The sequence below is a fragment of the Oncorhynchus keta genome, chromosome 34 (assembly GCF_023373465.1).
Source record: "Oncorhynchus keta strain PuntledgeMale-10-30-2019 chromosome 34, Oket_V2, whole genome shotgun sequence".
NCBI classification, from domain to species: domain Eukaryota; kingdom Metazoa; phylum Chordata; class Actinopteri; order Salmoniformes; family Salmonidae; genus Oncorhynchus; species Oncorhynchus keta.
Window position 1 is genome coordinate 18,599,497 of NC_068454.1, and position 128,102 is coordinate 18,727,598.

At 43.9% G+C, this 128,102-nt stretch overlaps 4 protein-coding genes across 17 annotated transcripts; all 4 read right to left on the bottom strand.

The window, feature by feature from the left end:
• Positions 1 to 997: 997 nt before the first annotated feature.
• On the bottom strand, positions 998 to 46,598 carry LOC118373966 (probable G-protein coupled receptor 156). Its single transcript, XM_035760299.2, has 9 exons — positions 46,046 to 46,598; positions 27,278 to 27,430; positions 16,207 to 16,334; positions 15,945 to 16,080; positions 15,614 to 15,724; positions 12,760 to 12,981; positions 12,389 to 12,625; positions 4,988 to 5,146; positions 998 to 4,653 (listed from the first exon to the last, which is right to left on the bottom strand). Exons 2-9 carry the CDS (start codon positions 27,392 to 27,394, stop codon positions 3,163 to 3,165), a joined length of 2,601 nt encoding a protein of 866 aa, XP_035616192.1. The 5' UTR covers positions 27,395 to 27,430; positions 46,046 to 46,598; the 3' UTR covers positions 998 to 3,162.
• Positions 46,599 to 63,676: 17,078 nt separating this feature from the next.
• On the bottom strand, positions 63,677 to 65,833 carry LOC118373968 (leucine-rich repeat-containing protein 58-like). The gene is made up of 3 exons (XM_052493350.1): positions 65,826 to 65,833; positions 65,052 to 65,329; positions 63,677 to 64,919 (listed from the first exon to the last, which is right to left on the bottom strand). The coding sequence occupies exons 2-3, from the start codon at positions 65,194 to 65,196 to the stop codon at positions 64,726 to 64,728; spliced, it is 339 nt and encodes a 112-aa protein (XP_052349310.1). The 5' UTR covers positions 65,197 to 65,329; positions 65,826 to 65,833; the 3' UTR covers positions 63,677 to 64,725.
• Positions 65,345 to 71,748, bottom strand: LOC127915041 (leucine-rich repeat-containing protein 58-like). 14 transcript variants are annotated; one of them, XM_052493337.1, is made up of 4 exons: positions 71,013 to 71,748; positions 66,608 to 67,030; positions 66,300 to 66,446; positions 65,345 to 65,629 (listed from the first exon to the last, which is right to left on the bottom strand). In XM_052493337.1, the coding sequence occupies exons 1-2, from the start codon at positions 71,471 to 71,473 to the stop codon at positions 66,898 to 66,900; spliced, it is 594 nt and encodes a 197-aa protein (XP_052349297.1). In that variant the 5' UTR covers positions 71,474 to 71,748; the 3' UTR covers positions 65,345 to 65,629; positions 66,300 to 66,446; positions 66,608 to 66,897. The 14 variants fall into 14 exon arrangements, with proteins under 14 accessions (XP_052349297.1, XP_052349300.1, XP_052349304.1 ...); XM_052493340.1 differs by lacking the exon at positions 66,300 to 66,446 and adding an exon at positions 66,464 to 66,561 and having other exon boundaries at positions 65,346 to 65,629; XM_052493349.1 differs by lacking the exons at positions 65,345 to 65,629; positions 66,300 to 66,446 and adding exons at positions 65,676 to 65,776; positions 65,924 to 65,972 and having other exon boundaries at positions 66,755 to 67,030.
• A 1,348-nt stretch (positions 71,749 to 73,096) lies between these two features.
• Positions 73,097 to 112,293, bottom strand: LOC118373964 (follistatin-related protein 1-like). Its single transcript, XM_052493351.1, has 11 exons — positions 112,138 to 112,293; positions 111,947 to 112,003; positions 88,998 to 89,099; positions 83,726 to 83,855; positions 83,128 to 83,160; positions 82,187 to 82,317; positions 79,732 to 79,850; positions 76,211 to 76,323; positions 75,395 to 75,505; positions 75,151 to 75,245; positions 73,097 to 74,496 (listed from the first exon to the last, which is right to left on the bottom strand). The coding sequence occupies exons 2-11, from the start codon at positions 112,001 to 112,003 to the stop codon at positions 74,455 to 74,457; spliced, it is 933 nt and encodes a 310-aa protein (XP_052349311.1). The 5' UTR covers positions 112,138 to 112,293; the 3' UTR covers positions 73,097 to 74,454.
• Between the last annotated feature and the right edge of the window lie 15,809 nt (positions 112,294 to 128,102).

The window sequence follows — 128,102 nt, forward strand, 5'->3', positions numbered from 1 at the left end:
GTCTGGGAAGAGAGGCAAGTAGTGCTTGACTGAGGCATTCACATGCACCAGGTAGGCTGTTCTCCCGTAACAGGTAACAGAGCACACAGGAGCCGGGTTGGGCGCAGGCAGCCACCGCATACCCCATGCCCAGACAAACAAGATATTTGACCACCCAATCCATCTCTGCTTCCTGCACCCCGGTCCCAGCCGAGGTACCGGCATCCAAGAAAGGAAAATCGCCATCGCAATTCCAAGATTCCTCAAACATGCTACACGTCTTTCCAGGGAGTTTGTACGCAGTACATGGTTTGAGCGAGGGCTGCCTTAACGTGCTCCGAGACAAACTAAATACAGATGGTGAGTATCTTTCAGAGAAATTTTATAACCGTATGACTGAGGGGATGATCTTGAACCCGAACCCGGTTTAGCCATCGTCGTCTCAGTCGTTTTCTTAGTCATCTTACTCATTGCACCAGCAAATTGAAGAATAACAAATTATTTGTGAGTAGACAACTTATGAGAACAAGTATAACCTTCAGCACACAACGTCCAGGGCGTAAACACGCTCTACCAATATGGGGCAGTTTAGTTTGCGAAACGTAAAACAGTCTTGTACCGAAGTTGACTGATTAAAAGGGAAGTGCTTCTCAATGTCTTGACCTTCTTTTGTCTACCTCAGTTTGGTGCTATGAGGGAATTATGAAACATGAAGTATGTTATTCATGTATTCTTAATGGTCTAATTAACTAAATCAGTTACCATTAATCCAACAGGGAACAGTTTTATGGCGTCATTTTCCGTGTTTAGTAGTAGACTTTGAGTTTAGAGAATTTATCAAAGTCTATAAAGCACAGCACACACAGTAGCATCATATCAGCTTTAAATACTGTGCAGATTCTGTATCCTTAACGCCAGCAAAATAACCAATTTACATAAACTCATTCATTCTGAACATGAATGAAGAAGCATTGGCAGCCGGTTGTGATAAAGAGAAGCAAACCTCAGGCATACTGGGTGAAGGGGACAGGTCAATAGGCTATAATAGATCATCAATCAGCTCACAGAGAATTACAATTGATTGTTATTGGAGGCAGAGCTTCCAATTAAAATGCAATACATTGAGTACATTGTGCACTTGCACGCATGCACACAAACAGGCAAATCAATAAAAATACCAACATACAGTACTTCATTGAGGGATTTTGATGTTTGAAAAGGTAAACAAAAGCGTACATGTCATTCCAACTCAGTCAAAATGGTTACAATGGGCCTACATATTATTTACTATATGTATTGACAGGAGGCTTCTGAGGGGAGAATGGCCCATAATAATGTCTGGAATGGAGTTAATGGAATGCTATCAAACACATGGAAACCATGTGTTTAATGTGTTCGATACCATTCCATGAATTCTGTTCCAGCCATTACTATGGTCCCCTACTCCCCAATTAATGTGACACAGGCCATCTGTGGTATGTACAATGAGCTCCAAAGGTATTGGGGCCTTGACATTTTTTGTTGTTGTTTTGGCTCTGTACTCCAGCACTTTGGATTTGAAATTATACAATGAGTGTATTTTCATCCATATTGGGTGAACCGTTGGGAAAATACAGCACTTTTTGTACATAGTCCCCCCCATTTTAGGACACCAAATGTACTGGGACAAATTCACTTATGTGTATTAAAGTAGTCAAAAGTTTAGTGTTGGTCCCACATTCCCAGCATGCAATGATTACATCAAGGTTGTGACTCTACAAACTTGTTGGATGCATTTGCCGTTTATTTTGGTTGTGTTTCAGATGATTTTGTGCCCAATAGAAATACATGGTAAATAATATATTGTGTCATGTTGGAGTCACTTTTATTGTAAATAAGAATAGAATAGGTAATAGAATAACTTTCTCACTCATCATTATTCATGATTTATTCAGGACTATCCACAATCATGGTAGCATCCACATTAATGTAGAAGTGTTTAGAAGCATTCTACTCATATTTACAAGTGACTCCAAAATGACACAATACATTATTTACCATTCATTTCTATTGGGCACAAAATAATCTGAAACACAAGAAAAACAAAAAGCAAAAGTTTGTAGAGTCACAAGCTTGCTGTAGTCATTGGACTACTTTAATACATACAGTACCAGTCAACAGTTTGGACACACCTACTAATTCAAGGGTATTTCTTTATTTTTACTATTTTCTACATTGTAGAATAATAGTGAAGACATCAACACTATGAAATAACATATATGGAATCATGTAGTAACCAAAAAGAGTGTTAAACAAATCAAAATATATTTTATATTTGAGATTCTTCAAAGCAGCCACCCTTTGCCTTGATGACAGGGTTGCAAACCCTTGGCATTCTCTCAACCAGCTTCACCTGGAATGTCTCTATACCTTTGGTCCCCTAAAATATGGGGACTATGTACAAAAATTGCTGTCATTTCTAAATGGTTTACTCGATATGGATGAAAATCCCCTGAAATTAAAACTGACATTCTGCACTTTAACATCCTAGTCATTATATAATTTCAATTTAAAAGTGCTGGAGTACATATCCAAAAGAACTAAACATGTGTCTCTGTCCCAATACTTTTGGAGTTCACTGTATGTGGTAACAGATAAATAAAAGTTGTTTTTTGTAACATGTAACAATCTATATGATCTACTGTAAATACTGTATCATATTTAGCTACAAATATACATTTTCTATAACATAACCTAGAGACATTGGCAGTTAGAGCAATTAATGAAAGACAAAGTCAATCAATTAAAAGCAGATCGCAGACATCATACAGCAATCTCAATCCATTGAACAACACACCCCAACTTGGTCCCATTTCTAAAACACTTGCAACCAAATGAAAGAGTTTCTAAGGTGATTGTTGTTAGGTAATGTGTTGCAAGGATACTCCTCATGTAGATAAGGAAGAACATTACCATGAATGCAAAGTCAGATGTTTTGCCTTCTAAATAGCCATGTTGGATGGGTAGGCCTACAAGGAAAGCATTTACATCAGTTCACACTCAATTTACTACTTCTCAATAGCGTTACAACACTGCGTAAACTCAATTGTTCTGCCGTGAACTGGCCATTGAAAGTAAATTACAACACAATTTGACTTGAATGATTCTTCCGCAGCACCCATTCAAATGAGGCTCCAGACAGGCTCATACGAAGGTGGGATTGAGGTCTTCCTTGAAGTTGACCACAGGGTGTGTGGAGCGGCAGAGGCCAGCGACGCCACTGCACTCACTGTCCGAGGAGTATGAGGAGGAGCTGTCGCTGGAGGGGTGGGAGCCGTGTGGCAGGCAGGCATTGCAGTAGGGTCGGTGGTAGTAGCAGTAGTCAGCCGAGCTGCTGGAGTCTGAGTCCCAGTAACCATAAGAGTCCCTGCCACGGTCTCGGTCTAGCCCTCCCTCACCGCCCCCCTCCCCGTTTGAAGGGCCTGAGTGGGTGTGTCCTGAGAAGGGGGTGATGGAGCATTTTCGAGGGGGTGGTAGCCGGTGATCCCACCTCGAGCCATGCCTCCCACACCTATTTGTTACTCTATGCCCTGCCTCTTCCCATCCCTCTGAATCACTGTCTTCAGGGCGGAGGGGACTGGTCTCTGTGCCAACAGGCTCAAGCTGGGGTTGTGTTTTTGAGGGGTGCTTATCAAGTTGTAAGGATCCAGCATCCCTCCTCCTTCCCCAGCGAGGAGTCTCTGACCCTGGGTAGTAACAGGGCGGAGGCCCCCCTCTGGGTTGATGGAAAGGAGGTCTGCGTTTCCTCATCACGTAGGGGGAGATACTGGGGTAGCGGAAGAAGAGAGGGGGATGATGGGTGCGAGGGGCATGGAGGGAGAGAGGAGAGCGGACTGAGGGGTCGGTCGAGGAGGGAAGAGTGGGTCTCCTGATCCCCCTGCTGTGATTGGGTGAGCGGAGGGCCGTTTCCATGACAGGGACCACACTCAGTTCCTGGAGGATCTCCTGCAGATGCTCACTGCTCACAAACCCTGCCGGCCTGACGCTTGTAACCCTTGGCAACACGGGATGGCCATGGCAACCTGAGGGTTCTGACTTTCCCACCGGAAAGAGATGGGAAGAAGTAGTGACATAGTTTGACTGACAGGAGGGTATGGTTTTTGTCCCTGCCCTCGTCCCTGGTGTCCTGACTCCTGTCCTGGAGAAGACAGAGGGCTTAGGGGAGACTGGGAGGTTAGACCTCACTCCTCCACACTGCTGCTGGGACCCATTCCCCTCAACCTTACACCACCCTGTCTCAGTCTCCATCCCTGCACCCTGGATGTCTTGACCAAATTCTACACTCCACTGTTTAACATTCACACCATCCCCGGGGGGAGGATAGAGGGCAGGTGGAGGAGTAGAGGGAGAATCAGAAGAAGGTGTATAGACAGCAGAAGTAGTGGGAGGAGCAGACAGAGGAGGTGCAGAAAAGGGAGGAGAAGAGAGGGGAGGTTCTGCTATGTCCCTGTGTGGCAGGGGAGTTGGAAGGCAGTCCGACTGCACAACTATGGTCTGGGTGAATGAGGAGTGGAGGTTGGTGGTGGAAGAATCAATTTCCTGGTCCTCGTGGGGGTGGCTACTGGACATGAGCCACAGTAGCTTGTCTTTGGCATTGTTCACCTGCTCCTGCAGACTGTCAATCACAGCATTTTTCTGCAAAATGACACCAACAAGCTTTAAAATCCCCTTCAATACAAAAAACATTATCAACAACAATCTGGGACCTAAAGAGTTGGGTGAAAGGTTAAAGATGCGTGTAGAGTTATAGGTTATATGGGAAGTTAGTGATGAATAAAAGAGTACTCAGAATACAAAGCAAATGAGTTTAGGTAGGTATGTATTCTAGTGTTGAGGAGTCACAGAGATTATGTTGAATACAGGACCATGTAGGGACCATTTTATTCAGTAAGGGGGAGATTCACCTCCTTCTATAACCATTAGAGGGCAAGTGAGGGATAAAATACTACATCGCCTACACACTGACTACCTCATTGAGGAGCCTCTTCATGGAGTTGTTCTCCCCCAGGAGGTAGTAGATCTCATCCTGGCTGTAGACAGACTGGACACTCTTACTGGGGCTGCTGAAGTACTTCGCCATTTGACTAGGGTTGTTGTGCTCCTCCTCAAACCGACGCCACTGGGTCAACTGGAAAGAGGGGAGAAAGAGGGAGGGAAGAAAGGGAGGCCAAGGTAGAGAAAGAGGGGGATTATGATGGATAGTCGGATAACTGTCAGACAAGTGTGCCACACCCTTGGAATCTCCAGGGGTGTGGCACTTCCTTTCCGTCCAGGATGCATTCCTGTATCATTGCATCAGCTGACCACCAGCTACTTATGGGGAGTCATTAATGTGTGGGGCAGGCTGCACCATGTTGACTCATGGAGATCCAATGTGTGTTTGTATGAGTCACACTCCAGTGTTAACACACACGCACACACACAATGGCAAGGTATGGGAAACACTCACGTAGCCACTCAAATCTCAAATTGGGCCTGGGGGTTTCTGTCTGTCTGTCTGTGATGTGTAGGGGCACGTCGATCTCGTCATACTCGTATTTGTAATATTAACTGTTTTTATCACACTTGATACTCGTAATTTGATTTACTCATGATTGTAAAACCCGGAAGTACACTTCAAATGCAGCCAGGTCACCTGTGATACAAGTCAGAATTCAACGTCCATCCATGTCTGAGGACGTTGGGAGATGATGTGGAAACTGACCACTAGGGGCATCCGTGAGCACTGTTACCTTCAAGTAGGTTTCAGGGTATTGTGGACAGGGATGGTGGATGGGCATAAGCATCTGCCTCTGATGCCAAAGGTTGCAAGTTCAAATCCAGTGATAGAAAGTTGTTTTTTTAATTTTTGTTTTAAGACTGTCCAGAGCCTTAACCCTTACCTTAACCATTCAGAGTTAATGCCTAAACTTAACCTTGAACATTTCGAAATGTGACATTTGAGAAACATGGATGTCTAATTCTTTAGTGAGACTGAGAGCTAGTTGTTTAAATGCCGGTAAGGCCTATACATCAAGTGCACATAACTGTGCTATCACTCAGAGTGCATTGTTATGTTCCTTCCTTACTGTGCTATCACTCAGAGTGCATTGTTATGTTCCTTCATTACTCTGCTATCACTCAGAGTGCATTGTTATGTTCCTTCATTACTGTGCTATCACTCAGAGTGCATTGTTATGTTCCTTCATTACTTTGCTATCACTCAGAGTGCATTGTTATGTTCCTTCATTACTCTGCTATCACTCAGAGTGCATTGTTATGTTCCTTCTGTGCTATCACTCAGAGTGCATTGTTATGTTCCTTCATTACTGTGCTATCACTCAGAGTGCATTGTTATGTTCCTTCATTACTCTGCTATCACTCAGAGTGCATTGTTATGTTCCTTCATTACTGTGCTATCACTCAGAGTGCATTGTTATGTTCCTTCATTACTGTGCTATCACTCAGAGTGCATTGTTATGTTCCTTCATTACTCTGCTATCACTCAGAGTGCATTGTTATGTTCCTTCATTACTCTGCTATCACTCAGAGTGCATTGTTATGTTCCTTCATTACTCTGCTATCACTCAGAGTGCATTGTTATGTTCCTTCATTACTCTGCTATCACTCAGAGTGCATTGTTATGTTCCTTCATTACTCTGCTATCACTCAGAGTGCATTGTTATGTTCCTTCATTACTCTGCTATCACTCAGAGTGCATTGTTATGTTCCTTCATTACTCTGCTATCACTCAGAGTGCATTGTTATGTTCCTTCATTACTCTGCTATCACTCCAGAGTGCATTGTTATGTTCCTTCAGCTATCACTCAGAGTGCATTGTTATCATTACTCTGCTATCACTCAGAGTGCATTGTTATGTTCCTTCATTACTCTGCTATCACTCAGAGTGCATTGTTATGTTCCTTCATTACTCTGCTATCACTCAGAGTGCATTGTTATGTTCCTTCATTACTCTGCTATCACTCAGAGTGCATTGTTATGTTCCTTCATTACTCTGCTATCACTCAGAGTGCATTGTTATGTTCCTTCATTACTCTCCTATCACTCAGAGTGCATTGTTATGTTCCTTCATTACTCTGCTATCACTCAGAGTGCATTGTTATGTTCCTTCATTACTCTGCTATCACTCAGAGTGCATTGTTATGTTCCTTCATTACTCTGCTATCACTCAGAGTGCATTGTTATGTTCCTTCATTACTCTGCTATCACTCAGAGTGCATTGTTATGTTCCTTCATTACTCTGCTATCACTCAGAGTGCATTGTTATGTTCCTTCATTACTCTGCTATCACTCAGAGTGCATTGTTATGTTCCTTCATTACTCTGCTATCACTCAGAGTGCATTGTTATGTTCCTTCATTACTCTGCTATCAGAGTGCATTGTTATGTTCCTTCATTACTCTGCTATCATTCAGAGTGCATTGTTATGTTCCTTCATTACTGTCCTATCACTCAGAGTGCATTGTTATGTTCCTTCATTACTGTCCTATCACTCAAAGTGCATTGTTATGTTCCTTCATTACTCTGCTATCACTCAGAGTGCATTGTTATGTTCCTTCATTACTCTGCTATCACTCAGAGTGCATTGTTATGTTCCTTCATTACTGTGCTATCACTCAGAGTGCATTGTTATGTTCCTTCATTACTGTGCTATCACTCAGAGTGCATTGTTATGTTCCTTCATTACTCTGCTATCACTCAGAGTGCATTGTTATGTTCCTTCATTACTCTGCTATCACTCAGAGTGCATTGTTATGTTCCTTCATTACTCTGCTATCACTCAGAGTGCATTGTTATGTTCCGTCATTACTCTGCTATCACTCAGAGTGCATTGTTATGTTCCTTCATTACTGTGCTATGACTCAGAGTACATTGTTATGTTCCTTCATTACTGTCCTATCACTCAGAGTGCATTGTTATGTTCCTTCATTACTGTCCTATCACTCAAAGTGCATTGTTATGTTCCTTCATTACTCTGCTATCACTCAGAGTGCATTGTTATGTTCCTTCATTACTCTGCTATCACTCAGAGTGCATTGTTATGTTCCTTCATTACTCTGCTATCACTCAGAGTGCATTGTTATGTTCCGTCATTACTCTGCTATCACTCAGAGTGCATTGTTATGTTCCTTCATTACTCTGCTATCACTCAGAGTGCATTGTTATGTTCCTTCATTACTCTGCTATCACTCAGAGTGCATTGTTATGTTCCTTCATTACTCTGCTATCACTCAGAGTGCATTGTTATGTTCCTTCATTACTCTGCTATCACTCAGAGTGCATTGTTATGTTCCTTCATTACTCTGCTATCACTCAGAGTGCATTGTTATGTTCCTTCATTACTCTGCTAGAGTGCATTGTTATGTTCCTTCATTACTCTCCTATCACTCAGAGTGCATTGTTATGTTCCTTCATTACTCTGCTATCACTCAGAGTGCATTGTTATGTTCCTTCATTACTCTGCTATCACTCAGAGTGCATTGTTATGTTCCTTCATTACTCTGCTATCACTCAGAGTGCATTGTTATGTTCCTTCATTACTCTGCTATCACTCAGAGTGCATTGTTATGTTCCTTCATTACTCTCCTATCACTCAGAGTGCATTGTTATGTTCCTTCATTACTCTGCTATCACTCAGAGTGCATTGTTATGTTCCTTCATTACTCTGCTATCACTCAGAGTGCATTGTTATGTTCCTTCATTACTCTGCTATCACTCAGAGTGCATTGTTATGTTCCTTCATTACTCTGCTATCACTCAGAGTGCATTGTTATGTTCCTTCATTACTCTGCTATCACTCAGAGTGCATTGTTATGTTCCTTCATTACTCTGCTATCACTCAGAGTGCATTGTTATGTTCCTTCATTACTCTGCTATCACTCAGAGTGCATTGTTATGTTCCTTCATTACTCTGCTATCACTCAGAGTGCATTGTTATGTTCCTTCATTACTCTGCTATCATTCAGAGTGCATTGTTATGTTCCTTCATTACTGTCCTATCACTCAGAGTGCATTGTTATGTTCCTTCATTACTGTCCTATCACTCAAAGTGCATTGTTATGTTCCTTCATTACTCTGCTATCACTCAGAGTGCATTGTTATGTTCCTTCATTACTCTGCTATCACTCAGAGTGCATTGTTATGTTCCTTCATTACTCTGCTATCACTCAGAGTGCATTGTTATGTTCCTTCATTACTCTGCTATCACTCAGAGTGCATTGTTATGTTCCTTCATTACTCTGCTATCACTCAGAGTGCATTGTTATGTTCCTTCATTACTCTGCTATCACTCAGAGTGCATTGTTATGTTCCTTCATTACTCTGCTATCACTCAGAGTGCATTGTTATGTTCCTTCATTACTCTGCTATCACTCAGAGTGCATTGTTATGTTCCTTCATTACTCTGCTATCACTCAGAGTGCATTGTTATGTTCCTTCATTACTCTGCTATCACTCAGAGTGCATTGTTATGTTCCTTCATTACTCTGCTATCACTCAGAGTGCATTGTTATGTTCCTTCATTACTCTGCTATCACTCAGAGTGCATTGTTATGTTCCTTCATTACTCTGCTATCACTCAGAGTGCATTGTTATGTTCCGTCATTACTCTGCTATCACTCAGAGTGCATTGTTATGTTCCTTCATTACTCTGCTATCACTCAGAGTGCATTGTTATGTTCCTTCATTACTCTGCTATCACTCAGAGTGCATTGTTATGTTCCTTCATTACTCTGCTATCACTCAGAGTGCATTGTTATGTTCCTTCATTACTCTGCTATCACTCAGAGTGCATTGTTATGTTCCTTCATTACTCTGCTATCACTCAGAGTGCATTGTTATGTTCCTTCATTACTCTGCTATCACTCAGAGTGCATTGTTATGTTCCTTCATTACTCTGCTATCACTCAGAGTGCATTGTTATGTTGTTATGTTCCTTCATTACTCTGCTATCACTCAGAGTGCATTGTTATGTTCCTTCATTACTCTGCTATCACTCAGAGTGCATTGTTATGTTCCTTCATTACTCTGCTATCACTCAGAGTGCATTGTTATGTTCCTTCATTACTCTGCTATCACTCAGAGTGCATTGTTATGTTCCTTCATTACTCTGCTATCACTCAGAGTGCATTGTTATGTTCCTTCATTACTCTGCTATCACTCAGAGTGCATTGTTATGTTCCTTCATTATCTATCACTCAGAGTGCATTGTTATGTTCCTTCATTACTCTGCTATCACTCAGAGTGCATTGTTATGTTCCGTCATTACTCTGCTATCACTCAGAGTGCATTGTTATGTTCCTTCATTACTCTCCTATCACTCAGAGTGCATTGTTATGTTCCTTCATTACTCTGCTATCACTCAGAGTGCATTGTTATGTTCCGTCATTACTCTGCTATCACTCAGAGTGCATTGTTATGTTCCTTCATTACTTTGCTATCACTCAGAGTGCATTGTTATGTTCCTTCATTACTCTGCTATCACTCAGAGTGCATTGTTATGTTCCTTCATTACTCTGCTATCACTCAGAGTGCATTGTTATGTTCCTTCATTACTCTGCTATCACTCAGAGTGCATTGTTATGTTCCTTCATTACTCTGCTATCACTCAGAGTGCATTGTTATGTTCCTTCATTACTCTGCTATCACTCAGAGTGCATTGTTATGTTCCTTCATTACTCTGCTATCACTCAGAGTGCATTGTTATGTTCCTTCATTACTCTGCTATCACTCAGAGTGCATTGTTATGTTCCTTCATTACTCTGCTATCACTCAGAGTGCATTGTTATGTTCCTTCATTACTCTGCTATCACTCAGAGTGCATTGTTATGTTCCGTCATTACTCTGCTATCACTCAGAGTGCATTGTTATGTTCCTTCATTACTCTGCAATCACTCAGAGTGCATTGTTATGTTCCTTCATTACTCTGCTATCACTCAGAGTGCATTGTTATGTTCCTTCATTACTCTGCTATCACTCAGAGTGCATTGTTATGTTCCTTCATTACTCTGCTATCACTCAGAGTGCATTGTTATGTTCCTTCATTACTCTGCTATCACTCAGAGTGCATTGTTATGTTCCTTCATTACTCTGCTATCACTCAGAGTGCATTGTTATGTTCCTTCATTACTCTGCTATCACTCAGAGTGCATTGTTATGTTCCTTCATTACTCTGCTATCACTCAGAGTGCATTGTTATGTTCCTTCATTACTCTGCTATCACTCAGAGTGCATTGTTATGTTCCTTCATTACTCTGCTATCACTCAGAGTGCATTGTTATGTTCCTTCATTACTCTGCTATCACTCAGAGTGCATTGTTATGTTCCTTCATTACTCTGCTATCACTCAGAGTGCATTGTTATGTTCCTTCATTACATCACTCAGAGTGCATTGTTATGTTCCTTCTTACTCTGCTATCACTCAGAGTGCATTGTTATGTTCCTTCATTACTCTGCTATCACTCAGAGTGCATTGTTATGTTCCTTCATTACTCTGCTATCACTCAGAGTGCATTGTTATGTTCCTTCATTACTCTGCTATCACTCAGAGTGCATTGTTATGTTCCTTCATTACTCTGCTATCACTCAGAGTGCATTGTTATGTTCCTTCATTACTCTGCTATCACTCAGAGTGCATTGTTATGTTCCTTCATTACTCTGCTATCACTCAGAGTGCATTGTTATGTTCCTTCATTACTCTGCTATCACTCAGAGTGCATTGTTATGTTCCTTCATTACTCTGCTATCACTCAGAGTGCATTGTTATGTTCCTTCACTCATTCACACACATTGTTATACGACCCGACAGATGAAAATGCACGATTTTCTTACTTAGTCCTATTGAATTAACAACAAAATAGGCCAAAAAAAACATGCCTAATACATGGCTGGCTACTAATGCCTGCATTTATTCTAAGATAGGCTAATTCACTTGCCCCATTTACTGTTTAACTTTACAGAGGAGCAAAACTTCTCCCCTGACACTTATGCCACAACATTTGTACAATCAAAATAAACAATCTACACTTGTCATTTTATTTTCTAATAATCCGTCACTCTGTAAACATGTCTGGTCCAGAATAAATAATAATAGCAAGAAAGCATGGGCTTGTTATACGGCTTGTTCTAATCCAATTGTTGTCGCAGGCTCAACCGGTACTTTACAGACAGAAAAAATAGACTATAGTTGTTTAGAGCACACAGCGCTTCACACTATTTTAGTGAAAGAGAAATGCGTGCTGGCAGCTGAAAATAACTTTTTTTCCGATCACGGATCATTAGATATTCGGAATATTTTCCATATCCATTACAATACTTGTTTTGTCAGAGTACTCGGCATACCCCTAGTGATGTGCGCTAACAGTCTCTCTCACCTGAGGTACAAACAGCATACAGTTGGTGGCGAGGGTACAGATGAAGATGGCCCCAGCCACCATACTATAGACCACGTTGGGCCAGGCCTGCAGGAACCGTGACACCGGGACCCCTACTGCCGTGGACAGAGTGACCAGGCTGACCGCGGTCATGATGGTGGGGGACTGGTTGACCGGAGGGAGGCTGACGTTGCTGGTGAGACCAGCCAGGTAGGTCCCATACAGGAGCAGGCCACCCTGGAGAGAGCGCAACACAACCACATAACGTTCATGACATGTTTACCATGACAAACCAACACAAACTCAGGGGAAACAGCAACTATTTGCTCTCTTATGTGTATCTGAGTATTTCTCCCAATTATATGCTTTACCTTCATCACGGCGAGGAGGATATGCCACAGGTCTGAGTAGAGAGAGGAGCAGGAGTCCAGCTGAGACAGAGAGTAGGACATGTCCCTCTCCACCACCTTGACCACAGCCCCAATGGACCGAGCACATTTGACCGGGTCGGTTAGACTCCAGGCGGTCAGAACCAGCAGGTCCAGCAGAATCAACAGAGATACCAAGCCCATCAACTGGATGTCTCTGATGATCTGAAACACAGAGTTCAGTAATACACCATGCAACACATACACTCTGTGACACACAGGTCTTTTAACTTCTTATGGCTGCAGGGGCAGTATTGAGTAGCTTGGATGAAAGGTGCCCAGAGGTGCCCAGAGTCAACAGGCCTGCTCCTCAGTCCCGGTTGCTAATATATGCATATTATTATTAGTATTGGATAGAACACATTCTGAAGTTTCTAAAACTGTTTGAGTGATGTCTGTGAGTATAACAGAACTCATATTGCAGGCAAAAACCTGTGAAGAAATCCAAACAGGAAGTGGTTGGTCGATTTTCAACCCAGCCCCTATTGAATACACAGTGGGATATGGATGAAGTTGCACTTCCTAGGGCTTCCACTAGATGGCAACCGTCTTTAGAAACTTGAATGAGGCTTCTACTGCGTTGTGGAGCCAGATGGGAGCTCTTTGAGTCAGTGGTCTGGCAGAGAGCCAGGTCCTGGTCACACGCATTTCACATGATAGCAACCTGCGTTCCATGGCTTCTCTATAGACATAGGAATTCTCCGGTTGGAACTTTATTGAAGATTTATGATAACATCCTAAAGATTGATTCTATACTTAGTTTGACAAGTTTCTTCGACCTGTAATATAACTTTTTAAAGTTTTCGTCCGACATTCGGATGGACCTGCACGAGTGTTTGGATTTGTGTACTAAACGTGCTAACAAAAGTAGCTACTTGGACATAAATAATGGACAAATCAAGCATTTATTGTGGAACTAGGAACTGGGAGTGCATTTTGATGAAGATCGTCAAAGGTAAGGGATAATATCTAATGTGATTTTTGATTTCTGTTGACTCCAACATGGCGGATAATTTTATTTATTTTGAGTGCCGTCTCAGATTATTGCATGGTTTGCTTTTTCCGTCAAGTTAAAAAAAAAAAATCTGACACAGCGGTTGCATTAACCTGTTAGTCCTCTAGGGGCATTATTTCATTTTTGGATAAAACGACGTGCCCATTTTAAGCTCAATATTTTGTCACGAAAAGATGCTCGACTATGCTTGGAATTGATAGTTTTGGAAAGAAGACACTCTTACGTTTCCAGAACTGCAAAGATTTTCACTGTGAGTGCCTTATAACAAAAGCTTCAGGCAAAACCAAGATGTTTGAGCGACCAGGAAATGAACAGGATTTCTGAAGGTACGTTTTCCATGATCGCCTTATATGGCTGTGAATGCGACAGGAATGAACGGACACTTTCTAGCGTTTCCCCAAGGTGTCTGCAGCATTGTGACGTATTTGTAGGCATATCATTGGAAGATTGACCATAAGAGACTACAATTGCCAAGTGTCCCGCACGGTGTCTGCGTGGAAATTGGTGCGCAAAAGTCAGCTACCAGTATTTTTCCATCCGAATCAGAGAACAAAGAAGGCTTCTAGGACTGCCATTTCAATGAAGAGATATATGACAAAACACCTTGAGGATTGATTCAAACAACGTTTTCCATGTTTCAGTCGATATTATGGAGTTAATTCGGGAAAAAGTTCGACTTGTAGGTGACTGAATTTTCGGTTAGTTTCGGTAGCCAAATGCATAGTAACAAAACGGAACGATGTGTCCTACACAATAATCTTTCAGGAAAAACTGGACATCTGCTATGTAACTGAGAGTCTCCTCATTGAAACATCTGAACATCTGTTCTTCAAAGGTAAATTATTTTATTTGATCCCTTTGCTGGTTTTTGTGAATATGTTGCGTGCTAAATGCTAACGCTAAATGCTAAGTTAGCTATCACCACTCGTACACAAATTATTGATTTTCTCTGGTTCTAAAGCATATTTTGAAAATCTGAGATGACAGGATTGTTAAGAAAAGGATACGCTTGAGAGCAGGCATATTTATTTCATTTAATTTGCGATTTTTAGAAATCGCTAACGTTGCGTTATGGTAATGAGCTTGAGGCTGTAGTAATGCGACCGCATGCGGGATGGGGCGGACTATGAGGTTAAGGAGAGGTATGTCTATATTTCCATGTCTAAGAATTGTATTTATCGACATTTATAATGAGTATTTCTGTAAAATGATGTGGCTCTTCGCAATATCACCGGATGTTTTTGAAACTAGTGAACGTAACGCGCCAATCTATACTGAGATTTTTTATATATGAACTTTATCAAACAAAACATACATGTATTGTGTAACATGAAGTCCTATGAGTGTCATCTGATGAAGATCATCAAAGGTTGGTGATTCATTTTCTCTCTATTTGTGCTTTTTGTGACTCTACTCTTTGACTGGAAAAATGTTTTTCTGTGGCTTGGCTCTGATCTAACATAATCGTTTGTGGTGCTTTCGCTGTAAAGCCTATTTGAAATCGGACACTGTGGTGGGATTAACAACAAGATTACCTTTAAAACGGTATAAGATAAATGTATGTTTGAGGAATTTTAATTATGAGATTTCTGTTGTTTTGAATTTAGCGCCCTGCACTTTCACTGGCTGTTGTCATATCGATCCCGTTAACGGGATTGCAGCCCTAAGAAGTACAAGCATTTACCCTCCACCCTCCCCCTCTACACGTACACAAAGGAGGAGTGACGAGTTACAACACCACAACACACACTTCGACCAGAGTGAGAGGAGCAGACGGCTTACCACTCTCTTGTCAGGAACATGTTGGGTGAATACTCTGTAGAGCCGCCATGTTTTCCCCAGGATGGGCACAAATACCAGAGTGCTGCCAATACACAATGTCCAGATCCTGGCCTAGGATACAACACAGTAACACCCCATAATATCACCCAATATGGCATCATCAGAACAACGTGTATGTCTGTGTGTGTCTGTGTGATACTTCAGCTCCACTATAAGCGTTGTGTTGCTTTGCCATCAGCGTTGCGTCAATGTGACGTTCTACCCGCTACACAGAATGTGTCGTTTTGAAAGTGGAGAGGAAGAGTGTAGCAGGGTAGTGGGTGTGTCTTACCTGGAGTATTGCTCTGGCTCCTCCCCCTTGTAGGTGGGTGCGTTCCTCAAAAGCAAATAGGAAGCCACTGCTGTAGGTGAGGATACTTCCACACAGAGTCAGCACATTAAGGTTAGGACTGGACATCTTCACTATCCTGAGACAGAGAGAAATACACACACATATCAACAAAATAAAAGTAAAACTGTTCACGCCTGTCTATCGATTTGAGCAAGTGCATATGCTTTTAAACGTGGTTTTGTGTATGTGTGTGTGCATGTACCTGTTGTTCTTGAAGCGCAGGGTGAAGAGCAGGAAGCAGAAAGCCAGCAAAATGCCACAGGAGAGCATGGTCCAGACAACTGCACAGAGCACTGGGGAGAGAGACCGCCTCTGCAGCTCCCCTTCCATCTACAGTAGATATCAATCACATTTCAATTAGGAGTTTGTCGCAAATAAGAAACATGAGTAATTACCAACACTTTTGGTATGTGTGTGTGTTTGTGTATGTTTTTAATGTGTTAAAAGTATTATATGTGTTTTGGCTGCTATTATTAGCTTTCTGGAATGATTGGAGTTTTCCCCAAAACCTTCAACCTGTATAGTGTTTATTCTCATCACCTAAAACATTTATTGCATAGAACTTTGCAAGCCGAATGCACATAAAACAGACTACTTTCAATATATATTTTTTAAATCAACTACACATTACATAAGGTCGAGAAAATATATCATACTGCAAAAGCTTCTATAACAAATAAAACTGACACAACACTCAGGCCTTTTCTCATTTGGACAAAAGTCCATCCTCCACCCTCCTCTCTCCTCCGTGACCTGGAAACCAAGTGGTTGGCAAGGTTGGGTAGGTTACTTTCTAAATGTAATCCGTTACAGTTACCTGTCCAAAATTGTAATCAGTTACATCACTTTTGGATTACCCAAACTTCAAACTTACCCCTTCAGTTACTTTTAGATTACTTTCCCCTTAAGAGGCATTAGAAGAAGAATAAAATGTATGTTACCAATTGAACGACATTATTGCAGGATAAATCAATGTTAAAGTTTACATGGCTTCCCATATATGGATGTTACATTTGACTTTATGGGTTGGTTATGTTGGCTTCTTCTAACCCATCGCTTTTTACTACATATAATACTACAATTAAATGATATCTTTAAATTATATTTATGAATGTCCAAAAATGGATGTATCAACGACAGATTGCCCCTTTAAGTCTATCAAAAGTGTGAGCTTTGAGCATGTGTCCATTAGGCCTATGGATTTTTTTTTTAAATGTATCAGCATGAATTAGATGAGCCACTTTTATTCCATAGGCTTGGAATAAAATAATTTGCCTGATGATGAGCGATTTCATGCAAGCTCATTTTTGTCCACTTTCCCTCTCCTCGCCGCCTCTCCTTCACTACCTTTGACATTTTTCAAAAAGAGACAGAGGAGAGAGAGGACAGAGGAGAGAGAGGACAGAGGAGAGAGAGGACAGAGGAGAGAGAATACAGAGGAGAGAGAGGACAGGAGAGAGAGGACAGAGGAGAGAGAGGACAGAGGAGAGAGAGGACAGAGGAGAGAGGACAGAGGAGAGAGAGGACAGAGGAGAGAGGACAGAGGAGAGAGAGTACAGAGGAGAGAGGGACAGAGGAGAGAGGACAGAGGAGAGAGGACAGAGGAGAGAGAGGACAGAGGAGAGAGAGTACAGAGGAGAGAGAGGACAGAGGAGAGAGAGGACAGAGGTGAGAGGAGAGAGGAGAGAGAGGACAGAGGATAGAGAGTACAGAGGAGAGAGAGGACAGAGGAGAGAGAGTACAGAGGAGAGAGAGGACAGAGGAGAGAGAGGACAGAGGAGAGAGAGGACAGAGGAGAGAGGACAGAGGAGAGAGAGGACAGAGGAGAGAGGACAGAGGAGAGAGGACAGAGGAGAGAGGAGAGGACAGAGGAGAGAGGACAGATGGAGAGAGAGGACAGATGAGAGAGAGGACAGAGGAGAGAGAGGGACAGAGGAGAGAGGACAGAGGAGAGAGAGGACAGAGGAGAGAGAGGACAGAGGAGAGAGACAGAGACAGAGGAGAGAGAGGAGAGGACAGAGGAGAGAGACAGAGGAGAGAGAGGACAGAGGAGAGAGTACAGAGGACAGAGGAGAGAGAGAGACAGAGGAGAGAGAGAGAGTACAGAGGAGAGAGAGGACAGAGGAGAGATAGGACAGAGGGAGAGAGAGGAGGACAGAGGAGAGAGAGGGACGAGAGAGAGAGGACAGAGGAGAGAGAGGACAGAGGAGAGAGAGGACAGAGGAGAGAGAGGACAGAGGAGGAGAGGACAGAGGAGAGAGAGTACAGAGGACAGAGGACAGAGGAGAGATAGTAGAGGGGAGACAGGAGAGAGGACAGAGAGAGGACAGAGGAGACAGGACAGAGGAGAGAGAGGGACAGAGGAGAGGTGAGAGAGGACAGAGGAGAGACAGAGGAGACAGAGGAGAGAGAGTACAGAGGAGAGAGGACAGAGGAGAGAGGACAGAGGAGAGGAGAGAGAGGAGGACAGAGGAGAGAGGGACAGGAGGAGGACAGAAAGGACAGAGGAGAGAAAGGACAGAGGAGAGAGGACAGAGGATAGAGTACAGAGGAGAGAGAGTACAGAGGAGAGAGAGTACAGAGGAGGAGTTGCAGGAGTTGCGCAAATGCGAATGAGAAAAGGCCTCAGTGTCCTCTTCTAAGTAGAGGTGGAAGTTTAAGGTGAGGAGATGAGGTCACTGACGGGAGAGATCACCAATGGCGCTGACCCCACCGTTACTCTTTCAGGGGTTGAAGTATGGAAAGAGTCTCTCTGCGAAGATGTAACTGTGAATGAGTAGATATGAGACCTGGACTCCACATCATGCCCCCCTTCCCAGTCTACATACACGCCCACCCTCTGGTGCTTCTCGACCAGTGGCAGGGGGACAGGGGGGTCTGCAGAGCCCAGTACTTAGTCCTGTTCCTCAGGCCGACTGTCCAGTAGCCACGCACAGGGTTTAGGCTATTCCCTCCTTTCTTGTTGACAGGCTCTCTCCCTACTCTTATGTCCCACTCGGTCTTCCCCTTCACCTGCACCTCGTAGTCGAACCTCCCTGAGGAAAAGCCCTCCTTCCTCAGGACACTGATACCAGGGTAAAACCTCTCAGGGTTGTCAGGGAGGTTCAGCGCTGTTTTGCCGCGGGCCACTTGTTTACCGTTGTCAGAGAGGATGACTTTGGGGGAGCTGTATCAGGGTCAAGGATCACATCAACGGCACACTGCTTAATTCTTGTAAGTTCTGTGTCACACAATCTTTTCACTTCATCTTCAGTGACTTCTCAAACTGGGACCGAGCTCTACTCACAGCTCTCCTTACTGTTCTTACGTACACAACACTTTGACCACTGATCTCAGACCAGTTCTTGGTGAGAGGAGGGGTGCACAGGGATGGGAAGCTATGGATGAGGTGAAGGTGGTACTCAGTGTGTGAGAGCTGATCCAGCTCAGTGTCTCTCCTTTAGCCTGCCTCTGCTCCTTTCTGCTCCTCCCCAATCACCTCAATGAGCTCAGCCTGGCTTCTCTGAATTGAGCTCACCAGAGCAGTAAAGACCTCCAAGCTCTCCCTAATATCTTTCTCTGAATTTATTCTGCCTGATTGTACTGTGTCTTTGATGTCCTTCACTTTCTGCAGTCGACCTTGAATCATCTGCTGCATGACATCTTCCATGTTCGCTGGATGAAGCCTCCTTTTTTTCTCCAATGGGACAGTGTTGTGTTTCTTGTGTCTTTTCTCAGTGCATACCTGACACATCTATGCCTGGTTACTTCTACAGAACAGCTCAATAAGCTTCTGCTACCTCTTACACACTCTGTCCTCCATGTTCATCACAGGCTTGATCAGGTTGTGTTTCTTGAAGGTGGTCAGTACGTGGTGAGGTTCCAAGTGAATCTCACAGTAAGAGGCCCGACACTCCAGGCAGGACTTCAAGGCCTTGCATTTCCTCCCAGTGCAGACGTCACAGGGTACTTCTCCACATTGGGCAGCTTGGGGTTGGTCTTGGTCCAGCGGTTGGTCCTGGGTAAAAAGTAACAGTCGCACTCGTTTCAACTGACCTGATTGGCCATTTCAGATATGGAAGTATTGACTTTGAGATCAGGTCTTCTGCAGAATTTCTGCTTACACATGGTACACTGACACGGGCTGGTGGTATGCCAGGACCCATGTATGCAGTCCTTGTTGTGTCCACATGGGGTTGGGCTAGTGAACACGTATAGACAGATGGAGCACAGGAACAGTTCCTGAGACAGCAGGCTGCTGGTGGAAGCCATGTCTGGGTCTGGGACGACATCCAACAGAAAACCACATGGGACTTTATGAAATCTCTTGGCTCTTGACACCAAGATTTTTTACAGTCATTTTTTCTCTAGTGTACGGTTGTAGACAACCACACTATGCAGTTATGCCCAACTAGCTTTCGCAATACATGTAAACAGTGCTACTAACGTATCATTATGGTTTTAGATTTTATTCAGAAATATGGTGTTTAGGAACAAATATTTATTAAGAGATAAAAACAAGAAAGGGCACTGTGAGGACATTCCCACTTGTTCAATGTGTCAATCAGCATAACACAGTGAAGTGTAATGTAATACAAAAACTCAATTGAACTGTATTTATCCCCTTCACGATATTTAGAACTGGGCTTTGACAGGTGTTGAAGCTTGATTAAACAGCAACATAACTAAGGCCCTGTGTTCTGAGCAATCACGTGACATAGCAAGATTTTATCCTGCATTTAAAAGAGTTATCCATAAATGAGAATTACAACAAATATTTAAGCAATTCTCTGAGGATGGTGCCATCTGATATAAAAAGAAATGGGGACAGTTTGAAGAAAGATCTTTGAACATAGGTTCAAATCCAGGCATGTCACATGATTGTGCAAGACACAAGGCCCTAAACATAACATACAACAGACGCAATGCAGCACAAATGAAATAACCTGTAAAAAAGCCCAGTCCTTTGCACGTGACTTTCCCCACAGACTCATTCGGGTGATTTCTCCCCTTCTCAGCTGTCTATCACAACCTCCTGGTTTCCACTAATCAGAGTGCCCAAATGCACATTTGGACTGTGACCCCTCCCACTCCAGGTCAGAGTGGCCATCGTTGTCGGCAGATGAAGACGCAAGTTCCCAAGGGCCGGCATTTATATGCCCTCCAAAGTAAGATCGGTGGACCAAGATTCCGAGGTTAGATTAAGAAGGAAGAGGGGGGTTTGCTCGATTGTGCTTGGGACATTTTTTTGTTTGTTTGTACCTTTACCTCTTTTTTCTCCCCAATTTCGTGATATCCAATTAGTAGTTACAGTCTTGTCCCATCGCTGCAACTCCCCTACGGACTCATAAGAGGCGAAGGTCGAGAGCCCTGCGTCCCCCGAAACACGACCCTGCCAAGCCGCACTGCTTCTAGACACGCCAATGTGTCAGAGGAAACACTGTCCAGCTGGCGACCAGAGTCAGCTTGCATGAGCCCGCCCTGCCACAAGGAGTCACTAGAGCGTGATGGGACAAGGAAATTGATAAGAGAATTTTGTTCTTCGGGTTCATAACCCAATTTAATTGTGATTACTCAGTCTGCTATGTCAGGATTTGTAAGATACTGATAGAAATGAAAACAGACAGAGGCCCAGTCTCCCACAGTTAAATGTTTATTCACGGGAACGTTCTGAAGTCAAGAATACAAATCAATTCATTTTATACTGACTTCTCACGCCCACACAATCACACGCACACACACACGCACACACACAAACATACGCACACACTGTCTGTCTCACTACCCAGCCGACAGAGATAGTGACCTTGTCCTTGAGACGTACTCCCCGTTCTCTCCCAAATCTCTATTCAGGTCGGCACCAAGCTCAGACAGTCTATGTTTATAATACTATAAAGACATATTGTTTTACCCTAATTCTGACTTGGACTACACATGAATTGATTATGTTTTTATACATTCTAATCAATTCCATACAATTATATGTTTCAGGGCGGACTATTCTAATCATTCAATTAACAGACAATTCTCACCTATCAGAAATCCTGGCCGGCCAAACCCTCCCCTAACCCGGACGATGCTGAGCCAATTGTGCTTAGCCTCATGGGTCTCCTGGTCACGGCCGGCTGTAACACAGCCTGGGATCAAACCCGGAGCTGTAGTGACGCCTCAAGCATTGTGATGCACTGCCTTAAACCGCTGCACCACTCGGGAGGCCCCACTCGTTATTACATCTGGTTGCCAAGCATGTGAATGGTTTGTGTCTGGACTGTATTGTCGATGAAAAGATGTAGCATGTGCTGTAGTGGTCCTTCTGTAGCTCAGTTGGTAGAGCATGGCGCTTGTAACGCCAGGGTAGTGGGTTCGATTCCCGGGACCACCCATACGTAGAATGTATGCACACATGACTGTAAGTCGCTTTGGATAAAAGCGTCTGCTAAATGGCATATATTATTATTATTATATTACTGTTATATTGTTGTATGTATGTTGAAGAGAGGGAAAGATTGAAGTGTAGTGTCATTGAGGTTGGGGGGGTGGAAGGGATTTGGGGGATGGGGGAGGGTTTATTAGAAGTTAGTAGGGCTCTTTTTTATTGTCTCAGAAGTACTGAGTGAGGTAGGAGGATTGAGACATGTTGTAAACCGGGATTGCCCACACACTCCAGCACAATAGGGGGCAGCATGCACCTTTAACGATGGTTTGCGGACGACCATTATGTCATAGACATAGAAGAAGACGCAAGTTTGGCTGCAGACCAAGTTGTCATTGTGTTTACTAGGAAGATTTGCGTGCATCCATTAAAACCACAAGTCCATTCCTTCATATGTATCACAAAGACCACTTCTATGTGTTTGTGTGTGCTGGTGAACAAGAGCCAATAAAACTCTAGATATGGACATATCTGCCTGTAGCGAGTCAGAATCTTAACAAACAGAAATATTTACTAGCGAGTGAGGGCATTCACAGCTGACTGCTCAGACAAGCTCCAGCTAGCTGTTTTCGCAAACTTCTACTCACCTCTGTGTGTGTATTCAGAAGGTGCAGCCGTGTCAAAGTCAGTATATTTTGTACTCAATCTTGTAGAGCGATCTGTGAGGGAATTTTGCTATGCCTAAGCATGAAGTTCTCCAGTCTCACTTTAGAGTGCCATTTACCATGGCTTGTCCCTGTCTCTTACTGCTAGGCTGCACTGCAGCTTCTCTCAAAGGTAAAGTACATGGATGAATTAACCCTTAACATGACTGTCAGCTGAACCATGTATCTTTATGGTTGCCATTTATCCAATACCTTCACACTTTCTGTTCATATTATGTAGGAGTTCATAATGCTGTTTTTGTTGTAGCCACAGAAGATTTACTGAGGGTTTGACCAAATAACAAAGATATCGAAAAGCAGTGTGCCCATTGCAGATCATTGCAGATCATTTTATTCATGCAAAGATGATTAAATGTAATATTTTCACACAGCATTTTTCAGATACAGATGCATATATTGGGGCAGGATTAGTAAGGAGCTACATGTTCACTTTGTCATCATACAATCGTAATAGACTCCAGCAAATGTGATTCCAGATTTCTGAGCAAGATACAATCTATATATCTGGCATATTAAGTTCATTAAACAGTATGATCATTACACAGGTGCACCTTGTGCTGGGAACAATAAAAGGCCACTCTAGATGTGCAGTTTTGTCACACAACACAATGCCACAGATGTCTCATGTTTTGAGGGAGCATGCATTTGGCATGCTGACTGCAGGAATGTCCACCTGAGCTGTTGCCAGAGAATTGAATGTTTATTTCTCTATCATAAGCTTCCTCCCAATGTTGTTTTAGAGGATTTGGCAGTACGTACAACCGGGGTTGGATGGATACATGTTGGCTGGGTGTGGTTGGGGAAATGGGATGAGATGAGAGGTTGGGGGTGTGAAATAATGAATTGAGAAAATGAATTGATTTGAATTTAAATATTATACCTGTAACCCCTCAAAAACAACAAAATATATACCTCTCTAGTGATTGAATATAAATCAATGTATGGAAAGTCTTGTTCTTTAGTATGTCAACGACACATGAGTGAAATCTCAATCAGATTGTCTCCCAGAGAGATGATCAATGGTGCTGACATTTTATCAATGCCACAAAACCTAAGGTTGAAGTATGGGTAAAGTTTGTCAGTGAAGGAACAACCAGTAAACAAGTTGAAACGAGAACTGGTATGAGCATCGTACAAGGAGACCTCACCCTCTTCATAGTCCACATAGACCCTATCGTCTGGGGCTTCTTACTCAGGGAGAGGGGGGTAGAGTCTGTGGTGCCGGCCTGGTAGACATTCCCTTTTCCCAGCTGGACAGTCCAGAGTCCATTCTCAGGCTTTTCTGCAATAACCTTTCTGTTGATGGACACTCTGGCCACTCCTTCACCCCAGAGAGTATTTCCCTTCACCTGCACCTCGTAGTAGAATCTCCCTGAGGAGAAGCCCTCCTTTCCCAGGACGCTGGAAATGTAGAAAAACATTTCTGGGTTGCCAGGTAGATTTTGTCTTCTACCCACATGTCTTGCTTGTTTCGTATCTTCAGAGAGGAGAAGATTTGGGTGGGCAGTATCAAGGTCCAGAGTTACATCTACTGACCACTGCTGTATCATCTTCAGCTCAGCATCACATAACCTCTTCACTTCCTTGTTCAGTGTCTCTTCAAAGTAGTCCCTGGTGTGTAAGAGATGCTCTATCTTAGAGCGTCACTGCTTTAGCTCAGTGATTTCCATCTCCAGCTCTTTAATGAGCCCTTCAGCCTGCCTCTCCTCTACTTTCTGCTTCTCCTCAACCGCCCCAATAAGCTCAGCCTGCCTCTCCCCTGCTTTCTGCTTCTCCTCAACCGCCCCAATAAGCTCAGCCTGCCTCTCCACTGCTTTCTGCTTCTCCTCAACCGCCCCAATAAGCTCAGCCTGGCTCTCCTCTGCTTTCTGCTTTTCCTCAACCGCCCCAATAAGCTCAGCCTGCCTCTCCACTGCTTTCTGCTTCTCCTCAACCGCCCCAATAAGCTCAGCCTGCCTCTCCTCTGCTTTCTGCTTCTCCTCAACCGCCCCAATAAGCTCAGCCTGGCTCTCCTCTGCTTTCTGCTTCTCCTCAACCGCCCCAATAAGCTCAGCCTGCCTCTCCACTGCTTTCTGCTTCTCCTCAACCGCCCCAATAAGCTCAGCCTGCCTCTCCACTGCTTTCTGCTTCTCCTCAACCGCCCCAATAAGCTCAGCCTGGCTCTCCACTGCTTTCTGCTTCTCCTCAACCGCCCCAATAAGCTCAGCCTGGCTCTCCCCTGCTTTCTGCTTCTCCTCAACCGCCCCAATAAGCTCAGCCTGCCTCTCCTCTGCTTTCTGCTTCTCCTCAACCGCCCCAATAAGCTCAGCCTGCCTCTCCTCTGCTTTCTGCTTCTCCTCAACCGCCCCAATAAGCTCAGCCTGCCTCTCCACTGCTTTCTGCTTCTCCTCAACCGCCCCAATAAGCTCAGCCTGGCTCTCCTCTGCTTTCTGCTTCTCCTCAACCGCCCCCGATACTCAGCCTGCCTCTCCTCTGCTTTCTGCTTCTCCTCAACCGCCCCAATAAGCTCAGCCTGGCTCTCCTCTGCTTTCTGCTTCTCCTCAACCGCCCCAATAAGCTCAGCCTGGCTCTCCTCTGCTTTCTGCTTCTCCTCAACCGCCCCAATAAGCTCAGCCTGGCTACTCTCAATAGAACGCATTCATTCTGTAAAGATCTGCAAGCTTTCCTTTATCTCTTCCTCTGCATTTATTTTGTTGGACTGTGTTGTTCCTTTAATCTCCTTAACTTTCTGCACATCAACGTCCATATTTTCCAGCTGAGCTTTTCATGTCCCTGCTTTTGTCCACTAGAGAGACGATGTTGTGGGATTGTGGTCAAGTCTCTGTGCAAAACTGACACACATATATCTGGTCAGTCTTACAAAACTGCTCCAGAGGTCTATCATGCCTCTTACAGAATCGTTCTTCAAGATTCCCACAGGGTTGATCAGCTTGTGTTTCTTTACAGCTGGGACATTCTTATGAGTCTCCAGGTGAGTCTCACAGTGTGAAGCCTGACAATTTAGACAAGGCTTCATGGCCTTGACCTTCCCTCCAATGCAGAAGTCGCAGTTCAGTTCTCCAGCTCCAGTTTTGGCTGCCGCTTGCTCCAAGTGGTTGGTGTCATTCCCTTGACCTCGTGCCCAGAAGCGATCAACCAGTTCAGAAATGAAAGTATTGACCTTTGGCTCAGGTCTTTTGGGGAATGTGTGCTTACACAGTGGACACTGGCACATGACATTGGTTCTCCAGTATTCGTTGATACAAGCCACGCAGAAGTTGTGATCGCATGGGGTTGTGACTGGATTCTTGAAAACATTCCGACAGACAGAATGGAACTGATCTTCAGACAGTACAGTGCTAAATGATGCCATGCCTGCCAATAAACAGAAAGTGAAATCAATTTTCCTGAGCGAGTCAGCAATCTGTGTTATTTTGCCATTTACAAAATAAGTACACTTACTGTATGTATTTCCTTCTCACTTATTTAATTTATTAAATTAAAAATAAAGCTGGAATTTTAAACAAAGAGCAAACAAGAGAAGCTATGATACATAAGAAAATGAGAAGATTTGTTCTTTCTCTTCCCAATGGGCACACACTGGTTAGGTTGAACCAACGTGGAAGAGACGTTGAATTGAAGTCAGTGCCCAGTGGGTTCTTACCTGAGATGATGGGTGTTGTTGGCGGATCTTTTTTTTCTCTTGAATCCTGAGGACTCCACGTGCAGGTGACTTAGTGCAAGTGCTCAAAGAAATGTATAAGGAGAAAGTGTGTTGGGGTACTCAACATTCATCTCTGCTGTTCAGTTTCATTTCAGCACCAGGCTCCTCCTGACACATTGAAATACATTGAGCTTCCAGCAGATAACTTTCTATATGGGTGAACTCTCTACATACATACTTTTTCACTGTTGTAATACAATTATTCCAGAAAAATATCACAATGTTCACATGATATGTTATTAGTTTAGCTCATTAAATTGAAAAGAGATCATTTAGAAGGGTGTAACACCAACCTTACACCTGGCCCTCCCACTGGGCACGGATGTCAATTCAACGTCTATTCCACGTAGGCACAATGTCATTTTATTGAAACAACGTGGAAACAACGTTGATCCAACCACTGTGTGCCCAGTGGGCGGACACTTTGGGCAATGGGCACAGAGGTCAATACAAAAGCAAGTGTTTGTGTGTGTGTGCATGTGCGTGTGTTTACCGTGCTCAGGGTACATAGTCTCTGCAGTATCTCCAGGCCCTTTTGTGTATTGACTCCAGGGTGGATGAGGCAGAGTCTGGAGTCACAGTAAGAGCTGCAGTTCTGCTCTGATTCCATGGCTGGACCCAGTCTGTCAGCCCTCACACACACATCCTGAAGAACAACACACAGCTGTCATTAACTGTTTCAACACACTACAATACTACATACAGACACAGGTAAACTGAGAGGAGAGACACAATCACATTCTTACATGTGTTTAATAACACACAAACTCCTATTCTCTCTTCCCAGTCTCCCACCAGGGTAGAAATATTGAGTTTCACAAAACACAAGAGTGCAGAAGTAATGCTAGATTTAAAAAACTATACCCAAGTCTCCTACTACTATTTATTTTGATTAAGATTTATTTTATTTTGTTTATTTATATGTTTAATCCCAGCCCACTTCCCTGCAGGAGACCTTTAGCCTTTTGGTAAGCCGTCATAGTAAATAAGAAATTTGTCTTAACTGACTTGCCTCGTTAAATAAAGGTTAAATAAATACATAAATAAATTAACTCAGCACACTGCTCAATGCTCACCACAGGGTGGAGCCATTACAACGGTCCCAATCTAACAGGACAGGAATGGAGCCAATACAAAGGTCAACAATCTAACAGGACAGGAATGGAGCCAATACAAAGGTCAACAATCTAACAGGACAGGAATGGAGCCATTATAAAGGTCCCAATCTAACAGGACAGGAATGGAGCCATTACAAAGGTCCCAATCTAACAGGACAGGAATGGAGCCATTATAAAGGTCCCAATCTAACAGGACAGGAATGGAGCCATTATAAAGGTCCCAATCTAACAGGACAGGAATGGAGCCATTACAAAGGTTCCAATCTAACAGGACAGGAATGGAGCCATTACAAAGGTCCCAATCTAACAGGACAGGAATGGAGCCATTACAAAGGTCCCAATCTAACAGGACAGGAATGGAGCCATTACAAAGGTCCCAATCTAACAGGACAGAAATGGAGCCATTATAAAGGTCCCAATCTAACAGGACAGGAATGGAGCCATTACAAAGGTTCCAATCTAACAGGACAGGAATGGAGCCATTATAAAGGTCCCAATCTAACAGGACAGGAATGGAGCCATTATAAAGGTCCCAATCTAACAGGACAGGAATGGAGCCATTACAAAGGTTCCAATCTAACAGGACAGGAATGGAGCCATTACAAAGGTCCCAATCTAACAGGACAGGAATGGAGCCATTACAAAGGTCCCAATCTAACAGGACAGAAATGGAGCCATTATAAAGGTCCCAATCTAACAGGACAGGAATGGAGCCATTACAAAGGTTCCAATCTAACAGGACAGGAATGGAGCCATTATAAAGGTCCCAATCTAACAGGACAGGAATGGAGCCATTATAAAGGTCCCAATCTAACAGGACAGGAATGGAGCCATTACAAAGGTTCCAATCTAACAGGACAGGAATGGAGCCATTACAAAGGTCCCAATCTAACAGGACAGGAATGGAGCCATTACAAAGGTTCCAATCTAACAGGACAGGAATGGAGCCATTACAAAGGTTCCAATCTAACAGGACAGGAATGGAGCCATTACAAAGGTCCCAATCTAACAGGACAGGAATGGAGCCATTATAAAGGTCCCAATATAACAGGACAGGAATGGAGCCATTACAAAGGTCCCAATCTAACAGGACAGGAATGGAGCCATTACAAAGGTTCCAATCTAACAGGACAGGAATGGAGCCATTACAAAGGTCCCAATCTAACAGGACAGGAATGGAGCCATTACAAAGGTCCCAATCTAACAGGACAGGAATGGACCCATTACAAAGGTCCCAATCTAACAGGACAGGAATGGAGCCATTACAAAGGTCCCAATCTAACAGGACAGGAATGGAGCCATTACAAAGGTCCCAATCTAACAGGACAGGAATGGACCCATTACAAAGGTCCCAATCTAACAGGACAGGGATGGAGCCATTACAAAGGTTCCAATCTAACAGGACAGGAATGGAGCCATTATAAAGGTCCCAATCTAACAGGACAGGGATGGTGTTAGCAGCGGCCAGTCACACTGCTCATAGGAAGTGTCGTGTAGTCTAAGGGGAAACACACTGACAGTGAACTTTGAAACACTAGATTCATATAGGAATGAGTGGTAGGTAGGCAGAATGGAGTGTGCGGAAGGTAGCCTAGCGGTTAAGGGCATTGGGCCAGTAACTGAAAGGTCGCTGGTTGAATCCCTGAGCCGACTAGATTAAAAATCTGCCTCTGCCCCTTGAGCAAGGCACTTAACCCTAATTGCTCCTGTAAGTCGCTCTGGATAAGAGTGTCTACTAAATGACTCAGATGTAAATGTTAAATTAATGTGACAGTAAAAATTACACAGCTTTGTGAATAAGGGTAGATTGGACAGACAATTACCACAGAAACTTCAGGAAAGCTCCTGGGAAAGGCAATGCTTAGAAGGCCACAGCGAGGTCTGACCAAACCCCACTAAGAGCACAGGATTTGGCCAATTGGAGAGGAAGATTGCATGCTTCTGCTTGTCCTCAGTCTCCACAAAACAACACAGAGCTGAATGACATAATATATGACCACAGTTAGATGTATGTGCGAGTGTATTTATTGTGCACTAGTTTCATTGTAATATCATCCTGTTCTATGTGACTTACCGAAACACCACAGATGTTATTGAGCTTGACAGGTAACTTGCAATGCAGACAGTGGTCCCGCATATAAGTGAGTGGTCTGGTCCTTGACAAATAAACAACAGATACATCCATAAACCAGAACAAGCAGCAGCTAGAAGAACCATAGGACCATGTTTTATGAGGTTACACCGTCATGTCGCTGATATAATTATGTACAATGGAACATGACGTCATACAATGTGTCTTCTACAGTACCCCTTTAACAACCTCACTGACTCATGGGCCATGTGTCGTTTGTGTACATCTATCTTTATGTTTATAGTTTATAGTTGTGTGTATGTGCATATATGCGGGAGAGTGTGTGTGTGTGTGTGTGTGTGTGTGTGTGTGTGTGTGTGTGTGTGTGTGTGTGTGTGTGTGTGTGTGTGTGTGTGTGTGTGTGTGTGTGTGTGTGTGTGTGTGTGTGTGTAACTGGGTCTAGATTCATGTCTTTATGTGTGTCCTAACTGACAATTGTGTGTGTGTGTGCGCTTTATGTGTCACTGTTTGTGTGCTGACTAAGACATCCCCAGGGCTGTGACTGTCTCTCAGTATCGATAGAGTCGCAGGCTGATAACAGGGTAGGCTACTCTCACTGTGCTGTGTGACTTACATTGTTTTACTCACAGGTCTAGTGCAGTCAAAAAATGAGATTTTCCTGTGTTTTATATACACTCAGTGGCCCGTTGTTTTAGGTACACCCATCTAGTACCGGGTCAGATCCCCTTGTAGACTTGAAGGGATGCACCTGGTCAGCAACAATGTTTAGAGATGCTGTATCGTTCAAATGTTGCTCAATTGGTATCAAGGGACCTAACGTGTGACAGGAAAGCATTCCCCACACCATTACACCACCGCCACCAGCCTGTACCGTTGACACCAGGCAGGATGGGATCATTGACTCATGCTGCTTATGCCAAATTCTGCCTGCTATCAGCATGACGCAACAGGAAAAGTGATTTGTCAGACCAGGCAATGTTTTTCCACTCCTCAGTTGTCCAGTGTTGGTGATCCTGTGCCCACTGGAGCCACTTCTTCTTGTTTTTAGCTGATAGGAGTGGAACCCGGTGTGGTCGTCTGCTGCAATAGCCCATTTGTGGCAAGGACTGACGAATTGTGCTTTCCGAGATGCTGTTCTGCACACCGCTGTTGTACTGCGCTGTTATATGCCTGTTTGTGGCCGCCTGTTAGCTTGTACCATTCTTGCCCTTCTCATCAACGAGTTGTTTTCACCCACAGGACTGCCGCTGACTGGATGTTTTTTGTTTTTGGCACCAATTTTGGTAAATCCTAGAGACTGTTGTGCGTGAAAAGCCCAGGAGGCTGGCTGTTTCTGAGATAATGGAACTGGCGCGCCTGGCACCGATGATCATACCATGCGCAAAGCCGAGTAGGTCACTCGTTTTGCCTATTCTAATGTTCAGTCGAAGAGTAATAATGCCTTTTTATACACCAAGCTGTAAGGATCGACGCTGGAGACAAGAAGTAAGTACAGGGAGTGAACATTTACTGGGAAAACGGACATCAAACCAAAACAAGAACAGCGTCTGGACGGGGAATATAACGACAATACGAAAATAATGCTGACACGGGGGAACCAACTGAGGAACAGACAGATAAAGAAGGGTAATTTACAAAGTAATCGAGTCCCGGTGAGAGCAATATTAAGCAGCTGTGCGTAATGACGATGACAGGTGTGCGTAATGAAGGGCAGCCTGGCACCCTCGAGTGCCAGAGAGGGGGAGGGGGAGCGGGAGCAGGCGTGGTAGTACCACACCCTCTAGGGGCGCCACCTGGCATACCACCTGGGCAAGCCTGACGTGCCGGCCGAGGCATGGGCGCAGGACCAGCTAGCTGAGGCATGGGCGCAGGACCAGCTAGCTGAGGCATGGGAGCCTGGCTAACCAGCTGAAGCATGGGAGCCTGGCTAACCAGCTGAGGCATGGGAGCCTGGCTAACCAGCTGAGGCATGGGAGCCTGGCTAACCAGCTGAGGCATGGGAGCCTGACGAACCAGCTGAGGCGTGGGAGCCTGACGAACCGGCTGAGGCGTGGGAGCCTGACGAACCGGCTGAGGCGTGGGAGCCCGACGAGCCAACTGAGCAGACAGTGAGTTACGTGTCACGGCCACGTGACTCACTGTCTGTAGGAGCAAACCACCGCCGCATGTGGCAGGGGCTACAGTCCATTACGGATTACAAAGGAAAACCCAGACATGATCTGCCCAACAACGCCTCTCTACCAGATGAAACTCAATGCATTTTATGCAGGCTTCGACAATAACAACATCATGCTGGGTGTGAGGGCCGCCACTGACCCATTGGACTGGTGTGCTTAGTCCCCTCCTGTACTCCCTGTTCACCAACGACTGCATGGCCACGCACGACTCCAACACCATCATCAAGTTCTCTGATGACACGACGGAGGTAGGCCTGAACACTGGCGACTATGAGACAGCCTACAGGGAGGACGGCAGTGTGGTGCTGGAACAACAACCTCTCCCTCAATGTCAGTGAGACCAAGTAGCTGTTCGTGGACTACAGGAAATGGGGGGGCGGGCCCGTCCCCTATCCACATCAACGGTGTTGCAGTAGAGCGGGTCGAGAGCTTCAAGTTCCTCGGTGTCCAAATCACAATGGACTTCAAATGGTCCACACACATCAACAGTCACGAAGAAAGTGCAACTGCACCTCTTCCCCCTCAGGAGGTTGAGAAGATTTGACATGGGCCCTGAAATCCTCAAAACGTTCTACAGCCGTACCAATGAGAGCATCTTGACTGGCTGCATCACTGCTTGGTATGGCAATAGCACCGCCCTCTATCGCATGGCGCTACAGAGGGTGGTGCAAGCAGCCCAGTATATCAGGCGGTGTGAAAGGACGGCCCAGAAAAATCATTAAAGACTCCATCCACCCAAGACATAGACTGTTCCCTCTCGTTCTGCATGGAAAGCGGTACCGGTGCATCAAGTCTGACACCAACAGGCTCATGAACAGCTTCTACCCCAAAGCCATAAGACTGCGAAATAGATAACAAAATGGCTACACAAGACTATCTGAGTTGACCCTTGTAATACATGTTTGCACGGTCTCTATGCACACTCAGAGGGCTGTACACACTCAAGCACACTGACACTCCAACACACACACACAAACACTCACTCACATCATTTCCTTACACACATAATATACACATACATTTATATGCCCACTCACATACAATCATCATATACGCTGCTGCTACTGTGTTTATTATATATCCTGATGCCTAGTAACCTTTCCCCTATACATATCTACCTCTACCACTCCAGTATTCCTGACCATTGTAAATACTGAAACTGACTGACCCTGTATATAGTATGCTTACTTACTTTATCATGTTCTTCTTAGTTTTATTTCTCGTGTTTTTGTTCTACCTTGTTATTTTTAGTATTACATTGTTATTGATTACTGCATGGTTGGGTTTTCAGTTTACAAGAAAGGCATTTCACTGTACTTTGTGCATGTGACATTAAAAGCATGAAACTAGGCCTCTTACTCAAACCCTTGTTATTTGTTTGTCTTATGTTGTACCTACCCCACATTCTCCAGGAATATTCTTATCATGTCTTATGTTGTACCTACCCCACATTCTCCAGGAATATTCTTATCATGTCTTATGTTGTACCTACCCCACATTCTCCAGGAATATTCTTATCATGTCTTATGTTGCACCTACCCCACATTCTCCAGGAATATTCTTATCATGTCTTATGTTGCACCTACCCCACATTCTCCAGGAATATTCTTATCATGTCTTATGTTGCACCTACCCCACATTCTCCAGGAATATTCTTATCATGTCTTATGTTGCACCTACCCCACATTCTCCAGGAATATTCTTATCATGTCTTATGTTGCACCTACCCCACATTCTCCAGGAATATTCTTATCATGTCTTATGTTGTACCTACCCCACATTCTCCAGGAATATTCTTATAATGTCTTATGTTGCACCTACCCCACATTCTCCAGGAATATTCTTATCATGTCTTATGTTGCACCTACCCCACATTCTCCAGGAATATTCTTATCATGTCTTATGTTGCACCTACCCCACATTCTCCAGGAATATTCTTATCATGTTACTGAATGTATCCAGAGTATTTTCACATTTCATTATCAACAAATGTGGCAAAAAGTAGAGTAAATGTAAAATGCACATAAAAGTAACAGTGTAACGTTTGGATTCAGTCGTGTGTCAGGTGAACTGTTGTGTTCTCACCTTTAGTTTTAAAAAAATCCCATAATCTCCAAACTGTTCCCTTCAATTGCTTCCATGGTTATGCGTACTGTATGCTTTCCATATTTCTTCTGTAAGAAACATTTCAATTTATCCCGATCCATATAGGCCAATTCCCACGAGTATAGGGGTTACTAGACCAATACGAAAGAGAGTTCCAAATCCAATAACAGCTACTTTTCAGTTCTCCCCACTCAGACCACTCCCAGACAGTACTAGCAAAATTCTTGATTGAGAAATTGCTCTTTGCTAAGAAGCTATTTTTGTTCATTTATGACCATTTTAATTCTAAACAATCACAATAAGGAACTTCATTTTTACTCAGAAATTATTTGATATTGAGATTTTTTAAAAGTGCCTGCATTGGATCTATAATCAGAGGTCTAGTGCCAGGATCGTTTTTCAATTTCAGTGGCTAAGTAAGTTATCGACTAAAACAAGGATCATCCGAATGTACATGCTTCCTCTCTGGCCAACAACCCTCAACAACTGCCAGTTAAAAGACACAAGTTACTATAATGCCACCAAAGCCTGTAAGCATACAAACAACCATGCCTTATATCAGAGAGCATATGGTATAAGTCGTAATTAGGCCGATTAAGATGACATGAATTGTAGTTGTCTTGTCCAATGAATAATGACTTCTTCCGTTTCTTTTCTGGGGGTCTGGAAATTGCCTGTAGTTTCCTTCCTCATATTCTTTCATAATTTTCCCAGTTTAGATCACAGCGTTGGACATTCCTGCAGACACAACCGGGCCAAAGAGGCTTTCCACCGGTTTTTCAAAATCCTCTCCATCAGTTTCAACACGTTGAAAAGTATGCCACCTTGACGAGGTCAACAAAGGTCAGTTAACACCTAACACGGAGTTCAGCATGAGCAACGCACATGAAAGCCGATTCCAGCCCCGGCTGCAAGGTGACGGACATGTTTTGACAGTACACTGCATAATGGTTATAAGGCGTGTCTCTGTCTACATTTGTCCTGGTCTCGGGCGGAGAAGACAACTTTACTGTAAGAGCTTATAGTTAGCCTCGTGACAACTTTCACTAGTCACCTCACTCGGCTACATCCATTATGTGCACCTGTTAGATGATGTAGAGTCAGAGATCAATGGCCAGTAGGACTGTCAGTGATAGGTGGCTATGTTTCTACTATTGTCCACCCTTTAAATAGAGAAATTATGTTTCATCCATGTATCGTCCCTGTCAGTTTGCCTGACCCAATCCCCTCTCTCCATTTAAGAAGGGTGTCGCGGGAGCAGCGGGTGAACTGCATGCGGTCAGCACCGCTGGACAAAGCGTGACCAGTGTTCTGAGGGGCACTATTGAAACATTCCACCTCACGCTGTAATCCATTTAGCAATTTATTCTAAAGATGATCAAGTGTAAGAATGCAGTTATTGGCATTGCTTGCCCTTGCTTAAAGCCAACGGGGAGAAAATGTATAGATTTGATTATTTTTGTTAGGGTTTTCTGCTTTCCCTCTTCAAAAACACATTTTTGCTAATAAAATCATCCTACTTTGGTTTAGCACCTTCTCTACATGATGTGGGCTTAGATCATAGCTGGTGCAGAGTTAGTCTAGCTTGTCTCTGCTTGTAGATGTTGAAAGTGTTAACTTCATCCCTGGTCTCCCATACTCATAAACATTAAATAAATTCCAGAATGTGTTTTACTTTAAACAGCTTAAGCATTTTTCAAACAGTCTGCTTTGTCTTATAATCCTCTGATAAAACATATTTGAGAAAATAAAATGAGTGAAAAATATTAAAATCTCAAATTAAAACAATTAAATGTTCAATGCAGCCTTTTTAAAAATCTGAATATAAAATCATTTCTGGATAACCTTACTGTGATAAAATGGTAAAAAATAAACAAAAATGGCTTCTTAATAATGAGCAATTTCACAAGCAAAAATGTTGGCAGAACTCTCTGGGAGTGGTCTGAGTTGGGAGGGGAAAAATGAAAAATAGCTGTTATTGGCAGAGAGGTTTGGAACTCTCTTATTGGTTTATTAACTAATTTACTGCCTGGTGATGTCACCAAAACAGGCTGAAATTACAGGCAGTCTTTTCAAACAGCTCTTACATGCTGATCGAACCGTCTCCGCGCATCAATCTGCCATTGTGCGCATTTAGATTTTGTTTATCCCCACCAGTGTAACGGTTCTCTTGTGGTGAAGGAGAGTCGGACCAAAATGCAGCGTGTAGATTGCGATCCATGTTTCATAAACAAACGTAAAACACGAATCAATACAAATACTACAAAACAAAGAACGTAATGAACGTAACGAAAACCGAAACAGCCTATACTTGTATAAACTAACACAGAGACAGGAACAAGGACACTAAGGACAATCACCCACGAAACACACAAAGAATATGGCTGCCTAAATATGGTTCCCAATCAGAGACAACGATAAACACCTGCCTCTGATTGAGAACCACTTCAGACAGCCATAGACTTAACTAGAACACCCCACTAAGCTACAAACCCAATACCAACACACCACATACAAAAACACCATGCCACACCCTGGCCTGACCAAATAAATGAAGATAAACACAAAATACCTCGACCAGGGCGTGACAACCAGACGCGTTCATGACACACAGGTTAAAATACCAAAACCAACTATATTCATTTGGGGACAGGTCGAAACACACATGAAGCATTCTTGGACATTTAGCTAGCTTGCTGTTGCTAGCTAATTTGTCCTGTGAGATAAACATGATAAACTTGATGAATCTCTCCTCAATCATCTTTCTTTCTTCTTCTTGTCTTCTGTGGATTTTTTTATGGTGGTTGGCAACCAACTTTAACCTCGCTCAGCTCTCACATCTTGTAATCACCCACGTGGGTATATGCTTGTAAAAATCAATGAGTAGAAGGGAGGATCAGACTTTCAGCAAGTTAACTTCTTGCGTCGAGCCATCCCGGATCCGGGATCGTGAATACAGCCTCAAGCTCATTACCATAACGCAACGTTAACTATTCATGAAAATCGCAAATTAAATTAAATTAATCTATTTGCTCTCAAGCTTAGCCTTTTGTTAACAACACTGTCATCTCAGATTTTCAAAATATGCTTCTCAACCATAGCAAACTAGCATTTAGCATTTAGCGTTAGCATTTAGCGTTAGCATTTAGCATTAGCAGTTAGCATTTAGCATTAGCATTTAGCGTTAGCAGGCAACATTTTCACAAAAACCAGCAAAAACATTCAATTAATCATTTACCTTTGAAGAACTTCGGATGTTTTCAATGAGGAGACTCTAGATAGCAAATGTTCAGTTTTCCTGAAAGATTAGTTGTGCAGGAGAAATCGGTCCGTTTTCTGGGTCATGTTTGGCTACCAAAAAAAACCGAAAATTAATTCATCCAAATGCCAAACTTTCTTCCACATTAACTCCATAATATCGACTGAAACATGGTAAATGTTGTTTAGAATCAATCCTCAAGGTGTTTTTCACATATCTCTTCATGATATATCATTCCTGGAAGTCTCCTCTCTGTCTCAATCACATGGATGAATGCGAGCAGCTTGGAGATTACGCAACAATTTCAACAAAGGACACTGGGCGGACCCCTGGTAAATGTAGTCTCTTATGGCCAATCTTCCAATGATATGCCTACAAATACGTCACAATGCTGCAAACTACTTGGAGAAACGGTAAAAAGGGCAGGCTAATTTGTGGCGCTTTCACAGCCATATAAGGAGACAATGGAAAACAGAGCCTCAAAAATCCTGCTCATTTCCTGTTTGAGGTTGCATCTTGGTTTCGCCTGTAAGATCAGTTCTGGGGCACCCACAGATAATATCTTTGCAGTTTTGAAAACGTCAGAGTGTTTTCTTTCCAAAGCTGGCAATTATATGCATAGTCGAGCATCTTTTTGTGACAAAATATTGCGCTTAAAACGGGCACGTTTTTTTTATACAATAATGAAATAGCGCCCCCCTAGCTTCAACTGGTTAAGTATCTAAACTAGAACCAAGTTCTATTTTAGCGCCTGGCTGTTGTAAGGATCGACGCTGGAGACGAGAAGCAGGTACAGGGAGTGAACATTTAATCACCACGGACAGGAACAGAATATAGACAGCGTCTGGACAGGGGAAACAGAAACGACAATAATGCTGACACGGGGATGAAACAGAGGAAACAGACAGATAGGGAAGGCAATTAAAACGTGAAGGAGTCCAGCTGAGTCCAATGAGCGCTGATGAGCGTAATGATGGTGACAGGTGTGTGTAATGAAAGGTAGCCTGAGAGGGAGAGCGAGAGCAGGTGTGACAGTACCCCCTCCTCCCCCTAGGGGCGCCACCCGGCATCCCCCCTGGGAGAGCCTGACGGGCCGACCAAGGCATGGGAGCCTGGCGAGCGGGCTGAGGCATGGGAGCCTGAAGATCCGGCTGAAGCATGAAAGCCTGACGATCCTGTTGAGGCGTGAGAGCCTGATGGGTCGGCTGAGGCATGATGTGGGATGGGAGCCCGATGAGCCGGCTGAGGCGTAGGAGCCCGACGAGCCAGCTGAGCTATGACGTGGGATGGGAGCCTGATGAGCCGGCTGAGGCGTAGGAGCCCGACGAGCCAGCTGAGCTATGACGTGGGATGGGAGCCTGCCAAACCAACCGGGACAAGGAAACTTCTCTAGCCAGCTAAGGCGTGGAAGCCCGAGGAGCCAACTGAGACACCCCTGGTTCCATTGGCCACAGCACCTGGACCCAGCGTCACCAACAAAACAAAAAACAAAAACCTCCCTGATGCTTCGTATAGTGGTGTCAGCATTCTGTAAGGATCGACGCTGGAGACGAGAAGCAGGTACAGGGAGTGAACATTTAATCACCACGGACAGGAACAGAATATAGACAGCGTCTGGACAGGGGAAACAGAAACAACAATAATGCTGACACGGGGATGAAACAGAGGAAACAGATAGATAGGGAAGGCAATTAAAACGTGAAGGAGTCCAGCTGAGTCCAATGAGCGCAGAAGTGCGTAATGATGGTGACAGGTGTGCGTAATTAAAGGCAACATGGCGCCCTCAAGCACCTGAGAGGGAGAGCGGCAGCAGGCGTGACAGCTATGCAGACCCTGTGAGAAGTTTGGATGAAAATATTGAATAATATGTACAGTACCAGTCAAAAGTTAGGACACACCTACTCATTCATGGGTATTTCTTTATTTTACTATTTTCTACATTATAAAATAATAGTGAAGACTTTAAAACTATGAAATAACACATATGGAATCATGTAGTAACCAAGAAAATAATTATTATATTTGAGATCCTTCAAAGTAGACAACCTTTGCCTTGATGACAGCTTTGCACACTCATGGCAATCTCTCAATCAGCTTCATGAGGAATGCTTTTCAAACAGTATTGAAGGAGTTCCCACATATGATGAGCACTTGTTGGCTGCTTTTCCTTCACTCTGCGGTCCAACTCATCCCAAACCATCTCAATTGGGTTGAGGTCAAGTGATTATGGAAGCCAGGTCATCTGATGCAGCACTCCATCACTCTCTTTGGTCAAATAGCCCTTACACAGCCTGGAGGTGTGTTTGGGTCATTGTCCTGTTGAAAAACAAAAGATAGTCCCATATAGCGCAAACCAGATGGGGTGGCATATCGCTGCAGAATCCTGTGGTAGCCATGCTGGTTAAGTGTGCCTTGAATAAATAAATCACTGACAGTGTCACCAGCAAAGCAACCCCACACCATCACACCTCCTCCTCCATGCTTCACGGTGGGAACCACACATTCGGAAATCATCTGTTCACCTACTCTGCGTCTCACAAAGACATGGGGGCGTGAACCAAAAATCTCAAATTTGGACTCATCAGACAAAAGGACATATTTCCACCAGTCTAATGTCCATTGCTCATGTTTCTTGGCCAAAGCAAGTTTCTTCTTATTATTGGTGTCCTTTAGTAGTGGTTTCCTTGCAGCAATTTAACCATGAAGGTCTCCTCTGAACAGTTGATGTTGAGATGTGTCTTTTACTTGAACTCTGTGAAGGATTTGTTTTGGTTGAAATTTCTGAGGCTGGTAACTCTAATTAACATATCCTTTGCAGCAGATAATTGTATAATTGTATCATTTTTGTATTTATAAAAGCTAAATCAGAGTCCATATCATTTGGTTCAAAATAAAACAGAATATCAGAGTCTCTCAGATTAACATTAATAGTTGTTTCTTTTAAGATAAAATATTTTAACTCACTCCAAAATCTTATGACATAACAATCCCAAAATAAATGGTCAAGAGTTTCTGGGTCACAACCACAAAATACACATTTATTATCAAAAGCTATTTAGAATCTGTGTATAATAAAGGTCTTTACAGGTTCGATTCTATGAATGAGTTTGTATGATACTTCTTTCACCTTATTAGATATACAATATTTACCAGACAACAACGAAACGTTGTTCCAGTTCACTTGTCCTAGGGCTGCATTCCAGTATACTCTAGCAGAGGGAATAGTAACATCTTGACATAGTTTCTTATATACATGTTATTACATTTATAGTTTAAAATGTCAATTCCTTCTAGCTGTATTGAGGCTACAAAATCCTCAACAGTTGCACTTGGAGTACTGTTATATTCTCCTCAAAGAAGAATAGCACCTTTAGGGACAGCTCTAACAACAATTTGATACTCCTCAGAAGAGAATGTAACATTGTGTGTTCTCCTGAATTCTGGATAATCATATAGTTGTCCATCATTATTCAATCATTGTTTAACCGAGATAATGCTGTTGTCAAACCAGTTCTGGAAAACAATACTTGTTTTTATATTTTATGTCTTTATTATTCCAAATTGTATATCTATGTGGATAAAAATTATGTTTGGACATGAGGTTCCAAGTTAGAAGTACTTGTTTATGAAAGTTAGCAAGATTAATAGGGATTTTACCCACATCAAAGTTGCATTTAAGTAAGAATTCTAGACCCCAAAACTATTGGAATATTAAATTAGGGATTATATGCCAAATGTAATCCTTATTTCTTAAATAGTGTTTTATCCATTTGATCTTAAAGATTATATTAGAGGTTTTAAAATCCAGAGCATTCAACCCTCCCTCACTTTGGGTGCTACATATTACCGCTTTTATTAAATAATGAGGTTTGGTATCAACCATGTTAGTTACTGACAGAGGAACATCCAAGGCAAGGGAGGTATAAACTCATCTGGACCTTCAGATTGATAAAAGTATTTATTTTATTTTTATTTTATTTCACCTTTATTTAACCAGGTAGGCTAGTTGAGAACAAGTTCTCATTTGCAACTGCGACCTGGCCAAGATAAAGCATAGCAGTGTGAACAGACAACACAGAGTTACACATGGAGTAAACAATTAACAAGTCAATAACACAGTAGAAAAAAAGGGGAGTCTATATACAATGTGTGCAAAAGGCATGAGGAGGTAGGCGAATAATTACAATTTTGCAGATTAACACTGGAGTGATAAATGATCAGATGGTCATGTACAGGTAGAGATATTGGTGTGCAAAAGAGCAGAAAAGTCAATAAATAAAAACAGTATGGGGATGAGGTAGGTGAAAATGGGTGGGCTATTTACCGATAGACTATGTACAGCTGTAGCGATCGGTTAGCTGCTCAGATAGCAGATGTTTGAAGTTGGTGAGGGAGATAAAAGTCTCCAACTTCAGCGATTTTTGCAATTCGTTCCAGTCACAGGCAGCAGAGAACTGGAACGAAAGGCGGCCAAAAGTACACGTCCAGATGAAGATCTCTTAATAACCAGGAGTTAAATCTCTTTCCAATCTTCTCTACAATAGGAGAGACGTTTAAATTGGCCCTTTCTTTCTGATCTTTGCATACATTAATAGCAAGATATGTGATCACATCTTTTACATACTGAGTTTAAGTCACATTTCCTAATATACAGAGATAAACAAAACACATGTGAAAAGGCATTACAGTTTTTCTCAGTCGCTTTGGTGCATTTCTTAGATCAAAAGTGCAATTCTTGATACTACTTGTACAAATTCCAAATCATCTAGTCACTTGTGCACATCATCAAAGCAATTTCTTATTCCTTTGAACAAATTGCAATTGATAATGTACAAGTGTCAACTTTTTTCCACATTATCAATTGCTCATGTCATGTTGATCAAAATATAGTAGATGGTTCTCTGTTGAATAGTCTTACCCCTCAAAACATCTAGGCATTAGTTCCTTGCATAAGCCATTACATGCAAAATTGTTTAACTATTTGTCATAAACTGTCAAGCATAGTTTTACACATTTCTATTAGACCTTTTGTACAAAAACGTGAATTGAGGAATCGTGCAGGTGAAATTGACCCTCACTCATGAAGGAATGTAAAAGTGTTAGTTCAACCAACAATCAACAAGTTGTCTAAATTGGTCAAATGTGCATCTCATGAAGAATCAATTGGCAAGCATATATAGACAGACCACAACACAAAGTTGCAATTTTCCAATAATGGATGGACCAGGAAACAAACAGGGTCAACAGCCAAGAGGAGGAAGAAGAGGATCAAGGATGTGTGGTGGAAAGCAAAACAGAGGAAGAGGCAGAAGAGGACATAGGCACATATCTGATGACATAAGGGCCACTATTGTAGACCATGTTGTCAATCATGGCCTTACAATGGCTGAGGCGGGTCCAAGGGTGCCGCCAAATATTGGGAGATCAACCGTGTCCTCAATAGTTCAAACGTTTCGAAGAGAGAACAGGTATGTCCACCAATGTACAGTGCACTGTTACTGTATATAAGCAGTATACTGTATACTTCCTACAATGCTTCATCTTACAGTAGTCCACTTGTATTTCACAGCATACAGAAATATACTCTATACAGATACATACTGCACCTTACATGCACCCACCTGTATATTTTACAGTAAAATGTGTGTTCGCATAGTTTTTGTCTATGTGAAAGTGTGCGATGCATCACTGCATTTTTCCCCACATAGGACTGCAAGATTACCTCAAACCAGTGGCAGAGGATGCCTTTTCACACCTCAACAGGAGGAGGCTATTTGCACCATGGTCCGAGTAAACAATGCCATGAGACTCAGGGAAATACAAAGGACCATTATAGCAGACAACGATGTCTTTGAAAACATCCATACGGTTAGCATCTCAACCATCGACAGGGTGCTGCATAGAAACCAGATGAGTATGAAACAGCTGTACCGTGTACCATTCCAAAGGAATGAGGACAGAGTTAAGGAGCTACGGTACCAGTATGTACAGGTAAAACATATATCTATGTAACTACTTTACAGCAACATTTTATAGTGATACATAGTACAGTAAGCATAAACTGCGCACATTTCCATTGCTGTGGAAGGAACATGCAATATATGTACATTTTATGTCACTCTTCCTTACCAAAACAAATTCAACTGTGTGTTCTGGGATATAGCGTATAATGGAGTTGGAATCAAGTGAACCCTCTCACAACTTTGTATACGTGGATGAGGCTGGCTTCAACCTGACCAAATGCAGAAGGCGGGGTCGGAATATCATCGGTCACAGAGCTACTGTGGATTTGCCAGGCCAACGGGGAGGAAATATCACCATGTGTGCTGCTATTTCGGAGCATGGTGTCCTAACCCATATCCCCCCCATACAACACCCAGCATCTACTCAACTTTTTAGAGACTCTCATCCCTGATGATGAGAGGGGTCTGTTTAGAGAGGATTTGCCAAAGTATGTGGTCATTTGTGATAATGTGAGTTTCCATTGATCAAACATCATAAGGCAATGGTTTGTGACCCACCCGAGGATACTCATAGAATTCCTCCCACCTTATTCACCATTCCTTAACCCAATTGAGGAGTTCTTTTCAGCATGGAAGTGGAAGGTGTACGATCGTCAGCCACACACACAGATGACCCTGCTGGCTGCAATGGATGCAGCATGTAGACGCCTGCAGAGGATGGATAAGGCATTCCAAAAGATTCTTTCCACGTTGCATTGGAAGGGAAAATATCCGGTGTGATGTGGATGAGAATATGTGGGCTGACAGACAGGAACGTCTGGATGTGTAGAGACAGCACAACAGTGCTGCGGGCAAAGTTGTGCCTTAGAGGTGGTTTCCTGTGTTTCTTTCTAATTTAGTTTTTTTTTCCTTTGTGCCCCTTGGGTTGTCCAGTCTCTTTCAATCAATAACCCACATACAGTAATATGTAAATAGTAATGTTGAAATTGATATATGCCATAGAAGTGCAGCCTTGTGCATTTTCAATACAGTAACTGTCATCCAAACTGTAGCCTAAGTTTACATCAGGTAATACTGTCAAAGTACACAGTTACATTGACAACATGCCTAAACATTTTGACGACCTTGTATATTATTATTATTATTATTATCATTGGCATGAATATTTACTTTTGAGAGATGTACTAAGGATTTTTAGTGACTGACTAGCTTTAGAAACATATCTATTGTATTTTGCAGTTTGTACAAATTGTTCTGAGAAATGCACTTATTATTTTGCACATGTTAGTGATGATGTGAAAAATGCACCAAAGCGACTGAGAAACTGTAATACCCTCAATAGCTTTCCTGACTTCATTATGATCTTTCAAAAACAATTGTGAACATTTTATCTCTTTATCTTGTATCTGATTAACCATAAAACAATCCTTATTTATATGAAGTGCCATAACTTGTGTAAACAATACAAATAAGAAAGGAGAAATTGGGCATCCTTCTTTAATTCCGTGTCTAATGCAACGTTCCATGGGATAATTTAACAGAGCTGTTACTATTATTGTAAAATGTCTTAATTACACTTTGAAAATATTGACCAAAACCCCAAAAACGGAAGAGTCTCAAAAAGAAAATACTGTTCAACTGTATCAAAAGCCTTGTAAAAGTCTACAAATAAAATAAAGCTATCTTCCATTGTAGTCTATGAAGTCCTGTACTAGTCGAATATTATTACATATATGTCTCCATATCATAAAACCAGACTGGGTATCATCAATGAATTGGCCAAGACCTTTTTAAGAAGTCTTTCTGCAAAGATGGATGCAAGTAGCTTTCCATCATTGTTCATTAATGTGATTGGTCTCCAATTTTCTATCATAGGATCTTTGTTTGGTTTGGGTATTACAGAAATGATCCTTGTGTCATAAAAACAGACAGGACCCCTAAATCAATTGCCTCCTTAAAAACATTAAATACAAATTCAACAATATCCTCCTGAAAATATTTATAGAATTCACTAACAAGGCCATCATTCCCTGGATATTTGTTCTATTTTAATTTGCTGATACATTTTTAAAATTGAATGAATATAAATGAATGAATCTATTCGGACAGGCATTACTGGAATTTCACAGTATTATTCCAACCGAATAGAGTGGAAATATATATAAAACACAGAAATGTCACGTTTTTACTGCACTGGGCCTTTAATTTTAAAAAACGTACAGGGTTCAAATCCTAATTTTCAATCTCAAAAGTCTACCACCAACTCAATGAATGGAATATTTCCTGCACTGGTTTATCATATAGGTTTTCATGAAAATCTCATTTAAAATCACGTTCCATTTCAAAAGCTATGCTTCTAACGCACATCTTCAAACTTTATTTGATTAAAAAATAGATACATCGGGTGGGTATTTTTGCAATAGCACAATCACACATATTAGCAACTCGTTTCGGTGTTATGGTCTATGATTCCGTCTCTCGATAATAAAGGATGCATTTATTAACAGAGAGAAGACGAAACAGAAAGATAACGTATGCAGACGAACCTGACCGAGTAGCTAATTTCCCGGTAATAATGTCCGTATGGTGCGTAGAGTGTCCCGGCGCCTCGCCGCTGTCCTCGCTCCATCGCTGGCGTCTCACCAAGTAAAACAAACTGTCCAGTGAAGTTTAGCTCCAACTCCACTGCGACCCATTGTGAAACACTCCCAAGAATCCAATTCGAAGACTTCTTTGATAATCCTTTTTATGACAAATGAGAACTCTCCTAAATCCTATCCCAAAATTTGCCCTGGTGTCAGTGAGAAAAAGTACATTCAGAATTGCAACAAGTTTTCATGAGCAGGGGGGAGTGAGATATTGAGGAAGGGAGTGTGTGTGTCGCTGTAATTAACGTTAGTGGGTAGCGCGGAAGCTGTAGCCAACTCGCGGGCACATATTGTTTGCAAATAGAGAACATGGGAGCACAGGGGGTATTTGACAATGCAGTTTCACCAAACACACTACAGTTTGTTTCTTTTTGACTGAGTTCCCCAGCCGAGAAACCCACGGAAATAGAAATTGCCTGTGTCGCCTCCCAGTGGGCAACAAGTGGTTACATCAGCGTTGTTTCCGCGTCATTTAAACAACACATACATATATATCTGATGACATGGTGACACGTTGAATTCACGTCAGTTGACATCTCAACCAAATGTTACTCAAAACTAACCGTTGAAGTGAAGTATTAACATGATCAAACCCCCACAACCCCCCAGAGTCCCCCACAACACAGCGTTCACGTCCAGACAGTGCTGCGGCGCCTCGGACGATGCGTCTAGGGGAGGGATATCCTCTGGGCCCCGAAGGACGGGACAGTGATTGATTCAGGAGGAGCAGGAGGAGGCGAGTTTGATAAGGACTCCTCACCCTGTTACGTTACAAAGGACCGAAGACAGCTTTTCAACAAAATTATTTTTTTAGATGTTTTCGTGTCTTAAAAATGTTTTACTTTTGTTAAATCATCTGTACACATTTTAAATGGCTTTTACAGATTTGATGTATTTACAAAGAAAATTACTTTTATTTACGGTTGTTTCTATTGGTTTAACATGTACTTTTTAAACCAATTTAAATGTAAAATTTGTATGCTGTGTTTTATGCTTTTATGACGTTTTTATGTGTATAAAATGATGTACAAAAATATATATGAGCTGTTTTAAAGAAATGTAATAATACAACTTTTCCAAAATAAAAAAAATGTAACATGATCAAAGGGAGTGGTTGTGAATGGTTATGTAAGAAAAGTAATGGTTAGGCCCATGGCTGTGTTGCTTATAGGCTACAGTTTGCTTTCATGTCTCAAATTACATTACTTCTGAACCATCTGAATGGGAGTTCCATGCTAAAAATCGCACCACGTACACGCTATGTCCAAATGGTTGATACCAGGCTGGCAAATAATACATGTATTCACCATTGTTTCACTTTGATGGGCAGCAGGTGACACTGAACAGTCACATGGGACTGAGTGGTGCGTGGGACAGGCTTGGGCATCCCCTTACTGTACCAATACATATTATTGGAATACCCCACAATACAGTGGAAAGAAACACAGATGTATTTAAAACAATATCACTCCATTACTATGGAGAGGGCAGATGGTGATTAGGTTTGTAGGCCTACTGCAAAGGGATGAACAATTTACAAATTAAAGTAAAAAATATATATATAAAGAGAGAGAACAAGTTCAAGAAAAAAAACATCTCCTTCCAGCTCGCTCTGCAGCCGAACCCCATGTAAATAATTCAGCGCTTGTTACATCAGCCAACCTAGACATACAGGTGTTATTAGAACATCACAGGGATTTACGGTGTGAGCCTGCATGCGGGGGTCATTCCTGACAAGGGACTGTCACATGTAGACTACTCACAGCTATGTTTTGGGGGAGAGAGAGAGTTGAGAGAGAAACACGAAGCAAGAGAGAGACACAAGATAAGGGCAACCAGTGAAGAACAAACACCATTGTAAATACAACCCATATGTAACGGTTTTCTTCCTCTTCTGATGAGGAATAGGATGGATCGTACCAATGCGTAGCGTGGTAAGTGTTCATGTTATATTTATTAGAACAGAAACACTAAACAAAATAACAAAGAGAGTAAACGAAAACTAAACAGCCCTGTAAGGTGCAGCAACTCAAAACAGAAAACAACTACCCACAAATCAAAGTGGGAAAACAGGCTGCCTAAGTATGGTTCTCAATCAGAGACAATGATAAACAGCTGCCTCTGATTGGGAACCATACCAGGCCAAGCACAGAAATACAAAACCATAGAACAACACATAGAATGCCCACCCCAACTCGCGCCCTGACCAAACTAAAATAGAGACATAAAAAAGGAACTAAGGTCAGGACGTGACACCATATTTATGTTTATTTATTTTCCCTTTTGTACTTTAACTATTTCTACATCTTTACAACACTGTATATAGACATAATACGATGGCGCCGGAGGGGGGCTGCCGTCTTATCGGCTCTCAACCAACCATGCTATTTTGTTTGTTTGTTCGCGTTGTTCATAACTTGGTTTGTACATAATGATGCTGCTACAGTCTCTTATGACTGAAAAGAGCTTCTGGACATCATAACTGCATTGCTCACTTCAAACTGGACAAAGAGTTCTTCTTCAATGAGTCGGACGGGAGGGATATACAACTACAGACACCCAACCAGGCCCAGATCTCTGTGATTTGCTCGAGAAGGAAACTGAGATTGAGTGGGAAAATATCTGGGTGCCTTGTGAGGTCAGGCGACGAGTGGCTAATCTGTCCTTGCCTTCAGTCCTGCTAGCTAATGTTCAATCGCTGGAAAATAAATGGGACGAGCTGAAAGCACGTATATCTTACCAACGGGACCTTAAAAACTGTAATATCTTATGTGGCTGAACAACTACATTAAGAACATTAAGATACCGCACCAACAGACCCACAGATGATGCAATCTCTATTGCACTCCACACTGCCCTTTCACACCTGGACAAAAGGAACACCGGTGTGAGAATGCTATTCAATGACTACAGCTCAGCATTCAACATCATAGTGCCCTCATAGCTCATCACTAAGCTAATGACCCTGGGACTAAACACCTCCCTCTGCAACTGGATCATGGACTTCTTGACGGGCCGCCCGACGTGGTAAGGGTAGGTAACAACACACCCGCCACGCTGATCCTCAACACGGGAGCCCCTCAGGGGTGCGTGCTCAGCTCCCTCCTGTACTCCCTGTTCACTCATAACTGCACTGCCAGGCACGACTCCAATACCATCATTAAGTATGCTGATGACACAACAGTGATCAGCAGCCTGATCACCGACAACGATGAGACAGCCTATAGGGAGGAGATCAGAGACCTGACCGTGTGGTGCAAGACAAAGGAGATGATTGTAGACCACAGGAAAAAGAGGACCGAGCACTTATCGACGAGGCTGTAGTGGAGCAGGATGAGAGCTTCAAGTTCCTTGGCATCCACATCTCCAACAAACTAACAAGGTCCAAGCACACCATGACAGTCGTGAAGAGGGCACGACAAACCTATTCTCACTTAGGAGACTGAAAAGATTTGGCATGGGTCCTCCAATCCTCAAAAGGTTCTACAGCAGCACCATCGAGAGCATCCTGACGGGTTGCATCACCGCCTGGTAAGGCAGTTGTTCGGCCTCCGACCTCAAAGCACTACAGAGGGTAGTGTGTACGGCCCAGTACATCACCGGGGCCAAGCTTACTGCCATCCAGGACCTCTATTCCAGGCGATGTCAGAGGAAGGCCCTACAAATTGTCAAAGGCTCCAGCCACCCTCTGCTACTGCATGGCAAGTGACACCGGACCGACAAGTCTAGGTCCAAAAGGCTCCTACATAGCCTCTTCCTCCAATCCATAAGACTCCTGAACAGCTAATCAAATGGCTACCCAGACTATTTGCATTGCCTACCCCCCATCCCCCAGAATGCTGCTGCTACTCTCTGTTGTTATCTATTTATAGTCACTTAAATAACTCTCCCTGCATGCACATATTACATCGATTACCTTGACACCGGTGCCCCGCACATTGACTCTGTACCAGTACCCCCTGATTATAGCCTCCACATTGACTCTGTACCAGTACCCCCTGAATATAGCCCCGCTATTGTGATTTACTGCTGCTCTTTAATACATTTTCAAGTTCATAACTGTGCACTTTCCTCAAACAATAGCATGGTATACTTTCATTGTAATAGATACTGTACACTGGACAGTTAGATTAACAAGAATTTAGTCTTTCTGCCCATATCAGACATGTCTATGTCCTGGGATTTTTGTTTTGTTTCTTACAACCTCATGCTAATTACATTAGCCTACGTTAGCTCAACCGTCCCGTGGACGGGACACTGATCCTTTTTTAGGTATTTCCTTAAGGGCTTGTAAGCAAGCATTTCACTGTAAGGTCTACCTACACTTGTTGTATTCTGTGCATGTGACAAATACAATTTGATTTGATAATATGACATTGGAAATGTCTTTATTATTTGGGAACTTTTGTTAGTGCAATGTTTACTGTTCATATTTAATTTTTTGTTTCACTTTAGGTTATTATCTATTTCGCCTGCTTTGGCAATGTAAACATTGCCAATTAAGCCCATTACATTGAATTGAATTGAGAGAGACAACGTTTAAATGTAAGGTTTATCTTCAACCACATACAAAGCATGCCATCCAAGATGACCCATATCACCCAAAAGTCTCTCTCTCCCTTTCTATCTCTCTCTGACACACACGGACACACACATTTTCCTTCTATTGCCTTCCTCCCTCCCTGCAGTGCTAGGTGTGTGGTATTGTCAGGAGGACTGGAAACATATTGGTAGCCTGGGCAGATCCCCAGCTATCTGAGGGACCATCAGGCCTATTTAAACTGATATGACCTGTGTGTGTGTGTGTGTGTGTGTGTGTGTGTGTGTGTGTGTGTGTGTGTGTGTGTGTGTGTGTGTGTGTGTGTGTGTGTGTGTGTGTGTGTGTGTGTGTGTGTGTGTGTGTGTGTGTGTGTGTGTGTGTGTGTGTGTGTGTGTGTGTGTGTGACAGAAAGCAGTTAGAGTGATATTGTGAGATCCCAGCTTTAGGAGGAACCGGTGACATCTGGTCAGATCAGAACATCCTGTGTTCCTGTTATCCTGTGTTCCTGTTATCCAGTGTTCCTGTTATCCAGTGTTCCTGTTATCATGTGTTCCTGTTATCCAGTGTTCCTGTTATCATGTGTTCTTGTTATCCTGTGTTCCTGTTATCCAGTGTTCCTGTTATCCAGTGTCCCTGTTATCATGTGTTCCTGTTATCCCGTGTTCCTGTAACCCTGTGTTCCTGTTATCCTGTGTTCCTGTTATCCATTGTTCCTGTTATCCTGTGTTCCTGTTATCCTATGTTCCTGTTATCCAGTGTTCATGTTATCCTGTGTTCCTGTTATCCAGTGTTCCTGTTATCCAGTGTTCCTGTTATCCAGTGTTCCTGTTATCATGTGTTCCTGTTATCCTGTGTTCCTGTTATCCAGTGTTCCTGTTATCCAGTATTCCTGTTATCATGTGTTCCTGTTATCCAGTGTTCCTGTTATCCTGTGTTCCTGTTATCATGTGTTCCTGTTATCCAGTGTTCCTGTTATCATGTGTTCCTGTTATCCAGTGTTCCTGTTATCCTGTGTTTCTGTTATCCAGTGTTCCTGTTATCCTGTGTTCCTGTTATCCATTGTTCCTGTTATCCTGTGTTCCTGTGTTCCTGTTATCCATTGTTCCTGTTATCATGTGTTCCTGTTATCCAGTGTTCCTGTTATCCTGTGTTCCTGTTATCCGGTGTTCCTGTTATCCTGTGTTCCTGTTATCCAGTGTTCCTGTTATCCGGTGTTCCTGTTATCCTGTGTTCCTGTTATCCATTGTTCCTGTTATCCTGTGTTCCTGTTATCCTGTGTTCCTGTTATCATGTGTTCCTGTTATCCAGTGTTCCTGTTATCATGTGTTCCTGTTATCCAGTGTTCCTGTTATCCTGTGTTTCTGTTATCCAGTGTTCCTGTTATCCTGTGTTCCTGTTATCCATTGTTCCTGTTATCATGTGTTCCTGTGTTCCTGTTATCCTGTGTTCCTGTTATCCGGTGTTCCTGTTATCCTGTGTTCCTGTTATCCAGTGTTCCTGTTATCCGGTGTTCCTGTTATCCTGTGTTCCTGTTATCCATTGTTCCTGTTATCCTGTGTTCCTGTTATCCGGTGTTCCTGTTAACCTGTGTTCCTGTTATCCAGTGTTCCTGTTATCATGTGTTCCTGTTATCCTGTGTTCCTGTTATCCAGTGTTCCTGTTATCCAGTATTCCTGTTATCATGTGTTCCTGTTATCCAGTGTTCCTGTTATCCTGTGTTCCCATTATCATGTGTTCCTGTTATCCAGTGTTCCTGTTATCCAGTGTTCCTGTTATCCAGTGTTCCTGTTATCATGTGTTCCTGTTATCCAGTGTTCCTGTTATCCTGTGTTCCTGTTATCCATTGTTCCTGTTATCCTGTGTTCCTGTTATCCTGTGTTCCTGTTATCCTGTGTTCCTGTTAGCCTGTGTTCCTGTTAGCCTGTGTTCCTGTTATCCATTGTTCCTGTTATCCTGTGTTCCTGTTATCCTGTGTTCCTGTTATCCATTGTTCCTGTTATCCATTGTTCCTGTTATCCCGTGTTCCTGTTATCCATTGTTCCTGTTATCCTGTGTTCCTGTTATCCTGTGTTCCTGTTATCCTGTGTTCCTGTTATCCTGTGTTCCTGTTATCCATTGTTCCTGTTATCCTGTGTTCCTGTTATCCTGTGTTCCTGTTATCCATTGTTCCTGTTATCCATTGTTCCTGTTATCCTGTGTTCCTGTTATCCAGTGTTCCTGTTATCCAGTGTTCCTGTTATCCTGTGTTCCTGTTATCCATTGTTCCTGTTATCCTGTGTTCCTGTTATCCTGTGTTCCTGTTATCCATTGTTCCTGTTATCCATTGTTCCTGTTATCCTGTGTTCCTGTTATCCATTGTTCCTGTTATCCAGTGTTCCTGTTATCCTGTGTTCCTGTTATCCATTGTTCCTGTTATCCATTGTTCCTGTTATCCTGTGTTCCTGTTATCCATTGTTCCTGTTATCCAGTGTTCCTGTTATCCTGTGTTGCTCAAATAACACATCTATTGTGTCTGTCCAGTAGGACAGTAGGTGGAGCTGTTCACTGACATCAATAACTCCTTACTGCCGCCCCTGTTTTCAGTGAAATGTCTTTACACTGTACATGCTGACCTGACCATCGGGCATATAACATGGGACTGCTGACGCTAGTGGACCATCTAATAGTGACACCTCTACTAATGGAGGGTTACGTGGTTGCTGCTTACCATGCACAAGCTGCAGACAAGCTGCAACATGATCTCATCAACTCTGCATGACTAATTCCTGGCCAAGTTATGCAACAAATTCCTGAGGGTGGATCCTTCATCAACTCTGCATTGCTGTGATGCATGGCCAAGTTATCCCACAAATTCCTGAGGGTGGACGATTCATCAACTCTGCATTACTCAAATCAAATCAAAGTTAATTTGTCACGTGCGCCGTATACAACAGGTGTAGACCTTCCAGTGAAATACTTACTTACAGAATCAAACCAATAGTGCAAAAAAGGTATTAGGTGAACAATAGGTAAGTAAATAAATAAAACAACAGTAAAAAGACAGGCTATATACAGTAGCAAGGCTATAAAAGTAGCGGGGCTACATACAGACACCGGTTAGTCAGGATGATTGAGGTAGTATGTACATGAATGTATAGTTAAAGTGACTATGCATACATGATAAACAGAGAGTAGCAGCAGCTTAAAAAGAGGGGTTGGGGGTGTTGGGTGGGCAGTAATCTGTGATGCATGGCCAAGTTATCCAACAAATTCCTGAGGGTGGACCATTCATCAACTGGATACATAATGATGAAATGCAGACGTGCCGTAGGCGAATCCTAACACAAACAGACAAAAACCTCTGAGATCAATGTCTTGACCTCAACACTCAGATCAACTATCGCAACGTCAGTCCCCCCATTGAAGCTCACTAGTGATGAAGTCTTCTCTGTTTCAGTCATTGTTTAGAGATCACTATCGGATTCCCCCAAGATCAGGTTGATGGTGGGTTGTTCCATAAAAGCAGGTTGATTGCACCAATACTCGGGTTACCAGGAGTTTAAATATTTTATAGAGAAACAGCACCAGAGCAGTTTGGGACAACTTGAGTTAAAGGAAAACTCCACCTGAAACTACACTACATGGCCAAATGTATGTGGACACCTGCTTGTCGAACATGTCATTCCAAAATCATGGGCATTAATATGGAGTTGGTCCATTATTTGCTGCTATAACAGCCTCCACTCTTCTGGGAAGGTTTTCAACTAGATGTCGGAACATAGCTGCACAGACTTGCCTCCATTCAGCCACAAGAGCATTAGTGCGGTTGTGCACTGATGTTGGGCGATTAGGCTTGGCTCGCAGTCGGCGTTCCAATTCACCAAAGGTGTTCGATGGGGTTGAGGTCAGGGCTCTGTGCAGGCCAATCAAGTTATTCCACAACGATCTCGACAAATCATTTCTATATGGACCTCGCTTTGTGCACAGGGGCATTGTCATGCTGAAACAGGAAAGGGCCTTCCCCAAACTGTTGCCACAAAGTTGGAAGCACAGAGTTATCTAGAATGTGATTGTATGCTGTAGTATTAAGATTTCCCTTCGGCCTCCTGAGTGGCACTGCATCGCAATGCTAGCTGTGCGACAAGAAAACCTGGTTCAAGTCCAGGCTCTGTTGCAGCCGACTGCAACCAGGAGAACCATGTGACGGCACAATTGGCCTAGCGTCGTCTGGGTTAGAGGAGGGTTTGGTAGCAGGGATGTTCTTGTCCCATCGCGCTCTCGACCTTCGCCTCTCCCGAGTCTGTACGGGAATTGCAGTGATGGGACAGGACTGTAACTAGCAATTGGATACCACGAAATTGGGGAGAAAAAGGGGTAAAAAAAATATAAATAAATGTCTCTTCACTGGAGCGAAGAGGCCTAGCACGAACTATGAAAAACAGCCCCAGACCATTATTCCTCCTCCAACACTATGCATTCGGGCAGGTAGGGTTCACCTGGCATCCGCCAAACCCAGTTTCGGCTGTCATTCTGTGATCTTGTGTAGACTACCATTTCACGGCTGAGTCGTTGTTGCTCCTAGACGTTTCCACTTCACAATAACAGCACTTGCAGTTGACCGGGGCAGCTCTAGCAGGGCAGAAATTTTACAAACTGACTTGTTGGAAAGGTGGCATTCTATGACGGTGCCATGTTGAGAGTCACTGAGCTCTTCAGTAAGGCCATTCTACTGCCAAAGTTTGACTATGGCTGTGTGCTCAATTTTATACACCTGTCAGCAACGGGTGTGGCTGAAATAGGCAAATCCACTCATTTGAAGGGGTGTCCACATACTTTTATATATATAGTGTATTTTTTGGTATTTGTTTCAATATATTTCCTTTACTTCAAAATACAGAAGTCTTTGCTGTATGATGCATTTTGGATCATATGATGCTTCGTTTTCCATCATATAATGCAAAATGCATCATACGGGGATGATTTCTGTATTTTGAAAACTTGATTTTCTTTTAAGGAGGAGCAGGTGGATGGGAGGAGTATGAGAGGGAGGGTTGATGGGTATGAGAGGGAGGGGAGGGTGGGTGGGGACTAGAGAATAATGTTATTGGAGAGCAGTGAGAGATTGAACTTGACTAAAAAGATCATGAGAAAATTAGAAACACTGTCCTTGGAGAAACTCCCTGTGCTTGGAGAAACTCCCTGTGCTTGGAGAAACTCCCTGTGCTTGGAGAAACTCCCTGTGCTTGGAGAAACTCCCCGTGCTTGGAGAAACTCCCCGTGCTTGGAGAAACTCCCCGTGCTTGGAGAAACTCCCCGTGCTTGGAGAAACTCCCCGTGCTTGGAGAAACTCCCGTGCTTGGAGAAACTCCCGTGCTTGGAGAAACTCCCGTGCTTGGAGAAACTCCCGTGCTTGGAGAAACTCCCCGTGCTTGGAGAAACTCCCGTGCTTGGAGAAACTCCCGTGCTTGTAGAAACTCCCGTGCTTGGAGAAACTCCCCGTGCTTGGAGAAACTCCCCGTGCTTGGAGAAACTCCCGTGCTTGGAGAAACTCCCGTGCTTGGAGAAACTCCCGTGCTTGGAGAAACTCCCCGTCCTTGGAGAAACTCCCTGTGCTTGGAGAAACTCCCTGTGCTTGGAGAAACTCCCCGTCCTTGGAGAAACTCCCTGTCCTTGTAGAAACTCCCCGTGCTTGGAGAAACTCCCCGTGCTTGGAGAAACTCCCCGTGCTTGGAGAAACTCCCCGTGCTTGGAGAAACTCCCCGTGCTTGGAGAAACTCCCCGTGCTTGGAGAAACTCCCCGTGCTTGGAGAAACTCCCCGTCCTTGGAGAAACTCCCTGTCCTTGTAGAAACTCCCCGTGCTTGGAGAAACTCCCCGTCCTTGGAGAAACTCCCCGTCCTTGTAGAAACTCCCCGTGCTTGGAGAAACTCCCGTCCTTGGAGAAACTCCCTGTCCTTGTAGAAACTCCCGTGCTTGGAGAAACTCCCCGTGCTTGGAGAAACTCCCCGTCCTTGGAGAAACTCCCGTGCTTGGAGAAACTCCCGTGCTTGGAGAAACTCCCGTGCTTGGAGAAACTCCCGTGCTTGGAGAAACTCCCTGTCCTTGTAGAAACTCCCTGTCCTTGTAGAAACTCCCCGTGCTTGGAGAAACTCCCCGTCCTTGGAGAAACTCCCTGTCCTTGTAGAAACTCCCTGTCCTTGTAGAAACTCCCCGTGCTTGGAGAAACTCCCAAATTTCCTTGGAGAAACTCCTGTCCTTGTAGAAACTCCCCGTGCTTGGAGAAACTCCCGTCCTTGGAGAAACTCCCTGTCCTTGTAGAAACTCCCTGTGCTTGGAGAAACTCCCCCAAGATCCTTGGAGAAACTCCCTGTCCTTGTAGAAACTCCCCGTGCTTGGAGAAATTCCCCGTGCTTGGAGAAACTCCCAGTGCTTGGAGAAACTCCCCGTGCTTGGAGAAACTCCCGTGCTTGGAGAAACTCCCCGTGCTTGGAGAAACTCCCGTGCTTGGAGAAACTCCCGTCCTTGGAGAAACTCCCCGTCCTTGTAGAAACTCCCCGTGCTTGGAGAAACTCCCCGTCCTTGGAGAAACTCCCGTGCTTGGAGAAACTCCCCGTCCTTGGAGAAACTCCTGTCCTTGTAGAAACTCCCCGTGCTTGGAGAAACTCCCGTGCTTGGAGAAACTCCCGTGCTTGGAGAAACTCCCCGTGCTTGGAGAAACTCCCTGTGCTTGGAGAAACTCCCCCCCGTCCTTGGAGAAACTCCCCTGTGCTTGGAGAAACTCCCCGTGCTTGGAGAAACTCCCGTGCTTGGAGAAACTCCCGTGCTTGGAGAAACTCCCTGTCCTTGGAGAAACTCCCTGTGCTTGGAGAAACTCCCCGTGCTTGGAGAAACTCCCCGTGCTTGGAGAAACTCCCCGTCCTTGGAGAAACTCCCTGTCCTTGGAGAAACTCCCCGTCCTTGTAGAAACTCCCCGTGCTTGGAGAAACTCCCTGTGCTTGGAGAAACTCCCCGTCCTTGGAGAAACTCCCTGTGCTTGGAGAAACTCCCCGTGCTTGGAGAAACTCCCCGTGCTTGGAGAAACTCCCCGTGCTTGGAGAAACTCCCTGTGCTTGGAGAAACTCCCTGTGCTTGGAGAAACTCCCCGTGCTTGGAGAAACTCCCCGTGCTTGGAGAAACTCCCTGTCCTTGGAGAAACTCCCTGTGCTTGGAGAAACTCCCCGTGCTTGGAGAAACTCCCCGTGCTTGGAGAAACTCCCCGTGCTTGGAGAAACTCCCCGTCCTTGGAGAAACTCCCCGTCCTTGGAGAAACTCCCTGTCCTTGTAGAAACTCCCCGTGCTTGGAGAAACTCCCTCCCGTGCTTGGAGAAACTCCCCGTGCTTGGAGAAACTCCCCGTGCTTGGAGAAACTCCCCGTGCTTGGAGAAACTCCCCGTGCTTGGGAAACTCCCCGTCCTTGGAGAAACTCCCCGTGCTTGGAGAAACTCCCCGTGCTTGGAGAAACTCCCCGTCCTTGGAGAAACTCCCCGTGCTTGGAGAAACTCCCCGTGCTTGGAGAAACTCCCCGTGCTTGGAGAAACTCCCCGTGCTTGGAGAAACTCCCCGTCCTTGGAGAAACTCCCCGTCCTTGGAGAAACTCCCCGTCCTTGGAGAAACTCCCCGTGCTTGGAGAAACTCCCCGTGCTTGGAGAAACTCCCCGTGCTTGGAGAAACTCCCCGTGCTTGGAGAAACTCCCCGTCCTTGGAGAAACTCCCCGTGCTTGGAGAAACTCCCCGTGCTTGGAGAAACTCCCCGTGCTTGGAGAAACTCCCCGTGCTTGGAGAAACTCCCCGTGCTTGGAGAAACTCCCCGTCCTTGGAGAAACTCCCCGTCCTTGGAGAAACTCCCTGTGCTTGGAGAAACTCCCTGTGCTTGGAGAAACTCCCCGTGCTTGGAGAAACTCCCCGTCCTTGGAGAAACTCCCCGTGCTTGGAGAAACTCCCCGTCCTTGGAGAAACTCCCCGTCCTTGGAGAAACTCCCTGTGCTTGGAGAAACTCCCAGTGCTTGGAGAAACTCCCCGTGCTTGGAGAAACTCCCCGTGCTTGGAGAAACTCCCTGTCCTTGGAGAAACTCCCTGTGCTTGGAGAAACTGCCTATGCTTGGAGAAACTCCCTGTCCTTGGAGAAACTCCCTGTGCTTGGAGAAACTCCCTGTCCTTGGAGAAACCCCCGTCCTTGGAGAAACTCCCCGTCCTTGTAGAAACTCCCTGTGCTTGGAGAAACTCCCCGTGCTTGGAGAAACTCCCCGTGCTTGGAGAAACTCCCCGTCCTTGGAGAAACTCCCTGTGCTTGGAGAAACTCCCCGTGCTTGGAGAAACTCCCCGTGCTTGGAGAAACTCCCCGTGCTTGGAGAAACTCCCTGTCCTTGGAGAAACTCCCTGTGCTTGGAGAAACTGCCTATGCTTGGAGAAACTCCCTGTGCTTGGAGAAACTCCCCGTGCTTGGAGAAACTCCCCGTCCTTGGAGAAACTCCCTGTGCTTGGAGAAACTCTCCGTGCTTGGAGAAACTCCCCGTGCTTGGAGAAACTCCCCGTGCTTGGAGAAACTCCCCGTGCTTGGAGAAACTCCCTGTCCTTGGAGAAACTCCCTGTGCTTGGAGAAACTGCCTATGCTTGGAGAAACTCCCCGTGCTTGGAGAAACTGCCTATGCTTGGAGAAACTCCCCGTGCTTGGAGAAACTCCCTGTGCTTGGAGAAACTGCCTGTGCTTGGAGAAACTCCCTGTGCTTGGATAAACTCCCCGTGCTTGGAGAAACTCCCCGTGCTTGGAGAAACTCCCTGTCCTTGGAGAAACTCCCTGTCCTTGGAGAAACTCCCTGTGCTTGGAGAAACTCCCCGTGCTTGGAGAAACTCCCCGTGCTTGGAGAAACTCCCTGTCCTTGGAGAAACTCCCTGTGCTTGGAGAAACTCCCTGTGCTTGGAGAAACTCCCCGTGCTTGGAGAAACTCCCCGTGCTTGGAGAAACTCCCTGTCCTTGGAGAAACTCCCTGTGCTTGGAGAAACTCCCCGTGCTTGGAGAAACTCCCCGTCCTTGGAGAAACTCCCTGTGCTTGGAGAAACTCCCCGTGCTTGGAGAAACTCCCCGTGCTTGGAGAAACTCCCCGTGCTTGGAGAAACTCCCCGTGCTTGGAGAAACTCCCTGTCCTTGGAGAAACTCCCTGTGCTTGGAGAAACTGCCTATGCTTGGAGAAACTCCCTGTGCTTGGAGAAACTCCCTGTGCTTGGAGAAACTCCCTGTGCTTGGAGAAACTCCCTGTGCTTGGAGAAACTCCCTGTGCTTGGAGAAACTGCCTATGCTTGGAGAAACTCCCCGTGCTTGGAGAAACTCCCTGTGCTTGGAGAAACTCCCTGTGCTTGGAGAAACTCCCTGTGCTTGGAGAAACTCCCCGTGCTTGGAGAAACTCCCCGTGCTTAGAGAAACTCCCTGTGCTTGGAGAAACTCCCCGTGCTTGGAGAAACTCCCTGTGCTTGGAAAAACTCCCTGTGCTTGGAGAAACTGCCTGTGCTTGTAGAAACTCCCCGTGCTTGGAGAAACTGCCTGTGCTTGGAGAAACTCCCTGTGCTTGGAGAAACTGCCTGTGCTTGTAGAAACTCCCCGTGCTTGGAGAAACTGCCTGTGCTTGGAGAAACTGCCTGTGCTTGGAGAAACTCCCCGTGCTTGGAGAAACTCCCTGTGCTTGGAGAAACTCCCTGTGCTTGGAGAAACTCCCCGTCCTTGGAGAAACTGCCTATGCTTGGAGAAACTGCCTATGCTTGGAGAAACTCCCCGTGCTTGGAGAAACTCCCCGTGCTTGGAGAAACTCCCCGTGCTTGGAGAAACTCCCTGTCCTTGGAGAAACTCCCTGTGCTTGGAGAAACTGCCTATGCTTGGAGAAACTCCCCGTCCTTGGAGAAACTGCCTATGCTTGGAGAAACTGCCTATGCTTGGAGAAACTCCCCGTGCTTGGAGAAACTCCCCGTGCTTGGAGAAACTCCCCGTGCTTGGAGAAACTCCCTGTCCTTGGAGAAACTCCCTGTGCTTGGAGAAACTGCCTATGCTTGGAGAAACTCCCCGTGCTTGGAGAAACTCCCCGTCCTTGGAGAAACTCCCTGTGCTTGGAGAAACTCCCCGTGCTTGGAGAAACTCCCCGTGCTTGGAGAAACTCCCTGTGCTTGGAGAAACTCCCCGTGCTTGGAGAAACTCCCCGTGCTTGGAGAAACTCCCTGTCCTTGGAGAAACTCCCTGTGCTTGGAGAAACTCTCCGTGCTTGGAGAAACTCCCCGTGCTTGGAGAAACTCCCTGTCCTTGGAGAAACTCCCTGTGCTTGGAGAAACTGCCTATGCTTGGAGAAACTCCCCGTGCTTGGAGAAACTCCCCGTCCTTGGAGAAACTCCCTGTGCTTGGAGAAACTCCCCGTGCTTGGAGAAACTCCCCGTGCTTGGAGAAACTCCCTGTGCTTGGAGAAACTCCCCGTGCTTGGAGAAACTCCCCGTGCTTGGAGAAACTCCCCGTGCTTGGAGAAACTCCCTGTGCTTGGAGAAACTCTCCGTGCTTGGAGAAACTCCCCGTGCTTGGAGAAACTCCCTGTCCTTGGAGAAACTCCCTGTGCTTGGAGAAACTGCCTATGCTTGGAGAAACTCCCTGTGCTTGGAGAAACTCCCTGTGCTTGGAGAAACTCCCTGTGCTTGGAGAAACTCCCTGTGCTTGGAGAAACTCCCTGTGCTTGGAGAAACTCCCTGTCCTTGGGCAGTCTCTGTATCTGTTCTAAAACACAACTTCTCATTACATTGAATGTAAACGAGAACTGAACTACTGTATATGAATGGGCCAAAGACAAAATAAAGTGAGAAAAGATAGTGCTAAACTCTTTGTTTTTGTGATTTGTAATCCTGAAGCCCATTTCCTGCCATATCATAAACCCTTTCCTGTGCTGCATTGAATCCAGAGTGCGCCAGGTTTCCACTGAGTTCCACTCTCTATTCCTAATCCACCGCCTTTGATAGGCGGAAATGGATTGTTCTTCAGAATGTGGCATCACATACTTCCACCAACCCCCTCTCCACTCCAGCCCCGCCCTGACCTTCCCCAAACAGGGATCATGACCATTCCCTGTGGCATGTCCAGATCTGCCTGATAATGTACGCTTCCTGTTTGCAACCCAGATCCCAAAATCTGGCTCTGGAACACTGAAACCCTTCCATGCTTTGCCAGGTTCCTAGATGACCTGCCCTCTGTTGTGTATATTATTCCTTGATGCTGTAACTGAATTGCCTCCACTAAAGGGGCAATTGAGGCCTCTCTCGCAGTGGGCTTCTGGCCACATGAAGGGGATTGACACACAGATCGAGAATGCCCAACGTGACCCATATCAAACAGAGAGGCAGATAGAGCCAGAGGTGATTGGAGAGATGTTATAATACATTAGAACAGCATGGAGAGGTTTGAGAGGTGCTGGAAAAGACATAAGGAGAGAGAAAAGATGGATTAGGAGAGAGGAGTAGAACAAGAAGTTTTCAGGCAGAAGCAACAAGAGAGAAAGGTGGGAGGATAAAGGAGTGCAGACAGAAGTGAGATGAGGGGTGTGATCTTAGATATTTTTCTATGATTTATTCATCACCATGGTGATCTAACATGGTTACATAACAGTGGACAATCACACCCCTCCCTCCTCGTGCCATCATCACCACCTCCCCTCCCCCAGGAAACCTGGAGGCGGCAGATTAGCAGTCCCCTGCTAATCCCAGGACAATTGTCCAATTGTCAGGGTCTGGAGTGTGTGGCGTCGTGTGTTGAGTGGAGTGTGCACGTGTGTGTGTTTGTGCGTATGCACAGACATGAAGTTCATCACGTGTGAGGTCAGGAATGTTTGTCAGTTGAGGCACACGCAGCCAAGTCATAGTGTTGAGGGTGAGCTGATTTGAATGAATGGTGTAGTAAAGGTGATGAGGCTTACAGTATCAAAATCTGCCTTGTCAAACCACTGTTCCACAAGCCACAGATCACCTCTACCGTGCATTGTAGACTCTATAGGGCAGAACAAAACCCTTAATGTCAGACATCAGATGGAAGTAGCCTGCATACAGTACATACTATATGTGTACACACAATCTGTCTTTACCTTCAGCAGGCAGTTCAGTTGTCCAGAGTATTGGTACTCTGTGGATCTTGGGTCTTTCTCTTCCATTTACTGCTGACAGACAAGAGTCGTCGCAGCTGTGCTGATGGAAGAGATCCAACTCGTCCCAAGCTCTTAGTTATGCTCTGAATTCTGAGTTCAAGATTTAGACTACCCTGTTTTGTTTTCAAAGTATCATAGTTGTGACTTGTGATCTGTGAGTGTCCACTCCTGACCTGTGTTGGCTGGTGACAGAGTTCTCATCTCCTCTCCTTGTGTAATTCACTCTGGCTGTTTCGTCATGGCCGCTTCAGCGTCTCTGTCTCGGATTGCAGCTGACACACACACACAAGCGCGCACACACACTGACATAGGAAATAGATGTAACAGCTCCACACACACCTGGCTGATGTAACATACAGTAGGTAGGCTGCTCTGAAATACCTGATGTTGGGAGAAGGAATCATGGGGGTGGATAACATCTCAAATACATCACACTCATATCCAGCAGATATTGAGAGCACTCGGAGCACAACCCTGTCAGCTTCTCACAGTGAAATGAGTGTGTCAGAGAGAACAGATAAAGGGGGTCAAAGTTAAAGCGATCCCAGGCCTGAATGAGGAGGGCAGGACAGACAGACACAGAACTTTGAGGTCTCTGAACACTTGTGGTCAAACAAACAAAACTATTTGGCATGACAGGCTCACCGATTCTTCTTCCACACAGTTTAGTCTACATAGCAAACAATGACATCAGAAGCTAAGAAGTCATTATTGCTTCAGCAGATACAGGATGTGGACTATAAACGAACTAGACAGATCAGCTGATGTTGCACGTTATACCTCACCATAGCACGTGACCATTCAGATATCCCACACATTTTACATATGCAAATCAAACTTTATTAGTGATATTATATACTGTACAGTCTATATTAAAGGGGAAAAGTGCACATACTTTAGTACAGATCGTCGACCTGTATGAGTACTATATTATATTCCATAAGTCAGCTTCAATAAAAGCACTGTATTAGTGTGAGCCAATGTGTGTCAGACAGTGGAATGATGGATTTGTATAAGCGCAGTACAGGCTACAAAAGAAATATGATTTTTTCACATTGGTTTAGGATCACGAATAGAAAATCACTTCCAGGAAACAAAAAACAAACTCAAATGGTGAATTGTCACATATTTCAGGGTGCAAAAAGTAGGTTTTTGGTTGCTGTTCCTTCCATTTAATTTCACTTCTTCATAGTATTGTAACAATAGACCAGCATTTTTAGTCTTAATAATGTCTTAAAGACCAACTACTGTAGTACCTGTTCACCTTGAACATGTACCTTCTGGGGACATTGTGTAAATGTTCCCACACAGATCAAAATACATCTAGAACTGTCTATATTTAGAGAAAACCCAGGGCTGGAAATACCAACTTTCATTGCATCTTGTCAGATTAGTTAGGTCTTCTCCTTTCACAGTAAATGTGTGTATTGTGCTGTGAGGTGTGCATACACACTCTGCCAACCTAGATCGACTTCCTGTGTGTGAGAGAAAACAAAGCTTTCACAGAGTACTGGGTCACACACTTTTCCGGCACTTGGAAATCTCACATTGTTCATATCCTGATTCTTAGGAAAGGCGTGATGGTGTTTGAAAATCATGAAAACCCCTTTCAATGGCTAACATAGCGAGTTGGCAATAGTTATGTTTTCTACTGCCCTCCTATGCTTTTCCAGGAGATCCCTCACAATTTGTCCCCCAATTTTAGATTGCTACTGACAGTCAATAGGTTCCCGGGGACACACACCTCTAAAGACATCTCTCATATGTGTGTTTGTGTCTGAGTCTAGTGTCACACACACGAGAGACCAGAGGGGTCAGATTTAATTCCTTTATCATGGTTACGACCAGAGGACTCTCCACTTCCTGCTATCCCAGCAGCACCTTCTGCAGGCGGTCAGCGGGCACGCTGATCTCATCCTCTGACTCTGCGTCACTCTGGGGGTTGGAGCTGCAGGGTGAGGTGCATTCTGGGGAGCACAGGTAGTGCATGAGGGGCAGCCGGTACTTCCCACAGAAGTCCACAAACTTGATGTGGCGCACGCATGAGTCAAAGTACACACCTGTGGAGAGAGAAAGCAGAAAGATAGAATAAGCACACTAAAATAGGACACATAAATACATTATATACAGACAAGACAGGTAGAGAAATACAGACACACAGTCCAATGAGAAGCTAGTTGTAGTAAACGTACCGGCACACTTAGGATTGGGGCACTTGCTGGCCAGGTCTAGGTAGTGCAGCAGGTGACAGGGCATGTCGCAGGGCGAGTATGGAACGTTCCGGCTCTTGATGGTACGTCCCGCCAGCTCCAGCAGCGACGGAGGGTCATACGTCATTTCCTTGACGAAGCGCACAACTAGGGGGTTGCCACGGAGACTGAGCTCCTGCAGGTGGACCAGGCTGAGAATCTCCCGGGGCAGGTAGGTCAGCAGGTTGTTATGGAGACTGAGGGAACGCAGGGAGTGGAGCCTGAGAGGAGAGAGGGGGCATGGTCATTGTTATGAGTATTATAGACAAAAATCTAGACTTTGTTTAGGTTATGACAGTCCACGATGGATATGGTTCTGTTAACCAGTTGAGTTGTTGTGGAGGTATGCTTTGAATATGGTTGGGTTATCAGTCTTGTGGCAGTATTATTGTGTTAGTTATATTACAGTTGTGTTGTGGTTAACTGGTGAGCTGTGTCAGTATGCGCCAGATGGGGTTAGTGTTATGGTTACCTGGTGAGCTGTGGCAGTATGCGCCAGATAGGGTTAGTGTTATGGTTACCTGGTGAGCTGTGGCAGTATGCGCCATGTAGGGTTAATGTTATGGTTACCTGGTGAGCTGCGGCAGTATGCGCCAGGTAGGGTTAGTGTTATGGTTACCTGGTGAGCTGTGGCAGTATGCGCCAGATAGGGTTAGTGTTATGGTTACCTGGTGAGCTGTGGCAGTATGCGCCATGTAGGGTTAATGTTATGGTTACCTGGTGAGCTGCGGCAGTATGCGCCAGGTAGGGTTAGTGTTATGGTTACCTGGTGAGCTGCGGCAGTATGCACCAGGTAGGGTTAATGTTATGGTTACCTGGTGAGCTGTGGCAGTATGCGCCAGGTAGGGTTAATGTTATGGTTACCTGGTGAGCTGTGGCAGTATTAATGTTATGGTTACCAGATAGGGTTAGTGTTATGGTTACCTGGTGAGCTGTGGCAGTATGCGCCAGATAGGGTTAGTGTTATGGTTACCTGGTGAGCTGTGGCAGTATGCGCCAGATAGGGTTAGTGTTATGGTTACCTGGTGAGCTGTGGCAGTATGCGCCAGATAGGGTTAGTGTTATGGTTACCTGGTGAGCTGTGGCAGTATGCGCCAGATAGGGTTAGTGTTATGGTTACCTGGTGAGCTGTGGCAGTATGCGCAGATTAGTGTTATGGTTACCTGGTGAGGGGGTTAGTGTTATGGTTACCTGGTGAGCTGTGGCAGTATGCGCCAGATAGGGTTAGTGTTATGGTTACCTGGTGAGCTGTGGCAGTATGCGCCAGATAGGGTTAGTGTTATGGTTACCTGGTGAGCTGTGGCAGTATGCGCCAGATAGGGTTAGTGTTATGGTTACCTGGTGAGCTGTGGCACCTGGTGAGCTGTGGCAGTATGCGCCAGATAGGGTTAGTGTTATGGTTACCTGGTGAGCTGTGGCAGTATGCGCCAGATAGGGTTAGTGTTATGGTTACCTGAGCTGTGGCAGTATGCGCCAGATAGGGTTAGTGTTATGGTTACCTGGTGAGCTGTGGCAGTATGCGCCAGATAGGGTTAGTGTTATGGTTACCTGGTGAGCTGTGGCAGTATGCGCCAGATAGGGTTAGTGTTATGGTTACCTGGTGAGCTGTGGCAGTATGCGCCAGATAGGGTTAGTGTTATGGTTACCTGGTGAGCTGTGGCAGTATGCGCCAGATAGGGTTAGTGTTATGGTTACCTGGTGAGCTGTGGCAGTATGCGCCAGATAGGGTTAGTGTTATGGTTACCTGGTGAGCTGTGGCAGTATGCGCCAGATAGGGTTAGTGTTATGGTTACCTGGTGAGCTGCGGGGGTACACCCTGGATGCGGTTGTCACACAGGACCAGGTAGCTGAGGTAGGGCAGGTTGGCCAGCTCAGGAGGAATAGACGTGATCAGGTTACCACCCAAATACAGAAGCTCCAGACTGACAGAGGTTTAAATATGTTTAGTATCATATCAAGTGACAATTAACATGACAGTAACAAGTACAGCATGAAACCAGATGGTCTTTGGGACATTAAAAACACCATAACATACTGTTTACTGGGCAGTTCCAAGTGTACATGTGGCTAGCCATGTTGACACATCAGTACTACATTGGGGTTCCCACATGTTGACATAGATGCTGTATGTGACAGCGATGTGTTAACAGAGTGAGTGAAAGGCATCAAAGGGCTCGAGCAGTGGAGCTGCTGAACAAACAGTTTGAAAGGGAAGACACTAGAGACACACAGTGTACACATACCACAGAGAAGTGCCAGAATTTCTAGCTCTGTCTTTAGCCTGCATGGGTTTACTCTGACTTGCGTAGGGGCCGCCAGAGGTAGAGAGTCCAAAACATTCTCTCATGGCTAGAGTGAAGTTTAGGTCGAGTGTAATCAAATGTCTGCTGTTTAGCCTACACCACAACCATGTGGGGTAGTCCCATACAAAACAGATGACTGACTGAGGCAGTTCGAAAAAGATCAGATAAATGTATTATCCACAAATCTCAAAACGGAAATGTACACATTCAAGTGTTTCATCACATTCCCTCTGAAAGGAAGAACGAGTGAAAGGACAGCTGGACACGAGTGAAAGGACAGCTGGACACGAGTGAAAGGACAGCTGGACGAGAGAGAGAGAGAGAGAGAGAGAGAGAGAGAGAGAGAAGCAGGCAAAGAGAAACAGGGAGTGAAAGGGAGTGATCCGTCAGCAGAAATGATGACAGCAGCAACTGGAACAGAGGCCATTCTGTGTCCTTGGCGCATAATGGCCTCCTCTGTACAGTTAACCCACACGGGCGGGTGGGGCCCCTGGAAGTCAAGACCTGTACGCGTACCCCTCCAAAAAAATATGAATTAGTATTTTTATAGTGCCCCCTGTGTGCACTTCTGGTAATACAGTATTCCCCAGCACGGTACACAAACGGTATGAAAATCTGGATACTGTCCACCCTTATTTGAAACTCTTTCTTATTGGTCTATTAACAATATATACCACATGGTGACATCACCATGGAAGGCCAAAACTCCACCCCACCAAAATTGGCCGAGATTTCAGGCAGTCCTTTCAAAAAGCTCTTACAATAAAAAGGGCATTAACATCATTTTCACAAGTTTACAGTAGTATTCCAACCTCAGTGTCAAATTGCATTTTAACTTTTTATCTTCTTTTAAATATACATTCTGTATGTACTGGGCCTTTTTCTTCTTTTAAATATACATTTTGTATGTACTGGGCCTTTTTCCTCTTTTAAATATACATTTTGTATGTACTGGGCCTTTTTCTTCTCAAGTGGGGATACACATTCAACTTTCAAAGCAGTATAACGTTCTCCAACTACAGAGTATAATATACCATTTTGAAGCTGAGTCCACTTTTTCCTTTGTAGGATAAAAAAAACAAAAAAATAAAAAATAACAATAACAACAATACACCTACAATATGACATCACACAAACAGCAACTACATCACATCTGCCCAGACCCTCATGCTCACACCCCATTCTCCGCCACATGGCCTCAAACTGCATAATTTTGTTTTTCTCCATCGCCCACCTTTCCATTGTGTTAAGAGGATTGGTTGATTTCCAGTGTTAAAGTAAACAAATCTTTCAAGATGATTAACAAGAAGAAGTATCTTACTACATCGTCATATGCCATGGCTTGACATTTGCAGACTAATAGTTCTGACAGCCACATTTAACTCCACCCATACCTCTTGGACTTCAGACCATTCCCAGAAGGAATGGATTACAGACTCATTGTAGTTGTACACATTCTGCTGTGGAATTTTGGCAATTGTATAATAAATTCTAGTTCATACTGGAATAAGCAAACATTTTCATTAATTCATTTAGTTAATTATGTTCCAACATTCTCGCCATATTGTGCCAATATCTTATTTTTAAAAGTCTTGGTTCCAATAGTTTATTTTTCCTCTAAGAGACTGAATAAATGAGTCTCTCTGCAAGGTTTTGTATAGCTTACCCATTATTGGAATATACTTCTGACTCAAATAAGATTCCCTCAAGTTTGCTCTAATGTCCAAAATATTTCAAATTGAAATGATGATATAAAACCTGTCATTTAATGCCATTGTTATAGTATTCATAACTATGAAGTTGTTAATGTTCTTTGCTTTATCCTTCGAAAGTAGACACAACGGATTCTGGGTATGAACATGCTCATCTACAATATGTACCCATTGTTCCTCTTCAGTGTATTTAACTACATGTCCCAAGTAACAGCCCTGGGTGGTGAGTTGATACAAGTCCAAGTCTAGAAGGTTAAAACCACCCTCAGGTGTAGAATAAAAAGGAAAGTTTTACATCTTCCTATGAGTTTTATTTGCCCATATAAAAAGTATGTTATGTCACTAAAAAGCAATGATCAAATCAGTTGATGACAGTCAGCCAATAGGGTCAGGGTTAGTGAACTATTAAAGCCAATCAGGATCTATTGCAGCTGAAGTCAAAGTACTTACACACTTATCTTTGGTTAGTCTATAAATAGGCTACTGTTTATTACCGCTTGACATGACCCACATCCCAGTTCCACTGATCTGACTTTACAATGCCTTCTCTTTTATCGTGTTAATTGGCTATATAGTCAGATCCTAAACTGTGCTCACTGATATCAGAAGAATGTGACCTGTATGGGGGCTGGGGTAGATAGAAGAATTAATTGATCTTCAGTAGGTCACTGTGACCTGTGCTAAGATACCCCTGGCAAACTTGTCTCAGGGTAAACACATGACATCAGAAATACAGACGGTTTCCAGATAATTGCTTTTTACTATCCTGGGAACACACTGCTCTTGCAGTTTATACAAACTTGGCATTTTTTCACAGATTAAACCACGAGAGGCTTGAATGTGTGTGTCATGACATCTCTGCATACACGTGTGACTTGACTATGTGGAAGTGAGTGTGTAATTTTGATATGTGAAAGGTTGTGATGCAATCACTGTGGAACGATAGTAACTTGTTACTACAGCCACAAAATCTTAAACCAAGCCCATTTTAAAATGTTTGAATTTAAGCCTAACCCTAAACTTAGCCACACTGCTAACTTTATGCATAACCCAAACCTTAAATTGAGCAACAAAAAAGCAGCAAAGTTTGGTTTTCCTGAACTTTTATGATCGCAGTCACAATTGGCTATGGGCCTTTCTAGTGGAAACCACGGTGAACTGCAACATTGTAACAAGCTAAGGCGACAACGCTGTAGCTATATATATATAGTGATGGGCATTCAACGGTTTCCGTGAGCCGGCTCATTTGGCTCCATTCACGTAGAAGAGCCGGTTCATTTGGCTCCATTCACGTAGAAGAGCCGGTTCATTTGGCTCCATTCACGTAGAAGAGCCGGTTCATTTGGCTCCATTCACGTAGAAGAGCCGGTTCATTTGGCTCCATTCACGTAGAAGAGCCGGTTCATTTGGCTCCATTCACGTAGAAGAGCCGGTTCATTTGGCTCCATTCACGTAGAAGAGCCGGTTCATTTGGCTCCATTCACGTAGAAGAGCCGGTTCATTTGGCTCCATTCACGTAGAAGAGCCGGTTCATTTGGCTCCATTCACGTAGAAGAGCCGGTTCATTTGGCTCCATTCACGTAGAAGAGCCGGTTCATTTGGCTCCATTCACGTAGAAGAGCCGGCTCATTTGGCTCCATCTGCGTGGACCAGACTCACGCGCTCTCCCTACTATTTGTTTCACCCTCTAGATACTTATTTTGAAACTTTGCAGAACAACGTTGACCTCAAAATGGACAGCTCAAATGGACAGCTCAAATGGACAGCTCTTTCACTAATACGATTCGGTCCTCGACGTTCAACAAGAAGATCCGTTCGTTTGCGAACGAACCATCACTTCCTTTAGCAGCTGGCGAGGCCGTGCACGTCAAGTTATGTGGTCTACATACCTGGTTAAGTTTTCTATTTCTGCAGGAATACTTTGTAATCGGTTTCCCCCAAGGGAAAGTGATTGTAGCCGCTGCAACTTCAGGAACTGCGCTGGCATCTCCTCAAATCGATTGCCACTTAGATTCAACACCTCCAACGGCAAAGATCCAAACTCCTTAGGCAGCGAGAATTCGTCCAGACGGTTGTTCTTGGATATTAGTGTTCTGAGCCTGGTTAACCGAGTAATGTCTTCACAGATGACCGATAGTCCGTTGTTGCTAATGTCCAGAAACTCGAGGTTGGAGAACATGCAAACTGATCCGGACAGCGAGGCCAATCGATTGAAGCTTAGATACAACTGCTTGGTGTCCCTCTTTTGCTCCTCGCTGATATTGACCAAGCTCAAACTGTTCAAATTCCGATGCGACAGGTCTAAAACACCCTCACAATGACCGTTTGCGGCTCCTTCATGCAAATCCATTTCGCAGTGTAGGCTACTTCAATATTCTGAACAACGTGGGGTTGCAAACTCTTTATGGGAGTCCAATGGCCCCGAGTTTCCGTCTGTTTCAAATCAATATTCCTTGAAGTAGCCGAACGGTGGCGACCCACATTGTTGCTAAGAATGTATTCCCAAGCAGTGGGCTACAACTGCATCTGACAGAAAATAAATCAACCTGTGTCGGGAAAAGATGATTGTGTAGAATAGCTCACTGTGATTTGTCAGAACCTGGCTGGTACAACAAAGCAACTGTTTAGTATATATATAGTACATGTTTCGGGGTTGGCCAGTAGTAGTTCCGCCCTAATTTAACCCTTTCCTTGGTTTACATGCATTATCTAAATTGGATCTGATCTAGTTATAGAGTAACATCACGACGTTTGTCACCGTTTACTAGTAAACAAAATAATCGTGGTGCATAAATGTTGTAATTGGTGCATAACTAAGTAAAACTGGGAGAAAGCTGACGGTGGTAATGCACTCAATTTGCAGTCTGCTCCCTGGTCCCCTTGCCCTTGGATATTATGCAATCATCCAGTAGTATTACATTGTGCAAGAACGCCCACGAGTGTGTAGATTGAAAAAAAAAATGTGACTTGCACAACCTGGTTATAAAAGCAATCTCAAGTCACCCATATCCATCATAAAACACAATGCTGCCTAGGAGAATACAAAATATATGCACTGTTTGCAATGTTAAGTGTCTTAAAAGCTATGTTCATTTTACAGCCACTGTATGGACCAGATGACTGAATGGAAGAATGAATTGATCTTCAGGTCACTGTGACCTGTGCTAAGATACCACTGGCAGGCTTGTCTCAGGGTAAACACATGACATGAGGAATTATCAGACTTTTTACAGATAACATTGCTTTTTTTTACTATCCTGGGAACACACTGTCCTTGCACTTTATACAAACTTGGCATTTGTTCACATATTAAACCACAAGAGGCTTGAATGTTAAGGGACTTAAAAGGTGTTCTCAAATTACAGCCACTGTATGGACCAGATGACATTGGAACACTGCCTCTTGGAGCAATATCAATGGAATGTAGGCTAGAGTTTCTGTAGAAAACCACAACAGCAACACTTCTCGTATAGACTGAGCTCTGACGCATTAATGTGATTAATTGAAGTGTCTGGATATGAAGGATCACAGACAGACACACAAGCACAGGCACGCATTCACACAACACTGACAGAGACCTCACTATACGATATTATCACAATACTTAGGTACCGATACGATATGTCCCTCCAGTCTCACAATACTTTCGATTCTATATGTACTGTGATTCTATACTGAGAGCCACGAGAAAACACATTTTGATCAGTCATGGAAATAAAACTGGTGAAATCAAATAGGCTCCTTATTGAACAAAAGATGATGGAGAACAAAGCTATGAAGGAGAAATACTGGAGTTTTTGTGCAGGTACAGCAAACTAGCTAAAAAATAATAATATTGTGAAATTGTATTGCGAAATTGTCAAATTTATATGATACGATATATTGCCAAAAATATCCCAATATGTATGTAACATACATTTCCTCCCCATCACTAAGCACATACACACACACACATTTACGAGAGGTTGAGACATTTGTAGTACTGTATGGGTTTTATTTTATTGACATACATATTCATTATAGACTCTGCATTCATTTTAGAATATAAACCTAGTTTTAACCTAGCTATTCAACTTTTACACAAACATTTAACAAGGACTAAACCACATAGCTCCAAAATCTAGACCAAAATTCTGCCAAGAATAGTCTTGCCCATTCCAATTGTGGTTTAAAGGTTGCAGGACACGAGACCTCTACAGTGTGTCTGCAGGCCTATGTTTGGGTTTTAAGGCACTGATATAACCAGAAACGATTTCTCAAGATAAGTGGGACTTTTGACAAATAAAACATAACAAAACAAATATGACACACCACCACACAATTGTAGGCAGTACACTCTCTCAAAAACACCCCTTCATTACAGACACACATTATTTCATATAAGCATGCACTCTGAGTTAGAGATGCATCTAAGCTACATTAGCTGACAGCTAGGCTAATCCTTATGACTGATCTTTGATAAGCACGGGTATAGTGTTGTTGCTGGGTCCAGAGAAATGATTTGCCTGGAGGGGTTCGTACATCAACATCCTAGTCATCGTCAGGCTTTGGTTTTTAGTTCTCTCCATGCTGTACTCAGCTCTGTGATCGGTGCTAGTTGCTTTCATTCTACAATCTAGGCTTTAATGTTTCTAAAACAAGCACCAGAGAGAGCCGACAGAATACAGCACAGGAGCCATTGCAATCACATATGATCTCCAAATCAAGCATATAACACATTGTACATAGAAGCAAACACATTTGCCAAAAAGCAAAGGATTCTAACTAAACGGGACAATCCACTAAGGCCTGAAACTATGCTGCTAGTCATGGAGGGAGAAGTGCATTTGTCAAGTAGTATCAAGTAGTAGTAAGACATCCCCTTCCCCTACCCTGAGACACTATCATGGTCTTGCTCAACATTTCTCTAACACATCTGGAAGGACTTTAAAGGTGATTTTATTTCCTTGATGGAGAAAGGTGTCCCAACAATTCACTCCAAACATCTGAAATGTTTCTCATCGCCAACTATTTACCGCTTGCTATTTTACAACAAAAAAAACATAACAACAAATACTGTGTTTATAATGTATAGATAGAAAAACAATATTTTAAAAGTCAGCAGTAAAAATGGCCCCATTCCTAGTGCAGGGGTGCAGTAAAACAATAGAACATGAAGACAGTACTTAACTCAAGAAACTCCCCAAATACTCTTGACTGCCCTGCATCTAACACACATAAACAAAAAGCTATACTAATTAACATATGAGTAAATTCAGGAACAGCACAGGGCCTTATCAATGGCCCTTTTCTCTCTCTTTCTTTCCTTCACGCCCTCCTTCTTTAGGTATCTTAGGCCTCCTTTGTGCTGACCTTCATCTTCTCCACTGTTTCCTGTTTTTGTAAGAGAGAGAGAGAGAAAGCATATGTGGGAGGAGAGTTAAATATTGTAATAATAATAATAATTGTATGCCATGTAGCCCTAGTTAGATAGTTACAAATAAATAGCCACACTCAATACCCCATTTCACTCTACACAGTGTGGAGAATGACTGTCCCCTAGTTCCTCTTGTGTAGGGATCTCTACTGGTTCTTAACTGCAATATTGGATCACTTTTTTGTATTAATACATTCAGCCCACAGGGCTGTAAGTTGTTGTTGGAAGATATTCTGTTTGAGGACAGAGTACATGAACTCGCTGACTCTGCTATTGTGGAGAGCCAGAACTACTCCCTCGTGAATTTAACTAAAGCAACACATGCACGCACGCACACACACACACACACACACACACACACACACACACACACACACACACACACACACACACACACACACACACACACACACACACACACACACACACACACACACACACACACACACACACACACACACACACACACACACGGTCTACACAAGGATAGTCATCAATAAAGCACAACTCGCACAACTGTTTAAAGACAGATTCCAGAGCTACCCCATATGTCTGGGGAGATTGGAGGGCGGCCCGGTCTGTCCCTTGAACTTTGACATCCCGTTGCTGACCTGGTGCTTGTTGAGCTCGGCCACACGGAGGCTCCATTCCTCCTCGGTCATTTCCTGCCCTGCCTCTCCGGTCTCCTCGACGACCGCTGTCTTATCTAAGAAAGAGATGCAAAGGAAGAAAGAATTACAGGATCAATTGGAGAGAGAGAAAGACAGGTGTTGAGGTCTTATTTGTAAGCCCAGTATGTGGTTCAGGTGACTTGTAGATGAGCCAGTGTGTCTATACTGGTATGCCTATCCTCACCATTGCAGTTCATGGCGGTGCAGACCCAGTTGCCGCAGGCACACACACAGCGGTTACACTCCACCTGTGTCTCAGCCCCATCCTTATAGGTCTCATCCTCCAGGGCACACTCTGCAGAAGAGGGGGGCACATAGAATGTTGTGCCTCGCATACACACCGGATCTAACAATAATGTCTGTTCAAGTGACCAGAAATGATTAAATATCCTCTGTTTTACGTTTGTTCTAGATGTCTAAATAAAACATTTAGCGCAGTTGAGTAGTGCTGTAGTCCGCAGCAGAAAGAGAGCACTAGAAGGATATAGACTGTGTGTACAGTATGTTAAAACACTCTATTATCTATGACTTTGGCTCTGGTGAGGCCCCAGGGTAGGTTCTGTGTTCCGGACTGGAATGTGTGCTGCAGCTGTGAGGGAAGTCATAGGGCTCTCTCCCAGAACCGCTCTTCCTATCACACTGAACTTTCCCCTACATCATTAATGCACAACTTAGTACAGTACAAAAGACCAAGAAAAAATACAGTCGTCTGTAAATAAATCACATTGAGATGTTTTTGTTGCAGTGAATTTCAAGTATGTTAGGGTGAGTTACAGGGGTTTGCCTATGGTTGTGATGAATGAATTTGCTATTTTGATTAACATATGTACATCCCATGCACTGTAAACACATACTGCATGCTGACTGCATGTGTCTAAGAGGTTGATATAGAGGTATTTGTGTAATGAACTGAGAAAAAAACATGTGTGGTGTCAGCAGTGGTGTGCAGTGTTGTCATCATAGAGTCATTGAGTCAACGGTCATGTGTCTGGGAGCTCACTCTTCTCAGGTGGGTTGAAGCCGGGCTTCAGGCAGTTGAGGAACTCATCGAAGCTCAGCTTCCAGTCAGTGTTCTCATCGGACATCTCGATCAGGGCGTCCACACATAGGCTCCTGGGAAGAGCAGAGAGAAACACACACACAGGTTCACATTCACTGCCAGGGCTCATAGCTAAGTACAGTGCATTCTGAAATTATTCAGACCCCTTGACTTTTTCCACATTTTGTTACGTTACAGCCATATTCTAAAATGGATTAAATACATTTTCCCCCTCATCAATCTATACACAATACCCCATAATATCAAAGGCAGAAACAGTTTAAATTTTTTCTGCAAATAAATAAATAGAAATACCTTATTTACATAAGTATTCAGACCCTTTGCTGTGAGACTCGAAATTGAGCTCAGGTGCATTCTGTTTCTATTGATCATGAGATCTTTCTACACCTTTTACACATCTTTCTACACCACCTTTCTCTACCTGTGGTAAATTCAATTGATTGGGCATGATTTGGAAAGGCACACACCTGTCTATATAAGGTCCCACAGTTGACAATACATTTCAGAGCAAAAACCAAGCCATCGGGTCATTGGAATTGTCCGTAGAGCTCCGAGACAGGATTGTGTCGAGGCACAGATCTGGGGAAGGGTATCAATCAAAAATATTCTGCAGTATTGAAGATCCAAGAACACAGTGGCCTCCATCATTCTTAAAAGGAAGAAGTTTAGAACTACTAAGACTCTTCCTAGAGCAGGCCGCCCGGCCAAACTAAGAAATCAGGAGAGAAGGGCCTTGGTCAGGGAGGTGACCAAGAGCCCGATGGTCACTCTGACAGAGCTCCAGAGTTCATCTGTGGAGATGGGATAACCTTCCAGAAGGACAACCATCTCTGCATTACTCCACCAATCAGGCATTTATGGTAGATTGGCCAGACGGAAGCCCCTCCTCAGTAAAAGGCACATAACAGCCTGCTTGGAGTTTGCCAAAAGGCATCTAAAGGACTCTCAGACCATGAGAAACAAGATTTTCTGGTCTGATGAAACTAAGATTGAACTCTTTGGCCTGAATGCCAGGCGTCACATCTGGAGGAAACCTGGCACCATCCCTACGGTGAATCATGGTGGTGGCAGTATCATGAGACTAATCAGGACTAATCAGAATCAAGGGAAACATGAACGGAGCACAGTTCAGTGAGATCCTTGATGAAAACCCACTCCAGAGTGCACATGACTTCAGACTGGGGCGAAGGTTCTGAATACTTACAGTATGTAAATGTGATATTTCAGTGTTTTTTATTATATAAATTAGCTAAAAAACATTTTTTTAAATCAAAATTTTCTTTGTCATTATGGGGCATTGTGTGTAGATTGATGAGGGGGAAAAAACAATTTAATCAATTTTAGAATAAGGCTTTAACATGACAAAATGTGGAAAAATTCAAGGGGTCTGAATATGTTGCGAATGCTCTGTATAGCTGTTGAGATGGTTATTGGGCATAGTGTCTGACTGTGCTGGGTGTCTGATAAAATGAAGTTAATGGAATGTTTTGCCCACAGAATATTATTTTCAATGCTTCATTTGTAGGACAAAGAGTTTTTCCCGGTCAAGTCACATGCCCTGTAAAAACTCAGGGCCCGACTCATGTGTGGGCAATAGAAGTGGCTGATTACATCAGCTTCTTACATCAGCTTCTTACATCAGCTTCTTACATCAGCTTCTTATCTCCAAACCTGCAGAAGCATTGCAACACTTCTCAAGTGAGCAGCACAGTGGACACCCAGGCTCTGATCATGTACAGAACAGGTGAGGTTAAGATCACCCACAGGAGGCCTGGGTCACACAGGGTTCAAGGCAGAGAGAGGGACAGTAGGGCTTAATATAGCACCAGCTCCTCAGAAACCCTCTACTGTACAGCTGAGAATATGATATGGATACTGTATATGATATAGGTACTTTATAGGTATACACATATACATTTACGGTATGTTATGTAAATGGCTCAAATTTACACCGCACGTAGACAGGCTGCAAACATTATATGATGATCTATGAGAATGTGTGAATTACCTGTTTTGTAAAGTGTCATATTCTTCTGTCTACTGAGCTAAAAAATATATATATAAGTAATATAAACAGCACCAGTCAAAAGTTTGGACACACCTACCCATTTAAGGGTTTTTCTTTATTTTTTAAAATGTTCTACATTGTAGAATAACAGTGAAGACATTCAAACTATGAAATAACACATATGGAATTATGTAGTAATCAAAAGTGTTCAACAAATCAAACATCTTTTATATTTGAGATTCTTCAAAGTAACCACCCTTTGCCTTGATGACAGCTTTGCACACTCTTGGCATTCTCTCAACCAGCTTAACCTGAAATGCTTTTCCAACAGTCTTGAAGGAGTTGCCACATATGCTGAGCACTTGTTGGCGACCTTTCCTTCACTCTGCTGTCCAACTCATCCCAAACCATCTCAACTGGGTTGAGGCCGGGTGATTATGGAGATGAGGTCATCTGATGCAGCACTCCATCACTCTCTTTCTTGATCAAATAGCCTTTACACAGCCTGGAGGTGTGCTGGATCATTGTCCTGTTGAAAAATAAATGATAGTCCCACTAAGCGTAAACCAGATGGGATGGCGTATCGCTGCAGAATACTGTGGTAGCCATGCTGATTAAGTGTGCCTTGAATTCTAAATAAATCACTGACTGTGTCACCAGCAAAGCAACCCCACACCTTCACACCTCCTCCTTCATGCTTCACGGTGGGAACCACACATGCGAAGATCATCCGTTCACCTAATCTCCATCTCACAAAGACACCAAAAATCTCAAGGGACAGATTTACATCGTTCTAATGTCCATTGCTCGTGTTTCTTGGCCAAGCAAGTCTCTTCTTCTTAATGGTGTCCATTAGTACTGGTTTCTTTGCAGCAATTCAACCATGAAGGCCTGATTCACGCAGTCTCCTCTAAACAGTTGATGTTGAGATGTGTCTGTTACTTGAACTCTACGAAGCATTTATTTCACTTGATGATTTTTGTGACTGCACTCGAATGAAGGACTGTCGTTTCACTTTGTTTATTTGAGCTGTTCTTGCCATAATATGCACTTGGACTTCGGTATACAACACCTACCTTGTCACAACACAACTGATTGGCTCAAACGCATTAAGAAGGAAACATTTTCCACAATTAATTGAGAGGCATCCCAGGTAACTTCCTCATGAAGCTGGTTGAGAGAATGCCAAGAATGTGCAAAGCTATCATCAAGACAAAGAGTGGCTACTTTGAAGAATCTCAAATATAAAATGCACTTTTTTGGTTGCTACATGATTCCATATGTGTTATTTCATAGTTTTGTTGTCTTCACTATTATTCTACAATGTGGAAAATAATAAAAATAAAGAAAAACGCTTGAATGAGTAGGTGTGTCAAAACTTTTGACTGATAATGTATATATATATACAAATAAAGGTGAAATAGCATGCACACAAGTACACACACACACTGACCTGAGCAGCTTGTTGCTCTCCTGGTCTGCATATGACTGCATGTCCACGTTGGAGTCATTATGTTGGATGAACTTAAGGAGCTCTGAGGAGTCCAGCTGGGAGTCACCATTGTCGTAGTTCTGTACACACACACACACGAACACAGAAACTAGCAGAGTTAGTAGGAGTAGAGAATAGAAGAGTGTCATGGGCCTCTGTAGGCCAATATAAAATCATAAAAGTGAATAATAACCAGAAAACCTAACAACTGATATGACCAGAAGAAAAGTGAGAGTGGGGGGGATTGGGTATAATAATACATATATTTTAGCCTTTAAGCATAAACCCCCCCCCACACTCTCACTTTACTTCTGGTCATATCAGTTCCTCTCTCAATCATTTTCTAAATATCTCCCTCTACCTGATAAAAACTCTCCTTCCAAGACTGCTAATCCACAGTGAACTTTGCACTTTGAGACTGTCTGTGGCGGTCATCACCAGTGGTCATCGGTCACCTGACAACCCTACACTGTAAAGGGGTTGAAGTGAATTTGACAGTAACTTACAGCTATCGGTAAGTAAGACACTGTATTTCATAGTGCAGTATACCTACTGTAATCGAAATACAATAGTAAAGCAAGTACTGTGTAATAACATAGTTGAATATATCCAATGTACTGTATTGCAATGTAAAACAGTAAATGCTAATGTAATCATAATGAATAAATTAATGAACTATTGAATGAAAGTAATTGTGGGGGAGATTTCACAGTATTTTACTGGAATTACATGGAATTGGTGAAAGGTTGGCTGCAAGGTAATGTATTTACACAGTACAGCATATCATTTATTATTTGGTGATTTATATCACTTCCACAAGAGGCCGTAACAAAGGCTTCCAAACTGGCAGCAATTACTTGGCAAAACAGACCAAAGGTTTAAGACTTTCCACTGCACTCTATCCCTTCTACATTTTAAATTGATGGGGCACTATAAACACATGAGTTAAATTGGTACAGCACTCACATTAATGGGTTCAACAAATAAGGCATCTTGCCAAAGGGCACCTCAAAAAACAACAATACCCATTAGTGATCAAAATGTTCTTGGCGCTCCAAAATTAAGCTACAGTACTGTTTTCTGTGGGGTGGAATTACAGTACTATTTGAAATACAGAAACTATTTCCCGCCCACTACATTTTCCCAAAATGCATCATCATTTACAGTATGCTGCAGTATAATGCTTTCACAGTATTTTACAGTTGATAATACCCAGAATTACAGTATAAATTATAGTTTTCCATTACAGTGTAGAGCCGTCCTCGAATTAAAGCTTCTTGGAGGGATACATCTTTAACAGTCAGAGTTATATTCTATAGAGAGATTGACAGACATATACATACATACATACATACATACATACATATACACACATATATACATATACACACACATATATATATATATATATATATATATATATATATATATATATATATATATATATATATATATGTATATACATATATATTACATATATATATACATATATATATATATATATATATGTATATACATTATATATACATATATATATACATATATATATATTGTTTTTGCATATATATATATATACAAATATACATGTATATACATATATTATATATTATATACTATATATTGATTTTATATATATATATATATATATATACATATACATATATATATACATATATACATATACATATATATATGTATATACATATATATATATATATATATATATATATATATATATACGTTAGTTTCCTTACATGGCACATATTGCACTTTTACTTTCTTCTCCAACACTTTGTTTTTGCATTACTTAAACCAAATTGAACATGTTTCATTATTTACTTGAGACTAAATTGATTTTGTTGATGTATTATATTAAGTTAAAATAAGTGTTCATTCAGTATTGTTGTAATTGTCATTATTACAAATAAATAAAAAAGAATCGTCCGATTAATCGGTATCGAGGGGGGGGGGGGGGGCAGAGCCAGAGAGAGAGGGGGGGGCAGAGCCATAGAGAGAGAGAGGGGGGCAGAGCCATTGAGAGAGAGAGAGGGGGGCAGAGCCATAGAGAGATAGAGAGACAGAGAGAGAGAGAGAGAGAGAGGGGGCAGAGCCATAGAGAGAGCCGGTATCGGCATTTGTTGGTCCTCCAATAATCGGTATCGGTGTTGAAAAATCATAATCGGTCGACCTCTAGTTTCGTCACCTCTCCTAGTTGTAACAGCTGATGACAAATGCTATGTGCTATGTGGAAGGTGAAGACAATGTTTATCAGTATGACTAATTCATTTTCCATATGGTCCAAAACATATGTGTGTCTACAAAACATGTCTCAAGTTCATAGTTTCGGACTTAATAGAACAGATATCACAACTGAAACGCTTGTTTGACACACAGACACACACACACACACACACACCTTGAAGTATTTCACCAGGATTTCAGTGAAGTTGGAGCCTTTGACAAACCAGCCGTCTGGGACCACCTCAGTCTGCAGCCACTGGATCACACGGTGCCTCAACTCATTACGATCTGCTACGTAACACACCACTGGAGAGACAGAGAGAGAGAGAGAAAAGGAAAGAGGGAGGTTGAGAGTGAGTGAGTGAGTGAGAGAGAGAGAGAAGGAAAGAGAGAGAGAGAGAAGGAAAGAGAGAGAGGGGGGGCAGAGCCATAGAGAGAGAGAGAGAGGGGGGGCAGAGCCATAGAGAGAGAGAGAGGGGGGGGGGGGGCAGAGCCATAGAGAGAGAGGGGGGGTGGGGCAGAGCCATAGAGAGAGAGAGGGGGCAGAGCCATAGAGAGAGGGGGGGTGGCAGAGCCATAGTGAGAGAGAGGGGGCAGAGCCATATAGAGAGAGAGAGAGAGAGAGGGGGGGCAGAGCCATAGAGAGAGAGAGAGAGAGAGAGGTGGGGGGCAGAGAGAGAGAGAGAAAGAGAGAGAGAGATGGGGGGGGCAGAGCCATAGAGAGAGAGAGGGGGGCAGAGAGAGAGAGAGAGAGAGAGAGAGAGATGTGACACAGTCAAAATCCACAATCTAACAGGTACTCTAGCCATTTTGACACTCTCTAGTATGGTAAAGGGAATGCACACAATCCCTGTTCTGTCCAGAGCACACCAGTACCTCCCAGCTCATTATGTGCTCAAATGTCCAATCCTGAGCCCTAACCCTGCACACTCCCTATCAGTTAACTGAAGAGTGCTTATCACAAGTGCAATAAGAGATCAGTAGAACACTGATATAGCTATGAGAGAGGTGCACTATGTCTCATAAAGCTCCATAAGGACTAGAGGAAATAAGAGCTGAGATACAGAGCTCTTATTGGCTCAGAGCACACAGATCTCCCAAGTCACACTCACTCACCTGGGCTGGCGGCTGCATGCTCTGCTTTCTTCTCTGCAGACGACAAAGACAGAGAACGAGAGACAGAGACAGAGAGCGAGAGAAAGCGAGAGAGTGAGATACAAAATAGAGGAACACACAGAGAGAAAGAGAACAGCTTTATTTCATTGTTTTACCATATCTAGTGTTTGTTTCCCATCTAGTGTTTTTCATCATGTCATTGTCACATTGCCACAATAACCAATAATGCCCATGGACATCATGACATGATGGCCTCTCTGTGACACTAGGAGAGGAGAGTAACTGATTCATCTTCAACCTGATCAATGTCCAGGCCAACAGACAGACAAGAGGTCATTGGGCGTATAGGTTCAAAGTTCAACACTAGCTAAATCAAAGATGAGCCTGGGACCATATATGTCGCCTGTCTGTCGGATGATGATAGGATAGCCTTATATGGCCAACAGCTGACCTGACAGCTCACACGTATTACTGACTGTGTCATGACAACCAGAGATTATGCCCCTGAGTACATAGGCATCAGATAGCAATAGTCATGTGCTATACACACATAAAGTTAACAAGAAAGTGTGTGTGTATGTGCATGTTTTTCCCCCACCCTGGCAGTGTCTGTCGTGGGCCACCTGGATCTTGAGGCCGGTGAGACATGCGTCTCGGTGGAGCTCACAGTGGTTGCGGTATGTCTTACCGTTACTGCCACACACTGAACGCTTGTGTGGCTTACAGCTCTAGAGAGAGAGAGAAGGAAAGAGAGGGAGACAGAGAGAGATGGAGAAGGTGGGTGGGAGGAGAGAGGGAGAGATAAAGAGAGAGCAATAAAGGGAGAGGGTGGGAGAAGAGAGAAAGAGAGAGTCTTAATGACCCTGAATAAAAAGATCAGGCATCTTAATGACCCTGAATAAAAAGATCAGGCATCTTAATGACCCTGAATAAAAAGATCATCCATTTCTTAATGACCCTGAATAAAAAAAATCATGCCAAAAGTGGCATACCTGGACACACAACACCCTCACATGCTGATAAACTCTGTTATTCACACACACGCAGGCACACACATGCATAGTCACACACACACACGCAGGCACACACATGCATAGTCACACGCACGCAGGCATGCACAAGCTCACTATCAAGTACTGTATATTCATAGTACAGTCAGTATGTTATGTATTTCTCTTCAATATATCACGTCCTGTTGTTTTATACAATATTTGAGTGATATACACTACCGTTCAAAAGTTTGGGGTCACTTAGAAATTTCCACATGTTTTTGTCCATTAAAATAACATCAAATTGATCAGAAATACAGTGTAGACATTGTTGTAAATTACTATTGTAGCTAAAAGGCTAATTGATCATGAGAATGCCCTTTTGCAATTATGTTAGCACAGCTGAAAACTGTTTTCTAATTAAAGAAGCAATACAACTGGCCATCTTTAGACTAGTTGAGTATCTAGGGCATCAGCATTTGTGGGTTTGATTACTGGCTCAAATTGGCCAGAAACAAAGAACTTTCTTCTGAAACTCATCAGTCTATTCTTGTTCTGAGAAATGAAGGCTATTCCATGCGAGAAATTGCCAAGAAACTGAAGATCTTGTAAAACGATGTGTACTACTCCCTTCACAGAACAGTGCAAAGGGGCATCGGTGCACAACTGAGCAAGAGGACAATTACATTAGAGTGCCTAGTTTGAGAAACAGACACCTCACAAGTCCTCAACTGGCAGCTTCATTAAATAGTACCCACAAAACACCAGTCTCAATGTCAACAGTGAAGAGGCGACTCCGGGATGCTGGCCTTCTAGGCAGAATTGCAAAGAAAAAGCCATATCTCAGACTGGCCAATACAAATAAAAGATTAAGATGGGAAAAAGAACACAGACACTCGAAAGAGGAAGAAGCTGTACGATGGCGCCGGAGAGGAAGGCAGACGTTTTACAACCTATTGTGTTTTTTGTTCGGTTTATTTGCGTTGTTTGTAACTTTAAAAAAAGCTTATTTTGTACATAATGTTGCCACTACCGTCTCTTATGACCGAAAATAACTTCTAGACATCAGGACTGCGATTACTCACCACGGACTAGCAGAATCCTTTTCTCCCTTTCATGACTCTGATGAGCCCGACGCGAATAACATACGGCTTTCTTGGGAACAGGCCCAGATCCCCGTGATGTGCGTGAAGAGGAGGTGGTGAAAAAGGGGCCAAAGTGCCCCTGGCCGCCCAGCCTTCTGAGAATTTGCAGGCAATCGAATTTAACCCCCACTTTCTTCCATTCTGCTAGCAAACGTGCAATCTCTGTCATGTATTGTCATATTATGTCTTGTTCCTGTTCTTTCTCTTCACTCAGTCTCCCTCTGCTGGTCGTATTAGGTTACCTTCTCTTCCTCTCCGTCCCCCAGCTGTTCCTCATCTTCTCTAACTACCTCGTTCACCCTTTTCCCACCTGTTCCCTTTTTCCCTCTGATTAGGTCTCTATTTCTCTCTCTGTTCCTGCTTCTGTCTTTGTCAGATTCTCGTTTGAGTTTCTCATGCCAGAACCAAACTATCGTCTTGTTTGCTTCACCCTTGTCCCGTCCTGTCGGAATCTACCTGTTCATCTGATGCTACGTGTGATCAGGTACCTCTGTCCTCTACGACCCGCGCCTACCCAGAGAGACCAGCAGTCTGTCGCCGCTCACCCAGCTATTCTCCTCTGCTGCTAAGAAGGGGACTCTAACCCAGCTATTCTCCTCTGCTGCTAAGAAGGGGACTCTTCTGTAATATTCAGAAGGACTTTATGATTCATTTGTCGCCCTCTCTGCGGGTTGTCTATTTTGCCATTTTATACATCTGAAGAGGATCTATGTCTTCCCTGTGTTTTGACAAGACTCTGTATCTGTTAAACCGCTTTTGGGTCCTCACTCACGTGCATAACAATCTCTTTCCATCAGCACATAAATGTGCAACCAGAGTGAAAAAAAACTCTGGACAACCTATACTCCACACACAGAGACGCATACAAAGTTCTCCCTTGCTTTACATTTGGCAAATCTGACCATAAGTCTATCCTCCTGATTCCTGCATACAAGCAAAAATGAAAGCAGGAAGCACCAGTGACCAAATAAATTAAAAAAGTGGTCAGATGAAGCAGATGCTAAGCTACAGGACTGTTTTGCTAGCACAGACAAGAATATGTTCCGGGATTCCTCCGATGGCATTGAGAAATACACCAGCACATCAGTCATTGGCTTCATCAATAAGTGCATCGATGACGTCGTCCCCACAGTGACCGTACGTACATACCCCAACCAGAAGACATGGATTACAGGCAGAATCCGCACTGAGCTAAAGGCTAGAGCTGCCGCTTTCAAGGAGCGGGACTCTAACCCGGAAACTTATAAGAAATCCTATTATGCCCTCTGACGAACCATCAAACAGGCAAAGTGTTAACTTCTTATGGGCAGGTGGGATGGTAGCGTCCCACCTGGCCAACATCCTGTGAAATTGGAGAGTGCGAAATTCAAACTACAGAATTATAAATATTTAACTGTCCTAAAATCACTGGTGTAATACATCAAAATAAAGCCTAACTTCTTGTTAGTCCAGCCGCTGTGTCAGATTTAAAAAAGGCTTTATGGTGAAAGCAAACCATGCGATTATCTGAGGACAGCGCCCCGCATACAAAACCATGAAACACATATTTCAACCAGGAAGGTGCGACACGAAGGTCAGAAATAGTGATATAATATGTCTTACCTTTGATGATCTTCTTCTGTTGGCACTCCAAAAGGTCCCAGTTACATCACAAATGGTCCTTCTTTATATCCATAAAAACTCAGTTTAGCTGGCGCGCTTCAGTCAATAATCCAGCCAGTTTCCCTCCATCAAAATGCATACAAAATGAATCTCAAGCGTTACTAATAAACTTTTCCAAACAAGTCAAACAACGTTTATAATCAAACCGTAGGTCCCCTAATACATAACTAAACTATACAATTTAAGACGGAGAATCGTTATTGTCTTTACCGGAGGAAAATACCAAAGAACGCGCTCTCGATTACACGCTTGGAAACACTGCCAAAATGGGAGCCACCTAGAAAAACTACCATTTCTGGCTCATTTGTCCAAACACCAGCCTGAAACGCTTTCTAAAGATTGTTGACATCTAGTGGAAGCCCTAGAAACTACAATCTGGGAGGATTGTAATTATAATAAAAGTGACAGCCATTGAAAATAGTGGTAGGCTGAATTTGGGGGGGATTGTTTGTCCTCGTGGTTTCGCCTGCCATATCAGTTGTTTTATACTCACAGACATTATCTTAACAGTTTTAGAAACTTTAGAGTATTTGCTATCCAACTCTCTCAATTACATGCATATCCTAGCTTCTGGGCCTTTGTAACAGGCAGTTTACTTTGGGCACGCTTTTTATCAAGACGTGAAAATACTGCACCCTACCCAAGAGAGGTTAGAGAGAGGCCTCTGATGCTCGTCGGATGTGGCAAGGCTTGCAATCCATTGCAGACTACAAAGGGAAGCAGAGCCGAGAGCTGCCCAGTGACCCGAGTCTACCGGACGAGCTAAACTACTTCTATGCTCATAACACTGAAACATGCATGACTGCACCAGCTGTTCCGGAAGAATGTGTGATCATGCTCTCCGCAGCCGATGTGAGTAAGACCTTTAAACAGGTCAACATTCACAAGGCCGCAAGGCCAGACGGATTATCAGGACGTGTACTGCGAGCATGCGCTGACCAACTGGCAAGAATCTTTATTGCACTCCACATTGCCCTTTCCCACCTGGACAAAAGGAACACCTATGTGAGAATGCTATTCATTGACAACAGCTCAGCGTTCAACACCATAGTGCCCTCAAAGCTCATCAATAAGCTAAGGACCCTGGGACTAAACACCTACCTCTGCAACTGGATCCTGAACTTCCTGACGGGCCACCCCCAGGTGGTAAGTGTAAGTAACAAGACATCCGCCACGTTGATCCTCAACCCAGGGTCCCCTCAGCAGTGCGTGCTTAGCCCCCTCCTGTTCACTCATGACTGCACGGCCAGGCACGACTCCAACACTATCATTAAATTTGCTGATGACACAACAGTGGTAGGCCTGATCACCGACAAAGACAAGACAGCCTATAGGGAGGAGGTCAAAGAGCTGGCTGTGTGGTGCCAGGACAACAACCTGTCCCTCAACGTGATCAAGACCACCTGCAGTGGAGCAGGTTGAGAGCTTCAAGTTCCTTGGTGTCCACATCACCAACAAACTAACATTGTCCAAGCACATCAAGACAGTCGTGAAGAGGGCACGACAAAGCATATTCCCTCTCAGGAGACTGAAAGATTCGGCATGGGTCCTCAGATCCTCACAAGGTTCTTCAGCTGCACCATCGACAATATCCTGACTGGATGCATCACTGCTCGGTATGGCAACTGCTTGGCCTCCAACCGCAAGGCACTACAGAGGGTAGTGCGACCAGCCCTGCCATCAAGGACCTCTATACCAGGCGGTGTCAGAGGAAAACCCTAAAAACTGTCCAGCCACCCTATTCATAGACTGTTCTCTCTGCTACCGCACGGCAAGCGGTACCGTAGCGCCAAGTCTTTGTCCAAGAGGCTTCTAAACAGCTTCTACCCCCGTCTTGAATATATTTCCTATTAATTTTGCAACTCATTTCATGTATGTTTTCATGGGAAACAAGGAAATGTCTAAGTGACCCCAAACCTTTGAACAGTAGTGTAGTATTTGTGTTGACTATTTACGTACTATTGCTCTAGTCTTGTACTTGTTGTTAACATTGCATGGTGAGGAAGTTTTCTAGTAAACATTTCATAGCACCGGTTACACTGTATACTGTGCATATGACCATGATTGGACTCACCTCTATACACAAGCAGCTGGGTTCTCCCTTCTCAGTGACTGCACACTCTCTTCCTGCGCCACAGAACACATTGGCACAAACCTTACTCTTAGTCTGCACCTCCTGAGGAAAGAGAAAACACACACTGTTAGTATTGAAAACACACACACACACACACAGCTTTGGCATTTAAAACTCACACGTAAGCACACCGTCAGCACTAAGGACACACGCCCTGGATCAAATACTGTAATAACATATATCAGACACAAGGTGGAACTGTTACACTATTCTCAGAGCCAGTGGTTTCAAACAGAAGGGTGAGGTTCAGTGTGCTACTAAAATACTCTCCATCACGACACTGTCAGTTTCACTACAAAACCACATGAAAATGACACCATTACTCTCAACCCCTCAGAAACCACAATAATACAACCAGCAAACGCACACACGTGCATAGTCGTGCGCATGCGAATACAAGCTCAAATCAAATCAGATGTTGTATCAAATCAAATGTTATTTGTCACATGCGCCGAAAACAACAGGTATTACAGTGAAATGCTTTACTTACAGGCCCTTAACCAACAATGCATTTTCAAGAAAAATACCTACAAAATAATAAAGAGCTATTTCTCTTGAAACTGCGTTGTTGGTCATATTCACATTGTGGCAGCAGGTAGCCTTGTAGTTAAGAGCATTGAGCCAGTAACTGAAAGGTCACTGGTTCGAATCCCTGAGCTGGCAAAGTGGGAAAATCTTCATATCTTTTGTGGGGGCGACCGGTAGCCTCGTGGTTAGAGCATTGGGCCTTTAACCGAAAGTTTGCTAGATCAAATCCGTGAGCTGACAAGGTAAAAATCTGCTCCTGAACAAGGCAGTTAACCCACTGTTCCTAAGCTATCATTGTTTATAAGAATTTGTTCTTAACTGACTTGCCTATAGGGGGTACTGGTACAGAATCAATGTGCAGGGGCACTGGTTCGTCCATGTAATTTAGGTAATATATTCATGTAGGTAGAGTTATTAAAGTGACTATGCATAGATAATAACTGAGAGAAGCAGCAGTGTAAAACGGGGGGCAATGCAAATAGTCTGGGTGGCCATTTGATTAGATGTTCAGGAGTCTTATGGCTTGGGGGTAGAAGCTGTTTAGAAGCCTCTTGGAACTAGACTTGGAACTCTGGTACCGCTTGTCGTGTGGTAGAACAGTCTGTGGCTAATGTCTTTGACAATGCCTGGTATAGAGGTCCTGGATGGCAGGAAGCTGGGCCGTATGCGCTACCATCTGTAGTGCTTTGCAGTCGGAGGCCGAGCAGTTGCCATACCAGGCAGTGATGCAACCAGTCAGGATGCTCTCGATGGTGCAGCTGTAGAACCCTTTGAGGATCAGAGGACCCATGCCAAATCTTTTCAGTCTCCTGAGGGTGAATAGGGTTTGTCGTGCCCTTTTCATGACTGATATAATATATATATATATATATAAATAATGGAATGAGGTATAGACAGCATGGACAGTATAGGAATAGAAAAGGTGTACCGCAGTATTTTTTTAAACTATTTTTTTTAAACCTTTATTTAACTAGGCTGAGCCATGGCTCAGTATATAGGATGAGTATATAGGATATATAGGATGAGCCATGGCTAGAATCCAACGCATATGAAGTGGATGAAACAGTATGTAACATTATTTAAGTGACCAGTGTTCAATGACTATGTACATACGACAGCAGTCTCTAAGGTGCAGGGTAGAGTACCCGTTGGTAGCTGGCTAAGGTTCAGGGTAGGATTATGTGTGGAGGCCGGCTAGTAGTTACTATTTAACTGATGGCCTGGAGATAGAAGCTGTTTTTCAGTCTCTCGGTCTAAGCTTTGATGCATCTGTACTGTCTCTGCCTTCTAGATGGTAGCAGGGTGAACAGGCCGTGGCTCAGGTGGCAGAGGTCCTTGATGATCTTCTTGGCCTTCCTGTGACACTGGGTGCTGCAGACGACCTGGAGGGCAGGCAGAGTGCTCCCGGTGATGTGTTGGGCTGATGGCACCACCCACTGGAGAGCCCTGCAGTTGCAGACGGTGCAGTTGTCATACCAGGTGGTGATAAAGCCCAAAAGGTGCATCTGTAGAACGTTATGAGAGACAAAGAAACATTTCTTCAGCCTCCAAATTTCTTCACCACACTGTCTGTGTGAAGGGACCATTTCAGGTTGTCAGTGATGTGCACGCCGAGGAACTTCACTGTGGTAGATGAAGGAACCAATCTATATTTTCAGACTGTCATATTTCTGAGTATTTATCTGGTCAATATGGCAGTGTATTATCTCTGTTGTTTGTAACAGTGTGTGTTATATGTGGACATATGATTGCATCATCAATTGTATTTGAATGTTTAAGGACTCTTGGAAGATGAGACCAAATGAGGACTAAAAGAGATCCTAATAAAATCATTCCATCGTGGCTCTGTCAATGTTGATGTGGGCGCGCTTTCTCTGCTGTCTCCAGTAGTCCACAATCAGTTACTTAGTTTGGTTAACGTTGAGGGAGAAGTTATTTTCCTGGCACCACTGCGTGGCCACGCAGTCATGGGTTTACAGGGAGTACAGGAGGGGGCTGAACACGCACCCCTGTGGGGCCCCCCCTGTTGAGAATCAGCGTGGCAGAGGTGTTGTTGCCTACCTTCACCACTTGGGGGCAGCCCGTCTGAAAGTCCGAGATCCAGTTGCACAGGGAAGGGTTCAAACCCAGGGCCCTGAGCTTAGTGATCAGCTTGGAGGGCACTGTGGTGTTGAAGGCTGAGCTGTAGTTGATAAACATCATGCTTACATAGGTATTTCTCTTGTCCAGGTGGGATAGGGCTGGTGAGATTAAATTACTTTCATCGGACATGGAGTCGAGAGCTGATGTCTGTCTTACTGGAGCAGCACAACTTTCGCCAAACTCCCAGAAGACACTCTTTCATTGCCATGACAATGGGTAATTTCCCTTTATATAGAGTACTGACAAGTTCTCTCTATCTCTACTTAAGTGAAGGTCTCTCACATTCACTGCTGTATGTGGCAGCCGTTAGTTACCATGCCAGCCATGCTTAAGCTCACCTCAAGAGAGGACACGCAGGGGTGTAAACAGGAAGAGGCCAGTAGTAAATCTCAACTTCTGGGTGTAACATGACTTCTCATCAGTGGAAGAACCCGGCCAACATAATGTGGTGATAGAGGCAGTTTTGGATGGCATGAGCAAAAGTGAGTGTGTGTGAACAGTAGAACTCTACCAACTGTATTGTGTAGAAAATATATGGTGTCATGCAGAACACACAGTAACGGTCTGAAAATACTAAAGGATTTTGATTTCATTTTATTGGTTTCATTCAATCTCTCCATACTTTTCTATATTTCTGTTGCTCTTTATTTTCTTTGTTTCTTTAAATCTCTGCCTCCTCTCCCCTAAAACAAGGGCAGTACACTTGCCAAGGAAGGAGCAGGGAATGAGAATCACACAGACCATGGGAATAGGCCCAAAGGAAAATACAGCTCAGACTCCAGATGTGGATACACCCTGTTTTAAACACACACACACACACACACACACACACACACACACACACACACACACACACACACACACACACACACACACACACACACACACACACACACACACACACACACACACACACACACACACACACACACACACACACACACACACACACACAGAATGTCTTCCAACATTGATTATAACTAAATAATCTCTCGCCTGTGTGTGTTCTCTGGTGTATAGTCAGATTGCTAGATGTAGTAAAACTCTTCCCCACATTGATCACAACTGGAACTCCCTGGAGGCTCCTGTGACCTGCCCTCTGTCCAATCAGTTTTCAGGAATCTAATGTCAGGCTACCATGGAGGTCATGGTTACACAGCCTATTGTACTGTACTAACTAGAGAGATTGAGGAGGAAGGGGACATAGAGCAAGAAACCTGGGTGAATGTCATTGCCAACCAGACTACAAGTTTGTTCTTTTGGTTGAAAAGCAAACACACACCCACACACAAATATACACAAACACAACCCTGCTTGGTGGAAAAACTAAAATGCACCCTACACACAAACTAACAAACAACCCTGTTTGGTGGAAGAAAAACAAAGACAAGCACAAACAAACACACACTAACACCCCCCAACCCCACACACCATTGCTTGAGTCATACTGTAATCCATCTTCAAAGCCCACCCCCGAGGGCTAATAGAGTGGTATGGTCCATTCAGACAGTTAGCTACAGATGGCCGGAGAGAGGAGCTTGTTTAAACCTGCAGTTCCTCTCTGATAACCCCAGCAGAGTAATAGATGGGTTGCTGCTGCTAAGCTTAGTTTAGTTTAGCTATCCTTAGTTTAGCTTAGCTCCAGCGCCACTGCACCATCTCTCCAATTAAAGCCTGCAGAACCACCCTGACATTTAGCTAATGAGTGCTCAGAGTGAGAGCGCAGTTTTTGTTCCACACGCTCTAAATGGGGAGTTGCTATGGTGACAGGAGATGCAAGGCTCAGAGTGAGAGACACGTGGGGGGGATTGCTCAGACCTAGCAAGGATCCTGGTTAAATGGCAGTATGCCACTGCACACACACAACACACAAAGGCTCTTCAAATCTTGGGTAAAGTAATGAACTTTGTTCATTTGAATCAAAAAGGTAAAACACATTCTGTCCCATCTGAGCCAATAGCGATTAAGAGTTGTCTGGGTGTGATTAATGATTGGCTTATGAATGGGTATCAATCAGCTTAGATCCTATTTCCACTACGAGACATGAAGGGGAGCATGAGGAGTGTGGTGGTGAAAGAGATTTCTACTTTTCAATTCACATTACATCCTTCACTTTCATTGCGTCTGGCAACGCGATGTTCTTGGCAGCTCAAATTGACCGTAAATATCCCAGTAGCCACTAGCTAGTAAGCACAAACTATTTAACAATCCAATCAACTTTTCTTCTAAAACATATTACAGTATTGAATAAAGCAACCAAACTATATTACACTCTTGAACAATACAACAATCCACAAGCATGTGCAGACAATTAAAGGGTTTATTTTCTTGCTAGCTAGCTAACTAACTAACAATATGCTTCATGATCAAGTAATGTTAGCATATCAATAATGAATGTTTATTCCTCCCATATAAATATAAAAGTACAGTAGCGTTATCATAGTGTCATTTTTATGAAATCAATTTGTATTTGTCACATGCTTCGTAAACAACAGATGTAGACTAACATTGGACTTATGGGCCCTTTCCAACAACGCAGAGAGAAACATTTTCAAATAATAGAAAGGTAATAACACAAGGAATAAATACACAATACGTAACGATAACTTGGCTATATACACGGGGTACAAGTAGCGAGTCAATGTTTTGTACATAATGTTGCCGCTACCGTCTCTTATGACCGAAAATAAGTTCTAGACATCAGGACTGCGATTACTCACCACGGACAAGCAGAATCCTTTTTCTCCTTTCACGACTCTGACGAGCCCGAGGCGGAGGATATACGGCTCACTTGGGAACAAGAACCCAACCCAAGTGATCTGCGTGAAGAGTGGCGGAGAAAGAGAGGCTGGAGGGCGGGCTGCCTTCTAAGGAGTCGGAGGTGATCAAATAAACCGCCACTCCCCTCAATTCTGCTAGCAAACATGAAATCTTTGGACAATAAAATGGCCGAGTGATTGTGAAGATTAAACTACCAACGGGAGATTAAAAACTGGAACATCTTATGCTTCACGGAGTCGTGGCTGAACGACGACAATATCAACATACAGCTGGCTGGTAAAACGGCAGGATAGAACAGCGGCGTCTGGTAAGACAAGGCGGAGGATGATGTATTTTTGTAAACAACAGCTGGTGCACGAAATCTAATGAAGTCTCGAGCTATCTAAAGAAGTCTCGAGCTATTGCTCGCCTGAGGTAGAGTTTCTCATGATAAGATGCAGACCACGTTACCTACAGAGAGAGTTCTCATTTATATTCTTTGTAGATGTTTACATACCACCACAGTCAGAGGCTGGCACTAAGATAGCATTGAATGAGCTGTATTCCGCCAAAAGCAAACAAGAAAACGCTTTAATGCAGGGAAACTTAAATCTGTTTTACCAAATACTATCAGCATGTTAAATGTGCACGCAGAGGGAAAAGAACTCTGGACCACCAATACTCCACACACAGAGATGCATACAAAGCTCTCCCTCACACTCCATTTGGAAAATCTGACCATAATTCCATCATCCTGATTCCTGCATACAAGCAAACATTAAAGCAGGAAGCACCAGTGACCAAATAAATAAAAAAGTGGTCAGATGAAGCAGATGCTAATCTACAGGACTGTTTTGCTAGAACAGATTGGAATATGTTCCGGGATTCCTCAAATGGCATTGAGGAGTACACCACATCTGTCACTGGCTTCATCAATAAGTGCATCGATGACGTCGTCCCCACAGTGACCGTACGTACATACCCCAACCAGAAGCCATGGATGACAGGCAGCATCCGCACTGAGCTAAAGGCTAGAGCTGCTGCTTTCAAGGAGCAGGAGTCTAACCTGGAAGATTATAAGAAATCCCGCTATGCCCTCTGACGGACCATCAAACAGGCAAAAGAGTCAATACAGGACTAAGATCAAGTAGTACTAAACCAGCTCTGATGCTCATCGTATGTGGCAAGCCCTGAAAAACATTAGACTACAAAGGGAAGCACAGCCGAGAGCTGCCCAGTGACACGAGCCTACCGGACGAACTAAACTACTTCTATGCTCGCTTCGAGGCAAATAACACTGAAACATACATGACTGCACCAGTTGTACCGGAAGACTGTGTGATCACACTCTCCGCAGCCGATGTGAGTAAGACCTTAAAACAAGTCAACATTCACAAGGCCGCATGGCCAGATGGATTACCAGGATGTGTATTGCGAGCATGCGCTGACCAACTAGCAAGTGTCTTCACTGACATTTTCAACCTCTCCCTGTCCGAGTCTGTAATACCAACATGTTTTAAGCAGATCACCATAGTGCCTGTGCCCAAGAACACTAAGGTAACCTGCCTAAATGACTACCTACCCATAGCACTCGTCATGTCTGTAGCCATGAAGTGCTTTGAAAGGCTGGTCATGGCTCTCATCAACACCATTATCCCAGAAACCCTAGACCCACTCCAATTTTCATACTACCCCAAAAGATCCACAGATGATGCCGTTTCTATTGCACTCCCCACTGCCATTTCACACCTGGACAAAAGGAACACCTATGTGAGAATGCTATTCATTAACAACAGCTCAGCGTTCAACATCATAGTGACCTTAAAGCTCATCAATATGTTAAGGACCCTGGGACTAAACACCTCCCTCTGCAACTGATTCCTGGACTTCCTGACAGGCCACTCCCAGCTGGTAAGGGTAGGTAACAACACATCCGCCACGCTGATCCTCAACACAGGGGCCCCTGATGGGTGCGTGCTCAGCCCCCTCCTGTACTCCCTGTTCACTCATGACTGCACAGCCAGGTACGACCCCAACACCATCATTAAATTTGCCGACAACAATGAGACAGCCTATAGGGAGGTCAGAGACCTGGCAGTGTGGTGCCAGGACAACAACATCTCCCTCAACGTGATCAAGACAAAGGAGATGTCCTCAATTAGATACAACACATTACTGAGTACCACTATGGGGTAGCTTAGTGGTTAGAGCATAGGGCGAGTAACTGAAAGGTTGCTGGATCGAATCACCAAGCTGACAAGGTAAAAATAAGTAATTCTGCCTCTTAGCAAGGTGGTTAACCAACCCACTGTTCCCAGGCGATGTGGATGTCGATTAAGGTAGCTCCCGCACCTCTCTGATTCAGAGTTCAGAGACTGCAGAGTTTTTCGGGATGAAAATAAACTAAATGGAGCTAAGCTAAGCACAGGCAAAATCCTAGCGGAAATCCTGGTTCAGTCTGCTTTCCACCAGACACTGGAAGATTAATTCACCTTTGAGCAGGACAATAACCGAAAACACAAGTCCAAATATAAACTGGAATTGGATACCAAGAACACAGTGAATGTTCCAGGGTGGCTTAGTTACAGTTTTGACTTAAATCTATTGAAAATATATGGCAATACCTGAAAATGGTCGTCTTGCAATGGTCAACAACCAATTTGACAGAGCTTGAAGAATTTTGAAAATAATATAAGAATCCAGGTGTGGAAAGCTTTTAGAGACTTACCAAGAAAGACTCACAGCTGTAATCACTGCCAAATGTGCTTCTACAAAGTATTGACTTTTATGAATACTTATGTAAATTAGAATAATAGTGAAGAGATCAAAACTATGAAATAAAACATATGGAATCATGTAGTAACCAAAAAAGTGTTGAAGGAGTTCCCACCTATGATGAGCACTTGTTGGCTGCTTTTCCTTCACTCTTCGGTCCAACTCATCACAAACCATCTCAACTTGGTTGAGGTCGGGTGATTGTGGAGGCCAGGTCATCTGATGCAGCACTCCATCTCCCTCCTTCTTGGTCAAATAGCCCTTACACAGCCTGGAGGTGTGTTGTGTCATTGTCCTGTTGAAAACAAATGATTTTCCCACCAAGCTTAAACGAGATGGGATGGCGTATCGCTGCAGAATGCTGTGGTAGACATGCTGGTTAAGTGTGCCTTGAATTCTAAATAGATCCCTGACAGTGTCGCTAGCAAAGCACCCCCACACCATCACAGTCCTCCTCCACGGTGGGAACCACACATGCGGAGATAATCCGTTCACCTACTCTGCATCTCACAAAGACACGGCGGTTGGAACCAAAAATCTCAAATTGGGACTCATCAGATCAAAGGACAGATTTCCAAGGTCTAATGTCCATTGCTCGTGTTTCTTGGCCCAAGCAAGTCTCTTCTTATTATTGGTGTTAGTGGTATCTTTGCAGCAATTTAAACATGAAAGCCTGATTGACGCAGTCTCCTCTCAACAGTTGATGTTGAGATGTGTCTGTTACTTGAACTCTGTGAAGCATTTATTTGGGCTGCAATTTCTGAGGCTGGTAATTCTAATGAACTTACCCTCTGCAGCAGAAGTAACTCTGGTCTTCCTTTCCCGTGGTAGTCCTCATGAGAGTCAGTTTTATCATAGCGCTTGATGGTTTTTGCAGATGCACTTGAAGAAACTTTCAAAGTTCTTTACATTTTCCAGTGAATGACCTTTATGTCTGAAAGTAATGATGGACTGCCATTTCTCTTTGCTTATTTGAGCTGTTCTTTCCATAATATGGACTTGGTATTTTACCAAATATTCTGTATACCACCCCTACCTTGTCACAACACAACTGATTGGCTCAAACGCATTAAGGAAAGAAATTCCCAAATTAACTTTTAACAAGGCACACCTGTTAATTGAAATGCATTCCAGGTGACTACCTCATGAGGCTGGTTGAGAGAATGCCAAGAGTGTGCAAAGCTGTCATCAAGGCAAAGGGTGGCTACTTCGAAGAATCTAAAATTTAAAAGCTAGCTAGAGAAACTGTTTAGCTGAACCATAGCTAGATAGGAGCTCCTATAGGCTTACACGAGCTACTGTATTAAAGTGACCTTATAACAAACCAGGCTTCATTTTATTAATATGATGGAAGTCATTATATGAGGTATAAATGGAAATTGTGACTGGAGAGTTGCTTCTTGCCTGGAACTTGGTGAGTCAGTGATCTCATACTCTCTCCATCCTTCTCTCTCTCCCTTTACATGTGGTAGAGGTGTATTATGGGAAAATAACAGGTGTTCCAAGAAAGACAGATATCACAGCTTATCTAAAAAAAGTATCTGTCACTCATTTCCCATTTCCCATTTCTTTCTCTCACGTCTTATTTCTCTGTGCTCAACAACTTGCTTTCTGTCTCTATCCTTCTTCTCCTTGTTTAAATGTAGGGCTGGGTAAGATGTCCCTGTGAATTGAGGCCAGCCATGCAATGCTGCCTGGAGGAGAGAGAGAGAAGGGAAGAGAGTCACTGAGTAATAGAGAAAGAAGAGAAGGAGAGTGGAGAAGAGGGAAAAGGGGCAGTGAGAGTCAGATAACAAGAAAAGGGGGATGGCAAGAGAAAACAGAGACCGAGAGAGGGAGAAGTGATAGGAATTGAGCTGCAGAAAATGAGTCAGAGACTGGAAGAAAAGGGGGGATGGGTGTAGGGAGGTCTGAACTCAATTTTACTCCTGCCGCAGGTTTATTGACCCCATGCTGAAGCAGATTGGAGTTTAAAGGTGCTCTGTTCTTTCCTGCCTTTCTCTGAAAATCCCTCATTCATTTTCCACTGCCGATAAGAGTCCCCTTCACATCCTTAGCACGGGGCTGAATCTGTCAAATGAGAACTGTGTGTGTGTGTGTGTGTGTGTGTGTGATAATCCACTGAGTCAGCAGCTGGATCAATGCTTCCTGCTGAGGGGTCACTTTACAACCACCATTAGTCCCTTCCCAGAGTGTACCACTGAACTCATTAGCATATAGAACATTGATTTAGAGATAGTAAACAAACACGCTAACATGGCAACGCAATGCATTGACTGATAATGCCCCACAAGGTAGCCAATTAAAGGCAAGGATGAAACCCATCTCTCACTCCTATCACTTAATCTGCGTCCTCTCTTTTCACCTGCAGCAGAATCTGTAGCTACCTTTGTGACCACAGTATTTCTAACAACAACCATAATGAAAGGTCAGTGAGATTAGTGTTAATCCATGCTACTATGAATGAACAGACCAATGCCCATACACATACACCCCTCTATAGAAGTGTGTAAGGGGAGTTTTAAACGAATGACTCACAGATGCTCTGCATCTCACCATTGATGACATCATGCCTATACTCCCCCTCCCAATTAAACAGTCAGAGAGAAGACGGTCCCCTCGTAGCTCTCCGACACACATTTCTTATTAAGCTCCAACAGGGGAGGGAGGAAAGAAGGGGAGGGAGGACAAGAGGGGAGGCAAAGTGAAAAAGAGAGGGAAATAAAAGTACATACAGTTTATTGACCAATCGAAGCTCACTATAGTTTCCAGCCCCTGCTGGATTGGCTGTTGATACCTAGCACTACCTAGCCTGCTTGCTAGCACCAACATGAGGGTGAAGCTAGGGTGGCTATCTGTATAGTGAATCACTGCTGTTAACCAGAGAAAGTTTTAGAGTTTTACAATTTCTGTTGCCAGCACCACCATTTCTAAAATCCTACTTTTAAATATCCACCGAAACGGGTCTGTATCCTACTGTATATGTATCCTCACACTTTCAAGACAGTGCAATCTGAGCTTTCAAGATAAAGACTCCACTCCACTGAGTTACAGTTAAAGGAGTTAGGGAGGGAGTCCCTGCTAAGCATTAGACACCACACTATAAGGTCTACAGACTAGAGCATAACATTGTTGAAATGCCTGGATCATGTCCCAAGCATTTCTATTGGAGGGAGATTGAGATAGGAGTGAACATAGCTGTAAGTCTGGAGGAAGTGTCAGGGGGATATGAGAGTTACAGAGAAATATAATATCCATATATACAAACTCTCTGGTGGTATATGCTCTGGTATCTGTCACGTGTGCTCGCTTTCCGGCCTATAGGTCAACAGGCTGCTCGTTATGGCGCACACACGTCACCATCGTTACGCGCACCTGTGTGTCATCAGACTCACCTGGACTGATGACACACAGGTGCGCGTAACGATGGTGACATGTGTGCGCTATAACGAGCAGCCTGTTGACCACAGTGTCTCCTGTCCCCTCCTGTCTCAACCTCCAGTATTTATGCTGCAGTAGTTTGTGTCGGGGGGCTAGGGTCAGTTTGTTATATCTGGAGTACTTCTCCTGTCCTATTCGGTGTCCTGCGTGAATCTAAGTGTGCGTTCTCTAATTCTCTCCTTCTTTCTTTCTCTCTCTCGGAGGACCTGAGCCCTAGGACCATGCCCCAGGACTACCTGACATGATGACTCCTTGCTGTCCCCAGTCCACCTGGCCATGCTGCTGCTCCAGTTTCAACTGACCTGAGCCCTAGGACCATGCCCCAGGACTACCTGACATGATGACTCCTTGCTGTCCCCAGTCCACCTGACCATGCTGCTGCTCCAGTTTCAACTGTTCTGCCTTACTATTATTCGACCATGCTGGTCATTTATGAACATTTGAACATCTTGGCCATGTTATGTTATAATCTCCACCCGGCACAGCCAGAAGAGGACGGGCCACCCCACATATGCTCTCTCTAATTCTCTCTTTCTTTCTCTCTCTCGGAGGACCTGAGCCCTAGGACCGTGCCCCAGGACTACCTGACATGATGACTCCTTGCTGTCCACAGTCCACCTGGCCGTGCTGCTGCTCCAGTTTCAACTGTTCTGCCTTGTTATTGTTCGACCATACTGGTCATTTATGAACATTTGAACATCTTGGCCATGTTCTGTTATAATCTCCACCCGGCACAGCCAGAAGAGGACTGGCCACCCCACATAGCCTGGTTCCTCTCTAGGTTTCTTCCTAGGTTTTGGCCTTTCTAGGGAGTTTTTCCTAGCCACCGTGCTTCTACACCTACATTGCTTGCTGTTTGGGGTTTTAGGCTGGGTTTCTGTACAGCACTTTGAGATATCAGCTGATGTACGAAGGGCTATATAAATCAATTTGATTTGATTTGATTTGGACTCCATCACTTCCCTGATTACCTTACCTATCTCTCACTCCCTTTGGATCCTTCCCCAGGTGTTATTGTTTCTTGTCTGTGTGCTGTTAGTGTTTCTATAAAACGTTTATCCTACTCAAAAAGCCTACTATTTAAAACGTAAGTATGGGGATTTGGACCCAGACTTTGTTTTCTTATACGTGTATGGAATGGAAGACAGTTAGTGTGATGTCATTGCCACATTTTATATTCCATAAGCCCTTGAGATTCAAGAACATGTCAAAATGCAACAGACAAACAGACAAAGAGAGATGGAGAGACAAAGAAAGGTATTAGTCAGGAAGTTAGCTTATAAGTTAAAATGTCACTGAGAAAATAAAGTCCCTAAAACAGAGTGTCACTGCCATCCTTTCTACTCCTGTGGGCACACGGCACAGTCTCACAGGCAGGACAATGACAGCCCTGTCCCCCCACTTCCATTGTTTAATCTGAGGAGGCTTCCCTCTCTCTCTCTCTCTCCCTCGTGCTGTCCCACTTTCAATATCCATATCCCCCCCTTTATTGTCTCCTGTATTGTGCCTAAATCTTTTCATTCTATTGTAAATTATACATTTTCTCTCTTGTTCTCAACTCCAAACCCTGGCCCTCTCTCCCTTAATCTCCCTTCTCAATCCCTCTCTTCCTATTTTCTCACTCCTTTCTATCCTCTCTCTCCCTCACTTCTCTTCCAGCCTGTTCTGGGCAGTGCTTCAGTCTCTCTGGGTAGGAGGGTCCAGGCCAGGGAATGGGTAGCTTCCCTGCCCCAGACACTACTCCCTCCATGGGGCCATAGTCAGGGCTAATGGCTGGAAGTGTGCCTGTTTGCAGACCTCTACAATATGATGGAATGTTTAGAATGGACAGCCATTTTAGGGAGTGGAATGTTCAGATCATTGTTGGAGAACACATTTATCATCAAGGTGTCAATTCAAGTATTCTGCTGAGTTAGATATGTCCGTGACATTTCATCTGGCATAAACAACCATGTCCTATTGTCCACATTCAATTACTGTGAGTCATAAACCGTTTCATATTGAAGCTGCACTGAAATTAGGCTGCGTGTGTGTGTTTGGTATTAACTGCCTGCCATTTTTGGCCTGATGTTTGGGCATGCTGCCAAGTGCTATCTCTGTGCCTGGTCCATTCCCCTGACACACACACAAATAAACACACACAAGATGACGAGAGATGGAGCTAACGTTGTTAGCTACAGAAAATAGAGGAGAGAGAGAGGATGGTGTTATAAAACAACCCTAGAAGACAGTGACGCATGACATCTATGCTACCTCTCCTGCCTCTCTCTCTCTCTCTCTGTATTTGTGTGTCTAGAGCTAGAAAAATGAGAACAGTCCTGACTAATAGAGATGGGACAGGCTGTTCAATCCCCCATGGTCCTGCTCTATTCACTCCACCTGGGCTTGGTATTTATAGCCAGGCAGCACCTACCAATGAGAGAACAGTCATCAACAGCTACAGAGTATGGTTCCTGAGAGACAGCAACTCTGTCACTGTCAGCTCTAGTCAGCCTGGGAGGCAGCTCCTCTACAAGTACTCTAAAGTAGTCTGGTAAATGTAGTTTTGTACATTGCTAAAAATGTTACTAGCCAACATTAGGATTTTTGATTCTACAAACAATAGATAAACGTGTAGACGCAAGAATTCGTATTTGGCTACACTGTAGAACAAGTGTAAAACTAATTGCAAATAGTCAGGATTCTAACATTTTAATCCTACGTCCTCATCGTCATCTCCTTCAGCACAGAGCGTATCTATCCACTGTGTGTGAGTAGAGCGTATCTATCCACTGTGTGTGAGTAGAGGGTATGTATCCACTGTGTGTGAGTAGAGGGTATGTATCCACTGTGTGTGAGTAGAGGGTATGTATCCACTGTGTGTGAGTAGAGGGTATGTATCCACTGTGTGTGATCCACTGTGTGTGAGTAGAGGGTATCTATCCACTGTGTGTGAGTAGAGGGTATCTATCCACTGTGTGTGAGTAGAGGGTATCTATCCACTGTGTGTGAGTAGAGGGTATCTATCCACTGTGTGTGAGTAGAGGGTATCTATCCACTGTGTGTGAGTAGAGGGTATCTATCCACTGTGTGTGAGTAGAGGGTATCTATCCACTGTGTGTGAGTAGAGGGTATCTATCCACTGTGTGTGAGTAGAGGGTATGTATCCACTGTGTGTGAGTAGAGGGTATGTATCCACTGTGTGTGAGTAGAGGGTATCTATCCACTGTGTGTGAGTAGAGGGTATGTATCCACTGTGTGTGAGTAGAGGGTATGTATCCACTGTGTGTGAGTAGAGGGTATGTATCCACTGTAGTAGAGGGTATGTATCCACTGTGTGTATGTATCCACTGTAGAGGGTATGTATCCACTGTGTGTGAGTAGAGGGTATGTATCCACTGTGTGTGAGTAGAGGGTATGTATCCACTGTGTGTGAGTAGAGGGTATGTATCCACTGTGTGTGAGTAGAGGGTATGTATCCACTGTGTGTGAGTAGAGGGTATGTATCCACTGTGTGTGAGTAGAGGGTATGTATCCACTGTGTGTGAGTAGAGGGTATGTATCCACTGTGTGTGAGTAGAGGGTATGTATCCACTGTGTGTGAGTAGAGGGTATGTATCCACTGTGTGTGAGTAGAGGGTATGTATCCACTGTGTGTGAGTAGAGGGTATGTATCCACTGTGTGTGAGTAGAGGGTATGTATCCACTGTGTGTGAGTAGAGGGTATGTATCCACTGTGTGTGAGTAGAGGGTATGTATCCACTGTGTGTGAGTAGAGGGTATGTATCCACTGTGTGTGAGTAGAGGGTATGTATCCACTGTGTGTGAGTAGAGGGTATGTATCCACTGTGTGTGAGTAGAGGGTATGTATCCACTGTGTGTGAGTAGAGGGTATGTATCCACTGTGTGTGAGTAGAGGGTATGTATCCACTGTGTGTGAGTAGAGGGTATGTATCCACTGTGTGTGAGTAGAGCGTATGTGTCCACTGTGTGTGAGTAGAGCGTATGTATCCACTGTGTGTGAGTAGAGCGTATGTGTCCACTGTGTGTGAGTAGAGCGTATGTATCCACTGTGTGTGAGTAGAGCGTATGTATCCACTGTGTGTGAGTAGAGCGTATGTATCCACTGTGTGTGAGTAGAGCGTATGTATCCACTGTGTGTGAGTAGAGCGTATGTATCCACTGTGTGTGAGTAGAGCGTATGTATCCACTGTGTGTGAGTAGAGCGTATGTGTCCACTGTGTGTGAGTAGAGGGTATGTATCCACTGTGTGTGAGTAGAGCGTATGTATCCACTGTGTGTGAGTAGAGGGTATGTGTCCACTGTGTGTGAGTAGATGCGTGTGTGATGTGTCCACTGTGTGTGAGTAGAGGGTATGTATCCACTGTGTGTGAGTAGAGGGTATGTGTCCACTGTGTGTGAGTAGAGCGTATGTGTCCACTGTGTGTGAGTAGAGGGTATGTATCCACTGTGTGTGAGTAGAGGGTATGTATCCACTGTGTGTGAGTAGAGGGTATGTATCCACTGTGTGTGAGTAGAGCGTATGTATCCACTGTGTGTGAGTAGAGCGTATGTATCCACTGTGTGTGAGTAGAGCCCACTGTGTGTGAGTAGAGCGTATGTGTCCACTGTGTGTGAGTAGAGCGTATGTGTCCACTGTGTGTGAGTAGAGCGTATGTATCCACTGTGTGTGAGTAGAGCGTATGTATCCACTGTGTGTGAGTAGAGCGTATGTATCCACTGTGTGTGAGTAGAGCGTATGTATCCACTGTGTGTGAGTAGAGCGTATGTATCCACTGTGTGTGAGTAGAGCGTATGTATCCACTGTGTGTGAGTAGAGCGTATGTATCCACTGTGTGTGAGTAGAGCGTATGTGTCCACTGTGTGTGAGTAGAGCGTATGTATCCACTGTGTGTGAGTAGAGGGTATGTATCCACTGTGTGTGAGTAGAGGGTATGTATCCACTGTGTGTGAGTAGAGGGTATGTGTCCACTGTGTGTGAGTAGAGGGTATCTATCCACTGTGTGTGAGTAGAGCGTATGTGTCCACTGTGTGTGAGTAGAGGGTATCTATCCACTGTGTGTGAGTAGAGGGTATCTATCCACTGTGTGTGAGTAGAGAGTATTTATCCACTGTGTGTGAGTAGGGGGGGTTGTACACTGTGTGTGAGTAGAGGGTATCTATCCACTGTGTGTGAGTAGGGGGGTTGTACACTGTGTCCTTGAGGGCCATTATTCTGTTTCTCTCCTGAAGCCTAATATTTTCAAAGCCAGATCCAGCCGTGGTTGTGATGACTGAATTATCGATTGTGTCATTACACCAGCCACCATGGTTAACGCAATAACACAGGATGCCTGGAGAAGAGAACGGTGAAGTGTGTGGGTGTTATGGATCTGGCTTTGAAAATATGTGTGCGTGCCTATGTGTTTCCACACAGCCTTGTCATCTCACTGTCAACGTTTGGGGGGATTTTTTTACCAGATGCATATCTCTCCTCAGTCTCCACACAGATGCAGAGAATAGCCGTGAGCTCAGAAGTACTGTCTCTGAGCCTTTTATCTGCAAACACAGCAATGTCTCGCCACAGACAGCACCCGGGCATTCTCTCCTTCATAGTAAATCTAAAGTCCGCATCTACATTTTAATAACTTAGCATTCTCATGCCAGCAATATAAAAAGCCATCAAACAACAGCACTCACAGACACTCACACAGTCCCCTGCCACACACACACGCACACATACACCCTGAGGTACAGTATCTGCTGCTACACTAAGTACACAATAGGGACTGAGACTTGAAATGATCACTGAAGACCACCATACCAATACACTGTATAACTAAAAAATCCCCTAGCCAGCCTTAAAACAGTGTACTAGCGGCCCACCTTAACATTCCCCACCGAGGTCTGTCAACAGGCTGCATATTACCAGGGCAATTACCTTTAAACAATAGATGTCTTTATAATGCCTCCCCCGCATACTCCACAGCCACATTCTACACACTCTGGCTTGTACTCAGTCTTCTCAATGCCAGAGCTCACCAATGAGAGAGCACATCAATGAGAGAGCACACCAATGAGAGAGCACACCAATGGGAGCGCTCACCAATGAGAGAGCACATCAATGAGAGCGCTCACCAATCAGAGAGCACACCAATGAGAGAGCACATCAATGAGAGAGCTCACCAATCAGAGAGCACACCAATGAGAGAGCACATCACAGAGAGCTCACCAATGAGAGAGCACACCAATGAGAGAGCACATCAATGAGAGAGCTCACCAATCAGAGAGCACACCAATGAGAGAGCACATCAATGAGAGAGCTCACCAATCAGAGAGCACACCAATGAGAGAGCACATCACAGAGAGCTCACCAATGAGAGAGCACATCAATGAGAGAGCACACCAATGAGAGAGCACATCAATGAGAGAGCACACCAATGAGAGAGCACATCACAGAGAGCTCACCAATGAGAGAGCACACCAATGAGAGAGCACATCAATGAGAGAGCTCACCAATCAGAGAGCACACCAATGAGAGAGCACATCAATGAGAGAGCTCACCAATCAGAGAGCACACCAATGAGAGAGCACATCACAGAGAGCTCACCAATGAGAGCACATCAATGAGAGAGCACACCAATGAGAGAGCACATCAATGAGAGAGCACACCAATGAGAGAGCACACCAATGAGAGAGCACACCAATGAGAGAGCACATCAATGAGAGAGCACATCAATGAGAGAGCACACCAATGAGAGAGCACATCAATGAGAGAGCACACCAATGAGAGAGCACATCAATGAGAGAGCACACCAATGAGAGAGCACATCAATGAGAGAGCACACCAATGAGAGAGCACACCAATGAGAGAGCACATCAATGAGAGAGCTCACCAATCAGAGAGCACACCAATGAGAGAGCACATCACAGAGAGCTCACCAATGAGAGAGCACATCAATGAGAGAGCACACCAATGAGAGAGCACACCAATGAGAGAGCACATCACAGAGAGCTCACCAATGAGAGAGTACACCAATGAGAGAGCACATCAATGAGAGAGCTCACCAATGAGAGAGCACACCAATGAGAGAGCACACCAATGAGAGAGCACACCAATGAGAGAGCACATCAATGAGAGAGCTCACCAATCAGAGAGCACACCAATGAGAGAGCACACCAATGAGAGAGCTCACCAATCAGAGAGCACACCAATGAGAGAGCACATCACAGAGAGCTCACCAATGAGAGAGCACATCAATGAGAGAGCACATCAATGAGAGAGCACACCAATGAGAGAGCACATCAATGAGAGAGCACACCAATGAGAGAGCACATCACAGAGAGCTCAAATGAGAGAGCACACCAATGAGAGAGCACATCAATGAGAGAGCTCACCAATCAGAGAGCACACCAATGAGAGAGCACACCAATGAGAGAGCACATCAATGAGAGAGCTCACCAATCAGAGAGCACACCAATGAGAGAGCACATCACAGAGAGCTCACCAATGAGAGAGCACATCAATGAGAGAGCACACCAATGAGAGAGCACACCAATGAGAGAGCACACCAATGAGAGAGCACATCAATGAGAGAGCACACCAATGAGAGAACACACCAATGAGAGAACACATCAATGAGAGAGCACACCAATGAGAGAGCACATCAATGAGAGAGCACACCAATGAGAGAGCACACCAATGAGAGAGCACACCAATGAGAGAGCACATCAATGAGAGAGCACATCAATGAGAGAGCACACCAATGAGAGAGCACATCAATGAGAGAGCACACCAATGAGAGAGCACATCAATGAGAGAGCTCACCAATCAGAGAGCACACCAATGAGAGAGCACATCACAGAGAGCTCACCAATGAGAGAGCACATCAATGAGAGAGCACACCAATGAGAGAGCACACCAATGAGAGAGCACATCACAGAGAGCTCACCAATGAGAGAGCACACCAATGAGAGAGCACATCAATGAGAGAGCTCACCAATGAGAGAGCACACCAATGAGAGAGCACACCAATGAGAGAGCACACCAATGAGAGAGCACATCAATGAGAGAGCACACCAATGAGAGAGCACATCAATGAGAGAGCACACCAATGAGAGAGCACATCAATGAGAGAGCACACCAATGAGAGAGCACACCAATGAGAGAGCACATCAATGAGAGAGCACACCAATGAGAGAGCACATCAATGAGAGAGCACATCAATGAGAGAGCACATCAATGAGAGCGCTCACCAATCAGAGCACACCAATCAGAGAGCACACCAATCAGAGAGCACATCACTGAGAGAGCACATCAATGAGAGAGCACACCAATGAGAGAGCACATCAATGAGAGCGTTCAGAGAGCACATCAATGAGAGAGCACACCAATGAGAGAGCACATCAATGAGAGAGCACATCAATGAGAGAGCACATCAATGAGAGAGCACATCAATGAGAGAGCACATCAATGAGAGAGCTCACCAATGAGAGAGCTCACCAATGAGAGAGCACATCAATGAGAGAGCACATCAATGAGAGAGCACACCAATGAGAGAGCACACCAATGAGAGAGCACATCACTGAGAGAGCTCACCAATGAGAGAGGTCACGGATCCAATAAAGACTCACACAAAAGGACATATTTCAGCAGGCAATGACAGGGGCAGCACTAGGAGGTCAGCGGAGGGCCTGGAGGTAGAGTTTCCACTGTGAGTAATGTGGCAGACAGTGGTACTGATAGTGATGATGACTGTCTGGACATGTAAGGACAATGTAGAGTAGAGGCTCACTTACTTAACCCTGCAGTCTACCTCCAAGGTCTAGAGACGGAGTGCTACAACCCTGAAAAACGTCACCTCCAAAAGAAACCCCTTCTAAACCATGATCCATAATCTCACTCCAAACACTATGGTAATCCTGAAAAGCAAATACATTACAAAGTAGCCTAACTCCTGAAAATCTGTGTTTTCCACAATCTAACCCCATAATCTGCAATGACATGCAACCTAATCCTAGCCCTACTTTACACAGCAATTGACAAATACATTACTGACACGTGACATCTAGACCCACTTAAAACAGGTCAACATGAGAACGTCTCAAATACATGACATCAAACCAGGTGTTCAACAGCTAAATGAGGTACGGTGCTGACCCATACACCTGGTGTGTGTGTGTGTGTGTGTGTGTGTGCGCATGCCTGTGTATGACAGTACTAACAGTGTGCAGTTTCAAGACATCTCCCATCACTTTAGTTCAGTGTTTACTTAGCACCAGTGTGTGAGACCCACCCGGGAGAGCGTTATCACACACACACACACACACACACACACACACACACACACACACACACACACACACACACACACACACACACACACACACACACACACACACACACACACACACACACACACACACACACACACACACACACACACACACCCCAGCTGTCTATTAACTCTGCTTGTTACCCATGGCGACAAAGAAAACAATGAGCATCCTCATCTACATGCAACACTATCATTTCATCAATTTAACAAACACAGAGGGGAAATTCATGGGATATAGAAGACACGAACATAGCTAAACTACATCATCAAAGATAAATATCTCTGCTTGTTTTAGTTGGCCTACAAATCATGATGATAAAATAATGTGCTGTGTGTGCATCATAATCTACAAACGGATTTGGAAGACGCTCTTGCAATTAAAATGTAATGGTCCCTGTTGTAGTTTAATTGAACTGGCTAGGACTAATTGTCTCCCTAATTAAGTCTCATAATGCGAAATGTGCCCTGGATAATGCAACGTTTAATTCTCCCATTAAAAAAAACAACCTTTGAACCATCATGAAGAATATACACTACATGACCAAAAGTATGGACACCGCTTGTCGAACATCTCCTTCCAAAATCAATGGAATTAATATGGAGTTGGTCCCCCCTTTGCTGCTATAACAGCCTCCACTCTTCTGGGAAGGTTTTATATTAGATGTTGGAACATTGCTGCGGGGACTTGCTTCCATTCAGCCACAAGAACATTCGTGAGGTTGGGCACTGATGTTGGGCGATTAGGCCTGGCGGCTCGCATTCGGCGTTCCAATTCATCCCAAAGGTGTTCGAAGGGGTTGAGGTCAGGGCTATGTGCAGGCCAGGCAAATTCTTCCACACCGATCTCGACAAACCATTTCTTTACAGTCCGTGCTTTGTGCACGGGGGCATTGTCATACTGAAACAGGAAAGGGCCTTCCCCAAACTGTTGCAACAAAGTTGGAAGCACAGAATTGTCTAGTATGTAATTGTATGCTGTAGAGTTAAGATTTCCTTTCACTGGAACGAATGGGCCTAGTCCCAGACCATTGTTCCTCCTCCACCAAACTTTACAGTTGGCACTATACATTAGCTCTCAAACACAGATTTGTCTGTCGGACAACCAGATGGTGAAGCATGATTCATCACTCCAGAGAACGTGTTTCCACTGCTCCAGAGTCCAATGGTGGCGAGCTTTACAGCACTCCAGCCGGCGCTTGGCATTGCGCATGGTGATCTTAGGCTCCATTTCATGAAGCTCCCGACAAACAGTTCTTGTGCTGACTTTGCTTCAGAGGCAGTTTGGAACTCCGTAGTGAGTATCACAACCGAGGACAAATTATTTGTACACACTACAGCACTCTGCGGTCCCATTCTGTGATCTTGTGTGGACTACCACTTCGCAGCTGAGCTACCACTTCACAATAACAGCACTTACAGTTGACCAGGGCAGCTATAGCAGGGCGGAAATTTGACAAACTGGCTTGTTGGAAAGGTGGCATCCTACGACAGTGCCAATTTGAAAGTTACTGAGATCTTCTGTAAGGCCATTCTACTGCCAATGTTTGTCTATAGAGATCGCATGGCAATGTGCGCGATTTCATAAACCTGTCAGCAACGGGTGTAGATGAAATAGCAGAATCCACTCATTTGAAGGGGTATCCACATACTTTTGGTGCTGTAGTGCATCTAAAATACATCTACAAAGACTATAATTATTGCGTTTATCACAAACACAACTAGACTAGCCTACATTTCAAGTGCTTCAGCTGTGCGGTCGTGTGAGTGTGACTGAATAGCATAAACGCCCCAAACCATAAAGCCCGTAGAGGGAACACAGCCTTTCCTGTTTAATATCGGAGTAGCCTCACCTATGACAATCATAATATTACATGAAGTTTTGCATTGATCACAAGTTAACAAAACAATCTGGAGTCCAACTTTTACCTCGGTTTGACAGAGCGCTACGGCCAGCAGTACAAGGAAGGGGACACTTCGCAACATCTGGGAAGAGAAAAAGGAAAGGAAAGGAGAACGGAAAATTAAATACTGTTATAGGTTAATGGCAGGTAAAATGGTTAAATAATCAAGGAATAAAGAGCAATATTGAATCTATTGTTATGCCAATTATGCTATACCCTTCTGGAAAGCGGCTTCGTTCAAACGTCTGCTGCGAGGAAGATTTCGATGAATGTGTGCGGGTAACAGAGGCGAGAGAGAGGTCTGTGATTTCAGGAGCGCTGAGGAATTCGTGGTCTACAGTCTCACCCCGCTATGACGTGGCCAATGAAAATAAATGTCCTGAGCCTTGGAATGTATACCGACAGAACATTCCTAATCCAAGGGGGACAAGCACATTTTGCGGTCCCGAATAATTCACCCCTGTTGGCAGTAATGGCAATAGAGCATATGGCAGTTTATTAATATTTTCTAAAACCTGGATTTACATCATTATACTGTACTGTACATTACTTTTTTTGAGAACAGGAGAGAACATGCTCACAGTTAGAACTATCTGGTTTAAGGTCGGGGTGAGCAAATAGCTGTGCAGACATTACAAAGTGTTTGCAGCATTTATAATTCCAGCCTGGTCCCATCGACTAGACATAACATAGTACACGATTGTTTTTACATCCTCAAATTACTATGACATGTTATGTTTGGTATGGTTACCTAAAACAGTTTACTTAACTGCAATATGTAACTTTTTTTCACATAGTTATAGTAAGTTATATATCTGTCATTCTCAGTGAACAGTACAACCCTAAATCTGTAAACATGGACACCCTCAGAGATATCATCCTGACCAATTTGCCCTCTAACTACACCTCTGCTGTCTTCAACCAGGATCTCAGTGATCATTGCCTGCGTCCGTAATGGGTCCGCGTACAAACGACCACCCCTCATCTCGGTCAAACACTCCCTAAAACATTTCAGCAAGCAGGCTTTTCTAATCAACCTGGTCCGGGTATCCTGGAAGGATATTGACCTCATACCGTCAGTAAAGGATGCCTGGATGCTCTTTAAACGTGCTTTCCTCACCATCTTAAATAAACATGCCCCCTTGGTTCACCCCAGACTTGACTGCCCTTGACCAGCACAAAAACATCCTGTTGCGTACTGCATTAGCATCAAATAGCCCCCCGATATGCAACTTTTCAGGGATGTCAGGAACCAATATACACAGTCAGTTAGGAAAGCAAGGGATGGCTTTTTAAAACAGAAATTTGCATCCTGTAGCACTAATTCCAAAAGGTTTTGAGACACTAAAGTCCATGGAGAATAAGAGCACTTCCTCCCAGCTGCCCACTGCACTGAGGATAGGAAACACTGTCACCACCGATAAATCTACAATAATTGACCATTTCAATAAGCATTTTTCCACAGCTGGCCATGCATTCCACCTGGCTACCCCTACCCCGGCCAACAGCTCTGCACCTCCCGCAGAAACTTGCACAAGTCCCCCCCGCTTCTCCTTCAAACAAATCCAGACAGCTGATGTTCTGAAAGAGCTGCAAAATCTGGATCCCTACAAATCAGCTGGGATAGACAATCTGGACCCTCTCTTTCTAAAAATATCCTCCAAAATTGTTGCAACCCCTATTACTAGCCTGTTCCATCTCTCATATCGTCTGAGATCCCCAAAGATTGGAAAGCTGCCGTGGTCACCCCCCTCTTCAAAGTGGGAGACACTCTAGACCCAACCTGTTATAGACCTAGATCCATCCTGCCCTGCCTTTCTAAAATCTTCGAAAGCCAAGTTAACAAACAGATCACCAACCATTTTGAATCCCACCGCACCTTCTCCACTATGCAATCTGGTTTCCGAGCTGGTCATGGGTGCACCTCAGCCACGCTCAAGGTCCTAAACGATATCATAACCGCCATCGATAAAAGACAGTACTGTGCAGCCGTCTTCATCGACCTGGCCAAGGCTTTCGACTCTGTCATAACAACACCCACCCGTAGCATGTGCTCCAGCAGGTATATTTCACTGGTCATCCACAAAGCCAACACCCCCTTTGGCCGCCTTTTCTTCCAGTTCTCTGCTGCCAATGACTAGAACAAATTCCCCAAATCCCTGAAGCTGGAGACTTTTATCTCCCTCTCTAATGTTAAGCATCAGCTGTCAAAGCAGCTTGCCGATCACTGTACCTGTACACATCCCATCTGTAAATAGCACACCCAACTACCTCATCCCCAACTACCTCATCCCCAACTACCTCACCCCCCCCTCCTCCAAAGGTGCGTACTCCAGCCACAAAACATGACTGTAAAGGGGTCAGGGTGGGCATCCCTTATGGCGGCGGCTCTGGTGCGGGACGTAGACCCCCCTCCGCCTCTGGCTCACCCCACTTTGGTGGGCTCCGAACTGGAGGCCCTCGCTGCCGGCCCCGGATTGGGTACCCTCGCTGCCGGCCCCGGATTGGGGACCCTCGCTGCCGGCCCCGGACTGGAGGCCCTCGCTGCCGGCCCCGGACTGGAGGTCCTCGCTGCCGGCCCCAGACTGGGGACCCTGGTTGCGGACCCCGGACTGGAGGCCCTCGCTGCCGGCCCCGGACTGGAGGTCCTCGCTGCCGGCCCCAGACTGGGGACCCTGGTTGCGGGCCCCGGACTGGAGGCCCTCGCTGCCGGCCCCGGACTGGGGACCCTGGTTGCGGGCCCCGGACTGGTCCGTGGAGCAGGCATAGAAACAGAAAACATAGAAATAAAGAAACTAGAATGCCCACCCTAGTCACACCCTGGCCTACCCAAAATAGAGAATAAAAGCCTCTCTATGGCCAGGGCGTGACAGCACCCCAGTATCTCTACTTGCACATCATCATCTGCACATCTATCACTCCAGTGTAAATGCTAAATTGTAATTATTTCACTGTGGCCTATTTATTGCCTTACCTCCCTAATCTTACTACATTTGCACACACTGTACATATATTTTTCTATTGTGTTTTTGACTGTACGTTTGTTTATGTGTAACTCTGTGTTGTTGTTTTTGTCGCACTGCTTTGCTTTATCTTGGCCAGGTCGCAGTTGTAAATGAGAACTTGTTCTCAACTGGCCTACCAGGTTAAATAAAGGTGAAATAAAAATAAAATTAAAAAAGCAAATCTAAGAAGCGGTAGATCTGTTCAATATGTGCTATTTCTATGCTTCCCAGTCTTAAGTTTCATTTTTACTTTCAGTTTTGTACACCAACTTCAAACAGCTGAAAATACAATAATTTTGCTTATGTAAAATATATTTCACAGCGGTTTAGATGTTACAATGATTCTCTACACTATACTTGCTTGTTTTTCCAACTATTCATATTTTTGCACCCAGGAAATGGCGGAGTGATTTCTGCATAGTGTATCTTTACCAGAAGTGTGTCCAGAAGTGTGTCTTTACCAGAAAAAGCTACAAACAGTTACAAACATCACTTTCATAAGCAGTGATTTTCAAAAAAGTGGTTGTATCTGTGGCGTTCTTTCTAATCTTCTCTCTCGCATTCCATCCTTCCTCCACCCCTTGCTGAAATGGAAGTGTTCAGAAATGTATGCCTACATGTTTTTAAAATAATCCAAGATAACGAAGCCTCAGTGCGTCCTTCAAGCTTAAATAAATTAAATAGTGATTAGAAAGGACGGTCTTCTCCGTCTGGTTTAGCAACAAAAGATTACACACCCTTAAAATCTGAGTTTAAATATGATGAAGGATGAATCTGTCATAAATTTTAGATGATCCTATCCCTCTCAGGATATACACTGAGTATACAAAACATTAAGAACACCTACTCTTTCCATGACATAGGCTATGATCCCTTATTGATATCACTTGTTAAATCCACTTCAATCAGTATAGATGAAGGAGAGAAGACGGTAAAGAAGGATTTTACAAATTTGACCCACTTTTCTCCCCAATTCCGTGGTATCCAATTGTTAGTAGTTACTATCTTGTCTCATCGCTACAACTCCGTATGGGCTCGGGAGAGACGAAGGTCAAAAGCCATGCGTCCTCCGAAACACAACCCGACCAAGCCACACTGCTTCTTAACACAGCGTGCATCCAACCCGGAAGCCAGCCGCACCAATGTGTCGGATGAAACACCATGCACCTGGTGACCTGGTTAGCGTGCACTGCGTTAGGCCAATTGTGCGTCGCCCCATGGACCTCCTGGTCGCAGCCTGCTGCAACAGAGCCTGGGCTCGAACCCAGAGTCTCTGGTTGCACTGCAATGCAGTGGCCTTAGACCACTGCGCCACCCGGGAGGATGAAGAAGGATTTTTAAGCCTTGAGACATTGAGACATGGGCTATATGTGTGCCATTCAGAGGGTGAATGGGCAAGACAAGAAATGTAAATGTCTTTGAACAAGGTATGGTAGAAGGTGCCAGGCGCTAAGGTTTATGTCAAAGAAGCCCCTTGTGCACATCCTCATGACAACAAGCACCTTCACATGATCAGACAAAATCACATTTCCATGTGTTTCCATTACTAATGGAAATCTCTCCCCCAAAGGGATGTCTGTATTTGTTTTTCATTTTCCTCCCATCTCCTGTATTCAGAGAGTGACCTTTCACTGGCATGCAGGGATATGAAACCAAAACAAGGGAGGGCTTTTCACTCCAAATGGATGTGAGATCAGAAACCGTTGTAGACCTACAGCACATAATGGCTTAGAATGTCTTGGTATCCAACGGGGATAGACAAACAGTGACAAAGCATTGGAAAATGTAACTGAAATGAAGCCACAATGAACACTGCTAGCTTGCCTACAACAAGGCTTGTTTTGTTGGATAGGTCTAAGTGACTGGCTTGTAGTAATAAACACTGACCTTGCCTTTCTGTAAGCCTTTTATTCATCAGGGGCTGAGGGTGAGATATCATCTTAATGAACAGTGTGAAAAGGAACAACTGTAAAATGGTGGCAAACAGAACAGATCCAGAATGCAATTCAGCAATTAATCGTTGCTCCACTCCATTGAGCCTGACACAATGTGAAGCCCCCGCTCGAGCTACAGCGGGGGAGAGAGCAGTAATGATGCACACACACACACACACACACACACACACACACACACACACACACACACACACACACACACACACACACACACACACACACACACACACACACACACACACACACAGTCCCTTACACACACAAAAAGGATCCTACATTCATATTCACCATAGGGAAGGTGGTCCTCTCTCTACCCCGTAAAGGGCGAGGGATCAGAGGTAGAGGAGCAGGACAAATGGGCAGAAGTCATCTCATTCCCCTTCATCATTGTTTACACAGTACCTGAACCAAACACTTATCAGCCATGGACAGAAATTGGTAAAACTTTATTTGGGTGGTCCGTCTGTGTATGTGCTACAGACTATCTACAGACTGCAACAGACTATCTACATCAGTAACATTTCAACTAACTGCTGTATCTCCTAGCCCTGACCTTAGCCCTAACCTTAACCCTTATCCTAGCCCTAAACTGAACCCTAAGCCTAACAGTAACCTTAGCAAGCAGTTGCTTATCAACAGATAGTTTGTTGATAGTATGACCATGTACAGATGGACTATCCAGACAATAAAAAATATTGAGAAATGTAGAAACAGAGAGAGCGTGAGTGAGTGTGTGTGTGTTTGTCTGTGCAAGAGGGAGAGAGAGAAAAGAGAAAGGTAGGGGACAGAAAATGCATTCCTCTCTACCTTGTAGCCCTACCCAGTATCGAGGGCTTGGCTTGACAATCTCAGAATTAAATTAAACTTTTTGGTGTTTTGTAACAGATGTCTCTTTCCGTTCATCAAAAGACAGATGTACAGATTGGATTGATTTATTGGTTTTATTTGTCAGAAGAAAAAAAATCCACGTATACACTCATTTTTTTTTAAAAGCACAACAAAGTTGAGGACTTAATTCCATTGTGGTCCCTATTTTCTGACATAAATAGATATACAATTACATAGATACATACAGACAAACAAAGGCTTAACTTCCAGATGAGCATGAGGGGGGAGTTTGAGTCCAATTCTTCCAAGCTTGTTTTGGCTGGTCTGTAGCTTATTCTTTAGATGTTTGTGGCTGCTGGTGAACCATGACGAGCAGGCATAATCAAAGTGACACTGGCCTAGCACACTGCCAGAGTCTTCATGTCTCTGGCTACTGTGTTCTTAGGGACCTTCAATGTTGCAGAAACTTTGGGGCACCCGTCCCCAGATCTGTGCCTCGACACAGTCCTGTATCGGAGCTCTATGGACAATTCCTTCAACCTCATGGCGTGGTTCTCTCTCTGACATGCACTGTCAACTGTGGGACCTTATATAGAAAGGTGTGGGCCTTTGCAATATGTCCAATCAATTGAATTTGCCACATGTGGACTCCAATTAACTTGTAGAAACATCTCAAGGATGATCAATGGAAACAGGATGCATCTGAGCTGAATTTCGAGTCTCATAGCAAAGGGTCTGAATATTTATGTAAATAAGGTATTTTTTTATTTATTATTTTTTATTTTTTGTTGACAGTGCATGTTAGAGCAAAAACCAAGCCATGAGGTCGAAGGAATTGCCCGTAAGAACTCCGAGACAGGATTGTGTGTGGCACAGATCTGTGGAAGGGTGCCCAAAAATGTTCTGTGGCATTGAAGGTCCCCAGGAACACAGTAGTCTCAATCATTCTTAAATGGAAGAAGTTTGGAACCAACAAAACTCTTTCTAGAGCTGGCTGCCAGGCCAAACTGAGCAATTGGGGGAGAAGGGCCTTGATCACGGAGGTGATCACTCTGTGGTCACTCTGACAGAGCTCCAGAGTTCCTCTGCGGAGATGGGAGAACCTTCTAGAAGGACAACCATCTCTGCAGCACGCCCCCAATCAGGCCTTTATGGTAGAGTGGCCAGACGGAAGCCACTCCTCAGTAAAAGGCACATGACAGCCCGCTTGGAGTTTGCCAAAAGGAACCTAAAGGTCTCTCAGACCATGAGAAACACGATTCTCTGTTCTGATGAAACCAAAATTGAACTCTTTGGCCTGAATGCCAAGTGTCACGTCTGAAGGACATGGTGGTGGCAGCATCATGCTGTGGGGAAGATTTTCAGCAGCAGGGACTGGGAGACTAGTCAGGATTGAGGCAAAGAGGACAACGACCCTAAGCACATGGCCAAGACAACACAGGAGTGGCTTCGGGACAAGTCTCTAAATGTCCTTGAGTGGTCCAGCCAGGGCCCAGACTTGAACCTGATCCAACTTCTCTGGAGAAGACCTGAAAATAGCTGTGCAGCGAAGCTCCCCATCCAACTAGACAGAGCTTGAGAGGATCTGCAGAGAAGAATGGAAGAAACTCCCTAAATACAGGTGTGCCAAGTTTGTAGCGTCATGCCCAAGAAGACTTGAGTCTGTAATCGCTGCCAAAGGTGACTCAACAAAGTACTGAGAAAAGGGTCTGAATACTTTTTAAAATGTGTTATTTCAGTTTTTTACTTTTCATAAATTTGCAAAAATGTCTAAAAACCTGTTTTTATTTTGTCATTATGGGTATTGTGTGTTGATTTATGATGGAAAACAACTATTTAATCAGATTTAGATTAAGGCTCTAGCGTAACAAAGTATGGTAAAGTCAAGGGGTCTGAATACGCCCGAATGCACTGTATAGCGAATGTACCCACTCTGGTCCAGGCACAAGTGCTCTAGCCAACGGCTCACAGATAGAGTGTGAGTATACTCTACATGAGATTATTATGGACAAAAGAGCAATATTATTATTATTTGTCAAACCGCAGCCAAGCATCGATCAAGACATCAAGACCCTCAATATTTATTGAAAAAGAGACTCAAGCTCATCACCCTGAACTTCCACCACCCTGTGAAGTTCATCATAATTTATTTATTTAAAAAAAATGTATTTAACCTTTATTTAACAAGGTAGGCTAGTTGAGAACAAGTTCTCATTTGCAACTGCGACCTGATCAAGATAAAGCAAAGCAGTTCGACACATACAACAACACAGAGTTACACATGGAATAAAGAAACATACAATCAATAATACAGTAGAAAAATCTATATACAGCATGTGCAAATGAGGTAGGATAAGATATTTAATCTGTAGCTAATAAACTACATGCTTTCATACATAAAACTACATGCATAAAGGCATTTCCACCGCCAATTCTCATACAATGAATTTTACCGTCACAAAAAGATCTCTCTTTGTATTTCATTTTGTCAACATTTGGAAAGTTAACAGACACAAATGCTGTTTCCATCAGGCCTGTCATTTTTCAACCGACATGTGCTTTACTTTCATAAAAAGGTTGAATGGGAACCTGGTTAGTGTCAAGTGTTTTGAGGATGCTGGAATTAGATTTTGGACAAACTTGTACATACCTACAGGAGACTTTTTAAGTAGCCTAATCAGATTAAAACATTGTGACTGTTTGGCCACATATAAAATGTAATAGATTTTAAAAGTTACTTTTTTCTAAAAGAAAAACCTTGAATGATGGCTCTGACAGAGATGTTCGCCTCGCTTCGCGTTCTTAGGAAACTATGCAGTATTTAGTTTTTTTAATGTATTATTTCTTACATTGTTACCCCAGGAAATCTTAAGTCTTATTACATACAGCCGAGAAGAACTATTGGATATAAGAGCAACGTCAACTTACCAACATTATGACCAGGAATACGACTTTCCTGAAGCGGATCCTATGTTTGGACCACCACCCAGGACAATGGATCCGATCCCAGTAGGCGACCCAAAACAACGGCACAGAAGGAGTGGTCTTCTGGTCAGGCTCCGTAAACGGGCACGTCGCTCACCGTTCCCGAGTATACTACTCGCCAATGTCCAGTCTCTTGACAAGGAAGACGAAATTCGAGCAAGGGTTGCCTTCCAGAGAGACATCAGAGATTGTAACATTCTCTGTTTCACGGAAGCATGGCTCACTTAGGATACCTTATCAGAGTCGGTACAGCCACCCAGTTTCTTCACGTAAGAAGAAGGGCGGGGGGGTATGCCTTATGATTAACGAGTCGTGGTGTGATCATAACAACATAAAGGAACTCAAGTCCTTCTGTTCACCTGACTTAGAATTCCTTACAATCAAATGCTGACCACATTATCCACCAAGATAATTCTCTTTGATTATATTCACAGCCATGTATACCCCCAAGCAGACCGCCCTGAAAGGACTTCATTGGACTCTATGTAAACTGGAAACCACATATCCTGAGGCTGTATTTATTGTAGCTGGGGATTTTAACCAGGCTAATCTGAAAACAAAGCTCCCTAAATTTTATCAGCATATCGAATGCGCGAGCCGGGCTGGAAAAAATCTGGATCATTGCGACTCTAACTTCCGCGATGCATACAAACCCCTCCCTTGCCCTCCTTTCGGCAAATCTGACCACGACTCCATTTTGTTGCTCCCAGGCTATAGACAGAAACTTAAACAGGAAACGCCCATGCCCAGGTCTGTTCAACGCTGGTCCGACCAATCTGATTCCACGCTTCAAGATTGCTTCGATCACGTGGACTGGGATATGTTCCGGATAGCCTCTGTCAACAACATTGATTTTATACACTGATTCGGTGAGCGAGTTTATGAGCAAGTGCATAGGTGATGTTGTACCCAGAGTGACTATTAAAACCTTCCCCAACCAGAAACTGTGGACTGATGGCAGCATTCGCGCAACACTGAAAGCGTGAACCACTGCTTTTAATCATGGCAAGGCAACCGGAAACATGACCGAATACAAACAGTGTAGCTATTCCCTCCGCAAGGCAATCAGACAAGCTAAGCGTCAGTATAGAGACAAAGTAAAGTTGCAATTCAACGGCTCAGACACGAGACGTATGTGGCAGGGTCTACAGTCAATCACGGGTTATAAAAAGAAAACCAGCCCCTTCACGGACACCAACATCTTGCTCCCAGACAAACTAAACTTATTTGCTAACTTTGAGGACAATGCCACTGACACGGCACGCTACCAAAACCAGTGGACTCTCCTTCACCACAGCCAATGTGAGTAAAACATTTAAACGTGTTATCCCTTGCAAGGCTGCCGGCCCAGACGGCATCCCTAGCCGCGTCCTAAGAGCATGCGCAGACCAGCTGGCAGGTGTGTTTACTGACATATTCAATAAATCCCTAGCCCAGTCGGCTATTCTCTCATGCTTCAAGAGGGCCAACATTGTTCCTGTTCCCAAGAAAGCTAAGGTAACTGAACTAAACCACTGTCGCCCCATAGCACTCACTTCCGTCCCTATAAAGTGCTTTGAGAGACTAGTCAAGGACCATATCACCTCCACCCCACCTGACAGTCTAGACGCACTCCAATGTGCTTACTGTCCCAATAGGTCCACAGACGATGCAATCTCAATCACACTGCCTTAACCCATCTGGACAAGAGGAATACCTATGCAAGAATGCTGTTCATCGATTACAGCTCAACATTTAACTCCATAGTACCCTCAAATCTCGTCATTAAGCTCAAGACCCTGGGTCTCGAACGCGCCCTGTGCACCTGGGTCCTAGACTTTCTGACGGCCGCCCCAGGTGGTAAGGGTAGGAAACTACATCTCCACCCTACTGATCCTCAACACTGGGGCCCCACAAGGGTGCTTTCCCAGCCCTCTCCTGTACTGCCTGTTCACCCATGACTGCGTGGCCATGCACGCCTCCAACTCAATCAACAAGTTTGCAGACGACACTACAGTGGTAGGCTTGATTACCAACAACAACGAGACGGCCTACAGGGAGGAAGTGAGGGTCCTCGGAGTGTGGTGTCAGGAAAATAACCTCGCACTCAAAGTCCATAAAACGAAATCAAATCAAATGTATTTATATAGCCCTTCGTACATCAACTGATATCTCAAAGTGCTGTACAGAAACCCAGCCTAAAACCCCAAACAGCAAGCAATGTAGGTGTAGAAGAACGGTGGCTAGGAAAAACTCCCTAGAAAGGCCAAAACCTAGGAAGAAACCTAGAGAGGAAACAGGCTATGTGGGGTGGCCAGTCCTCTTCTGGCTATGCCGGGTGGAGATTATAACAGAACATGGCCAAGATGTTCAAATGTTCATAAATTACTAGCATGGTGCAATAATAATAAGGCAGAACAGTTGAAACTGGAGCAGCAGCACGGCCAGGTGGACTGGGGACAGCAAGGAGTCATCATGTCAGGTAGTCCTGAGGCATGGTCCTAGGGCTCAGGTCCTCCGAGAGAGAGAAAGAAAGAGAGAAAGAGAGAATTAGAGAGGGCACACTTAAATTCACACAGGACACCGAATAGGACAGGAGAAGTACTCCAGATATAACAAACTGACCCTAGCCCCCCGACACATAAACTACTGCAGCATAAATACTGGAGGCTGAGACAGGAGGGGTCAGGAGACACTGTGGCCCCTTCCGAGGACACCCCCGGACAGGGCCAAACAGGAAGGATATAACCCCACCCACTTTTCCAAAGCACAGCCCCCACACCACTAGAGGGATATCTTCAACCACCAACTTACCATCCTGAGGCAAGGCTGAGTATAGCCCACAAAGATCTCCGCCACGGCACAACCCAAGGGGGATGCCAACCCAGACAGGATGATCACATCAGTGACTCAACCCACTCAGCTGACGCACCCTCCCAGGGACGGTATGAGAGAGCCCCAGGAAGCCAGTGACTCAGCCCCTGTAATAGGGTTAGAGGCAGAGAATCCCAGTGGAAAGAGGGAAACCGGCCAGGCAGAGACAGCAAGGGCGGTTCGTTGCTCCAGAGCCTTTCCGTTCACCTTCCCACTCCTGGGACAGACTACACTCAATCATATGACCCACTGAAGAGATGAGTCTTCAGTAAAGACTTAAAGGTTGAGACCGAGTTTGCGTCTCTGACATGGGTAGGCAGACCGTTCCATAAAAATGGAGCTCTATAGGAGAAAGCCCTGCCTCCAGCTATTTGCTTAGAAATTCTAGGGACAATTAGGAGGCTCTGCGTCTTGTGACCGTAGCGTACGTGTAGGTATGTACGGCAGGACCAAATCAGAGAGATAGGTAGGAGCAAGCCCATGTAATGCTTTGTAGGTTAGCAGTAAAACCTTTAAATCAGCCCTTGCTTTGACAGGAAGCCAGTGTAGGGAGGCTAGCACTGGAGTAATATGATAAAATCTTTTGGTTCTAGTCAATATTCTAGCAGCCGTATTTAGCACTAACTGAAGTTTATTCAGTGCCTTATCCGGGTAGTCGGAAAGTAGAGCATTGCAGTAGTCTAACCTAGAAGTGACAAAAGCATGGATTAATTTTTCTGCATCATTTTTGGACAGAAAGTTTCTGATTTTTGCAATGTTACGTAGATGGAAAAAAAGCTGTCCTTGAAATGGTCTTGATATGTTCTTCAAAAGAGAGATCAGGGTCCAGAGTAACGCCGAGGTCCTTCACAGTTTTATTTGAGACGACTGTACAACCATTAAGATTAATTGTCAGATTCAACAGAAGATCTCTTGTTTCTTGGGACCTAGAGCAAGCATCTCTGTTTTGTCTGAGTTTAAAAGTAGAAAGTTTGAGATGGAGATGATCGTGATTTCAGGAAACAGCAGGGGAGCACCCCCTATCCACATCGAAGGGACAGTAGTGGAGAAGGTGGAAAGTTTTAAGTTACTCGGCATACTCATCATGGACAAACTGAAATGGTCCACCCACACAGACAGCATGGTGAAGAAGGCGCAACAGCGCCTTCAACCTCAGGAGGCTCAAGAAATTTGGCTTGTCACCAAAAACACACAAACTTTTACACTTTTACAGATGCACAATCGAGAGCATCCTGTTGGGCTGTATTACCGCCTGGTACAGCAACTGCCCGTCCACAACCGTAAGGCTCTCCAGAGGGTAGTGAGGTCTGCAGAACGCATCACCGCATCATACTTGTTAGATATTACTGCACGTTCGGAACTAGAAGCACAAGCATTTCGCAACACTCGCATTAACATCTGCTAACCATGTGTATGTGACCAATAAAATGGAATTTAATTTTATTTAGTTAAATATTTACGCTATTTTTGAAGCGTTTGGTTCTAGGTGCACAATGAATAGCTGCTGGTATTGGAGAGGAGGCAGAGCGGCCGCCATTGCTTTATTGCAGAATTTGTAATAGTTTGCCTAATTTCAGTTTATGTGACAAAACAAGTAAGTATAGTGTAGATAATCATTGTACAATCTAAACCGCTGTTAAATCATTTTACACATGACCAAAAATATTGTGTTTTCAGCTGGTTCATGCTGTAAAGATGCAAAAACAAAGTTAAGAATGGGACGCATAGAAATAGTGCACGTAGAACAGATCTACTGCTTCGTAGACTGATTTTCAATGAGAATGACAGATCTATAACTCATTTCTATGTGAATGGTTAGGGTGCCCAAAAAGTTACATATTGCATCTTTAAGCTTCCATGAATAACTCTGCCTGCAGGGGCATATGTGGCCACGTTATTTCAGGATGGCTTGATGATCTGCAATAGGCAGCGCATCTCAGTACCAGAAGTAAAAATACAGCCAGACTGGCCTGCTACTGTGCCTTTCTAGATGTTATATACTGTCCAGAGTAGACTCACTACTTATCCAAATGTAAGGAAACATTCACATCACAGGGATTTCTGCACCGTTATTCAAATGACATTTTCACTGCAGCCTAGAGTTGAATTTTGTACTCACTTGAAAACAATAAACGCATATATTCATTGCATTGTGGTGTTGTAGGCTAGTCTACGTTATTAATAGGGGAGCTTTTTGAGCTGTGTGTCTCATGTCTTCACTGTTCTTTCATTAAATTTTTCATGGACACACAATCCACCTACCACTATTGTCACTATGAATGGTGGATAGAGGTCAGGATAGACAGTTAGACTGGTAGTGTCACGCCCTGGCCATAGAGAGGTTTTTATTCTCTATTTTGGTTAGGCCAGGGTTTGACTAGGGTGGGCATTCTAGCATTGTATTTCTTTGTTTTGGCCGGGTATGGTTCTCAATCGGGAACAGCTGTCTATCGTTGTCTCTGATTGGGAACCATACTTAGATATCCTTTTCCCACCTGGGTTTTATGGGTAGTTTTTTTCTGTTTAGTGTTCTGCACCTGACAGGACTGTTTCGGTGTCGTTTCTCACTTTGTTATTTTATTCTAGTGTTCTGTTTTAAATAAAATCATGAACACTTACCACGCTGCACTTTGGTCCGATCCTTCATGCATTGACGACCGTTACAGGTAGACTATATTGACCTGTGGTATAGTAAAAGTGTAGTGCAAAAGGGAAGTACCAAAACAGATGAGGAAATTTGGGTAGGATGGAAGAAATTATCTAGTAAGCCTTGTGGTAGCAGGATTACAAGATTATGTTACAAATGTTTGTTTTATTTAATAGAGGAAGGTTCTTAGGACACTCTCCCTCTCTTTTCTGAGTTAACTTTTGACTAAACACCTCCCTATGCAACTGGATCCTGACTTCCTGACGGGCTGCCACAGGTGTTAAGAGTAGGCAACAATACGTCTGGCACGCTGATCCATAACACGGGGCCCCTCAGGTGTGTGTACTTAGTCCCCTCCTGCATTCCCTGTTCACCCACGACTGCGTGGCCAAACATGACTCCAACACCATCATTAAGTTTGCTGATGACACAGTGGTAGGCCTGATCACCGACAACGATGAGACGGCCTATAGGGAGGTCAGAGAACTGGCAGTGTGGTGCCAGGACAACAACCTCTCCCGGCTGCAATCCCGTTAACGGGATGATATGACAACAGCCAGTGAAAGTGCAGGGCGCCAAATTCAAAACAACAGAAATCTCATAATTAGACTTCCTCAAACATACATGTATCTTATACCGTTTTAAAGGTATTCTTGTTGTTAATCCCAATTTCAAATAGGATTTACGGCGAAAGCACCACAAATGATTATGTTAGGTCACCACCAAGCCACAGAAAAACACAGCCATTTTCCCAGCCAAAGAGAGGAGTCACAAAAGCACAAAGAGATAAAATGAATGACTAACCTTTGATGATCTTCATCAGATGACACTCATAGGACTTAATGTTACACAATACATGTATGTTTTGTTTGATAAAGTTCATATTTTTATAAAAATCTGAGTTTACATTGTTGCGTTACATTCACTAGTTCCAAAAACACCCAGTGATTTTGCATAGCCACATCGATTCAACAGAAATACTCATCATAAATGTAGATGATAATACAAGTTATACGCATGGAATTATAGATATGCCTGTCCTTAACCTCTAGCGTTGAGCAATCCCGTATCCGGGAGCGTAATTATAGCCTCAAGCTCATTACCATAATACAACTGTTCATGAAAATCGCAAATGAAATGAAAGAAATATATTCACTCACAAGCTTAGCCTTTTGTTAACAACACTGTCATCTCAGATTTTCAAAATATGCTTTTCAACCAAAGCTACAAGCATTTGTGTAAGAGTATTGATAGCTAGCATAGCATTAAGCCTAGCATTCAGCAGGCAACATTTTCACAAAAACAAGAAAAGCATTCAAATAAAATAATTTACCTTTGAAGAACTTCAGATGTTTTCAATGAGGAGATTCAGTTAGATAGCAAATGTTCAGTTTTTCCAAAATATTATTTGTGTAGGAGAAATAGCTCCGTTTTGTTCATCACGTTTGGCTAAGAAAAAAATCAGAAAATGCAGTCTCTACAACGCCAAACTTTTTACCAAATTAACTCCATAATATCGACAGAAACATGGCAAACGTTGTTTAGAATCAATCCTCAAGGTGTTTTTCACATATCTATTCGATGATAAATCATTCGTGGCAGCTGTGTTTCTCCTCAAAGCAAACGAAAAATACACGCAGCTTGAGATTACGCAATAATTGCAACGGAGGACACCAAGCGGCCACCTGGTAGATGTAGTCTCTTAAGGTCAATCTTCCAATGATTTGCCTACAAATACGTCACAATGCTGTCGACACCTTGGGGAAACGACAGAAAGTCTAAGCTCATTCGTGACCCATACACAGCCATATAAGGAGACATTGGAACACAGCGCATTCAAAATCTGGGGCACTTCCTGTATGAAATTTCATCTTGGTTTCGCCTGTTGCATTAGTTCTGTGGCACTCA

Excerpts from the sequence above, each read along its gene's own strand:
- LOC118373966 (XM_035760299.2), bottom strand. The coding sequence starts at position 27,394 with ATGGAATCAGAGCAGAACTGCAGCTCTTACTGTGACTCCAGACTCTGC. Across the intron at positions 16,081-16,206 it reads CTGCGCTTCAAGAACAACAG|GATAGTGAAGATGTCCAGTC; the intron begins GTACATGCACAC and ends TCTCTGTCTCAG. Across the intron at positions 12,982-15,613 it reads ATGTTCCTGACAAGAGAGTG|ATCATCAGAGACATCCAGTT; the intron begins GTAAGCCGTCTG and ends TCTGTGTTTCAG.
- LOC118373968 (XM_052493350.1), bottom strand. The coding sequence starts at position 65,196 with ATGACGTATGACCCTCCGTCGCTGCTGGAGCTGGCGGGACGTACCATC. Across the intron at positions 64,920-65,051 it reads CCCCAATCCTAAGTGTGCCG|GTGTGTACTTTGACTCATGC; the intron begins GTACGTTTACTA and ends CTCTCTCCACAG.
- LOC127915041 (XM_052493337.1), bottom strand. The coding sequence starts at position 71,473 with ATGGATTTGCATGAAGGAGCCGCAAACGGTCATTGTGAGGGTGTTTTA. Across the intron at positions 67,031-71,012 it reads GAAATAGAAAACTTAACCAG|TCTGGAGCTTCTGTATTTGG; the intron begins GTATGTAGACCA and ends AACCTCTGTCAG.
- LOC118373964 (XM_052493351.1), bottom strand. The coding sequence starts at position 112,003 with ATGTTGCGAAGTGTCCCCTTCCTTGTACTGCTGGCCGTAGCGCTCTGT. Across the intron at positions 79,851-82,186 it reads TCCTGGTGAAATACTTCAAG|AACTACGACAATGGTGACTC; the intron begins GTGTGTGTGTGT and ends GTGTGTGTACAG. Across the intron at positions 76,324-79,731 it reads GAGAGCAACAAGCTGCTCAG|GAGCCTATGTGTGGACGCCC; the intron begins GTCAGTGTGTGT and ends TGCTCTTCCCAG.